Source organism: Sceloporus occidentalis, unplaced genomic scaffold (genome assembly GCF_023333645.1).
Source record: "Sceloporus occidentalis isolate IW3139 unplaced genomic scaffold, rSceOcc1.0.p SCAF_89, whole genome shotgun sequence".
In the NCBI taxonomy this organism is placed as follows: Eukaryota; Metazoa; Chordata; class Lepidosauria; order Squamata; family Phrynosomatidae; genus Sceloporus; species Sceloporus occidentalis.
In genome coordinates, this window is record NW_028317069.1 from 2,649,069 (window position 1) to 2,780,265 (window position 131,197).

Below are 131,197 nucleotides of genomic sequence, written 5' to 3' on the forward strand. Positions count from 1 at the left end.
CTATGCAAACTGCATATTATACAAAAATAATTTTGGTTTCTTATTCTGTCAGTTATCTTAATTTGTTCTGCCGACTGAAGAAGCCTATATCAGACTAGCTCCGCTATTTAAGTCTACCTTATGGAAACCTCAAGTCTTAACGTGGATAAGGGTTGACGAATATGTGGAGCCAAGAGTATTAGGTAATCAACCTGGTTTTCTTAAGAGTCATGGAAACATTTCTCAATTGGACAAAATGTTGAACAACCTATGGGCGATTCAGGAGGCAGGCAGACATTTCTATAGGAACCTGAAAAGAGTTATGTATTTATGATCTATACAGAATACTATAACAATGTCATGGCTTATGGAGTTTGTGAAGGCCTGGATGGATCATCTTTATTCGGTTGACACAACCAACTTTACTCTCGAGTGAATTTTCAAGTGGGTAGTAAGATGGGACTTGCGTATGAATCTCTTGCCACATTCAGAACACACGAAAGGCCTTTCTCCCGTGTGCGTCGTCTGATGTCTCACAAGATCTCTGTTGTTGGCAAAGCGCTTATCACATTTCCCACATTCAAAGGGCCTCTCTCCCGTATGGGACCTTTGGTGAACGATAAGATTTGAGAGACAAGTAAAGCCCTTCCCACAAATAGTACAAATTTGTGGCCAATCTCCGGTGTGAGTAGCTTTGTGTTTGACCAGCCTTGAGTTGTCGGCAAAACTCTTTCCACAAAAGTTACACATAAACGGTTTCTCGCCCGTGTGGGACCGTTTGTGGATCACAAGAGCCGATGTGCAAGAGAACGTTTTCCCACATTCTACACAAATGTAAGGTTTCTCCCCCGTGTGCGTCCTGTTGTGTATAAACAGAGAGGAGTTACTGGTGAAGCTTTTGCCACATTCCGAGCATACATATGGCCGCTCTCCTGTGTGGATCCTTTTGTGGGTGGTAAGCGTAGCGCTGCTAGTGAAGCTCTTCCCGCAATCCGGACACGAATAAGGCCTCTCACCTGTGTGGATCCGCTCGTGAATTACAAGAGAAGACTTTCTCATAAAGCTTTTGCCACATGTGGAACATTTGTAAGGCCTCTCCCCAGTGTGGGACCTCTGGTGTACAGTAAGATGTGACGTTGAGATGAAGCTTCTGCCACACTCCAAACACGTATACTTTTTCTGTGGCTTATAAGGTGTATACTGTATGGTAACTTTGTTTATGTCCAATGAGTTTTTGATCCTTTTTTCACATTTGTATTTACCCTCCATTGTGTTCTTTCGCAAACGTAATGCTCGCCTCTTGTCATTTTCTTCGTTTTGGGTCTCTTGAGTCTCCTCTGCGTGATCCAAGTCATCTGTTAAAAGATTCTGTCGCGTGTCTCTGGTGGATTTACTATTTGATTGCGCTATTTTTTTCATTTGTTTTCGTGATCTCTCTTTCTTAGAAGGTTGGGAAACAGCATCCTTCTCAACAGAAATCACTAGTTCTTTGGGCATCTGTTCATCCGATGATACAGTTTCTGGAAAACATGGAAGTCAACATTTAAAGGCACCCTTAAAATGCATGGAAAAACGTTTTCTTCTAAGGATGGGCAGAATACTATTCCTTTTCCCTCACCATTGTGAATTTCTTAGGAGCAATTGATGATTGAAGGATGAAACATTTCACGCTACATACATGTGCCTTCTATAGGAGAATGGCTGATTACGTTATCTAGGTTTAAAGGTATGTTGCTATCAATACATCTGCCCCACTTTTATTTTGATATAATAATGGCTTTCTTACTAGAAACCAAATTGAAGATCATCATATTGACTGTAAATCTGTAAAATGACATCCACATGCATGACTTGAAACTTCCTTATACTGATGTTTGCTAGGCTACTGTATGAGGTTTCTAAATACTGAACATAGTAAAAGCCCTTATTTAAGGTGGTTGCAGTAGACTACTCTCGTATCTCACCTGTGGTGGCATCTAGGGGGCTTTTCTGCTGAGTGTCCTGGACACTACTTGCACATGGTCTCTCTTCTTCTTCTCTCTTTGGTATTATATCTGGATCCATGCTGTGATGCTGTTTATATTAAATGAGAATTAGCTCAGTTTGATGATCTGATAGGTAGCACTCTTTGATCTTTCAACAAAGCAACATGAAGTAAGTAGTCTGGACTTTTCAGAGTTAAAGAAACTCATGCCCGATTTTAATTTAATGAGGCAGCTGTGCCAGGTACATGCGCATGCCTGCACATAAACTCGGATCAGGCATTCAAAGCAATTCTCTTTTTTGTGTTAAGCACTTTTGCGTCTGGTAAGCCTGTTGCGGCAAGCAATGGGGAGGCACTTAAACATTCGGTAGGGCACAGGAAGCTAGGGGGGACAACTTGGGCCCCTGACCTTAAGTCTGGGATAGCGTTAAAGCCCCGAGGTCGCTTGGAGCCCCCACTGACCATATTCCAGGTCTAGGATGTGTGTCACCAAGTTTAGCTGTAAGGGTTACAACATGACACCTTAATGGTGACACTGCTGGTACATGCACCATGCTGCCTTGGACCATGGTGGAACTGGATCCCCTTTTTTTCTGGTGAGGGAGACGTGGTAGCAATTCCGGGCGGCATTTCCAGTGGTGTTTCTCGACAAGATTCCGACCTCCCGCAGGGCTTTTGGCCCCGGGAGGGAAAGAAGGGGTAACACATCCCTTTGGAGAGTGAGGCCCTTGTAGAAAATAGACTGGAGATCAGGTGTTCATCACAGCCACTGAACATATCAAAGCACTAAACCTCGGGGCTTCAATAGTCTATCAGTTCTGGTTCTTTCAGTCCCTTTGAATGTATGGACTGTAAGAAGCGCTGCGGAAATTGATGCAATATAAATAAAATATAATAAAAAAAATTTACAGTAACCAATAAAACGTTAAGCCAATTGGATCATTTTAATGGCTGCTCCGGTCATTTTTTGAAACGGGGCACTTTTTTGTTTGTTATATATATACCCGCTACGGTATGCCCATCGTGGCAGCATTTTGGCAGGGCAGGCATGCAGCCCGCTTGCCGGGACTTGAAAATAAAAACTTGGATAAAGATTTATTTCCATTTGATAAAAAAAACGGCAGAACGACATTCCTGTCCTGAACTCACATTTGATTCGAGTAACAAGTATATATGGATTTTTAATATGTATAATAATTATTTTCAACCAACAATTACATTAACTCAATAATTTTGTAATTTAAATCATTTTATTTTAGTTAACTACATTTTATTTATTTTGGTTATGTAAAAAATTTTAATCGTTGTGTAAAAAACTCTATTTTAGTTATGTAAATATTTTTATTTATTTAGTTACGTAAATAATCCCATGAATTTACTTGGTTTACTTAAGCGTAAAAAATAGGATATAGGAAATTTACAAATCGTGCACATGGTTTGGCGACTCTAGGGAATATTTCCCAACTTTTTTTAACTTTCTGGAACGAATAGATTCCTTGATCCACTAGTGTTTCTGTTAAATTAATGTATTAATATATATAGGTGCGTGATACAGACTCATATTGCAAACTTTTTTTACATTTTTTATTTAGAACCTTTTTTTTTTTTTAATAAGGAGGCAGAGATATGCTTATTAAGTGGCAAAGCGCCAAATTTTCATTTTATTTTGGAAAATACATTTCAAAGTTAATTTTCAAAAATAAAATAAAAATTTTATATCCATCCAGCTTTAGGGGAGAACGGCCTCGTAGCCTTTGGATCGTTGGCATGCGAGCAGGACCCTATTTATCCATGCTTGTCTTAAGCTGTCAATTCTAGTTTTGTCAGACCCCTTTGAGTGTATGGACTCTAAAAAGCGCTGCGGAGATTGTTGGCAATACATATATATATATATAAATAACAGATAATAATAACAGATAAAAGATAATAATAATAATAATAATAGATACAAATAATAGATAAGATATTAACAATAATAGATAAATATAATACATACAAATAATAGATAAAATATGATAATAAAATAATAATAATACATTTGCCATCGAAAAATGAATTTAGAAATATGATATTTTTCAAGCAATCAGAAAACCTAACTGTTAACTCTTAACAAGCCAAGCAAGACCTTTAAGCCACAGGTAGACCTTGAGTCCCTGGTATTAAGAAGGCAGCGAGTGGTCCACCATGTACAAAATGAGATCCTAAACTAGGGCATATTTATTACTGGAAGGATGCCTTCAGTTCCTCATTAGCACTGTGCCCATACCTAGTTCTTCCTACTCCCATCATGCAGTGCAAGAATATATATGTATAGACTGCGTAATATATATATATATATTGCTACTTGTTGTTGATTGGCTAAGAAAACAGTTCGGTGAAGTTTTTTTTTTTTTAGCTGCAATGCTATAATCCACAACCTACCTGATCCACCTCTTCGTGCGCATGCGCGCTTGGAAATTCTGAGCCGGACAAAGAACTCCCTGCAAAGCGTCACGCTCATTGGCTGATGCGTATCGTGTGATCTCCGTGCGCGGTGCGTGCTAGGACATGTAGTTTTGCCTCGCGGCTGAGTCCTGGCAACTACGCTCTAGAGAACTATAAGTCCTACAATTCCTTGCTGCTGCAGAAAAAAAATATTTAAAAGATATTAACGCTTTTGTAGAGAGCATGTTCATGGATAGGGGTGTGAGGTTCAGACGTGGGGGGCAGTTTGGAGTCTATTATTAAATAATAAATAAATATTAAAAATAATAAAATATGGCTTTGTAACCTTTTCATAGCTATTAATACATCTGTGGCAATTACAACAAGAGTAATGCATAGTTTAATTTATATGCACATTATTACTTTTATATAGTGCCATTATATAATGTAGCGCTGTACATTATTGAGGTAGGTGACCATATTAAAGCTTTATATGAGGTGTCAGAAAAGATTTTTTGTCTCTTAATGTTTGTTGTTTACGTAGTTAGATTTATAAACATTTTCAGATACGTTTGTATCAACAAAACATTGTGAGGGACAGTTGAGTCCAAAAATACACTTTCTTTGCCTCGCAGCCATATTTTGCCACATTAACTGCCAAATGGAGTTCCTTCATTGCACACGTATGACCCGTGTGACACTTTAAGATCAATTCAAAATGACTAACGCTGCTTTAATCTTCGAATCCCAGATTTTTTTTTCTCCCAGTTAAATATGGCTGAATTTATTCCCTTTCGGACAATGAGTCGCAATAAAATTGGCCAACTCTGGGGGTCGGACTGCTCATAAACCAAGACCACTGGTGATGGAGAACTTGGGAGATGGAGGAGCCATTTTGGCCACCTCATGCGCCATATTTTCTGACAGAAAAGTAGAAGAACCTGTTGGTTCCCCTCAACCAGATCTAACTGAAAGCATCTGCTTCTAAACATTATTTTGTTATTTTCTATTTATTTACAATATAATTGTTATAAAACTAATAAACATTAGTGGTTATTAAAAAAAGATAATGGCCGTAAAATTATGGAGAGCCTAGTGTGACACTTATCCTAACATGGGCTAACAGTGCAACGTTTGTGACCACACGCTTTTAATTAGAATTTTGTTTTACGAACATAATTATTTTATCTTTAGCACCAAGTTCATCATCACGGGGGGGGGTTAATCTTCAGCCCAGAGGGCCCCAGTAATGCCCTGAAAAATCAGTTGACCCTCTTGCTGGTCAGTCTATGCTTATTATCAGTAAAAAACAAAAGTGTTGTTCATTCAATGATGTCATCGTTGTTATTATTATATTATGATGCAAGCTGTCATAAAAAAAGGAATACTAGATGAATGGGTACATAAAACTCAAACTTAGAGGTTGTATTTCCAGCTTTTAATCACATTGTGCTCTCCCTTATGGGATTTTTTTTATTTAATTAGTGGTGTACATAATTATTTTCTTTTTTTTTTGTGGTGACACTGTTAATTTAATGCCATTCAGGGGAATTTAAATTTAGAGGCAAGCATATTTACTGGCCAAGCTTTTCTGTGAAGAGGTATAAAAAAGAGCTGTAGTCTTACATTCAATTAGTTATTCTGCTAGGAGAACACTAGAATACTAAATGGTTTGGAAACGCCATTTAATTTTATCTTCACATGGAAATAGGATTGAAAACACAATTGAATATAATGCTACTTTTTCAAATTTTACTGCTTTTTATGTTTCCGGAGGTAACGGCCGATCACTTTGCTCCACTAGTCATGTCGGTTACACAAAAGGGTGTAAATTCTGCTAATTCCAGTGGGTAAGCTAAATATTTTATGTCATGTTTGATGGTTTAAGGTGGATTTTTTTTCTTCTCAATGTACAGCTAAACACGATGGGAAAAATAACCTAATATTTAACAGTTTTGAGAAAACAGATATTTCAGTGGAACTTTTGTGGACTCTCTCACATGCTCTTGCTGCCGTATCCCAGACTTGTCTTGAGAGTGAAAATCTGCATGGTTTCTCTGTGGACCTTTCTCGGCTTTGTCTATTCAGTTAGCACAAACAATATTTCTCTGTTAACCCATAGCAATAAGAATTTATAAGAAATTTGTGTAGACACAACATCATGTGACCATTTATACTGGGGGAATAATAACTCATTCTGTAGCTGTCTTTAAACAACTTCAGTCCTTTGGTTAAAACAATGGAAAACTGGGTCTGAATACTCTATAAACTCGGCATATGAGCTCGAAAACTTTATTCCAATCTTGTAATAAGAGATTATCTTTGAAAACCATCAAAACCTAGTAATAAAATCTGTTACCTTTATTATTGGCATTTATTTTAATCCTATAGGATTCATGTTGAGAAAGTTGTACCACTTCAAAAGGTGACAGATAACCAGTTTAGAAAATGGTTTTATTCCACCAACAAGAAGGTCAGTTTTGTAATAATAATTGGATGGTAACGTCAGTGAGACCTTTGAAAGGAATCTGATGAAGATATAGAGATTAAGGTAGGTATGTGGAAATAAAGCACTCTATAATGTGTGCGCTCATGGATGCGTATCCACTGAAAGCCCTTCGTGAAGGACCATCTCCAACTTGGTCTCCTGAATGAAGGGTTGAGTTAGGCTATATTACTTCATAATAAAATCTATGAGATGATGTTGAAGAAATCATACCAAATTATGGATGGGGATCTTAAGAAAATTCATAGTTACATAGATGAGGCTAATTTCAAGAGATCACACCAATTTAATTGTGTAAGGCCACCTCAAGACCTCTAAAAGAAGGGTAGTCCAAGCATGGACCATTACATCTGACATGATACATACTATTGCAACTAACTGATGGGGCCCTTGAGAGGCCAAAACATTCATATATGTGGGGTTTTCTGGTTCTTTGTAAATTTGCCTAGCGTTTTGGATCCGATACACAGAGACTTTTCATTTTTGGCAAAAGCAAGTAAAGAACCCCTGAATAGAGACAGAAGGCAAGATATTAAGTTGTAGATTCTTGTGTGTGTGGGGGGGAATATTGAGATTGACATTTCCAAGGGAAGGAAACAAAAACATGCAGTTTTATGAATAATATACAAATAAAGCATAAAATGTACAAATAAAACATAAAAGAAAAAAATTGTGTATATTTGGCAAGAAATATACTTTTTATATTGGATTGTTAGCTAAGGATCTATTTTCAGAAGACTTACCAGTGTCAAGCATTTGCCCTTCTGTTTTAGTTGTCAGGCATGCGTGATTAAAGAACTTTCGCCTTTACTGTTTCTACATAATTAACATTATTTTAACAATAAAACTACCAATAGTTTGGGGATTTTAATTTTCAATCAGTGTACATTGTAATTTGATCTTTAGTTAATTGTAAATTGGTGGCAGGTTCTGAAAATAGCCAAGCATGTCGAAACAGTTTTCCTTCCAAAGGTTGCCAAGAACAAAACACAATAAGTAAACTAAGATTAGAGTTAACTTACTAGGTAGGAATATCCCACAGATACTGATAACGGGAAGTTAAAACGTCTGCTCCCGTAGTATACATAAAAGGTGGACTTATAGTAAATCTATTGCTTAATTTAATGTGTAAACGTCTTTATATAGGTTTATCTAGTCCACAAAACTGGAAAATATAGCTTTTGGGAAAAAGTAGCTATACTTTAAGGCTGCATTAAAAACTAAGGGTACTACCTATGTCTTGCGGCAGTACCAATGTAAGTTATTATAAAAAGTGATTTGTTTCATGAAAATGTGTTATATTTAAGAGTGTAGGTATTACTGATAATAGGAATTTATTGAAGTATAAATATGATTTGGATATTTTGGTTTTTCACAATGTTAGCAGATGAATGGAATGAAATATATATTTCAAACAAAAAAATCGGAGTTGTGGACATTGTACTAATTAAATAATATGTTTCTTAGATGGCAGATGATGAATGATCACTCTTCGATCCGTAATATATCCTCCTCTTGTGTTTTAAATAAAGATAATCTAGATGCGTATCAGTATAGCCAGGGCGGTGATTTGACTTTAGGCGGAATATTTCAAGTATGCCCGATGATACCAAGAGATTTTTCAGATTTCACAGATTTTCCTAATCCTCGAGTATGTGACATGTAAGTACACTTTTACTTTATCTGTGCTGGAGCAATTATTACATGTTGTGGAGGCCGAGTGATTGTGGCTTCATACATACCCAGTCCACTTTGGGGTGTTTTTCTTGGGGACGGGAATCTGCCTTTTCTATAATGTGAAAAAGATGGTCCTGTCAACATCACACATGAGTGCACATCAGATGGTCAATTGTGAAGCCAAAATATATATACGTGGCTTATTGTGCTTTCACAGCTGTCAATAAGATATAAGACCACAAAACAGAAAACATATAATTAAAAAAGTTTGAAAAAATAATTATTTAAGGTTATAAGCTGTATCGAGTAGTAATTTTTGATGTACCATTTAAATGAATACCATTTTGCTAGTTAAATTCCCAAAATGGCTCTTTTCTAGGATATCCTTCCGTTTCATTCGACACATTTTGACTTTTGCTTTCGCCGTTCAGGAGATAAATAAGAGAGCGGACATTCTGCCCAATATTACTCTTGGGTTTCAGATATATGACTCTGGGCTCAGTGAAGCATTAGCTATTGAAAGAACATTAAGGTTATTATCAGGTGGTAACGAAGCAGTTCCCAACTACAACTGTAAGGCTGATAGCCCGATCGCAGCCTTCTTTGGGCATCTTTTGTCATCACCATCGTATGCAATGGCTTTAATATTGTCTGCCTACAAATTTACACAGGTATATTTTTTAGCCAAATTCATCCATTGGTTCAATATAGTTACATATATAATAACTACATAACAGGTCAATACATGGCTCATCAGCTGTACCGTATTATAGAGTGGTATATGGGCAAATTCACAGCTTTAAACTGGACCAGTCTCCCTTGTATTCTGCTCCGATTTAAGTGTCCAAATTTAAATATTTGAGTGCCCAAGCTGGCCACCATTAGGAGATCACTGCAAAAAAAATCTTTGTGATGAGCTATTTAAGGTTTATATAGGGGCCAAGCTTGTTTGATAGTTATTTTGGAACTTTGTTCTTGATACTTTACTGTCGATTTAAGATAGTCGTTCCCATTGTTTGAGACAGGTTTCTTCTAGTGATAGTTATTTTTATTTTAAACAAATGATGCTGAAAATATTATTTGACCTATATTTTCCTATAACAGCCTCTTGTTTGTTCCTGCAGATCAGTTATGGAGCATTGGATTCCATCTTTGATGACAAATATAGGTTCCCTAACTTCTTCCGCACCGTTCCAAGTGAGCGTTCCGGGTACCAAGCGGTCCTCCAAATACTGAAGCACTTTGAGTGGAGTTGGGTTGGGATTATTGCATATGCCTCTGAAAGTTACATGAGAGCCAGCGAAGAAATGAAAACTGAAATCATAAAGAGTGGTTATTGCGTCGAGTACTTAGCCATTGTTTATCCTGAAAAAGATGAACTTGCTTTGAACGTCATCTCTAGGTCCACGTCTAATGTGATAATTGTGTACAGTAGTGGAGCCGGTTTTATATTATTTTTAGCCCATGCAAAAAAAGTGAATGGAAAAGTATTGATATCAACTGCCGAATTAAATTTTGCAAATTATCATGCCTTTGGACAATTTGCACACTTATGTAACGGTTCTCTTTTAATTTCAGTTCACAAGGGAGAGATCCCTGGTTTAAAAACATTCTTACAGGGTGCAGGTCCATCAAGATTTCCTGGAAATGATTTCATAGTCCGTCTTTGGCAGCTTTACCACGTATATTATAGAAATGCTACTTCCAATCTATTGATGAAGAGATTTATCAATGGCAAGGACATGAGCAATGTGGATCCTTTACTTTATGATGTGAACACCTTCAGGCTTACTCATAGCGTTTACGTTGCTGTCTATGCTGTAGCACATGCTATTCATGATATGATTACCATGAACTCAGAGGCGAAAAAAGACACTGGGCCATATCTCCTGAAAAAAGATTTCCGTCCTTGGCAGGTAATCACCTTTATGAGCTATCATTGGTGGAACCTTCCATAGTTGTCCTCACCTTTTATACTTCCGCCCCTTCAGATATTTCCCCAATCTCTTTTCTTGTCCATTTTTCTCCCTCAAGTCCACATTACCCAACAATCGTCCAATTGTCAGTTTATGTGGATGTGTTTTTCTTAGTGTATATTTCATAAGCCAGTATAATTGGGCAGTACAGTTTGGTCATTTTGCTGGATATATTTTATACCAAAGGCCCTATACTGTTCAGTAAACTTGAAATATCCACTGTTGACCATGTTGGCCAGAAAATAACAATCATGTGATAATTAAAGTAACATGGACACATACATAATATCCATTCTTCGCTGGTGGGGCAGCATGGGGAGTTATACTGTCCCTTTAGGATAAGAACCATTTACAGTATACTAGTAAAGAAATTCACAAAAATATATATTTTTTTAAATTATTTTGGGATTCCAGCTGAGTCATTTCTTGCAGAATGTTTGGTTTCAAACATTGGAAGGAGATGAATTTACTTTTGACAAAAATGGAAACATGCCAGGTCAGTTTGATATCATGAACTTGGTGATATTTCCTAATAACACCTTGAAAAAAGAAATTGTAGGGATCTTTGGACCATCTGGACGTCGAGGAGAAAAACTTAAACTGAAGAACAGTAACATTCTATGGAGCCCCTATTTCAAACAGGTATCGTGTCCGCTAATGTATCAGATATATAAGAAAAATATTTTGGAACTGTGCACGTTTTATTAACAAAAAGTATTTTTGTGCCTTCTTGTTAATAAGTAGATATGCTCCTTATAATAAAAGCCAAACTGTCATTGGTGCAAAGCCTTAGCTCCCAGAAATGTTTAAATTTAACGCCTCGAGACTGACCCAATCAATAAGCTATAAGAGCAGCGTTCCATTGGGCTCAATGGTTACATCTTCACTGTTATAGGTAGACCCCTATATTTTAAGATCAGAGCTCTAATATAAGTAATGAACCATGCCCCAAAATATATGAGATATACTAAACTAAAATGCCAATTTTTTTTCTTTTCTTTAGATCCCAAGATCTGTCTGCAGTAAGAGTTGCTTAAAGGGTTATAGAAAAGGAATTCAACAAGGAAAACACATTTGCTGCTATGACTGTTTTCAATGCTCAGATGGTAAAATTGCAAACACATCGAGTGAGTATGTATATTTTAAAAGCCATAGTAATTACCAAACAGAAAGTAATGCATACGTAACAATCCAGATTCATTAATCAGGGCACTTAGAAGTACTTGCATACACAAATACACTGTGGTATGATAATGAGATAGGGAATTTTTTTTAGCCGTTGCCCTCTTAGATTGCCTTTAGAAACAGGACATGGACATGTATGGCTATATTTCACTAAATAGAGGTAAAATGACGTAACTAAACATTTTTTATGTGTCAAAACTGGTGAGTTGCTCCTGCAGGAAAGGCTAAGTTGGCCCTGCATGTTGCATACAGAGTGAAGTGCGATTCATTTTGAAAAATCTTCCATGTCTAGCCCAAGATGGCAGACTAGGCAAGTGCCAGACTATTTAAGGACTGCCAGCCTGTCTTACCTTCAACACTTTATGTTTAAACAAAAATACTAGAGATTGGGAATCAACAGGCGTCACTGGGGGGTTTTCACCAAAGGTTGAATTGTCAGGAGTTTGCAAGAAGAGTTGTGGTTTCAACTACTTTACATTATTATTCATTATGAAAGGCCAACATAGTCAAGTTTCTCCTGCAAGAAGCAATGGTCTAGCCCTACATAATGCATAATATATTGGCTAAGGAAACAGAAGCTCACTGGGGTTGGACCTTTGTGATGTAGAGTGAAGTCAAAAAGTTGAGACGAAAACTTTCCTGCAAACTTTCCCGTCAGCTCTTCTTTTAGTGAATAGACCTGAGGAAATCAAGTGTGTAAAGTTGGGAGAATAACGATTTTAATTTATTTTTACATATCATTTTCTGGGCCATATTTACCTTCTAAATCATAATTACAAGAAGTATATTTTTTAACAAGTAATATTTTACCCAACATAACTTTTTTTATTAAGGTATCCGTTAGAAAAAGTCATTTGCTTTTTCATTTTGTAGACATGAACAGCTGTGAACAATGTCCTGAAGACCAATGGTCTAATGAGCAAAGGGACAAATGTGTTCCAAAAGAGACAGAGTTTCTCTCGTTTCAGGAAAACCTTAGCAAAATTCTGATTTCCATTTCCATCTTTTTCTGTGTTATCATCACTATAATATACAGAACATTCTATATTTATCGGGAAACCCATCTTGTCAGAGCCAATAACCGTGACCTCAGCTATATCCTTCTTCTTTGCCTCATGATGTCCTTCCTAGGTACCCTTTTATTCTTTGGGCGTCCTGAGAAACTAAATTGTTTGTTCCGGCAAACAACTTTTGGAGTTATCTTTGCAACTGCTCTTTCTGCTCTAATTGGAAAAACTGTTACCGTTGTCATTGCGTTCAGTGCTACTAAACCAAACAGTAAGCTGAATAACTTCGTAGGAAACAGAATCCCGAACGGCCTTGTGTTCCTATTGTCTTTTGTGCAAATTATGATCTGTACCGCATGGCTGGTGGGCTCCCCTCCGTTCCCAGAAAACAATACTCAGTCTACCCCTGAAAAGATTATCTTAGAATGCAGTGAAGGTTCTGTCCTTGCTTTCTATATTATGGTTGGATACATTGGGACATTGGCGTCATTGAGTTTTTTATTGGCCTATTTTGCGCGCTTGCTACCTCATCGTTTCAATGAAGCAAGGCACATAACCTTTAGCATGCTGGTGTTCTGCAGTGTGTGGATCTCCTTCATCCCGGCCTACTTAAGCACCAAAGGACGCTATATGGTAGCTGTTGAAGTATTTACCATCCAAGCTTCCAACGCGGGCCTGTTAGGTTGTATATTCATTCCCAAATGTTATATTATCCTGCTCAGGCCAGAACTCAACACTAAAAAGCATTTAAAGATGAACGCGCAAACCACTGCTCTTTCCTAATTATTAGAACTTGCTACACAAAAATAAAGGGTGTATAGTCTCATATTAATGGTATCATACCCACTGGAGCTTAGCAGATTTCGGTACATAGTAATATTTAACCTTAAATTTGTCTATATATCATAATGTAACCTTTTGTTGTTCAATAAACTTCTTTAATTATTGGTGTTTTTATTATTTGGTTTTACCTATTTATTTTAAAGCATATCAGTTTCTCTCAATATGTGGAACACCAAATCTGCATTGTATTATAATTTAAACACCTGGGGCTATTTTACACCGTATACCCTCTTTTTTTTTTTGTGGAAATGTAACAATCCATTTTTTCAGCCACATCAAACTTTTCCCCTGAAACACACTCTTCCTTTCACACAATCCCACACACAATCCCACACACGCTCCATACACTTTGAGAAACAGCCTACTTCTCTTAATGCAAAAGTCTAACAGATGCCAACTTTCATCAACATTGGGCGCTTCCAGCCAACGCGAGTGCTAGTCAGCTGAGGAAGGAAGCTAGTGGTTCTTTCAACCAGCTGTATTGCTAAAAAAAATGTGGCTTCGTTGACGGCAGTTGCCATGCAGTTGAGACAGGTATTCTTTTTGTGTGAAATCTTTTCACTTTGGTTAAGTGTATTGAGTGTCTTTTGCAGAAATGTCCATGGTACCTTCTACAAATTTCATTGTGGCAAAGATTGGTATCCCAAGACGACAGATATAAAATATTAGTAAACATGGTGTCACTGCCGCATGTACTAATTCTACATGTGTGAATAAGAGTTGCTTGATCCAACCACTGAAAATGCATTATACTTAAGAATAAATCCACTGCTGGCCTGCACACCTTTTAACCTTCTAACCCCAAGATTGCGGTGGTATTTTGCTTGAATAGTTGAAATTCTTCATGCCCTACAGCAAACTGCTTAATAGAAGGGTTTTTGACAGTGGTCCTTTGATGAGTGAGTTATCTGTAATTAGAAAATTGTCCTTGGTCTTGTCTTAGAATCAGGAGCCATATGCCTATCCCATGCATATTTAAATCCCCTTGATGTATTAGTCTGTACCACTTATGAAAAAGGGCTGTTCCATTTATCCACCACCTTCTAGATAAAACTATCTTACATTACATCTAAACCTCTGACCCTCTAGTTTTAGATTGGCTCCGACTCGTACACCTTTACAGTTGACTAGGTGGTAAAGCCAGGCATTGGGCTCGGTGCCATGCTGACCTGCCCAGCTACAACTGTTCTCCAATTCATTAACCTAGAGGACATCATACTATTCAAAAACTAAATCTATGGCGGTAGACATTATTTGTTTATCAATATAATGCAACTAAACACGTGCTTTTCAAACTGGTTAGTAGCCTTTCAAATATCCCAGACAACCACATCTCTAGCAAGCTTCCAGTTTACTCATATTTTACCGATATATTGCACACTTTCCCCTATTATCCTGTGATCCCATTAATGTACCGTTAATAACACGGTGACTACAAGAATGTTAAATAACTTATGGCAACAGAAAATAAATTCTGATGTAAACCAGGTTGAAAGGTCTCGTATCCATCATGTCGCACATTAGCAGCTGACAGTCCAATTGCTGGTTTCTAAAAGCCAAGACAACCCTTGGAGCCATATTGAAAGATTTCTTCTTCCAAATGCTGGTTGGTTGGTATGCCATCTGGTCATACTATATAAAATACAGAACTTTAAAGCTTTCAATGAAACCCTGCTTGGAGGGAGCAAAATCAGCTCAACACAAACATGAGTACAAGACTATACATTCTGGGATTTCTTCTGGGACAGGGTCTGGGTTTACCCCCACAGGTAAGTCACTGTGCTAGACAATGCCCAGAAGTGAATATCCTGCCGCATATTGCATAGAGCTTGACAGTAAAATCTGCTAATTTGATTAACAAGCAAATTTGCATTTAATTATATATATTTTTTTTTTAAACACATTTAACATTTTGTTAGGAATCATGAAATTGTAGGGAGTTGGGTAATGGATTTTGGGCTAAAATATACTTAGAATAGTGGATACTATGTTTATCCCAACAAAAATTTGCGCTGGCAATACATAGCTGCCTTGCGGCTAAAAAAAATAATAGCAAGAGGATGGAAAAAAACTGGAGATCTGGAGTGGCATACGTTTGAAAAACAGTTGGAGTTCCAACTTCGAATGGAATTGGGAGTAAGTAGAAATATCTCCATATCTCCAAAAAAACCCACAAAATTTGGGAGGACTGTTTGAATATGATACAAAAGGGATAGATATTCACACTTTCTCTCCTATTTTTCTCCTATTTTCTTTTTTTTTTCCTTACGGCCCTGGACGTTGTATAAACAATTAGACTTTGGGCCCCTCTTCCTGTAAGGGTATGAAACCACCAAGCAAAGAAAAATATTAAATACGTGTTCCATCGAATTATGTATTTATGTTTTTTGGTTTTTTTGTTTGTTTTTTTTTTCTCTTCAACAATGTATCGGTATATAATGGAACAGAGTTTTTCTTTTTCTTTGTATGGTTTTTATGTATATGTGTCTATTATATTTATTATGTGTATGAAAAAATTCATAAATAAACATATTTATAAAAAACAAAACAAAAACATTTATAAAAAAAAAAAATAGTGGATACTGTGATTGGTGGCTTACAATATTTTTTTTACTAACAATTTCTTTAAGAAAGAATCATTTCTTATACTGTAAGAAGCAACATACAGTTTTTGTGATCTATTGGCCAATGTAATGATTATTATTTTTTTTCTGTGTTTAATGCACAAATTTCTTGTTTTTAGATTTTTCTTTCCAGACTTGAAAAAAACGGTAAGATTTTTGGTAATATTGTTTCATTGTTAATAGCACTTTAACCTTTATGTTAACAAGAAAATCTTCATGACAATTCACGACCTTGGGCTGCCAGGACAGGAATAAATCACACCAATCTCCCTCCATAGTCTGCCATTCCTTTTGAGACCTCTAATCATTTCCTGTGTTAGCCCAAATGCAAGGGATCAACTTTGACTAAAGATTCCATTTTCCCTTTAGTTTATATGGCAACATCCCTTTTTCTTACTAATCCACACAGGTTCCCAGGTTCTTTTTATTACTTTTCAGCAGCTGGAACTCTCAAAAGATAGATCTGCACATTTTAACATGTTTTAAGAGTATCTACTGCTAATTTTAAGATCTGGTTTTTTTGCAAAAGGAACAAAAGACATCAATGAATCTGATGACATCTTCAGCAAGATTCTGAAATCAAACCAAGGTACTCCATAGAATTGATTTTATAAACTGACTGCTCCCATTTAGGTGGACAGTCCTGCTAAAGTCACCTATGTGACTGAATAAAGTAAAATAATATGTGGAATATGTCAGAGTTTGTCTCCAATCCTCAAGGTTCAACTAGAGGGTATAAGAGTCAACAGGTCTGGATATGATTTCTTCATATTCTACTCTGAATGTTTTAATTTCTGAGCATCTCAACTGGTGCTTTTCTAAGTGGTATATCACAGTTGAAACTGCTTCTTGAATACTAGTGTCTGCATTAACCTCCTGACAAGTCGTGGTTTCCATAAGGACCATTATTAAAGCCATTTGGTTTCCACCATTATTGATCCACTATGATATTTTTAGGGAATTTTTTGGAAGTCTCAGCCCCTGGGTCAATTTATGTCGAAATTTCCCAGGTACGAGTGAAAGTCATTGGAGGGTAAACTGGTGGAATGTAAAGAGCCTGATGGGAATAGCTGATGTGTTTTGGTGGGCGTCCTGGTTGATACTCCTCCAAAATGGAAATATTGAAACTATACATTATCCTTATCTTCCTGGTTTGTATAGATAGTTAAATCTGCCATTGTTTTTGGTGATAAGACACAATTGCCAGTACTGATAGTTGGTCAGTACTATCATTCTGTACTTTTACTTATATTCCATTTGCAGACACACAACAGTTATTGCAAGAAGGAGACATTGCTAAGAAACTTGGTCGGAGTGCCATCAAGTGTTCCGACTGCAGGTGGCCAAAATCTACTAATGGGAGGGTCATTATACCCTACATTATCTCTTCTGATTATAGTGAGTACTTGTTAGAAATTGAATTATATGTATAGACCTCAGTTTTGAATAGACTCGTGAATTCATTCTTTTACACCTTTTGCCTCTAGATGCCCAGCAAGTATCTTTGATAACTGCAGCCATGGATGAGTTTGAATCTTGGACATGTGTGAGCTTCGTACCATGGACTGCCGAGTTAAATGCCATCAGCATTAAGTCCAAAACTGGGTGAGCAGAAAAGCCATATCTTATCAGATGTATTAATCTTCCCGTTAAAGAGGAACTGTCACTCTTATAGGTTTTAACATATCTAAATTAATTTATTAAAACTACTTATCCATTTTAGGTGTCCGCATCAGGATACCTTGATTAGGGAGGCACAGCTTAGTGCTTTTTATCCTCACCCAAGGCAATGGCACACATATGGTCAATTAATTTGGCATCATAGGGGGTCATTTCCTTGGCCAGTCCAAAGAGATGAGTCGTAGAATACTGAGATTAACTATACTTTGCTTGTTTAAAGGCAAGAATGTGTGGTTATATATGTGCATACATTTCTCCAGGTGCTGGTCATATGTTGGAAGGACAGGAGGTGTTCAGGAATTATCGCTGGCCACAAGTGATTGCATGTTAAAAGGAATTATCCAGCATGAGCTTAATCATGCGCTTGGAATGTACCATGAACACTGCAGAAGTGACCGTGATAATTATGTCACAATTATGACTCAATACATCTCACCGGGTATGTTACAAAACATAAATTGTTTATTTTGTGATGTTCTGATAACCAAAAGATGAAGCTCACAATACAAAACTTGTCAAACATATTCAAAAGACTTAAACTACACGAATTCATTTTTCTGTAATCTTTTGCAGAAAATCTCGGCATCTTTAAGACGTATGACACCAATAATCTTGGACTAGAATATGACTATGAGTCTGTAATGCACTTTTCATGGTATGATACTGTATTGCTTTGATGCCTTGTTTTTTTTACAAAGAAAGTTGTATGGAAGTTGCATTAAAGAGCATGTGAGCCTCAAAGACTATGGGTTTTGGAGAAGAAGCGTACCTGGGAACTCTTTGGGTTTGACGTGAGAGAGTCTTCAGGTGAAGCAATACTTCTTCTGCCTCTAAAACACATTCCTCTTTCTCTGGGCCAAGGAGCACCATCCTCGCCCATGTGAGAGGAGAGCTGTCCAGCAGGCGCACCATGGGACGTTCCCAAGTATGACGAGTGCATAGAATATGTACAAAAATCTACTTTTCTCATAACAAGGGGATGTGGTTAGAACCATGGTTAGAGATGTGGCTTTACCCATACTTTTATGGGACTTTGTGACCTATTTTTTCTGCTGTTTCTATACATATTATTGTGACTTATAGCGCTGAAGACCCATGTGATACCCTCATACCCACCAAACATTCTGAGCTTCTAGAAAAGAGGGACATCAGGTGAAGAAGAGAGACAGAATGAACTGGTTCTCAAAGAGGGACTGTCTGGGTTTAGGAAGCTGAGCACTAACAACTCAAAGTGCGATAAAAACCTAATATGTTTTTTGTTTTTTTTTAAACTAAATGCCAAAACCACCCACTGTTTTTTTAGGTGGCCTTACTTATATTGTTATGCCTAGATAACTTAATTTGTGTGTGTACCATCAATTATTGTATTTTTTTCCCACCAGATATGCTTTCTCCAATACATTGGGTAAAGCTACCATTATACCTAAACTGGATCCTTCTGTATCCATTGGGCAGCGATATGGCTTAAGCCACCTGGATGTCTCAAAAATTAACACGCTGTATACATGTGGTAAGGACTATCATTAGGAAAGATATATAAATGAAGTAAAAAAAATCTATAATGCTAAACAGTATTATTGGGTTTGCTACAATAATGATTTCCAATCTGTATCAGTCCTGTACATTGTTTCTGTTAATGTCATGATATCCTGGTCCTATAATGTCTCCGTCAGCCATGAATTGCTAATTAACAAATTCTTACCTCTAAACAATGAAATTGCTTTCAAATATGTCTCCAGTATGTACGGCGTGTTACTATTCATATACTCAAGTCGCAATTTGCACCTTTTTTTCAGATGTTTGTAGTAATTTGCTCACTAAACCTGATGGAATGTTAAACTCTCTGAATTACCCTTTGTCATACCCAAATACATCCAACTGTGTCTGGCTGATACGGCTGCCAGAATTCCAGGTATTAATATATTTTGGTTTTTATGGGGGGATAAGTATGATGGAATCATTATTTTAGCCAATGGAATGTTCCTGCTCATTACTAATATATCACTTTTTTACCGTAATATTTTCTATTGGTAAAATTAGTATACTCTGTCTATACCAGTTAATAGCATTATTTCAGGGCAACGTGCAAGCATGTAACAGTCGAATGAATGATTTTTGTCACGGTAAGTGGAACAGCACCTGTAACCAACATATTTGTTCACTGGCTTTCCAGGTTGCGCTACAGTTTCACACCTTTGACATCCAATCTTCTCCTGGCTGTGTCTCTGACTATGTTAGAATATATGATGGAGCTAGCAAGTCATCCCCTATGTTGCTTGATAGGGTGTGCGGAGTCCAAACATTCCCTGCACTCATTTCCTCCTCAGATTTACTCCTTTGTAGAATTTGTCAGTGATGGGGACGTTACAGCAACTGGATTTAATGCAACGTACAGCACAGGTATAGTTGATAAAAACATGTAACTCTGTCACCAATAGCCATGTCGTGACACCAACGTCGTGAGGAGGCAAAGTGAGACCATCGATGGAGGTCTCTGCCTCAACAGAACAGACCTACATTTATGGTACAGCTCCCTGCGTTGATCAGAGGATATCCCCAACCAGACCATGATCCCCAAAAGTAGGACACGGGACAGTGCCTGAAAATCGTGACTGTTCTGCGGAAACCGTGACTGCTCCAGTGTGGAGCTTTGCACTTTATGGCTCAGGGTACTTAATACATCTGTGTAATGGTGTTTAGAGATTAATGTGGCCATTAATAGATTGGTATTAACGCTAATCCAAGTGAGTGTGGCCACCTTACCTACTTATAACAGAATTTGCATGGTTAATCATGTACATTAATTACCTCTCACCTGTTGAACCTGATATGTATCTACAATACTGCTTACTATTCAATTATTAGAAATACCTACAATTCTTTTGACTTAATATATAAGGATTTTTAATGGTGTTTTTTTTTTTTTTAATTTCCCCAGTGAAATGTGGTGGAACATTCTATACCCCGTCAAAGAGTTTTACATCTCCAAGATACCCATTATCTTATTACCCTTCTCTAAATTGCACATGGACAATCATTGCTCCGATTGGACACAAGGTAAGCAAATGGAAGAAAGAAAGAATTGTGGAGAGTATGCCTAACGGTTTCAATGCCGCAAAAACGGTCCGTTTGTTCTTAACCTTCAGTAGAACAATTATCAATAGTAGAAATGAAAAGAGTTCAATAATGTTATCATGGGTGAGGTATACAAATATCATTTACCACCCTCTTATAAAATAATTATAATAAATAGTAAATCTTAATGTAAGGCACTTACCTGGCAGACGCGGGGAAGTTCCTCTCCATCCTCCCGGCAGAAACGCCGGCACCGTTCCCTGCTACATGAAGCAGCCGCTCGCACGCGCGGCCGCTTCATGAATATTTATGCGGCTGACCGCCGCCTGGATTCCGCTGCGTCGCTATGGCGACGGTGGGCGCGGTTACGTCAGGGACGCCGGGGAACGCCTCCCCGGGCTATTTAAACTTCTCTTACCTATCCACCGGTGCTCAGTTGTACTGGTGCTTCCGTACTTATTGAGCCCCTCGTATTTTTCCTGTATCCTGTTACTTTTGCTGGTATCCTGACCCTGGTCTGCTCAACGGCTATCGTGAACTTCTGGAATCCTGACCCTGGCTATTCTTACGACTTGTGTATCTCTGGCATCCTGACCCCGGTCCGCTAAACGGTTATTGTGTATCTCTGGCATCCTGACCTCGGCTTTCCATTCGGCTCCTGTGTATTTCTGGTATCCTGACCCTGGCTTTCCTAACGACTCTGAGAACCTCCGGTATCCTGACCCTGGTCTGCTTAACGGCGCTGTCCTGATCACCCGTGCTTACAGCAACACCGCCAAGTGCCCTGTTATCCATCTCAGGCCCCTTGTGCGTGTCCTGTACTGAGCAAGCGTGTTCCTTTCCTGCATCCCGGATTCCTTCTGGTAAGACGATCCTTACAGAACAACTGAGCCAAACATGGAATCCGCAGGAATTGCTGACGCACTCTCGGCTCTCACGGGACAAATTGCCTCCCTTACTCGTTCTCTTCAAGACCTCCAAACTAGCCACGCACACATGCAGCGTCAACTTCAGGACCTCCAGACAAATCTACCTGCCTCCGGGGGATCCCCTTCGGGAACAGCTCCGCCCCCGGTGATGGAGGAAATCGGTGCTACGGCTCCTGAACCTAAGGTGCCTTTACCTGAACGTTTCTCTGGGGACAGAACTCGTTATCGCACATTCATGACATCCTGCCAGATCCTGTTCTCACTACAACCTAGAACGTACTCCTCTGACCATGTTAAAGTACGAACTGTGATCTCCTTGCTCTCTGGTGAACCCCAACTGTGGGCCCATCATTTGCTTCACACCAATAACTCCGTCCTGAATTCCTGGGCTGCTTTCAGTCATGCTATGGATACCTTGTTTGATGACCCGTTTCGTTCCACCTCGGCACAAGCAGCCATACGTGCGTTACACCAAGGCAAAAGGCCTGTGGAGGAATACGTCACAGAATTCCGGAGCCTGGCTTTTGAAAGTACATGGAACGAACCAGCACTTCGGGACCAATTCCGTCTGGGTTTATCCGAGAGCTTAAAGGATGAACTGGCCCGTGTGGGTATCCCCAATTCATTAGAGGATTTAATATATCTGACTATCCAGCTTGACCGCAGGTTTCGGGAAAGACGCCTGGAACGCGCTGCTTCAGCCGTTCCTGCCCCGAGACGCCACTTCCCTCCTGTGGCTCATACTGCTCCTACGGCTCCTACCCTTCCTCCTCTCCAATTACCAGCGATCATGCCCCCTCCGGAAGAACCGATGCAGATCGGATTGGCACGCGGCCCACTATCCGAAGCTGAGAAAACCCGTCGTCGGAGGAACAATCTGTGCCTATACTGTGGTGAACCCGGGCATCTGATCCACTCCTGTCCTCGACGCCCTCCTAAGGGTAAGCCCACACATACTACAGTTTGCTTGAGTTCCTTTCCTAGAGACGGGTCTCCTCACCTTTCCATTCCCTTGTTTCTGCAGTGGACCAGTAATTCTACTACAGTGTCTGCCATCATTGACTCCGGTGCCAGTAGCTGCTTTATGGATCAAGACTTTGCCAAGCAATTGCACATACCAACATTGACCAAAGCAGCTCCAATACATATCCAAGTGGTAGATGGCACTCCGCTATCCTCTGGACCCATCACCCAAGAAACACCACGACTCCAGGTACTACTGGGAAATAATCATATGGAACATCTGAACTTTGACTTGATCCCATCACCTATGTTCCCAATTATTCTCGGACTATCCTGGCTGAGGCTTCATAATCCTACGATAAACTGGGCCACAGGCACCCTCTCCTTCCAATCTTTTTTTTGTCGCACTCGTTGTCTCTCCAATCGCCAATCACTCCTGCTACTCCCTGACGATTCATCCTCTTCTCCGGTCCTACGTCTCCCCAAGCAATATGCAGAATTCAGCGACGTGTTCGATAAGAAGGGAGCCGACTCTCTTCCTCCCCAAAGGACTTATGATTGTCCTGTCGATCTTCTCCCAGGAGCTCCCATTCCCTTTGGCAGAATATTTCCATTGTCGGAACCTGAACTACGTTACCTCAAAGACTATATCCAAGAAAATTTAGCCAAGGGTTTTATTCGTCCGTCTACCTCCCCCGCCGGTGCAGGAATCTTCTTTGTAGAAAAAAAAGATGGCAGTTTACGCCCTTGCATCGACTATCGTGAATTAAACAAAATCACTATAAAGAACAGATATCCGTTGCCCCTTATTCCTGAACTTCTGGACCGACTGAAAGATGCACACATCTTCACTAAAATTGATCTCCGGGGGGCTTACAATCTAGTTCGCATACGGGAGGGAGACGAGTGGAAGACCGCCTTTCGAAGTCGCTATGGACACTTTGAGTACCTCGTAATGCCTTTCGGTTTATGTAACGCCCCCGCGACGTTTCAACATTTCCTAAATGACGTGTTCCGGGACTACCTTGACATCTTCCTGGTAGTCTATTTGGATGACATCCTCATTTTCTCATCAACTTTGTCTGAACATCGGTACCAGGTTAAACTGGTCCTCAAACGCCTACGCTCACATCATCTCTATGCTAAACTAGAGAAATGCCAATTCGAATCCTCCCGAGTAGAATTCCTGGGGTTCATTATCACGCCGGGGAGTCTACAAATGGATCCTAAGAAAGTGTCAGCGATATTGGAATGGCCGATACCCTCTGATAAAAAAGCGATCCAGCGCTTCATCGGCTTCGCGAATTACTATCGCAAATTCATTCGAAATTTCTCTCATGTCATCGCACCCATCACGAGACTTACTCGCCAGTCCTCTCATTTCGCATGGTCACCTGACGCTCAGAAGGCATTTGACATCTTGAAACGGTATTTTACCACGGCTCCTATTCTCATCCAACCTAACGTTGCTGAACCCTTTTATGTGGAGGTAGACGCTTCGGATGTAGCCGTAGGGGCAATCTTATCTCAGAGACATGGAGAAAAACAGAGTCTACACCCAGTAGCCTATTACTCTCGCAAACTCACCCCTTCAGAAATGAACTACAGTGTGGGGGATAGAGAATTGTTGGCCATCAAGCAGGCACTAGAAGCGTGGCGTCATCTTCTTGAAGGTACCATACACCCCGTGACGGTTTATACCGACCATCGGAACCTCGAGTATCTCCGTTCTGCACGTAGGTTGTGTCCGAGACAGGCAAGGTGGGCTCTCTTCTTTACAAGATTTAATTTACACATCACCTACCGCCCTGGATCCCGAAATATTAAAGCAGATGCCTTGTCCCGAATACCAGTTACTTCACATCACCCTAAGAGTCAGTCCGATACCATTCTCCCATCCAATTTGTTTCTCACTCATCAACCACCCCTTATGGACTACATCCGTACTTCATCCCGCGGCGTGCCAATACCAAGAACACATCCTCCTATCCGTCGTACCAGGAACCTTCTCTATTACCGTAACATGATATTTGTACCACGACCGGCCCGTCTAAGGGTATTACAAACCTGTCATGACTCCCTCCTTTCTGGACATGGGGGCATTAAGAAGACCCTAGATCTCGTCCGACGTCATTTCTGGTGGCCTTCACTGGATCGAGACGTTACCTCGTTTGTCCGCTCGTGTACCACCTGTGCCCGGACCAAGACCACACGCAAGAAACCGGTAGGCCTCCTCCGCCCGTTACCTATCCCATCGGCCCCCTGGTCGAAAATTTCTATGGACTTTATTGTGGATCTACCACCCTCAAAGAAACACGACACAATAATGGTGGTGGTAGACAGATTTACTAAGATGGCACATTTTATTCCCACCATTGGTATTCCCTCAGCAGCGACCACGGCCACCTTGTTCCTGAATACCGTTTTTCGGCTCCATGGACTACCACAGACCATCACTTCTGACCGGGGGGTACAATTCACATCACGCTTCTGGAAGATCTTCTGTCGAAATTTGCACATTCGTCCCACGCTGTCCACGGCCTTTCATCCTCAAACCAACGGTCAAACAGAACGTTTAAACCAAATATTGGAACAATATTTGAGATGTTACACCACTCACCTCCAGACTGACTGGCTCCAGTTCCTCCCCTCTGCGGAATTTACCTACAACAACCAAAAACAACGTTCCATACAAATGTCACCATTTTTTGCAAATTACGGCTACCATCCTACCATGATTCCGGGCCTACCCACCGGACCTACGGTTCCTGGAATTACGGACCGAGTCACCGCTCTTGCCAGACAATTTCGAACCCTGAAAGAGAACCTGAGCAAGGCTCGTAAAACATACAAATTATATGCAGATCGTCATAGATCCAGCCCACCAACCTACCGTTGCGGTGACAAAGTCTGGTTGTCCACAAGTAACCTACGCCTGCAGGTGCCATCGAAAAAATTAGGACCCAAGTTTATCGGTCCTTATGTCATCACCAGGATCATCAATCCAGTAACAGTGCAGCTGAAACTGCCCGCTACATGTCGGATCCATCCCGTGTTCCACGTATCTCTAGTCAAGCCATGGGTAGCTAACCCCTTTCCTGGCCGTGTACCTCCTCCGCCTGCTCCTGTTGTCATCAATGGGGTGGAGGAATATGTGGTACAAAAGATTGTTGACTCCAGGATCCATCGTGGACACTTGGAATACCTGATACACTGGAAGGGGTATAGCCCAGAAGAAAGAACCTGGGAACCGGCAGATCAGGTGCATGCCCCCGTCTGTGTTCGCAGATTCCACAAGCTGCATCCTCTCAAGCCGGGTTCTCCACGCCCCCAGAGGTCGCGTCTTGCGGGGGGATCCTGTAAGGCACTTACCTGGCAGACGCGGGGAAGTTCCTCTCCATCCTCCCGGCAGAAACGCCGGCACCGTTCCCTGCTACATGAAGCAGCCGCTCGCACGCGCGGCCGCTTCATGAATATTTATGCGGCTGACCGCCGCCTGGATTCCGCTGCGTCGCTATGGCGACGGTGGGCGCGGTTACGTCAGGGACGCCGGGGAACGCCTCCCCGGGCTATTTAAACTTCTCTTACCTATCCACCGGTGCTCAGTTGTACTGGTGCTTCCGTACTTATTGAGCCCCTCGTATTTTTCCTGTATCCTGTTACTTTTGCTGGTATCCTGACCCTGGTCTGCTCAACGGCTATCGTGAACTTCTGGAATCCTGACCCTGGCTATTCTTACGACTTGTGTATCTCTGGCATCCTGACCCCGGTCCGCTAAACGGTTATTGTGTATCTCTGGCATCCTGACCTCGGCTTTCCATTCGGCTCCTGTGTATTTCTGGTATCCTGACCCTGGCTTTCCTAACGACTCTGAGAACCTCCGGTATCCTGACCCTGGTCTGCTTAACGGCGCTGTCCTGATCACCCGTGCTTACAGCAACACCGCCAAGTGCCCTGTTATCCATCTCAGGCCCCTTGTGCGTGTCCTGTACTGAGCAAGCGTGTTCCTTTCCTGCATCCCGGATTCCTTCTGGTAAGACGATCCTTACACTTAATGTGTTGGCTTGATTTATACAGATCCAACTAAATATAACTGACTTTAATCTGGAATATGGAAAGACCTGCAGTTTCGATTTCCTGTCTGCCTTTGATGGAGACAACCCTACTTCTCCATTGTTGTCCCAGTCTTGTGGTGCGGTGATGGTTCCACTCCAAGTTTCTACCGGGAACACCATGTTAATCCAGTTTTACAGTGATAAATCTGCACAGAAAAAAGGATTTCAGGCACTTTACACCATAAGTGAGTTATGTTACTCACACACACTGGTACTTCTTGCCTTCCCCACCACCATTACTGACCTTATGATCATCCACATGATGCCCTCAAAAGCCCACCGCCACACCCCGTCCACAAGCTTCTAAGAAAATGTAATTAAAAAAATATTTTGCTCTCTACTAATTTTCATGCCTACCAGTCCCAGTATGACCCATATACTTATGCCCTCCACCATAACCCTGCTCCATCAACTAGACTTGCTGGTTGTCCAGAGGAAGGTGGTAAGGCTGAATCAGTATGGCAGCTACCACAAGATCTCCACTAAGGTCTCTAAAACGAAGTGACGTGGAGACCGAAGCACACCGTTTCATTTATCCCTCAAAAGAGTGCATGACCGGCCCGCTTGCATGTTTTAAAATCTTGAATTCCTGTGGACCCCTAAGGGTCTGGTTCAGGATCATAAAAATTGTGCTTCCACAAATATAACATGAATGTTATGCAATATTCTGATTTAAAAAAAAAATATTTTCTTTTTTTGGTCTGATACAGCTCCTTGAGGACCTCCGACATAAAACTGGAAGATGCAAGGTACCAGAGAGACTATGGATTTCTTCTCTTTGCCACCAAACATATGTGTCACTTTCCTTTGTCACATTAATAAACATGATTGACTCTAAATTACTTTGTCTCATTGTAAATGTATGGCCTACCAGCATATGTATGCTATACCTAGGATATACAGCTAGGATCGGATGCATGTTGGGCTAATAGCCTCTTCATTTATTCTCAAGAAAACGACACCTTTAAGAAGCTTTCAATAAGGGTTTTTAGTTCCTATGGTAACATATTCATGCTTATTGTTGTGTCATATGAAGAAATATGAAGATCTGTGCATTTAACATATCAGGAATGATGTTTCTTAGGATGTACTTTGTTATAAAAGCGTTAACGAATTTCAGGTATGATTAAAAAAAAACATTTGTGGTGGTCGTTTCCCATATACTTCAGGAATCCAAAGCGTAATCATATCTCCCTAAAAGTTTCCTCTTGTAGACAATTTATTCAGGGAAACTGCAACTCAAGAACATGGGACCTTCAGCCTACGGGTTTTTTAATGCGTAGATGATTCTTGGATGAAAGGATTATAGAAGGCTTCTTGGTTGAAAGGATTGTAGAAGATGTTTTGAAACATTCTAATTACTTTCTACAGAAGAAGGTCCATATAATTTGAGAAGCCAAAACCAAGTCAAGTAGAGAAACCTTCAGCCTTATGAGCGATATGGAGATATGGCAAAAATAGCAACAATGTAACTATATACGTAAAGCCACCAAGTTGAGCGTTCTCTGACATGGATCCAGAAGAGAAGAACTTAATGTATTTGCATAGCCAAACCCTGAAAGTAATGAGAGCGAACATCAAACTTTTAAAGAAAACTACCCGATATTCTTCAGTGTATAGAGTACATAGATCATTACACGAACAATCAAAACGCAAAAATTAAAAGGAAGTGAGACACGATGCAAAAGGTGTTGTAAAAGCGAGGCCAATCAATGAGGAACAGATATGGTTCAGGTTAAAAATATTATGTTTCAGATATATTACGTTCAATAAAGCTTGCCGTTCAAACAAAAAAATTGTATCAGCTGTTACGTTCGGGAGCTAAGCATTGACCTGGAGTACTTTGGGACTTGTAGGCAAAAACATACTTCATACAACCATTTAAGATTAGGAGAAAACTACAAATCCCAGAATACAGTGCGAAGTGGACTCGTGGCGTCGCTGGCCAATCGGTACAGAAAGTGTCTGAAGGCTTTTTTATCTCTCTTGTTTGACATCGTTTTCAAGCATGCGCACACAGTTTGGGAACAGGTAGGCTCTGGGAAATCAGGGTTATGAAGAACGGGGCCAACCCTTCTCTGGGCTCATTGTGATGTCATTGATTTAATTATACAGGAAGTTATAGGGGTTACTGCTGGTTTATATGGGAATAATGAACTGCTTCCATCGCAATGTAAAGCTATAGCTGAGCTGCAGATCAAGCACAGTAGTTGTCGGCTGTAGAATTGCAGCCTTTAACCCTATAAATACCAGGGGGTACTTCCATTCACTGAGTTAAAGTGATTTATTGCGCAAACATCCTATTGGATCACCTGGAGGCATATTAGGGTGTTAGCTTTTTGGACAGGATCATCCTTCTCACCTTTTTTTTTTTACGACTCATCCCATCTTGATAGATAGTATATTGAAAGGCACTGTTGTTTGGATTGAGAGTGTCCTCTATATATTATATGTTGTAGTAAGGCTGTTACGTGTTCTACAGAGACAATATTACTAGAGTCAAGCTACCAGACGGTTTCAAAATTAGGGGGTACAGGAAACTGTTTTGGTAGAATATACCGATTATAAGACGACCCTGATTATAAGACGACCCCAAAAAATCTGAATATTAATTTAGGAAAAAAAGAAAAAGCCTGATTATCAGACGACCCTATAGGAAAAAAGTTTTACTAGTAAATATTAATTCATGTAAACAATTTTTTTGTTTTTAATTTCCTTTTATTTACCAACCTGCCCCCAGTTATGCTCATCTGCCCCCAGGCATGCCTTATACCCTCCTATATGCCACTCTGCCCCATGTTATGCCTTTTAACCCCCTATATGCCACTCTGGCATATAGGGGGTTAAAATGCATTTAGACAAGGGGTAAAATTACAAGACAAGGGGTATTTTTCAGAGCATTTGCTCTGAAAAAAACCTTGTCTTATAATCGAGCAAATACGGTATATATGTAATAACCAAATACACTGGAATAACCAATTTTTTTAATATGGCTGTTGTAAATAAAAGCCATGCCACTAGGTGGCACACTTTCCCATGTTATAAATATTATAGCAGTTTTTCCTCTTTTTTTTGGACACTTAGAGAAATACAACATAATATGAACATAAAGTAGGCTATGTTTCACATACAAGTTTTGTTCCAAGATTGTACAGTTATAATAAAAAAATATAATTCAATACATATCAAAAATGAATAAAACAAAAGACAAATCAGTCTCTGCAGTAAACATAATTCCAAAAAAGAGCAGGAACATTTAATATATAAAAGAAAAACAATGTGGGTGTGTTTATTCCGTCACAGCATTAGAGTGTGTAGGTGTGCTGTGGCACGATTATAAAAAATGATTCATTGGAAATTGTAACTGTTTAAAATAAATGTTTATTAAAAATAAAATGAATATGAAACAAGTATTAGTATTATCATTACATATAAATAAATCATTTAATTGTTTACATGAACTCGGTTTACAGCATGGATCATGAAATTATACCAAGGAGCGGAAGTCATGATGGGCCATGTACAAGTAATGTCCAAGACACAACTCACAGTGACATTCCAGATGCCACCACAGGTTAGTATTTATCATCTAGAGCAACAGGCAGCAACAATCGGGTAATGGAACAAAGAAGTATACAATAAGCATTGCTTGTTGAGTCACCTGCTTTCTTTGTAGAACCACCATTATGCCATTGTGGAGAGAAAGCATTGTTTTGTGCTTGTTAATGCCCCTTTAGTTTGGTTCAATATTCTTATCTTATGATCCTTCAGCCTTCCACTTGCTTTAACTTTCTTCAGTCCGCTGAACGCTGCCCAAGAGTCCTAGTTTCAGCTTCTGAATAGCTATCTGTTGACTGTTTGGGTGAAAGGGGCTCCTTTTGTTCTCCGGGACTTTGATGAGTCCCTTGTTACATATCTTTTTGTAATTTGGTTGTAGCCATGATCCCAAAAAGTTAGGAATATCATACACCAGTTTGAAATGCATACATTGATTAGGATAACCTAGACAAATCCATAATTTTCATTTGGTCCAGCAGATGGAGGATCTCCAAGTAGATGTGTGGTACCAGATATGAACAAAGACGTTCCTCGATATCCACTTCGTAAATTACGTTGGAGAAAGACAAGCAAACAGGGAGAATCGACAGACAGAGCCACTGCAGATTCCACCTCAGGTACAGAACTAGATCTCACAACCAAGAGAACTGTAGATGAACAGAAAGATGAAGTCACCAAACGCAAAAGCACTCTAAGAGCACGTAAAACCGCAGAGGAATCCAAGTATAAATCCCAGAAAGGTGGCACAGATTCTTTGGAGATATCCAAGTTCACAATTCATTTTACACCATACAAAGTACAGAAGACTTATATTTGCACTGAATGTGGCAGAAGCTGTATATCAAGTTCACATCTTATTATACACCAGAGATCCCACACTGGTGAGAGGCCCTTCTCGTGCGCCAACTGTGGGAAAAGTTTTGCAAGGAGATCATCCCTTGTAATACATGAGAGGATCCACACGGGTGAGAGGCCTTACATGTGTACGCATTGTGGCAAGAGCTTTACAAGCAGTGCCACTCTCTCTACCCACATACGAATTCACACAGGAGAGCGGCCATACATTTGCTGGGAATGTGGAAAGAGCTTCACCAGTAACTCCTCTCTGTTTATACACAACAGGACGCACACAGGGGAGAAACCTTATATCTGTGTGGAATGTGGGAAAACTTTCTCTTGCACGTCGGCTCTTGTGATCCACAAGCGATCTCACACTGGAGAGAAACCGTTTACATGCGAAGAATGCGGCAAGAGTTTTGCCGACAACTCAAGGCTGGTCAAGCACAAGGCAGCTCACACCGGAGACTGGGCCTATGTGTGCACTGTATGTGGAAAAGGATTTACGTGTTATTCAAACCTTAATGTTCACCAGAGGTCCCACACTGGTGAGAGGCCATATGCATGCAACAAGTGCGATAAGAGGTTTGCTCTTAATAGAGATCTTGTAAGACATCAGACGACACACACCGGGGAAAGACCCTTTTCATGCTCTGAATGTGGCAAGAGTTTTACCCGTAAGGCCCACCTTACTACCCACGTGAAAATCCACTCACGGGTAAAGACGGTAAAGATAGGCTCTGAATAAAAATAGTGTATGAGAGGCCGTTCATTTTAAGACCTATAGAAACTATATGGAAGTAGCCGTCTTATCATCTCACCCCATCAAGAAGGGTACCTGTTGGCTACAGCAGTTGTCTATTTATTCATGTTTTCTTAAAAAGCTTTCTATTCCTGAAAGAGGACCCACCTGAATTTTACTCTAACAGTTCAGTGGCAATGTATACAATTTGACAATCTCATGTCACATTTTACGGAAAGACCTTTTATATTGGACTAGGCTGTGTGCCCATCATTGAAACCATGAGCACTTTTGTCCTCTCTCACTTTCTTCCTTCTCCTCTTCTTCTCTTCCACTTTCTCTCTCCTATCTTTTTTTATTCTCCTTCTGCCCCCCCAACACTATCAAGCAGCCCCTGTTCTAACTAATTGCCCCACCCTAGTCAGCATGTGAATTATCGTCCCAATCATAGTGCACTTTGCTTTAAATGGAGTCCGGCATGACCGGCAATTGACAAGGCATTGGCAAGTCACATACAGACAGGATTGCGTATCTTTGGTTGAATCTGACGCAATTTTTCTCACTGCAGGTGTCCTTTACGTCCTACTGCTACAGATTCCTTAAGATGGGTTGACAGCATAGAAAAGATAGCTTTATAGCAACCCTCTAAAAAAAAAAAAAAACTGTTAAAAAATCTGAAATCCAAGCTTGTTCTTTTTAAAGACATTTCTATTATATTTTGTTGCGTTTCCAAACAGAATGGAAGCCAGCTGATGATTTTTAATAGTCTGGGAGGAATCTGAAAAGAACAGGGTACATTCCACAAACAGTCTGATTTGTAGCCCTGTGTTGAACCCCTAAACTAATGCATATTGGCTTGCGCACATATATGAAATGATACCTTTAGAACTTTGGGGATCAAATGTCCCTGGTGAGGAGTTATGGTTTCATGATTTCATTTTCACACAATGTAAAATCTGGTGAAAAATGTCTGTCTTTTCTCCCCAAATCGGTGCAGCAGATGCCTCTCCTTTCTGGGAGCTCAGAATATTGGCTGGATACAAGGGTATAACAAGGTTCTACAGCCCTAAAAGCCCCGATAAGGTGTATAGAAACAGCAAGAAATAACTTTATGCATTGCATTTAAAGAGTGCCAACAGATCCCATCATTATTTGACGATAAGATTTACACGTTAACACATGCTAGTGCAGAAGGAGAAGAGGGCCCTGCTCTAGCTGAGGTTGCGGAGGAATGAGGTGTAAGTAGAGGAACTGCTTGGGTGAAGATGATTTGACTGTAGCGAGGGTGAAGTCAAGGGAAGAAGTCCATGCCATGAAGAACTCCAAGATATTCCATATCAAAGACCCATCCAAAATTCAAAATGGCGTCACAACTGAAGCAGGAAAAAGGATTTGGTTGCCTGATTGGATTTCAAGTTAATCTGAGAAAAACTCACCTTGGTCACCATGATGTACACTGACTGTGTTAGGACTACTGTGCTTTTAGAGCTTATTAATATTAATTTAAGGGATGGACCATTGGTCCTCTGAAGAATATTTCACATAAAACACCCTGTGGTCTTTTGGTGCCTGGTGAGGACTTATATCTTTTTTATTTAAAATGTGTAGCATGTGTGCTGGAATATAATAAAATCCGTAAAATCAAAGTGTTAAAATCTGACATTCACCATTGAATGACCTTTACAGTGTTCATTCTTTAACAAGTAGATAAATCCCATGTGATATTTCCTTAGTTTATTGTGATAACATTTATTTAATTATCTATAAAAACAAACACCTGTCATATTCTTCTCTGACAACCATCAAACGTACTGAAATTAAGTGAACTGTGCTCCTCAGCTTTTTTTCGAAATATGCTTATTACCTTATTTTTCCAACCAAGCAACCCCTAGTACCCGATTTTGCACTGTCCCTCAAGAAACTGTTTGGTCAAACCAAAGTACCTCTAGCACCTGATTTTGAAAACCAGGTACCCCTAGTACCTGATGTTTGCAGATAAGTAACCTAGGAGGATATGTCCATCCATGTACCCGTAATACCAGATTTGTCCTTATACGTAACCCTAGTAACTCTACTGCCCTCTTTGTCCATCCTAGTACCTAAGTTGTCTAAAGAAATACCAATTTTTTCAGCTTTGTACCCCTAGAACCTTATGTCTCCAACCAACTGTCCTAGAACCTGATTTGTACAACAGTGTACCACAGTATTTGATTTGTCCAACCAAAAACCCTAGCACCTGGTTAGTCTAGCCAAGGTTCCCGGGTACCCTACTCCTAAAGTTACACAAACAAGTCAAATGCTGCTTATTGAGAAAGGTCTATTATGGCTGAAACCAGTGATCACTTATTAATATTAAAATGGTTTGGAATGTTACCAAGAGATGCATGTGTCACAGGTTGAGAAACCCTGAAGCTTTAGTGTTGTGTCATGCCAATGGCAGGGTAGTCAACCATATTTATACATCTTACACGTAAAGCGTTCCAGAGGATTTAGTTAACTCTATTGTAATACATTTTACTTTTTCTTTGTCTCATTACATTCCTTTTTTGTTTTCCTCAATTAAAAATCATCTTCCAAAACACAAAAGTCCACCACTTCTCTACCCATAAAACGTGCATTGGTCGCACACACAGGATTATATATAAAAAGTCCATAGCAACCAGTAGAATGTTCCTGATTGGAACATTCTATTGGTTGCTATGGTTAGAATGAATAAAAAAAAAATCCAAAATCACTTTTATACATCCCATGTCTGTCTCTGGTTAAAACTGGCCAGTTGCGCAAAGCATAATCTGTATAATCTATGATGTAAAATTGACGGAGACCTGAATGAAACTTTTGTTGGCTTTTGTCAACAAGATATTTTACACTGTAAAAGGTTGCACTTGGTGAACGCGCGTCAGGTTCGCCAATTATGTTGCCCATCCTACAATCATTATTTGCAAAATAAAAAAATGCCAGAAAGAATCCTATATAAAGTCAGTCCAAACCCCTAAATGTCATTAGTGATGAAATTTAAAGGATTAAATTCAAAGAGCTCCAATAAGCACTTAGAACGCCGGCTTCTCTTGGACAAAGGCGACTGTATCTATCTATAGAGAGAAGGTAATATTCAGAATTATTTTTAAACAAATTATTTTCACAAAAGCATAATTTCTTTATATATATATATATATATATATATATATATATATATTAAATAAGATTGAATCTGATTTACTATCATTAGGCAGCTAGGTAATGATTATAGTCATGTCATTAGCTAAATGTCTGTAGGATATGTATGATCTGTTGCCATATAAAAAGGTTATTGCTGGTAAAGGTGTTAATCAAAGATTAAGAGGGTGGTAGATACGAGCGCCGACACAGTATACACTTTGTTATCAGATTTCCCAGAAGGTTATCTCATCACAAATATCAAAATCTGGGTGGTTGGTCACTGGTGGTGTAACGTAGAGGAACCCCCATGTTTTCTCAGCAGTGACATGGGGAACACTGGGCTATGACATCACAACTAGATCATCTTGTGTCTTCATAATTACATCAGTATAATGTATATATGTATAAAACATAAATATGTATTTTTTTATACTGGCCTTAGTATTATTTGTACTTTATTTTCTTCTTTCCTATACAAATTGTAATATTATACATCATTAGTTTTTTTTATTTAGATTTGTTTTATTTCTTTTTTTGTGTATATAGAGTTGTTATTTGGAACCCTGTCAAGCCCACACCAAGACATGAAGCTTTTCGTTATTTTATTCACATGCCTTGTCATCAGGTCACATTGTTACAATTATGATAGGTATAATACTGAAACAAAAAGCCCAACGGATTTTGTAACAGAAAAACAAACAGTTACCGAAAGCCAGAATTTCTTTATGACACACAAGGTTTCCACAGACATGCCAGAAAATAGTTTTAATCAGTTGACAACTAATTCAAACATTCATGTTACAGAGAAAGAAGATCTAGAAAATGGTAGAGCAGTTACAGAGAGTTATACCGAGTACTCAACCAATGTAAATTATATCAAACCATCAGAAGAATTAACCTATTCAAATAATAATGTACCCATACAGCTCGTTACACAGGACATCAGAGAGTACTCAACAGAAAGAGTCACAGAGACTTATAGTGAAGTCACAAATCCCTCCAACATTTACGAACCATTACCAACAGTTACAAAAGCATATAGCCAATTTCCATCAGACTCCAACAGTTATGCTTCACTAGCAACAGGGAATTCCAGCCAGTCCCAAAGAGATCCAAATAATAAGCGGACAAGTGAAGCAGTAACAGATTCAATCAGTTTTGAATCGACAGAGATCCCTATACATAACAGTTATGAATCGGTAGTAGGTGTTAATGAAACAATTAGCTACAATGAGCTAGTTACCGTGCCAAACAATCAAGAACCAACAGAACAAGAAACAGTTAGTTACAATGGGATAGAAAGAGATCCAAACAATTATGGATCCATAGAAACCACTACTGCAGATTATAGTCAATTTCTAATGGATTCACACAATTATGAATCAACAGAAAGGATTATTGATAACAGCTATGGATCAGTAGTAAGTGTTACTGAAACATACAATGTGATCCCAACGGATTCAGGGAGTTACGGGTCCATTAACACAGTAACAGAGAGCTATAGTGAATTTATTACTGTGCCGAGCAATCAAGAACCAACAGAACCAGGCTCAGAAAGTGACAATGAGATTGAACGTTATCCAAACAGTTATGGATCAGTAGTAAGAGTTACTGAAGCTTACGATGAGATCCCAGCAGATTCAGACAGTTATGGGTCTAGTAACACAGTTACAAATAGTTATAGTGAGTTTGTTACTGTGCCAAACAATCAAGAACAAATAGAACAAGGCACAGAGAGTCACAACGGGATGGGAAGTGATCCAAACAATTATGGATCTATAGAAATAACTACAGCAGATTATAGACAATCTACAAAGGAGTCAAGCAGTTACAAATCAACAGAAGGCATTATGGAAGCTGCCAGTCAGATCCCTATCGATAACAGTTATGAATCAGTAGTAAGTGTTACTGAAACATACAATGTGATCCCAACGGATTCAGGGAGTTACGGGTCCATTAACACAGTAACAGAGAGCTATAGTGAATTTATTACTGTGCCGAGCAATCAAGAACCAACAGAACCAGGCTCAGAAAGTGACAATGAGATTGAACATTATCCAAACAGTTATGGATCAGTAGTAAGAGTTACTGAAGCTTACGATGAGATCCCAGCAGATTCAGACAGTTATGGGTCTAGTAACACAGTTACAAATAGTTATAGTGAGTTTGTTACTGTGCCAAACAATCAAGAACAAATAGAACAAGGCACAGAGAGTCACAACGAAATGGGAAGTGATCCAAACAATTATGGATCTAAAGAAATAACTACAGCAGATTATAGACAATCTACAAAGGAGTCAAGCAGTTACAAATCAACAGAAGGCATTATGGAAGCTGCCAGTCAGATCCCTATCGATAACAGTTATGAATCAGTAGTAAGTGTTACTGAAACATACAATGTGATCCCAATGGATTCAGGGAGTTACGGGTCTACTGACACAGTTACGGAGAGCTATAGTGAATTTATTACTGTCCCGAGCAATCAAGAACCACCAGAACAAGGCGCAGCAAGTTACAATGAGATTGAACGTTATCCAAACAGTTATGGATCAGTAGTAAGAGTTACTGAAGCTTACAATGAGATCCCAGCAGATTCAGACAGTTATGGGTCTAGTAACACAGTTACAAATAGTTATAGTGAGTTTGTTACTGTGCCAAACAATCAAGAACAAATAGAACAAGGCACAGAGAGTCACAACGGGATGGGAAGTGATCCAAACAATTATGGATCTAAAGAAATAACTACAGCAGATTATAGACAATCTACAAAGGAGTCAAGCAGTTACAAATCAACAGAAGGCATTATGGAAGCTGCCAGTCAGATCCCTATCGATAACAGTTATGAATCAGTAGTAAGTGTTACTGAAACATACAATGTGATCCCAACGGATTCAGGGAGTTACGGGTCCACTGACACAGTAACAGAGAGTTATAGTGAATTTATTACTGTCCCGAGCAATCAAGAACCAACAGAACAAGGCTCAGAGAGTGACAATGAGATTGAACGTTATCCAAACAGTTATGGATCAGTAGTAAGAGTTACTGAAGCTTACAATGAGATCCCAGCAGATTCAGACAGTTATGGGTCTAGTAACACATTAACAAATAGTTACAGTGAGTTTGTTACTGTGCCAAACAATCAAGAACAAACAGAACAAGGCACAGAGAGTCACAACGGGATGGGAAGTGATCCAAACAATTATGAATCAATAGAAACCACCACAGTGGGATACAGTAAATTTACAAGTGATTTAAGCAGTTCTGAATCTACAGAAAGCAATATGGAAGAGAGCAGTTATGAATCAGCAGAAAATGTTACAGAACCATACACTGAAGTTTCAACAGATTTAGACAGTTACAGGTCCATTGACACAGTTACGCAGAATTATGGGGAGTTTATTACTGTCCGGAGCTATCAAGGACCAACAGAACAGGGTAAAGAGAGTTACAATGAGATTGAAAGGTTTCCAAACAGTTATGGATCAGTAGTAAGAGTTACAGAAAATTACAATGAGATCCCAACAGATTCAAAGATTTATCAGTCTGTTGACACTGTTACACCGAGTTACAATGTGCCAAACAATCAAGAACAAACAGAACAAGGCATTGAGAGGTTCCCAAACAGTTATGGATCAGTAGCAATAGTTACAGAAAATGACAATGCGATTCCAACAGGTTTAGAAAGTTCCAGGTATGTTACCACAAAGACTAAGAGTAAATTTACACAGGGAGTTATGGGGGGGGCTATCACCAAGATTCCATCAGATAATAGTTATGAAGCAATAGTACATGTTACGGAAACAAACAATAGGTTCCCGATAAAATCAGGTGGTTATGGACTAGCTGAAATGATTACAGAGAGGCCCAAGGTCATTTTTACTGAGCCAAATAACATTGGACTGTCAGGAGAAGACATGGGGAACTCTAAGTATCCAGTTCATTCAAACAGCTATGGGCATGTAGAACCTGTTAAACAGAGTCCCTCAAATCCCCCAACCAATCCATACAATTCTAAACACGTGCAAACAGATGATGATTCTACAAAAACAGTCACAAGAAGCTCAAAAGATGCGCCTATTGAAAGGACAAGTCACAGCCAGCAACAAAGAAAAGGGAAGAAAAAACATTCTTCAAATGAATCAAAACGTAATAAAAACAGCTACAAGCCGTCAGAAACTCAAGACGAAGCTTCCAAGCAATGTGAGCTGCTCAAAATTCTTAAGGCAAATGGATTGGACAAATTTCGAGGATTTGGCCTTGCTAACTGTATGTAGTATTGTAGTATTTCATTTATTAGCATAGAATGTCATTTTCCTATGATTAGTGTTTTTGTCCATAGAGTTTCTTGTATATTTTGGTAAGGTGATGAAGTGTCTCGTCATGTGCATGTATATTGTTCACTAAGTCCTCTGCCATCTTATGGCAGCTAGTTTTGTATGTTGTAGAGGAAACATTTGAAATCCAGCGACTCCGTTACCCTCACACCAGTATTTGTAGATCTAAAACTCAGAATAGCTTGTTGGAGACTTGAGATAGAGGGTTTAGACTTCATTGGCGTCAACTCTAGCTCTCATCAGAAGTAAGGAAAGCCAGAAGGCCTGGCAGGAGAGGAACAGAAGTGTTTTCCCTTTCTCTCTGAGTCAGCACATATGTCTAGAAGGACAAGGACCTGTATTTCTGGAGGTATACTAGCTTGGCTCCTGTACCACCTTGGAGAGAGCCGCTCTCAGTTAAGTCCTTCACCAACCTCTATCATAAGGGAAGCTGCATTTGAGGACCTTCATCTCTCGATGTGGACCAGCTTAGTTAAAGAAAACACGTATCCCCCTCCTTGCTATGAATTCTCCTAATTTCAACAGAGAATGAGAACTTCCAATACAATCTCTGTATATAGATTTTTTCATATTTCAATTAACAATTACATTATTTTTATACTTGCCCAATTAGTGTATCTAGAAATTAACTTTTGGGAGGTCTTCGAAACATTGCGATTTAATTTGGTGACTATAAACGAGTAAACAAGTTAGCTTTTAGCCAAAGAAAGGGAATATATGAACTATATTTATTTGAAGGATAATAACTTTTTATAGGACTAATACTGATTTTATGTTTTCATATTTCTTATTTTGTTCTTTAATATTTTTTTTAAGATAATATAATCCATATATTTGAATACAAATAGTAGTCATTGTGTTCCAAAAAAGTATTTTTTGTTTTTGAACAATCTTTTATTTTATTTTTATTTTTAAAGGGATCTGTCTCATTAAGCATGCAAGTAACTTTAACACCAGAGCGCTAAAAAATAATACCGCCAGTTGTGATTATGGAATACTTCAGATCAACAGTAAATTATGGTGCAAAGATGGGAAAACCCAAGGAAGTCAAAATAGATGTAAATTAAAATGTTCTGGTAAGAATGCATCATTGTATAATACTCTTTTCATATAGTATAGACCACTGGTACCACCAATGTTTATATCATCTCAGGTGTCCAAAGCATGTAGTTTTAGCATAAATATCTCTATTAATTAAACTCACCCTTTTTTGGTATTCGGTGTAACATTTTTGGAGATATTTTCAGGGTCACCTAATCATTAGCTAATCAATGTTCTCTTCCTTCTCCTCACCGACCCTTACAAAGGCAGCCTGTGCTACTTAACAATAGGGGAGAGATCACATAGATCTTGAGAAGATAAGACACACAGATAAGGTTGGGTTTATCACGCATATTTAGCATCTGTAAGCACATAGGTTTCATGTATAGAACAGAAAGATATTTGGAGAACCTCTTATGTCTTTTCATGGTTTCCACTGGTCAACCGTCGTCACAAACGGATGACCCTGCATTGACTGTAACATAGAAATATAGAATTTGACGACAGATAAGAACCATTGGTCTGCCCATACACTAGTAAATAATACACAAGACATAGTAAGTAAAATTACACGTTCTGTCGTATTCTTCCCCTACATCGATCTCTCTGATTATTTTACCCTTTGAGCACTTTGTTTAGTGATACTGTTTAAAAGATAACTTGATGTCTCCATCATGTTCTTTAGAGCTTATATAAATAGACTCAAGGTAATGAATTCCTGGTGCTTAGTTTTTATCACTGTTATGATTCCATTTCGTAGCTCTTATGGACGATGACCTCACCAATGATATTAAGTGTGCTATGAAAATTGCAAGAGGTCCAAAAGGGTTGGCGGTCTGGTAAGTCCAGAAATAATCCCGATTCATGTAGCATCCATACTACATCCATCAAGGGGACTGATGGTAGCTTCTCCCCATAGCCATATGCCCCCATTTCGGATCTTTTTATCCCTCTATCATTTAAGTTTCACTCAGATTGGTGGCAATATTTAGAGATTCATACAGTATAAATACGATCTTGCTGGTAAATTTACTTATCTTATTTCCTGTTTTTTTTAGGGGTTCTTGGAGAAAACACTGTAAGGGGAAGGATCTAAGCCGTTATACTAAAGGATGCTAAATCACACTAATATTATGTGTATGGCTATAAAATCGTTGATTTTATGTAAACAAACATATATTCTGTGGCAAATAAATCAAAATGAAAACAATGTAACATTTTTCATGCATATGTTCATAGATAACAGTTTATGTTACACAAACCACCATTTTTACATAAAGAATAACCTATAGCAATGCTGAGTGTGTGAATAATTTATTAAAATAATACAGGCTCTCCATGGGCTACAGCTCAATGGATGGGTTGGGTGGTCTTGGCCTACTTTGTAACCATATAAAACGGAAAAGGAACACCTTCACGAGTGGGTGAGTCTTAAAAAATATATAAAAAATAATGTACAATACCCTACAGATCTTGCTGCTCCCGTAGATCAAACACTCCTCATAAGTGTTACAACAAACGGTATATAGACAAAAGTCGGGGCGCATAGATATGTGGGAAAAAATAGAAAAAATATAGTGTAATAAGTTCGAACAAAAAAAACAAAAATGAAGATATTTGTCGCACTCACAAGTGTACTTGAAAGGGATAGCTCGTCAAAAAATCCAGACTCTTTTGTCTTGGAACTTCTGTGTAGAAGATAGGAAACGAAATAGTGCAATAAAAATTGGTATTGTTTAATAAATATAGATTAAAAACTTATAAACAGATGGGCATAACATATGGGTTATGCGTAAAAGCAGTGTCCTTCACGAAGGTAAAAGGGTAATCAGCAAGTCCTTGTAAAGTCCAAATTCGATAATTATAAAGTTTCTCAACGCGTTTAGCCGATTTTTGTTTCGGCTTCCTCAGGAGAAATTCAAGAATCAATCTGTGTTTCCTATCTTCTACACAGAAGTTCCAAGACAAAAGAGTCTGGATTTTTTGACGAGCTATCACTTTCAAGTACACTTGTGAGTGCAACAAATATCTTAATTTTTGTTTTTTTTGTTCGAACTTATTACACTATATTTGTTCTATTTTTTCCCACATATCTATGCGCCCCTACTTTGTAACCAGCCTATTTATACTATGGAGTTTTGTGCTGGTACAAGACCCGCATAGTATCTTTCTCATGACGTGATGTTATGAGGTCTTTACCTCCATATCTCCATTATTGGTTGCTGACCAAACAGGAACACCACCTCATATCCCTTTATATCAACTATTATAATCCAAAATAGATGAAAACTCTAAAGTAATACAATATGTCATTCCAACACGTTGCCACCTGAGGACTTTTGCTTTCCATTTATTCGGAGACCTTTGGGTCATTATTATGTTTCATCGGATCTTTTTTTCTTCTTCTTTCTTTTCATTGTGTTGTCATCACATACCTTTTAGCAAAGAGCCACATTTTCAACAATTGATATGAACATTCTGTTGGCGTCTACATTTTTTGCTTTTAATTTGCACCTGTTTCGTTTTACTTGTTTCGGATAGCCGAACTCTCTTCCATAATCACAAAACCGAGTTGACAAAATAATTTAATTCAACAGCAGCACAACGTATCATCGATAGGTATACATCCCTAAAGTTTGGGCTGTCCAGTAGTGCCCACAGTGATCTGCCACGCAAAAAAATCTGTGAGACTTGGAAGCTATATTTGCAACTTATATCATCATGTCTATAGTAGGGATGGTCCTAAGATTTCTACCCATCTAGTAAAACGATGTCTCAAATGCCTGACATTCTGCTCTGTAATGTCCTCTACCTTTCTAGATTTCTAGAAAAAAATGGTTCTAAATTAGACTATTTATAGTTCTAGATTCGTAATTCAACAACTAAAGTTAGCACCACGAGCAATGTTAGTTTGTTGAATACCTAGACAATCAGTCTCCCTGTGAAACATGTATCATGGTCATGCGTATATGAGGACAGGTGCAGAAAGTCTGACCCAATAGCATCTTCATCACATCACCCATTATTCCTCAAGAATTGAACCACCAGGTTCTTTTAGACATTACAACTAGAAAACCACCCTTAGGTGACACAACAGGGCCTAGAATTTAGACAACGTTTAAGAGGTTCAAGGTTGCACTTGTGGTTAACAAACACTGTATAGGCTAAAAGGCTGCCTTCACAACCCTTGCAAGCATCTGAGGTTAGAGACAAACCAAGGACGGGAAGGGCAGCTTAGACACACAACTGAAACAGAAGCCATAGACTTCACGAAGACCATGCTTAGATGGCTTGGACAAAGACTCCTTTAAACAAAGGCTGAGATAAAAGTTCTGCCAGAGCCATATAATCAGTTTGGCCCCAGGCCATAGGCAGTTATCCAATGTGCCTAAGTAGTTCATGTGTATGGCCATTTCCATGGTTGGGCTTAGGTCTTCCAGCTTATCATTTTAACTAGATGGACTGAGCCCAGCCAGCAGAGCTCACACTCAATAATAATGTCATCTACAAAGCTTTCCATTCCGCATGGATAACGTTTGAGATACCCCTGTGTGTTTGACTTTACCTGCTATGAGCCACCTATTGCATTTTAATAGTTTTAATATATCACATGCGATATATATTTTCCCCACTAGATCATTGGATGAGGCACAATCGCTGGACTATGTACATAGGAACTTTACATGCCTTTAGGTGAAGAGAGGACAAAGTGTCCATTTTCACATGGCTTCTCTTAATGAATGTTATCTCTGTGAACTTTTAAAAACCCCTTTGCAAACAAAACCTGCTAAACGAGGTAAATATACTTTATGCATGCTTCGCTATGCACGCGGTGTTCCTCATGGAGTGATCCGTTAGCGGGCCAACAATAATATTACAACGAAAGTGGAACAATATTTAATTATCGAGAACATTTCTGTTTGTATACAGAACGTAATCTTTTACCATCCAATTTTGAAGAAAAAATTTTTAACCCCTTAAGGACAATGGAAGGTCCCTAAACCCAATGAAAACAATGCATTTTGAGCCCGTACATGTATGGGCTTTGTCATTAAGGGGTTAATATCTTCTCTTTATGTTATGTTATGTCCTTATGGACCCGTGTTCAAGCAACTTACAAACATTGCAGCCCTGGAGCTTGTTCACTGCATATTAACCCCTTCACGACATGTACGGACTCAGAATGCATTGATGGGTTTAAGGACAACTCGTAGTCCTAAAGAGCTTAACTGGGCTTACTATAAAATGCAAAATTAACCATAAACAAAGACAAATATATATATAACAAGGCATAGTAATATGGTATACAACTGTAATTGGGTTATTGCTATATGAATTACAATACATATACATCAATACTTAAAAAAGGTCATGCAAACTCATAATTTTTACATTTGACAAGTAAGAAAATGCCGGTTTAATACTGTCAGACCTCTGAGAAGGAGGGCAGCAGTAGCTGCAGAGCTGCAGATTCTAGTTCAGGTAAGTGGGGTTTTTTCCCCCTCTCCAGAGAACGCATATTAAAGTAAACCAAAGTGGTTGTCAGTCATTTTGAAGAAAACTAAATTCATTGTATCCAGTAAACTCTACATAAAATAGCATTCCTTCATGTTGAAACGTGATTTTTTCAGCAATGAACATTAGGCTGTCCTTTGTTATCATGTTATCAATTATTATCATGTTACCAGAATCGCAATCCAAGTACATTCTTAAATTAGGTGATCTGTCTTGAAAATTGATATGTAAATAAAGCTGTGCTGCACATATACCTTCATCGTTCTTATCGTTAATTAAATCTATTCTCTCGTTTCTCTGCACTGATGGTTTGCAAACACCAATAATACCGCATTCGTTATCGATCCAGAAATCAAACAAGTGAACGCCTCCTGTGATTTCAGTCTTTCCAAGAACGGATAAATTATTCCGGAATCTTTTGGAGTTATTATCATGCGGCTTTTGAATCCTCGACATACACTTTGTACATTTTTCTCGTACTTGAGCACAAGTTTCACACCTTGCTCCTTCTGTGTTTTGCATGTACTTGGCATTTTGGCCACCTTCTTTGACATTGATCCGGGGGTGAGCTGTTTCTGGGTCTAAGGCCATGTCCACTGATATAACAAAACATATAAAGAGCTTTAAAGAAATGCTCATATCTCATAATTCTGAGATAATACTGTAATTCTCAGGAACAGGGCAAAATGTCTACCTTCTTTCAACCTGAAGAAACTTCTAATGTCCCAAAAGTGTATGTAAGTATGCATTATTATTCACATTCTATGTTCATATCTTCTGTTGTCCCAAAGAAAATTATGTAAAAATGAATTATTACTCATAAAATAATAATAATAATATTTATTATTAAATATCTTATCTATGGTCATATCTAATCATCGCCCCCTGGTGTCAAGAGTAGCTAACTGCAACTGAAAGTGAACAAACAACTACAGAATAATAAGACAGTAATACTATATTTGATTTTCTCACTAATATATATTAACTTTCGCCGAGCAAGCCATAGGTCCTGTTGAATTACTTTCTTCAACATCCAGTCTGTCCTAATAAAAAGACTTTGACTTTTACTTAGTTGTTAGTCTCATCTTTAGGAGCCACATGCCTATTTCATGCATGTTTAAACTCCATTACTGTATTAGCCTCTACAGAGAGGCTATTCCACTTACCTACTACGCCCTCAGTGACTGGTTTAAGCTCCTAAAAAGAGGGGCATCAGAGGAGGAAAAAGGGATTGGCTCTCAAATAAATATATGCTTGGAAGACCCATTTCTTAAAAATCTTGTGTTTTTCTTTATCATGTGAACTTGATGTTCTACAAATCGATATTTTTTTAAAAGTTAAATATTTTTACATACTTATATTTCAAACTTCACTTACTTTTGGTAGCTCTGAGACACTTTTTAAGCATATCTAAAAAAAATAATAATAATTTAATAACGTACATTATTAATAATTAATACAAAATCTTATGAGTTTATGTGGCTAAAATTCTATAAAATATCATTCAAATCATCTCATACACAAAATAAACAGTTATATATTTTTATTCGAATGTGTCACAAAGTGTGCACGTATGCCTTTTTATTGATATGAAAATAGGTAAAAAGAAACAAAACACGAGGCTTTAGTACAGTATGCATGTCTGAACATATGCATGTTTGTATGCGTGTGTTAATGCATACGTGTGCCTAGGAAACACATAGGTTCTTTAAATCAGGCACTACTCCTTGACTTCAAATATTTGAGAAGAATTCAACTGTAACCAAAACTGAGTATTTTTTAGATTCTTATTTTGTTTTTAGCAATGCACACATTTAATAACATCCCAAATACACATTGACAATGCCAAGTATGCGCTTAGAATTATCAATTATATATTGCTTACCTAACATTTCCTTTTTCATTTCTACAAAAACGAAAACTGGGTTATTAAACTGGTATTTAGACAAGACTCAGTTTAGACAAGACTCAAAAAACAATAACTTTGGCAAAAACCATTTCAGGGATTTTTTTTACTGTATAGCGTCAGCCAAGGTCATGTACAGTATCTTCTATAGGTTCCCTTCTACTAAATATAATCTCCTTTTTTTCTCAATGAAGATATTGCAATACTTAATTCTCTTATTGCAGCCTCTAAAAAAAAAAAATATTAATTAACATCATTAATAACAAAACAGAAGGATTGTAGGTCAATGCAAATATCTGAATTTTTGGCACTGCGTTAGCATACAGCAGTAATCCCTTCATTGGAATAATCCATCAATCGGATCAAAGGGTCAGTACCGAAAGCTGAAAAAAGATGAAAAATATATATATATTTATTAGCTACAGGTCTGAAAAGTGGGATGAGAGTATTTTTAAGAAAAACTGAGGAACCCAAAAAGAACATAACTAACAGACAAAAGTGATTATTAATGTGAGAATATGGGGTGTAAGAAACCATAGATGATGTTCTCTTTGGGAGCACCCTCACAACTTTTTTTTTGGTTTCCTTCTGGACGTTATATGCTTTGGCTAAAAGACTTTTGGCCAGCTTGGCACTGGATAAGTCCTTGCAGTCTACATAGTGAAAGCTAAAAAAGCAGCCTAATACAGTAAACATTGTTTATGATTACTGTTAGGCAGTGAATGTAGTTCCCTTTTGTACTCTTCGTAACCATATGTTCTCTGGTTGTTGGGTGGTCTTATTACAGGCTTGAAAATTTCAGCTGCTCAGAAATCTAAGCGGTGGAGAAGACCAAGGAAACAGCTAAGGTACCATCAAATTATTACATGAATTAGGTTGTTCACAAATACTCTCGCTATGGAGACAGTCCCAATTTTTTGGGGGGGGGGGTGGGGCAGGGGCAACGGAAAAACTGATGGATTAAGTATGTTACAAACTGGCCTGTCACCAAGACTTCCAGTGAAATAGTTGCCGTTCGGCTGCCAGACTGGACTTGACATTGATAACTGCCTTCATCAGAAGGGACAACATTATGGATTTGTAGCAAAATTATTCCAGATTTTAGATTCGCCACTGAGAAATTTGTTCTATTTCGATATTTCTGTGCAATTGATTCTGTCAACACTTTCTCCTGGCTTTATAGAAGCAGAGGCAATTTAGGGGAAGATTTGTAAATTCGTATCTCCATATGTTCAGTGCTGATCACAGGGTAGAAGTGGAAAGTCAGCTCAGCAACCGAACCAACAGTAACGATGACTGGCGATTTCAAATAAACTACATCAAGTGTTTCTGCGGGTATAAGATAAAAAATGGTCAGTGTCATGCAGTTTGCTACTTATACTTTTTCTAGGTAGAAAAGCTAGAGAATTAAGAAATGTATAGGATAGGCACATGGCTTCTAAATCCAAGACGAGACAAAATAATGATTCTTTACATGAGTGATGTGATTTTCCATGTAAATACTTGATTACCTGACAATATCTGCTGGGCGAAAGGAAAGAGGAACAGTAGGATCAGAACATGTAGCACCTTTGCAGAAAGCCTTCAAGGAAGAAGAAAAACATGAATCACAATTCAGAAGTAGTTTAAAGAATATCCGTAATGTTGTTACAGTGTCTCAAGGGCACAGAAAACCCATTGTTATATTTGGCTATCCTTGACTACATGGTTTTATCATAACAAAATACATATATATATATATATATATATTTCATTCAGCGCATTGTATTTGGCTTCCCAGACCCATTATTTCAGTGGAGCAAGGCCATTTTACTTGGAAACACTGGTTTGCTCTCTTAGGGGCTGCACCCATTAGTCCGGATGTTGATCCTCCATATAGGATCCTACCGTATAAGTGAATACCTAGGGCACTGAGCTGAAACGGGGTATTAACATAAGGGTCTTTCTATGTTGGCAAGGAAGTGCATGCAGAAAGAGACACCCAAAGTGTTTCCTTAGCTCCAATACTTCATCTAGCGTATAGATAATATGCCAGGTTATGGAAGAGAGGAAAATTAACAGTGTTTCCCATACAAGTGGACATGGAGACCCAGTGGACTATAGGGGTAAAATGTTTTAATGTGACTCTTCCTATGAGTTAGACGTTAACTATTTAGATAGGGACAGGAGAATTTGGGCATTACCTATTTCCTCTCCTGTTTCTCCCCTTATGGAACAAGTAATTGTGCCAGTTATTGAGTATAGGGTAGTAGTATATGCACCTCCGCCACAAATCCATCTTGTCAAACTCAACACTTAAATCTTGAGAGCCTTCTAACAGGATGGGCATTTGGACATGTTTTTAGACAGCACCTGAGAAAGTAACGTTAAAAAGGGTATTATTTTTTTAAAAAAATATTTGTATTACATTTTACAACAAAGACAAATCAAAAAGAACAATATGCAGCGAACAGAGTAGGACCCCACACATACGTCCCCTAGGGAATGCCAAAAAATGCAGCCTCACGACTTATCTGGTAGTCCTGGATATTTAGGCACACTGGGAAAACTTGAATACGCTTCCAAAATACCTGTATAGGTGGACAGATCCAAAAATTGTGAAATAAGTCTGCGGCATTTAGGACACGAATCAGTAGAAATCAGGCCTATCAAAAATGTTCAGCTGCATCTCTTGGTAAGTGCTAGCTGGGATTAGTTTACAAACAGTAAACTAATTGGAGGCAGGGAAATGCATTAACCACGCAGTTACACCCTTAGGTGTGTAATTACAGAAAGCCCTGTAAACAAATCGAGTGGATAGATGACCTGACCACATTATCCTCAACGAAGTTACCACAAGCAGTCTCTAAGAAACAACTCAAAAGAGACTGCCACAGCCCTCAGACTCTTCCGATGGTTCCACTGACCTAAAACCACGAGCCACCGTGGATGGCCGGGGATTATAATTTAAGCCAGGGGAGAGCTTGACCGGGTCCACACCCGGAAGTCCAGGGTATTATCTCTTAATTTATTATTTTATGTACATGCATTAAAAATGAGTCATAGATTGTCAAATTAAAGTTTTTTTTACCAAGCATTCTGTATTTAATAGCTAGCTAGAAAGCACAAAAAACACAGAGAGGATGTGGAGTGGTCACCCTATTTCACCTTCTCCAGGAGAAGACTCGCTTTTCAACTCGTCTTAGTTTTTCTGGTAAAAACAAGATGCAAGGCTCGCCTTTCCTTTTTCCAACCAGAAGCGCATTAACAAACGATCCATTTGAATATTAACAAAGATTCAAGTTGGTCTTGACATTAGTTTAACGGTAAAGTTCAGCCGAGTTTGCAAAAGTTAAAAGTAAAAAATTCACTTTCATTCTTGCAGGAAATTGACCATAAAAGGAAAATGTTTAGGTCAACAGGAATCATTTCGAAGGTTTTCAAGCTCCACACTTATTTTATTATTATTATTATTATTATTATTATTATTATTATTATTATTGATCTCTGGAGACCATAGATGTTGGAAACATGCAAGGAAGGGAAAGTTATGAAAACAGAGAGAAAGGGGGAGAGATAAAGAGAAAGAAAGAGAATAGGAAACAGATCACGCTAGAAAGGGGTAGACAAAGGGGGGACTGAGAGGGCCATAACTTAGCTGACACACGCACAACGACATGTTCCAAGACACAGCTATTTAAAGCAAAAAACATTTTCATACCGACTGCTATATCGAGCTACAAAGTGCTGTCATTTTAAGAGCAGTTTGCCAGCTGCATGCGCTATATATAGTCTGCATGCCAGAAATTAATCCTTTTTGACAGCTCAGGCCCTAATGCAGAATGTAAGACAGGATCGCTAAACTTCACATACTTCACCAGCTTCACATACTGGCGTGCAATGGAGTTTGGGAGTAACCAGCTAAGTACCATACTTGCCAACTGCCCTGGATATCTGTGCATGGCTGTAAGTCGCTCAGAGATGCCTGTAGACTCTGAAGTATGTAGGGTTACCACCTCGGTCATGAATAACAACTTTACGTGCTGCTAAGGGATAGTATATAAGGTTCTTTGGAATGAATAAACTGCTTAAATTCAAGCGGTTTACAGAACTTATGAATTTACAACTTACTTCTGGAAGGACTTCACAGGGTTAAATGCCATTGAAACACCATTGGTTGATTTCCTAGGCCGGGGCGTGGCTTACAGTAAACGAAAGAGTAAGTAAGTGTGTGACATTGTAACGTTCTTCACTATTGTGCTATGACGATATACTGGGACACGAGGTATGTGTTTGCTTGTAATGCTGTAACAGTGTTAATAACAATAATCAGGAAAAGGATTTCTTTGCATATTGTGTATTTACATGTGTTAAAAAGGGGTTAAATGATACATTTCCTCCCCCTGCATGCTGGAAAACACCATGTGCAGATTATGCTTATGTCCAGATAGGTGTGGTCTCAGCTTTAGGATAAAGTTCTGGTTAAAGAAATAATAATAATTATAATAATAATAGTAATGTTACTTTATAACCTGTTGAAAAATATTTATGCAACTATTTTTTTTTTTTAAATGGTTATATATTTTAATATTTAATTTAAAAATATTTAATTCAGAAACACATTTCATGCTATTTATAAACACGTTATTGTAACTTTTAGGGCTGTAGAACCCTGTGATACCCTCACACCCAGCAAACATTCTGAGCTCCTAGAAAAGAGGAACGGGAATTTGGCCCTCCTTATTCTTTTCAGTCCCAGGGGTTTCTCATACCTCAAGTCTCATTTTGCCATTTTAACCATTTGTAGGTTTAATTAGGATTCCCCTTCCCCCCCCCCGTGTTTGATGTACCCACACAACTTAAACATTCTCTCTTGCAGAACCAATAGGCCTTTTATTTGAAACCATAGACAAGCAATAATTATTAATTGTAAGTGCTAGTATTTATAAAAAAAAAACAATTTTTGATGTTCTACAGGGCCACATCCATCCCTTACATAGAACCCTATACGGTAGTGTTTTTAATACTTATGGCTTAAGGAGTTTTTGTTTTTTTCTTTTGTGATCGTTTTAAAGGTATTTCTAATGAAGATATCTTAAGTCTTATTGTAGTGTGTTTTTGGCTTCTTCACTTAAGGTTCTCTCTCGCACACCATGTCTTGCTGATACTGTTTTTCTCTTCTTTGCCTCAGACGACATTGTCGGGTAAGTAAGTTTTGTATGTGTAGTCTATGTCTATGTGATTAGACTAAAGCATTTTCTGAACCATGAGACCTAAGTCAAGCAGCACTGAATCTGGAGATTTGCTCACAAGGACTTATTGTATATGAGCATTAATGTGTATGTGAGCATGAATGTCACGTATGTGTTAGTGAGTATGTGTATTTGATAGCATGTGTATGTGTGTTAGCATGTGTAAATTTGTGTAAGTGTGTTTACATATATGTTGCAAGGGACAAAGAAGGAACAAAGTTGTTTGGGGGCAATCATAGTACGTACCAGAGTGTTTGGGGGTTAGGATGGCACTGATAAGCTGCTTGGGGCAAAAGTGGTACTATGAGGGCAATTTTCACACCAGGGCCCTATGGTTTCTAGTTATGCCCCTGGCCTCACGATTGAAGGAACAAGTTGCAGGCTGGGCTGGGGCCACAAGCTTCAGGCTACAGGTATGTGGTCCATCGGTTAAGCATAAGGGACTAGAAGGCACTAGGTAGGGATCCAGGCTTACATGTAGCCTGCTGGAAGGAAGTGTGTAAGTGGACAGCACCAACAGGTAAAACAATTAGTTTCTTGTTTTGAAATCATCTACTTTTTCACCATCTTAAGAATACAGCTGTCACCAAATGGGGACAAAAACATTACTTAATCAAAACGAATAAATATGTGATTACTGAGAACAGGAAGTTGAGATGGCTGCTCCCATGGTGCACATGTTACCACCACATAAGCATATTTTTTGTGCTCTGTGTCTAGTTTAGTGTCGGTGGAAAGTCTATTTTACTATATTTCATTACCCGTCACCCTCAGTCCAGATTCAAATGAATTTCATTGTGTTTGATATTCAGAGACTCCAACCTAATATTTACTCATGTTTTCCATCTTATTTCAGTTTTGGGCACTGACCCTATAATCCGAATTAATGATTATTTAATTGAATGTGAGTCTGAAGGGTGGTCTCCTGAGCCTAACATTACGTGGGAGGACAGCAAAGGAAAAACATTGACCTCCTTATCTGAACAAAAGATCAAAAATTCATCAGGACTTTTAACAGTGAAGTCTTCAGTGGCAGTCCTATCAAATGTCTCCATTTCCTGTAGCATCAAAAATAATGAGAGCAATAGCGAAAAAAGTCCAAGAATCCTCATCTCGGGTTAGTGGACCATACAGGATAACTACAATGAGTTCAGAAAGTTTTAGTAAAGTCTGGCATTTTATACAGATATTTTTTAATTGATGTATTTTATTTGATCGATGGTGTGATGTGGTCACCAACCAAGGCAGCCACTGGTTCCTATAAATTCTTGATTATTATACGTTCTATGTATTCTCATACATTCTTTCTCTCAATACCTTTTTGTAGCAAACATACAGATTGACATTTCAAGACCTCAGAAGACCTGTCTTCCCAAGTAATGTTGTGATCTTTAAGGTCTCTAAGAAGGCAAGTCTTAGGTTTTGAAAGCATATGTAACCATATACCCCACTCTCTATATGGTGACACACTAAATCATACCACTCACTTTTCAGGATTGGAACACCATTGTGGGGGATCATGATAGATATGGGCCCAGATGTGTAGTTAGAAGCCAGACTACGGTAGGACCACTCAGTGACCTTTCCCATTTGGCCATCTCACGTGTCAGAGGATCTCCCCAACTCTCCCATGTTACCCAGTACCACCATAGGTGGGGCAGCTCTGCGTGGCCATGAAAAACCACAATATAAAAAGGAATTGCTCCCAATATATTTGTTCCTCTTCTCTTAGATAATCTATACAAGCTTCTAGACAGCTGTTGGAAATATTGTCTGCCAACCGTTTGCGTGGAGATTTTAGTTCCACTTGCGCTCATCTATATTTTATGTTGTGTACAGAATAACAGAACGAAAAGAAGATATGGTGAGTTTGAATCTAATGATTATGATAATGACTGTACAGCATTGCTGTGAGATGGTGGGATGGGTGACTCGTACAATATATTATGAAAAGCTTGTGTGCACACACACCATGCACGTGCCTTTACATGTTACTAAATGGTGGGGAACATGGGTAAATGTGGCCTCTGTTGCTGATACTTCTCATCTCCATGGAACCCATATCCCTAGAACCCATCCTTGCTTGTCTTCCCTGTCAGCTCCATATGTAAAATTATTTTTCCATTTTCCAATCTTGATTATATTTACTATGCTCACAGACATGTGTGTGTATATATATATATATATATATAATATATATTATATTCTGTTGGACTGGTGTACCTTAGTTTACTTGTCCAGAATCTGCCTAGTTTTGGAAAAATCTAATCAAAATAATTAATATCTGTATGATATGTATCTTTGTTTTCATTTTAGGAAAGTATCAATGCATATTAGGTAACTCTTTGGATAATTTAATGTACGTTACAAACTATATGTCAACATACCTGGGAACTCTCCGTGTTTGACCAGGAGTCTCCAGGGGAAGCCCTGTTTTCTCAGGTCAGTCTATTCTTTTTCTAAGTAAGTGGGCTTGGTTTGGCCACGCCCATTCCCCACCCACCACAGGCTAGCCCCACCCCTTCATAAGCCATTTCTCCAGTAGGAGGAGAGCTCCTGGACACCTACCTTGGGAAGTCTCCAGCTATGGTCATTCGTTATTACTGGGTGTTCACTTTCAAGCAGACTTCGAAACAGATCTAAAAAAATCCCTTCTCACCCTAAAAATGATAAAACTCCCAATACATTTCATATGCTGTTTATTAGGGGCAGGTGGAGAGGGGGCTGGGTTTACAGTCAGACAATAATTTAAAGGGACATCTCGTGTAAACTGATATTTGTTGAAATATGATCACATCTAATTGTCATTTTTACTTTTTTTCAGAAAACCTTGCTATTGAATGTAGTGAGTATATAAGTGTATAAACTGAGGTTTTAGAATTGTATATTTTGTGTCTTTATTTTTAGAAAAATAGAAATCCATATTAAGGAAGTCATAGGACATTGGGTCAAATTTTACCATATATGGTTAAATACAATTTATGTAAAATAAGCCATCATCTGCATACCAAGGCTTATTTCTAAAATGTAATCTCTAGCATTCTCCTTTTTTTACATTGAAGGTTATATCACACAAAAATAAGGCAGAAACCTCTAGGAAGCCTTTTCAGCTTAAATGGCAACAACCTATCACAGCCACGTTTAGCATTACGTGACAACTAAGCATTTTCTGAAAAATGATATTACATCATTTTTAGGAAGGATTTGGGCATTTGGTAGTATGAGAATTATATGTAGACTTTAGAATGTAGAATTTTTTATAAAAATAAACCTCTCACAATGAACCTGCTATGTAATAATTATTTTTCTCTCTTGTTTTAGGAACATATCGAAGCAGTTCAAGTAAGTAATTTTCCGGCATGTTGCATTGTAAATACAAGCTTAATTTAAATGTATCCCAGTCTCAGGGTTCTTGTATAGATTCCCAATCTGTACCAACGTACAACCACGTGGACGCCATCTTGGAGTGTCCCTACAATGCAATCAAAATGATGGATTATTTATTTAAAAAGTGCCTAGATATCCTAAAAACTCTCCTAAAGACCACAGAATGAGAACAAATTAGACATTTTCACGAAATTCACATATAATATAAATGTATAAACTGTGTATATAAGGTCCATCATGCATTCATCTTATTTTATTTTATTTGTTTGTTTCTTCAGAATGCCTTCAAGACATGTTGGTTAAGCCTTACAATATAATGACATAGAAAAATACTGAAACCCATGTACATACCCCACAACCCGCTTACTGAGATATATCTGAATGAATGCACAGAAGACAATAGCAATCATTTTATAGTAATTCTAGTAAAAGTATATAGGTTGACCCTTTCTATTTAGCAGTTAATTTAGTGAGGTTTTTTTTAACCTACATATTCTTCACAGAAAAGGTTCAAGAGAAATCAAGTAAGTGTTGCAATAGAAAATATGGGGTGAAATAGATTGGAGTTTTCTTGAAGAGTAATTCTTTAGTATGGCCAGATGGAGCTTTGATAAGGCTATATCCATCGTCTTAGTTTTTAAGTGGCTTCTCCTCTAGACCTATCAGTAAGAAAGCTGATCAACAGATGTAATCCTGAAGAAGATAAAGTTAAACAAGGTATAGAACTGTGAGGGTCACCAAAATTGGCTGTCTATCAGCGCTTCATGGCCAAAGTCAATTGCAGTAGCTCCATGTCATGACTATATGTATATTATAGGGTAGACCGTCCCCTTTAATTCTTCCATTAGGTACCCAGTCGATAGGGCAATAGAACCACTATGTATTAGTAGTAAGGCAAATAGCACTCCTAAGTGAAGCATGACATAGGTGCTAAGTGTGGGTTTTCCACATACCCCAATCCATAGAAAATAACATATATTCTACAATACCAAGGGGGGGTCTCAATGATACCACCATAGGAGGCAATATTTTGATATTTTATCCTGAAGCTTGAATGTTATTGCTTGAAAATTTCTTAAGGGAGCCACTATTGACCTCTAAGTATGGTTGGTTGGGCTGTGGTGGTGACTTTCCCTTTGCTTTACCTAGAATGTATGTTCAAAGTTCTTACAACTCATCTCCTAAATTAGACTGGGAAGGTTGGTTTAATCACTTTTACATTTGAGTCATATGTTAACTTCTGGTTCTTCTGCCCTTCTTAGAACATCTTTTTCTAAAATGTGTTCATTTCTTTTGTATTTCAGAAAACATTTCAGAAGACACAGGTAAGGACGACAATGTATGGCATATGCATTCTTAGTGAAATGAAATACAAAGTCCAACATTGCTTATGCTGAACGTCATACCTGAGAACTTTCTAAAAGATAGAAAAAATAAAGATAGAAAAAAAAGGTATTCTAAATAAGTCACTAGTTAGCAAGCAGGGATTTATTCTGTGGTATACCATTGACTAGATATAATAGAAGACCGTGAAGGTGGCAGCTCAAGACTATACAGCCTCAGAAATCTACTTGCAGGGATGTAGGGTGGCAAATGGAAGATATTTTGGGGGAAAAAAAAACTTGGCCTCGACTCCTTCAAAGGATAACACAGAATGTAGATCCTTAGTGCTAATTTTAATATTTTCCTCCCCAGATGTTATTATGTCTAAAAGCTAATAGAGGTAAGTCATTGTTCCTTCACAGTGGGTAGCATTGGGCACGTGGGGTTTTCTTTAGACAGGATACGTAGAAAAATCTGCCTACGTAAAACAAGTGCAGCATGCTGATGACAGAAGTGTTGGTGGGTAGGTTATGACATCACATGATGACAAAAGGTACCCAATTTTTTAAGCATCACTGAAGTACAGGAACGTGTTGGAAGGAGGAAGGGTGGGTGGGGCTTCATTTATCGATGAAATTAAATTATTTAAATACACTTTGGTTGTCTTTAACAGAAAGAACTTGCTAACTAGAATAAAGAAAATGTTTATGATTTAGCCAAATTGGGACACCGGTGTTGGGGTGTGGCTATGGGCGGAGAGTAGGCGGGACTGGATGTGGAAGTAGGGATGGCCGGAGGTGGGGTCACTTGCCCACTTTTTCTGTAAAGCCACAAAATCAGGACAGTGGGGCAGCAACATTGGGCAGCAAGGTACTTGGGATGCATGTTTAATATTTTGGGTTTTCCATTTTCTTCTTCAGTAATTCTGATCCGAGACCCAAACAAAGTTCTTTTCAGGATCAATGACAATGTGACGAGATATATACAATGCACTGGAAATGCTAACGTATCTTCACCGAACAATCAAGACTCTCGGTCTGTCAATAGTATATATGCTTACATACATAACAAGGAATTCAAACAAGAAATTTTCATGGCAGAGATCCAGTCATCCTCTAACCTGTTAGGGACTGGTGTGTGCACAAAATCCAATGAAGACAGAAGACAACCGACAAGCAACAATCAATATGACATCATCTGTGCCATAAAATTTCAAGAACATAGTGTTATTGATTTTGGTAATCAACCCTGCACCCTAAGAATGTATTTGGATTGTAGTTTAAGTACCTTGACGATTGTCAGGATGGACAACCTGGAATATGTTAGCAAGCCTTTCAATGTTTGCGATAACAAGATACTGTTTGTTTCTGAAGAGTTTTAACAAAATATGGTTCTTCCTACTCAGAGCGCTCAAGAAAATAACTGACATCATATTGAAAAAGATACAAAAATGAATCATGGTTTTAAGCGTGAGAAGTGTGATCAGAGACAATAGGGAATGTGACAATTCCCCCTTTAAAGTGGTGCTAACATACACACTTGCATACTAACATTTATTCGCTTGTTTGTTACATCCTCTTTTTGTATAGTGGTTAACGATATTTGCGTAGTTATTTATTTATTTATTTTTTACATATTAACAGATATTCATGGTCTTTCGGTTGTCGTTTGCAAGGATTTGTAGCAAGGATTTGTAGCAAACAAAACAGAGTGACATGTTCACGGTCATGCCAAGTTTTACCCAAGTCAAACAGTATAGATCCGGGTAGCAGCGGAGTTTGTCAGCGCATGTCGCACAGATGTCCACCGACATCCAGAGAGGAGGATCCAAGTCCCCTGCAGCACTGTGGGGCATCTTAGTTTTGTAGTCAGACCTCTTTTTGAGGTCCGATTATTTTTCTGAGCATTTGGAAATCAGATCCTTCATGAAATCAGGCTTTTTGACCATTATAAAATAGCAAGAACACAACTTTTAGTTTACACTCCTCTTTCTTTAATAATTTAGACAAGAGTCTGCTTTTCAGAAATTTTAATATATTTTTTATTTTTGGTAACAGAAAGAATAACGTTTCTTTTTATTATTAAAACAAGTTTAACTTTCCCATTTTTTTTTTTTTTATATTCGACGTGTAACAAAAATAAATAAATTGGGACATTGCAACAGTGGATCCCAACTCTGGTCTTCATACCTTCCCGACAGTACAGTCTAAGGTAGCCTAACAAAATCCTTGGCTATGGACAAATGTACTGTAGAGAAACTATCCTCTTCTTCAGTGTTCTCCTTCCCAAAAACGTCAATAATAACGTAATTTGTGAATTCAGTGGTTGTGCAGTTTTAGTCTAGAGGGATAATCACTTAGGCGGAACAAGTCCTTCTTCTGCATGAGCCCTCAGATGTCTAACAAGCTGTTGTCTTTGAGCATAGGCCCTTTCACATTCGGTGCAAGCATATGGCTTCTCACCCGTATGAGTCCTCCTGTGGCAAACCAAATGAGAGCTATGGTTAAATTTCCTGTTGCAATCAGGGCACGAGAAGGGCCTTTCACCTGTGTGGATCCGTCGATGAGTTACAAGATGCGAATGGTGGTTGAATGTTTTCCGGCAAACTGTACAGGCATATGGCTTTTCTCCAGTGTGGACCCTCTGGTGTATGATCAGCGAAGAGCTTTGGCTGAAACTTTTCCCACATTCTGAACATTTATATGGTTTTTCACCAGTGTGGGTTCTCTGGTGGACAATAAGGTATGTGCTGATTGTAAAGCATTTTCCACATTCTAAACATTCAAAAGGTTTGGTTCCAGAGTGGATCCTCTGGTGCTTCAATAATGTTGAGCTATCAGAGAAGCATTTCTCACAGTCCTCACAAGAAAAAGGCTTCTTCACCGCATGACACCGCTTGTGTCGGAGAAGATGGAATTTTTGTGAAAAGCATTTCCCACATTCAGAGCATTCATGAAGTGACTTTTCCGTATGCTTTCTTTGGTGTTTAACCAAATATGATTTCTTAATGTACGTTTTTCCACATTCAGAACACGTAAGATCTTCTTTTGTTTTCAAAAAAGTTTCCTTTGGAACACTTTGGCTTCTCACACTTAATTTAATTTTTTTGATTCGACACTTATTTTTTTTCCGAATGCGCCGCCGAGACCCATACTCTGGTTCCGAATTGCAGCTCTCGCTACTTTCAAAATACTTGAGATGTTCCTCAAATTTCCTGTGCTCTAGATCATACGTATTACTAGAGGTTGATATCTCTTTTGTTTTTCGCAGATTATACGCACAGCCCGTATCAAACTCTAGTTTGGAGTTGCAGCTATCACCGCTCTGTGAAGATCTAAAGTATTGATCTATGTCGAAGTTCTCTAGATCAGTCTTCTTGTTGGAAGCCATCATCCGTTTAGGCTTCCGAACATTATATATACGGATGGAAGTAAAAGGTCCCACATCATACCCCAGGAGATTCTTCAGCACGTGGTTTTTAGTCTCTTCGTCTAGGTTACAGTTTTCTACCGGAGAACTATATTTCTTCTCCATCCACCCTGGTGGAAGAAATATAGAATTTAAAATCTATCTACAGCTACAAGAACTGTAGAATCATTGTTTTTGTCACCAGACAGCCTTCTTTCTATCAGGCTAACTTTTAAGGTGCATCACCAAATTCTACTTTTTTTAAGGCAAGTATACTAAATAAACATACAAGGAGCATAAACAAGTAATTTATTGGTCCATCCATCCACCAAAAGAGGAGCAACAGAGAACCCCCGAAATGCGCTTTGCTCTTATCTTGGGGTTTTTTTCTCCTCTTTTGGGGGATGCCATATATATATATATATATATATATATATATATATATATATATATATATATTCTGTGTTGATTGAAGGATGGACCCATAAATAACATAATCCTGCAAAAGCTACTTTTCTCCGAGTGTTTCCTTCGACAAGGAGTTCACGCCAACCATCTTGAAGTGGCAAATGGATATTCTACAAATGGTGGAGCAATATCTTACCCAGGGACACCAGAGTCTGGTAAATATCCATCATCACATCCTTGTACAGGGCCTTTTGCGCATCATCTAAATACTTCCACTCTTCTTCTGAGAAATACACTGCAACGTCCTCGAACTTCATCTCCCTCTATAAAACAAAGCTCTGCGTTAATCAACTCCATGACATGAGGGTCAGAGGCTTAGGTGTAATGTAAGGAAGTTTGACTTTACTGAGGGGCTGGTAGATAAGTGGAACAGCCTTCCATCAGAAGTGATAGAGGCTAATACAGTAAGGGAATTAAAACATGCATGGGATAGGCATAAGGCTATCCTGAATCTAAGGCGAGACCATGGACTGATTAAGAGTCTTGCACTAGGGAAAACGGTCGATTAGAAGGGCCGAGCTGGCCCTTTATAATGCACGGACACTTCAATGAAGAGGGTTTTAAGAGCTTTCCAATATTACTCATGCATTATACAGGGCCAGCTCAGACCATCTTATATGGTGGCTGCCCTTAATAACGCATATTGCTATCAGGAAGTTGAGATACTACATTCTCCTGCAAACTCCCTTGTTAGTAAATAATCCCCAAAGACAAAAACAGGCTTTGTCTTAGTCTGTCAGTTTTAGTTTTGTCAGACCCTTTAAATTTATATATTGTATTAAGCGCTACGTACATTGTTGGCACTATATAAATAAAAGATTTATTATTAGCCATATGCCATGCATGTTTCCATCTGGATATTACCTCTACCACTTCTGCTGGGAGGCTATTTCACTTATCTACCACTCTTTAAGTAAAATAAAAAGCAGTCCAAGCGACACAAAATATGTATGCACAAATCACAATATTTTAAAAAAAAAATTATTTTTCCTTATATTTTTCAAAGAAAAAGGCATAATTTGTCAGTTCTCTACAATTACAAATTGTAAATAATATATATACTTTCCTTTAGCATAAATTACCATTTTTATCTTTATCCGTCTTTTAAATATCAACCAAAAATCACAAAAAAACAAAAATTTTTCTACAAGTCTAAAAATCCAGTGAAAATTCACAAAATAAAGCCGTCATGGCCTAGCACTTTAAAAATAAGAAATCTGTGTACGTTTTGCAAAAATCTGCATAATCAATTCCATTATTTAAAAATTAATTTAATAGGTACCGAAAAAAAATAAAATTAAAATGCTGCTGAGAATAAACCAATATTTGTTGATATTATCTTGAATTAAAAAATTATTATTGGTACTATTATTTATTTTTATTTATATAGCGTCAACAATTTCGGCAGCGCTTCTTACAGTCCCTACATTCAAAGAGTCTGAAAAAACAAAAACTGACGGACTACGACAAACCGATACATTAGGTACAGAGGGCTCGGCTTGCAAGCTCACGATCTAGTAGTTTATTTACATTGTAATCACTTAAAGGAAACATAACAACAGACCTCTAAAAATACAAAGGTCTATAAGTTTCAATAAGGCATTTTAAACATAAACATATTATTTTTAACCAATAGCATTCAGGACATCGGTACAATAATAACGGCTCCTACCTTGTGTATTATAGCTTCGTAATCATCAATGAATGATCTTCAGATCCGAAACCACTGAAGAGATTTGCTTTGAGACCGGAGCTATTTAATCTGGGATTTGGACAGGGAATCCTGGAATTTGTAGTCTCCATCCCCCTTTCACTTAATATGGGTTTGAAGCCACCTAAACTACAACTCCCAGAATGCCACACTGCTCTCATTGTAAACAGGGGGGAGGGTTTAAAAGGAGGCTTGGTTTGCATGTAACCTTTTGCATTTTGCTTCCGGGTTTCTGTTTATTTGGTGTTGCAAAAATGTTGCGTCAAAATGTTTTCTTAACTAATCTAATGCTTCATGTGAAAACAAACATATATTATGCATCTTCTTAATCTTGGGATTTGGCATGTTCCTTAGGTTCTTTAATCTCTGGGCTCTGCAGTAGTTACCGTGGTAACCCCAAAGAAGGAATGCAGTATGCATTACTTATGTGTAGATAGCTTTTGGATCTCTTGGCCACGTCCCTTAAATAAAACATATGTTATTATCGATTTTTGCGGAGAATAGTACTGTCAAAAATATTTAAGACGAGTACGTGTATGCCTTTTTTTTATTGAGCTTGCCACATAGCTGGTTTTAAGGGGTAGACAGGGCCAGGTTGGGCACGAGGTGGCCCTGGCACTTTAAGGCCAGCAGCCGACTGAAGCCGTGGGTGCAGCGACGGATGGATACTCGAGAACGCATGCTTAGTTTTTATGGTCACGTCCAGCGGCTGGCCACACGCTGCAGAAGCCAATTTGACTCTGGAGCGTTTTCCTGGTGGGCCACATGGCCAATCTGGGCCTGTCCAGAGACAGAGATTGTGAAACAAATTACTGAATTCTGTTCAGCCTGATTCAAAATGAGTTGGTTTCCAGGAGTCTCTGGACGATATCTGATCAGTCTGTTATCCGAGGTCATACAGTTTTGTTGGTCAACCCTTGGCCAAGATGATCACCTAGTCTCTCAAATCAAGTTTCAGTACTTTGCCAGGAGGCCATGTTGATGCTGTTATTGAGGTCTAAAAAAAATCTATTTCATGACCCAGTGGTCCGTTTGGTGGAGATCAGAAGATCTCCCCAACTGGCCCATGATCCCCACTGCCTGCTCGGAGGGGCAGGGACCAAAAATCGATACTGTCTCATGGAAAAACGGGATACTTGGGAGATATGGGAACTATAATCTAATCCTTACGTCAGCGGTATAAGGAGTACTCGTCATTTGAAAGGAAACCATTCGTAGTATAACTAATATATTGCTTTATGAGGTCTTGAAAATCTATTCATCTCACCCAGGAATGCACATTATTTAAATACAGATCATAATAAGCACATAAGGAACAGTAAATCAAGCATTCTAGGGGTTAAAATATGTGACGGATCCTTGGATGAAAAGTGAAAAAACATAAAAGATGTGAGCAGAAGACCATCGACAAATTGAGTAGAAATTAAAAGGACACTTTCTTACACCAGATCTCAACATCTAAGTTGAACAGTTAGCCTTTTGTGTACCCAGTTAGAGCAAAACTGATTGGTATTTCTGCATTTATTGGCTTCTGTTTCTTCCCGGAAGATAGAGAGTATGCTAGGAGTTGTAGTTCACATCAGCCAAATGGAATGCTTGCCCATAAGGCATAAGACTACAATTCCCAGAAGCCTTTGCACTGCACAGCCTTCTCCAGTAGCCAATCGGTTCCAAAGGTCCCTTTCTACCCCTTCATTCCCTATGAATTCCCCTCCTCCTGTATTCAGAGGTCTGAAGATCCCTAAATGTGTTGATGAGCAGCGTAAATTAATAGAGCAGGTAAGGCAGGGGTTTGGGTTGAGATTTGCAGCAGATTGATAACAAGGCGTATGAATGAGAATTGATGACAGATGCATTGCAAAAAACAGCTGTGAAAGACGACGGAATGCAGCAGGCAGAATAAAGACGTCTAAGCATACCTCCCAACATTTTTTGGGAGGTATGCTTTTTTTTTTTTTTAAACGCTCTCGCGGAATTCATCGATACAATTGCACTTTACAATGCCGCGCTTGCATCGCTACTTAAAACACGCTACATTTTTGTCAGCACAGTCATGCATATTAAAAATAAAGAACACATCGAATTCCGATGAGGCTCAGACAGACAGATGTTAGCTGTGAATTACAATTCCAATGATGCTCAGTCAGCCAGGCGTCCACATCACTAGGCATCATGGTAGTTTAAATTCACAACTAACACCTGTCATATCATCTGCATGTGAACCACAGACATACTGCTTCCATGATGCTGGCTGAGCATCATGGTTAGTGCAGTCAACATTAAAGCTGAAAATGCTAGCTGTGAGCTACAATTCCTATGATTCTCAGCCTGGCAGGTGTCCACCATAATGCTGACTGAGTATCATTGGAAGAGTAGTCAACAACAGCAGATATTTTTTTTAATTAAAAAAAAAAGGCTAATGTTAGCCTCCCTCCCAGGACCCTTACACACTGCCTTTACACACACCTGCCCATAAATACACATATACACATACACTGCCTTTACACACACCTGCCCATAAACACACAGACATACACACTGCCCTTACACACCTGTCCATACACACACATACGCTGCCCTTACAGTTGGGGGCATGGTCTAAGGGATGGTGGGGATCGCTGCAAAACCAGGTGGGAGGTAGTAGATCAGGCACTGAAACAGCACAGTGAATGCATTTGATATAGAATGATGATATTCATTTGTGTAGCAGCAATGACTTCCATATTGTCACAGAAACACAAGAAAAGAAAACACACACCACTCGCGTAAATTAATAAGTAATACTTTCCCTAATTAGGCAGCAGCACCCAAATAAGCGTATCCTCCAACACTTAATGATCTATACAATTCTTCAAAATGGGGCGCACATCCACATAGAGGAAAAAAGATTTTTGAAAAAAATATAGTGTGACTCTGTATGCAAATAAGGCTTAGCAATACTGCAAGTAAGTAGTGCACTCACATTTCCAAGGACATAAATGCGCTCATCATAAAATATTCTTTAATTCTTTGTGGCTAAAAAATATAAAAACACAGCAGCAATGGCACAGTATCATTTGGTCATGTGGATAAGGTAAAATATTGCACTTACAACAGACGAAATGTACAAAAGCGTGCACAAGGTAATCAGCTTTTAAACCAGGCACAGGAAAGTCCACCGTCCAGCAGCAGTCTGGAACCACTCTGGATTTGTTGAGTTATAAGGAACGTGGTCTATGTTAGATTTTCGGGCAAGCTTCAAAGGAAAATCCTGATTCATCTCCTGAGGAAGCCGGTTGTCCGGTGAAACGCGTTGAGAGAGAGGGATATATTGTGAAAGTTCTTGCTGCTGGACGGTGGACTTTCCTGTGCCTGGTTTAAAAGCTGATTACCTTGTGCACGCTTTTGTACATTTCGTCTGTTGTAAGTGCAATATTTTACCTTATCCACATGACCAAGTGATACTGTGCCATTGCTGCTGTGTTTTTATATTTTTTAGCCACAAAGAATTAAAGAATATTTTATGATGAGCGCATTTATGTCCTTGGAAATGTGAGTGCACTACTTACTTGCAGTATTGCTAAGCCTTATTTGCATACAGAGTCACACTATATTTTTTTCAAAAATCTTTTTTCCCCTATGTGGATGTGCGCCCCATTTGGAAGAATTATATTGTCACAGACACTGGTGTCCGGATACAGATACTTTGTCTAACCCTGCACCTGAAGGAAAGGTTGGAGAGACACAAAGAAGAATAGGAAATAAGAACAGGCATGGAGAAAAGTTAGATGGGGAAAAATGGAGAGATAATAGTGTGTAGGACTGCAGTGGTCAGAAAGGCTAGGATGACTGGCTTGGTGGGAGGAGGGCTGGCCAGGAAGGCTATGGGAATGGGATCACAGCCATTGAGTGGTTTCAGAGGAGCAGAGAACAGTATAGAAGGTAAACTGGAAACAAAATAATAAAATGTTACTAATTCTTATATTTATGCAACAAACAGGACAAATGTTGATTATGACATCTCCGTGGGTCAAGGTGCCAACTCATGTTTTATTCTAGCGCACTGCCCCATCAGTTCTTTTTCTGGATGGGACTAATTGAACCTACTTTACCAAAGTTGGAATAATTCTGGTAGTTTGGTAGCTAAAACGCTGACTCTGAAGAATGATAATAGTACGAATGATGACATGTGAATGGGTATGATGAATATGATGCCAGGATATTAGTATGGAGGAGCAGGGATGAGACAAATATGAAATAATATCACATGGGAAGGAAATGCATTATGGGAAGACATTTTCATGAGAATGTGGTGGTGGAACTTTAAGAGGAGTAGAAAGGGAATTCTACCAGAAGTAAAAATATTTGTGTAGCTTTTGGTGGCTTTCTAACACAACACTGTGACTTGGCTATAGCTATTTGTATTGCCTGTAGTACATTATCCTATATGCCCCTTTATATGCACCCTCTTAATGTTCTTTATCTCATATGTACCTGGCAGAAACCCCGGGTTCTTATGGATGAATGGGGGTCAGATTCCAGCGATGACTCTGATGTCAAGCAAGGGGACATGCAGGTAACTGCATTCTTAAAATCTACATATCTGTCCCCCGTATGTGGTTCCAGAGGCTGTTGCTTCAAATATACTGTATTAAAATATTAAATAAAGTGCATCCATGCATGCAAAACTCAACTTTGCTTTTAAAGAACAAATGTTTTCGACATGTTTTTGAAATGTTGTATTTTCAAACTACTTTTAGTTCTGTAAGTTGAGAATTACAGCTGAAAATGTGGCGGAATGAACCTGTATTACTCTCGATTTCCAGGAATCTATTAAATCTGGTGACGTCACAGTCTGTTTCTCTGTGGAAGAGCTGGACTCTCTGGAAGATCGACAAAAGGAGCACAACGAAAATGTCAAAACGAAAATTCACCAGCGTCCCAACTTAGTGGGTGAGACGAATTCAGTAAAAAGTGAAAAGATTTTCCTGTGAATTCCGGAATTACCGTATGTGTGTGTGTTTAACTGCTTCTATTCTTTTTTGATGTATGTAACTGCAATCTATTATATATTTAAAGTGTTACACAAACGCTAAAGGCAGCCATTTTGTTTTCTAAAGGACCATGTATGCAAGAATGTTTGTGGAAGTTCTGCCTGTAAATGGTGGTATGTACTAAATGACAACCGTTGGCTTCAAGTCAAGGCATACATAGCCCGGAATCTTCTTTTGTTGCATATTAATTTATTAGGATGTTTAGACTACACAAGAACCGTGAAGGCCCTGCATATTTTCTAAAACAAAATGTGTCATATGAATTATAAAGATGTAACTTTCTTCAAGATTGTTAACTATGACTCCTTCTTACTACTAGGTTATCTGTATGTGAAACCTGAGATTGTACCTAGGATTCATCGAGGAGAAGAGTTATGCGTGATCAGCGATTTATACACTAAGAGGAGGCACCGCATCTGTAATTCATTGGGTAAGAAGCGTGAAGCACCTCAAAGTTAGCTCATGGGTTGATGACTAAACATCTGTCTGGTAGAAAATGTATGGTTCTTAAAAGAAGCCTGGATGTAAGTTCTAATGTTTAACCAACTATGCAAATACCAGTTCATATTGAAAATAAACCCCTTTGCAGAAGATAGGTTAAAAGTAATTTGTGGTAACTACCGGGACTGGAAAATATTGTAGTCATCTTTTGCTCACTTTTGTCTTTGTTTTACAGGTAGTAACATTATAAATAAAATAGATTCTTCCTCTTTACCATGGAGAGAGGAGCAGCATGTAATTCCTTTAAGATGTAACAAGGTAAAGGAAATTGACAAGAAAAATGGTCCTGAAGAAACTGTTTTATGCCAAAAAGGGAGCTCCACAAGTGATGACTATACTCCAGCCAACGAGGAACAACAGGAAACCTCAGAAAGCTGCATAAACATCTGCACCAAAATGTACGCTTGCAGTGTATGTGGGGACACCTTTAAAGAACATTCACTTTTTCTTATTCATCAATCAACACACGTAGGACAGAAAAGCCTCATAAACAAACGTGGTGGAAATTACAGTTCTAGTTATCAAGGAGTCCAAACAGAACGTCGGAGGCACATTCCACATATTTCTAAGCCAATGGCGAATAGAAAAATACAAACAGAAGCCAAGTCTTTTATATGTAAAGAGTGCGGCAAGAGTTTTACTCAGAAAGCCAGTCTTATTATACACCAGAGGACACACACGGGGGAAAGACCTCATCTGTGCAAAGTGTGCGGGAAAAGTTTTATCAGTGGATCTTATCTGGTGATGCACCAACGGGTCCATACCGGTGAAAGACCCTATGTTTGCAACGAATGTGGCAAAAGGTTTATTAGTAGTTCGAATCTGATAATACACCAGAGGGTTCACACTGGTGAGAAACCATATCTCTGCACTGAGTGTGGGAAGTGCTTCGGTCACAGTTCACACCTAGTGCGGCATCAGAAGGTCCACACTGGAGAGAGGCCCTTCACGTGTGCTGAATGCGGGAAGTCCTTCTCTCGGAGTTCACATCTTGTTAGACATCAGACCATTCACATGAGAAACCCTGCTAGTCAGGTAGTATGATGGGCTGCCTGGATGTCTCAAGCACAACTTTTTTGAGGAATACGACCAAACGAGAAGCCTAGTTTTACAGGCTTGTGTGACAAAACATCTGGAGTTCTCAAATACAAGCTTCTCTAGGAAGCCATTCGTGTGAAAAGCCCAACCCAACCAGTCAGGTGATGACCAAACATATGAATCACAAAAACTTGAGATTGAGCCTCTTATGTTATTGGACTGAACAATTCTTATACCTCTTAAACATCTCAACATGCATTGTATTTCTCCAACAACAAAGAGGTTTTTAAGTTACCTATACCATCCATAAATGGGGGCTAGAGCTATCACATTGATGTAACGTAATGGAACTTTTGGGGTTTCAAGGCAAATTTGTTGTACAGAACGCTTGATGGCAGAACATGGACCTTGGGATTTGAGTTGGGCAATATTATATCTTCTATATCGTGATATGGTGACAGGTCTGGGTCAGAGTGCAATTCATTTTCTTCATGGTATGTCCTAACTCCAACTTGTGAGCAAGCTGGTTGAAGACATTAATTTATTTTTGACAACTATGTAACGCGTCGTCTCATAATACTAGGATACTGTAGTGTTAATGTACATAATGGTTTTTCCTCCAACAAATACAAAAAAGTGTTAAAACTAAATACATATTGCTGTTTTTTTTTTATATTGTTTTTGTTCTTTATTGAATCCTTTTGAAAGTCACATAGTGTTATATAACTAATCCAGAGAAGAGTAGGCCATATTTTGCCATACTATGCCATACAAGGCGCTACTGACATCATATCCAATAACGCTGCATCCAGGTACGGGGAAGGCTCAATATAGAGGCTGTGCTGGCATAATGTATATGGTCCTATTGGAGGGGAGATGATCTTTTAGGAAGTTTTTAAGGATTTGATTCCCCCTAATGACTAATTCATTAAAACTTCCTCCCAATCAAAGATAAACCAAAGGTGGGTAATGAGCTGAATGAACAAACATTGTTAAAAGTGCTGTTCCACTTACTGTGCTGAATTTAGAATAAAGTAGAATAAAAAACACAAGAATACAATGACAGATGTTCCAAGCTTTGGAACAACTTGTCTGTCCAGGTTAAATACATTTATTCCATATTTTGTATATTAACGATAAAAGATCAGCACGGCAGCATCTGTAATTTCTTTGCTGCAACTCCATGCTCTGTATGTTCCATAGCCATCCCAGTCGAAGGCTGTAAAGTCTCCACATTGTTTAGGATTTGCTTCAGGGAAGAATCCTCCACCTCCGATGCAATGCTATGAAAATCAATTTAAAATCTGTTAACACCTAATGCAACACATTCAGCGTTCACATGCAATAAAAGACAGGAGAATGCTGACAAAGGGGGGCATGAAGGTGATTGTCCTTGGCATGCGCCTCATGGAGGGGTTCTTCTGTTTTTTACTTGTAAATACACTTATGGCTTCAGGGTTCTGGAATGCTTTCTAGGTTTCATTGGGTCCCTGTGTGGTTCCTTCCCCGTAAAGAATATATTATATAGTGTATACTTATCCAAACGTTTGCCTTAATCATCATCTACCAACCCTTCAAATTCTCATCATAAGCACTGAAGATCTAATGTGTTTTCATCCAACTTGAGGCCAATGGGGAACTATATTTATTTCATATTATCCACCCCACTAACCATGCTTCTGGTAATATTTCTCCCATATTAAAACCAGAGGCAGCATTTCTTTATGTTTCCCTTCATAGATAATATGCCTTTATAAAAGTCACACGCACATGTTCTGAATTGCATCCTCGAACTTTTACTCCTGCACACAGGGCGATGGCGGCTTTTTCGTTATTAAACACACGGAATTGGATAAAACCAGCTTCAAACTCTCCTGTGAAAACCAATGGATTTGTGTAAGGATTTAACAATGACACTTGTCCGTGCAGGGTGTTCCTGAAATATTCATTTCAAACTACTTCACAACTGATTCTTGACACCAGCACCTTGAGGACCCACAGAGCAGACACTTTAACATCTGTCTTCTGCAGTTTCTATTCCAGAGTAGCATCTTCCACAAGACCTCTAGGCTGTACAACTGTTATTGGGTTCCACAAACTATTACAGGGGGTTAATTTAAGGCTTTGATAAAATAGATGTGCCATGGGTCCTGTATGCAGGGGAAGAACATGAGAAGCAAATGCACAAAGGAATAATCTGAAAGACAAGTCCAAGGAACAAGCCAAGGTCAAATAAACCAAAGATCCAAACCAAGATAAACACCAAGTCCAAAGCCAAAGGCAGTAGACAGAGTGGTTGCCATGTTACACCCTTCAAGGTTCTTTATTAGAAATGTTGGGCGTCGCATTGAATGCTCTATGCATGTTGTGCACCTTCTTCAACTTGCGTCATTATGCTTTGTTGAGTGCGCATGCATGAGGTACATGCATGCAGGAACAATAAGGAACCCTTCATCTCTGTATATTCAAGGACAACACAAAGACATCTATGGGGATATTGTCATGGCAGACAACACCAGGTGGCCTTTGCACTTTAAGGCCGATGGCCACCTAATGTCGTCAGCACGTCTGATGGCTGGATGTGAAAGGCCTCCCGTTTATGTGTTTACCAGAAGCTTTGCTGATTTACTTTTATAGCTGACTGCTATTACTTTGGAAATGAACAAGTCTCACCTCTTCCATTTGGTGAATAGTAGTTTGTTGTCTTCTCTGCATTTCCATAGTCATAGACAACAGGTACGGCTGGTCCGTTATTTTGCGGGCAGGAGCCAGAATTGTAGAGTACAGGGTATTTCTAAGAAAAGAGGATGGTTATAAGTGGCTACAAAACATGTCTGATACATGTATTACTGTAAAAATTTTAAATTTTGGTGACTGAAGTCACATTAAAAGTAATTCTGATGGTGATCTCTGGCAAACACTGAATATATTATTTGCATAATAAAACAGTCAATCTACCTGGCTGTAAGGTTTAATGGATCTGTATTACTTGGTATACATACACAGGAAGAGTCTTTGTTCAATATTAAAGGTGATATAAATATATATATATAATTACTGTGTACAAATTGAAGAGGTTCTCTCCTTCGTTTTGTAGAAAGCCTGATTCTGTCCGATATCTGAGCAACGCTATATTTCTCCAGAGCTTTAAAGGTGTCTTGTTAGGAACATGCCATACACTCAGATCTTTAGCTCTGATGCTGTAATAACCAGGGTTCTGGAAGCACAAAAGAAAGGATATAATGTCAATTATTATAAAACACAAGAGGTGCAAGCATGTGGAAAGGTGGAATGGGCTGGCGATGGGATCAGTTGGTTCATGGATTTCTCTAGTTAGATATTATTGAACAGCACACCCCATTGTGTGCCTTATGGGCAAGCTAGTGCCAGAGATGGTAGACTATGAGTATTGTGCACATTGGGTCAAATACATCTCTGAGAAGCCTAAAAGATGGTGGCAGGGTACGAGGAAAATGAATGGGGGTTATTCTGCAGAATCTCTCCATGAACCTAAAAGTGTGCAAAGAAATAACTTAAAGGATACTCGGCTATCAAGTGCATCTGATGGCTGGAGTGTCCCTTCAATAGGTCTTGACATTTGACCCAAAAAGATTAGCTGCATGGCTGGCAAAGTGAAGGGTATAATTTAGAAAATAGATGTACCTTGTAGTCATCACTGGTGGCTCCTTCAACTGTCCCAAATGTGGCGTAATTAGCCCAGTTCCCTTCACCCCCTGGGTTGTTGGCATCATTGCCCTGTTGACTTGACCAGCGATCTCCAGAAGTACACTTGCCAAATATGTTGTTTTCATGAATACTGGCCACTAAAGTCCAACCTCCGCCATTAGTTTTCATATCACAGTACGTTTGGTATTTTGTTCCATCATCAGTGCTCAGAGTATACATTCCATCTGTGGTAAAACGCAATGAGGATTATTTATGCAGAATAATTCTTAATTATCAGAGTTGTCCAACAAGATGGACATTTCATTGGTTGCTTTTGTAAAACGTATATCTATTGCGTTATAGAATACACAGCCAGGTTGAAGAGCTGTGTAAATGATTATTTGTAAAAGAGTTTAACGTGATTAGTAGTCCTAGAATTATTTTTTGTATCCACTAGCTTTTACAACCTATTTTCCTGTGGTTTAGGCACAACTTGTATAAGAAACACATGTAGAAAATGTCACTTACCTTCGGCTTCATTGTCAGACTTTAAAATGTCCCTGCAGCTCCTGTAGCATTTCTTCACGTCGCTGCGCCAGTCTAACCCAAAGGGGAGAGATCAGACTACAGTTAACCTGTTCCACTATCAAGATCACAGTGTAACAGTCTACAAAAACCTTATGATATCATGGATTTAAATCAATAGCTCAGGTACTACCCAAAGAGAGACAGCGATAAGGTTAGAGCAAGATTAAAATTCATTGCACACTAAAAAGAGTTCCTGGTGAATGATAAACCTAAGACACCAACTGAACTTGTCTCGTTATGGATATGGTGGTCATCAGAAAGTATCCACTCGACAAACAAGTTAAATTCCATATATATATATAACACAACTCATAACTACATGTATGCAAAGTGACCACGTATTCCCTGAACCATTCTAATACTGGGATGGAAGGGGATGAACCAAGCCTTCCACCGGTTGCTTAGTTAGAACATGATTGTGGAAGGATTGTAGCTCATGGAAGGAAAAAAACTCAAAGAAATAATAGTAGAATCCAGAAATTTACCATCAGGCAGAGAATACACAAAATACTTCATAAAAGTCACAAGAAGCACTATCTTCATCAGCATTATGTTCTGGGATGTGAAGAGATCTAGAATTATAATTAAAAAAATACATATATCGAAGATACATTTTTTGTGATTATTCTGAAAGCAATAATTTTATACTTAAAAAATTGAATCTATTGGCTAACGTAACAACAATCTATAGAACCCTTTAGATCAGTTCACGTTCTGAAGGCCATTCATTGCTAGCAGAATAACTTTTTTTTTTTCTTCGTCTTCCCTCTCCTTTCTTTCTTGACTGCCAAAACAATTGCTTGTTTGACAATAAGTACTTATAAATCTTATTGAATTCTAATAGTGTATTTATGAATCAAGGCATGTCCCCTCCTTTATTTTCTTTCTGTTACCCTTTATTCTGTTTAGGAAACTCAATAAAATAATGATTTGAAATAAAAAATAAATAAATACACAATGTGGAGATGGGCAACTTCATTCATATAGTATTAAAACAAAAAAAATCTAGATATTTAAATTTCAGTAATTTTAAGTGGAACCCTATAAAGCATGGTGCATAGAAAACAAGCCAAGTCAACAGAGGCAAGGAAAGAGGGCAAATGCAGGGGAGGGGGTTTCTAAGAAACCTCTCCATTCATTTAATAGGGTAGAAAATGCTAATTTGAAGGGGATACTTTTGGATTTAAGTGCATATAATAACCGGAGTGTCCCTTCAACCCTAAAGTCAAAGTCAAATCATTTTTCTTTTTGTGTTCCAATATAGGTTTTACAGTAAAATCTTCACATGTTGTTATTTAGCGGAACATTTTGAGACCAATAAACTGTGTATTATATTGGTTTCATAGAAATAATAATCCATTGTCAATTGTGAATAATTACAGAATTACAAAAACCGTCACTCACCACCAAAGCTGGTATCGCAGACTTTTCCGCTTTGAGTCTGAAATGGATTAAGAAAAAGGGGAATAGCCAATGCTTATATAGAACTAGCCAACCTTTCATGGCGGAAGAGGGGAATAGCAATTCATCAAACATTTCAGCTATTGTTATAAAAATGAAGGTGGAGCAAGAAAATACAAAAAATGCTTTATAATGAAGATCAAGGCGCCCTGACATGGTCAGAAAATCCAAGTCAAACGCAAAAACAAATATTTGAATACACTGTTTGGAAAACACTGTGGACACCATTATACCCTTCATACAACAAAATATGAAAAAAAGGAAGAAGAAAAAGAACTAATATGTTAGTGAAGATTTGTTATCAGGGGGGGTGTTAAATAGAAAAATACATATTGTTCTTGGAGCTGTAAATATAGTGGGACACCTTTGGGAGTGTGGTTAGAGGCAGGGGCTAGGGGCAGCAACCTTAGCTGACCAGCCACCTTGTGGTGTCCTGTCCAGCCATCTTGTGGTGTCCTGTCCATCCACCTTGTGGTGTCCGGTCCAGCCATCTTGTGGTGTCCTGTCCAGCCACCTTGTGGTGTCTCGTCCAGCCATCTTGGAGTGTAATGAAGCAAAATGCCAGGTAATAATATGATATTGAAGTGCTCTGGATCAAAACGTTGCAGTCATGTTGGAGCTACAAAACCACAGACCATCATCAATTTTTACTGGTCGGTAGATGGTCAGTGGAGATCCTCATTATTTCATGTTGTTCCAGCTCTACCACTTCTAATTTGCAGACTTGGAGGTAAAATTACCTTACGTCCATGCAAAATGAGATTGGAAAAGCAGATGGCCTTATGAAAAGTTAGAGGGAAAGATGGAGGGGCTTACTGTTAGAATGAAGACTTAAAAACAAACTTAAAGTTGGCCTTAGTGTCCTCGGGCAGCTCTGGAATCTATGAATAGTCAAGTTATATTTTTGGAGTTCAACTTATTGGTTATGGAGACAGATATCTAGGGGGTTACTTGAATCAATACCCGACCAAACTCAAGCCAACGACAGATTTGTCGGTGTTCCGTCTCATGCTTGGTAGTTTTTTAAGTGTAACAGGTGTGATACAGAAGAAGTCAGTGAGGGAAGTAGAAAATAGTACATCATAGCCATAACTACCTACATCCAGGATTTATTATATTCTCCTGCCTACCTTCATTATTTGTTCTCAAGTTGACTTTTTTCCACTTGTCTGGTTATGTCAAATATGTCATACCTCTTCTCCTATTGTTCTGTGTTTCCAGCTTACCCTTCTTATATTCGGGTCTTTTTTAAAAGCGTAAGATATATGATCGTTTTGTTCACCTATTAACCCATGCTCCTTATACCCTTCTTTGTTCAAAATGACATCTTCCTGTATTTCGTATTTCTTTTGTTGTACAAAAACTTTCACAAGCCCTATATTTTACAGTTCATTATAGTAAATACACCTCCTTAATGGCATTTAAAATCAAAATTTGGAGTTAAGTTATACATGTATTACATTAACACAGCTCTAGATCTGTGGTTAATTTATTACTAAGAACTATGAGGTCATCTTGACCTCTTAACCAGAAAGGAAAAATTCCTACAGGCACCAAATGTTTTAACTCCTCCCTTGTTGATTTACTAATCTTTAATATCTACAATTAACTATTCACATAGAGTTCAATAAACAGATATTATTATTATTATTAATATATTATTAGTGAGGTTTACCTACGAGGAAATATCAAATAAACTAAGAAAAAAAGTCAAAGTAGTAAATAAAATATATAATAAAAAGACATGAAATGTATGACTATGTTCATTAATCAGAAAAGATTTACTAGTTCTACTAGATTTTTACATTCTTATTTGAGTAACTATATTCTGTACCAAAATCCTTGAAAATCTTCAGAAAAGTCTGAAAATCATTGTTTTAACCCAGGACTGTAAACGCCTGTGTGGACAGGCAGGGGTTAACAGGTTCGAGGATACAGAGATGACACTTTCACTCAAAGGATTAAATCATGCATATGGTTTATTAACCAGATCAAAATACATGGATAATACTCAGCAATTCGTGTTATGCTTTTATACAGAGAATAACAGAAAACCAACATATTAACCCTTACACCAACATGCCTTCATCACAGGCATTAACGTTTTTCTTTGGCTTGCGCACGTTGCCATCAAGTGGTATTTGTGCATATTACATATAATATGCCACTAGGATATGCATTGTTTTGGCACTGACAGAGGCACGAGGCTTGTCCCATTGGTGTCATTGTGCCCAGTAAGGACACCCTTTAATGTGGATTCCTTTTAGTGTTAATGTAAGCCTATTTGATCATTGTATCTATTTCAATCATGGTGTGCTTTTACAAAACATTATGGACTGACAATTAAAGTAAACATATTTACCTGGATATATATATATATATATATATTTATAATATCTTTACTGCAGATTCACCCAGCAAAGACTGAATTTCTTTAAGCCAATTTAATTGTGGTGTACATTTCAATCATGATGTGCTTTGGCAAACCATAACCACAGTGGTGTGAGTGATCATTATGTGATAATACTGTTCAGTATGGACAAGAGTTCTATGTGTGTAGCTAAGAGTGATTTTGTGGCGGAAAGTGAGGTGTGTGTGTGGCTAAATGAGATTTGAAGGGAGAAATACAGCCCCAGATTTCAAAGAACTACAAAAAAAGTCAGGACATACTAGTACGTCCTAATGGACTTTTAAGTGCAGTTTTTTTAGAATGTACCGGTCCATGTATAGAAGGGGTTAATTAGCTCTTGGTCTCATCATAGATTCAGAAGCTATATGCCTATCCCATGCATGTTTAAATTCCTTCACCAATTCTACCACTCTCTCAGTAAAGTAAATCTTCCTTACATTACAGCAAATCTTTTGATCCTCTAGTTTTAGATTGCAACCTTTTGTTTTTGAAACATGTTTATAAACAACAGACGATGTGTTTACAAATAACATTGTATAAGTACAATGTATTTTTTTTTTAGTTATAAGTAAGTTATTAGTAGGACCAAATACTCATTCATTATACTGAATTCATTTTAGATATTCATAATAATATAATCAGGTTTTATAACACTGGGCTGTGCAGTGATTTATAAAAATATTTAGGTTCTTTGGTTATGAAAACTCCCTGGCCTGAAGGGGTTAAACTTGTAAATTTGCCTCATTCCTTTCATCAAACAGATGAATGAATCGATAAAGTATTTCAGGCACTGAATGGTCAGTGGCTGTGTCATGTAAACCTCCCTGCTGCAAGGCACGCTGGGAGTAGTAGTTCTTTGCTTCCTCAGTGTCTAGGCTTGTTTGAAGCCTGTAGACTACAAGTCCCACAATCCTCTGAGCTTCTATTTGCATTGGTCAAGTGAATCCTCCACCTCCCTGAAGCTGATAGACAAAAGGGTTTAGCTGCAGGAGGTAGGTAGTGATTTTAACTTTGGGGCGCAGGGAATGAAATGGTGTGATCACCTGACACAGATATGCAAAATATAATTACAATGAAAGGAAAAAAACAGGCAGGGGTGTTAGAGGTTAAGTCAGCGAGGGAATTTAAACATGTATGGGATAGACGTATGGCTCCTGAATCTAAGACGAGACCAACGACTGATTATGGTCTGAGTCTTTACATCAGGGACAATGGGCCGACTAGTCCAGCGCCGAATGAATCTTTGTTAAAAACAAATAAAACAGATCGGGGTAGGGATATCTCCACCGCTTCATAAGCCTCGCTTCTTTCCTGAAGTATTAATAATCCATAAATTCAAAGAAGTACAGTAGAGAAGTTTTATTTTGAATGTGAGAACAATAAGCCATAATATTATTATTACTAACATAATTGTGTAATATTTAAATAGCACAGGCAGTTTCTGATGGATTCTTTTCCCAGGGACATGTAACCGTTTTGACATTATTTTGTGTGTTTCTGCCTTAGGTGTCTTATCTCGGTATACTATGGTATTAATCCAAATAAAGTAACTTCAAGCTAAAATAAATAAAATCCAAAATCAACTCCAGAACATATGCCCAACTACTAAAAAGGGATTTTGTTCCTGATGATTCTGCGAAGATTTGTCCCCAGAAGTCACTGATTGGCTACAAAGACCCTACAGCTCCTGGGATATAAGATGATACACAAGGCTTTTGGTGTAGTTAACAATCTACAGTTTACACTTTTGGTTGTTCAGAAATGAATAAGATGTGCGTAGGTATATACAGACTGTATATGTGTAACGGTCCTGTATCTGTAAATTTTCACATAAGAACGTAATATTAGGTATTATGGAGTGATAGTCATGGCAGAGGAGTGGAGCGTGATAGGTGGTTTACAAGAGCAGAGGACTGTTGTGGATGGGTCTATGTTACATCAACACGACGGTATGGTGCCCCAGGAGGTATGGAATAGCGGAGACAAAGAGAGGTCCCAATGGCAAGGGAAGAAGCAACCAAGTTCAAGAGGCAACCGCCAGCTTTGGCCAAAGAAGTCAACCTTTTGTGACCCTGAACAAGGAACTAGCGCAGCTGCATCATGCAGGGACAGGCTGAGGAACATAAAATTCACAGAGGAGGAAAATGATGTTCTAGTTACAAAGGTGCTGGAGAACTATCCAAAGCTGTATGGGGAAGATGCATCAAGGACATCAAGTTTTGAGAAAAAAAGAATCTGGCGTGGCATTCTAGAATCCATCAATGGTCTGGGAGTAAGCGTTAGGAACGTGGACACATGCAAGAAAAGGTTTGCCGACTGCAAGCGCTTTGTGAGGGCTAAAATGAGCAAGCACTGGCGCCTTGCTGGAAAGCGTCAGTCCTTGAGTGTGTACTATGCAGACTGGGAAGAAAAGATAAAAGCGGTTATATGTCCTCTTGTTGAAGGAATACCAGGTCTAATCGATTCTGCAAATCCTTGCACATATGAATGTCCAGGTATTTGTGGCTTTAGGTAATTTCTTGTGTGCATGTTCAAGTAATAGTCTAAGCACGGGCCCTCCATCTAATGAGTGCCCACATCCAACATCACAATGTACCAGCCCTACAAAAAATTGCATAGACATAAGTCAAGTCCTCATTTTAATCTATACATCCCGCTATTAAAGTGGCTAGCCCATTTCTAAATATTAGTGCAGTAAACAATATCAAGTCAATATGGGAAATGTAATTCATTTCTATAGTTTAATAGGGTGTTTTTTTTATATTGTTTTGCAGGCCATTGGTCTCCTCATGAAAATGCTTCACCAGAAGGTATGCTGACTCCTGAAGAAACTACAACTTCAGAAGTGCCGTTTTATCCCGAAACACAGATGCCAACTGAGCTAAAACCAGAGTCGGAAAACGCAATATGGCCAGCCTTCCATACAAATGAGGAAGAAAGCATGGATGCATTAGAGGGGCCTTCTATAAAAGATGGTCAACAACATAAGGCAAGAATGGCCGCATCTTGTCAGTGGGTAGAACGCCAGTCTGAAGGACATGCACCTTCTGAGATGGACCACCTTCTTCATCAAAGCCAGGAGGCATTTCGCAGAACCATGAGACGGCAATTACATGCCGTACGTCAAGAACTTAGAGAATTTAGACGTGACCATACAGAAAGGATGGATCTCTTGTTAACTCTTCATCGTGAACACCTAATGGTGGAGGAGCAGAAGAATGAAATTCTTTCCCAGTTGGTCAGCACGGTGAATAATTTAGTTACCAAACTTAGTCCAATGGACACATGTAAAGACAGACAAAATTTACAGCATCCCTTAGCTGAGACCTCCACAGTCGCTGGTGAAAACTCTCTCGCTAAGACTGATACCCCTGTGGCTTCATCACATTACCTCTTCTGTCAGTCACCTGAACACCAAAAAGGTCCAACTCAAAACCGAAGGAGAAGACTTGTTCGTGGACAGTTTTCCAATAAAAGAAGAAAATAAATGGTTTATCTTGAGTTAGGCCATTGTATGCCAATAAATTTTGGCTTTGACTTAACTTTTTTATTTTTTTATTATTAATTTATAATAAACTAATATTACAGACATTTAGTAAATATGTGATCGAACCATTTTTCTACCTCTTGAGCGAAGTGGAGAAACAGTACTGAAGCTCTGCATTCTTTCAACCCCTGAACATTTTTTTATATATCTAAAATAATATAATATTTTTTGTCCCTTTTTATTATGTTTAAAATGGGTCATTTAAATGAAAATTACCAAAAAATACATGAATATTTGATCTGTTTATTTTCAGGTGTAGTTTTTCTGTATGGTCTTTTATCTCTAATCTGTTTAAAAAGCATAATATCCCGGCCCTATGTACGTCAAGGCATTGCTTGTGAATATCTTATCATTTCTGTATGAGATTTAATATCAAAGGAATATGTATGAAAAATAACGCAAAGGATATGTTGAGAAAAAAGCATCAAAATAATATTCTAACATAATTTGCGCCAAAAAAACTGTGAAAAGAATTATAAATAATGCATAAAGTACTATTTTTAGGAAACAAAAGCATTTATCCATCATATAATATTTCAGATTTTTTTTCCCAATACATTGTTTTTTGTTACTTCTGCAATTTTGTTTTATATGAAGTTTATTTAAAAAAAAAACTATTAAAAAAAAGGATCATTAAGATTTCCTATAAAATGCGTAAAATGAATGCTGTTACACTATAGAATTATAAACAACGAGCAGAGTGTTTAGCGCTATTACATGCTTGCAGAGAAGGAGATGACGACCCTGATCATGAAAGCTTATTCTCAATGTAAGGTTGAGGGTGAATGAAACAGAAGTTGAGGGACTGCTTGGGAGAGTATCATTAGGTTGTAGAGAAGGTCTCACAGAGAAGTCCGTTATCCTGAGATATTGAAGGACAGGAGAACTGTTGGTTTTTGTTGTGGAGTTGTTTGCGTTTGGAGAGTACTGAGAAGAGTATAATAAGGAAGAAGCTATGATCGAAAGTTGGAGCTAATATCAAAGAGAGATGGCTCCAATTCGACTCCAGTATAACACCATCTGTTCACTTATGATGAGTGAAGTACATGGTTGTACCATCTTTCCCCACTCTTTGTGTACTTTCAGTGTCTCGTGTCCAGAGGAGGAACAGGCATCATGCGGATAAAGGCTGTGTTTGCACTCAATATGGTAGGCTCCATTATTAAAAACCTAATGAGTCAGTGATTCATGAAGAATAGCGTTAAATGCCCATCAAATATATAAATACATAGCTTTAGATAACCCATAACTCAGATATCTTGTGGATGGGTTTTGATACATCCCAGGACAAAGGTGCCTCCTCAATATGTCTGCTTAATGATAGACAGTAAAGTCATTGGATTACTATGCCAAAACCAACATAAATATACATCCCTTGCTTTACCTATCTGTTCATAATAAACAGTTCCATTTGTGATTTTAATTTTCCTTTCCAGTTGAGTAGAGGGAAGTTTTGCATATTGCCGTAATCAACCAAAGTATCCTATTCCGTGCACATATTTGCATCGTACACGAATCGAATCAATGGATATAAGCTATAGTCAAGAAGCAGCAACATGTAATGACCTGCCTGTGATTGTGAAAACCATTCATTTAGCTGCGTGAATAGCTTGTGTTAGTGGCAACATGTTCAGTGAATCTACTGAACTGGAAAAAGATTCATAACTCATCAGTTAATTACCTTCATCAGTGTCTCCAACCTTTTAAATGGAGTCCTGGAATATACTGGGTATGAACAGACACTAGATACTTTTTTTTTTTAGTACTAGTCCAAGGAAAAGGGTCTTTTTTACAATTATTCTGGCAGCAATGTCTTCTAAACTTAAGTTTTGCACCTAGTTCTATATGCACCTCTGCTTGAAAGTTCTAACCAAACATCCTACATCTTTCTCCAAAGGCACTTCAACAAGATGTTCCTCTGCGTGCGTATCTTGACAGTCCTTGGACCCTCAGTAGCTAGCCTCCCAGTGCTTTCATTCATGACAAAATGTTATCAAATAACCATAATGTGCCTCAACTAAATGTCATTCAGTTCCAAAAAGAACATTCCAAATCTCAACTCGTATCTCACAGATGGAACAATATCATCGGTGGCCTTCCTGGTGTCCTTTAGTCCCACTCAGACTTTTGCCATCTTTCTCTACGGACAGATGGAAAGGATAAAGGGTGATGCTCAGAGTTCTAGTTCCAACATGAATCCTCATGTTGATGCAGCCCAAACTCTCTTTGGTTTCTAATGTCTTGTATGTTTTTGTTGTTCTAACTCCTTCTTACAGGGAGTGAACCTAGAAGCTTTTATATAAGCGCTTGCATAAATTCCTTTTATCATGTTCTCTCCTTTGTGACCCTACTAAAAGGAAACAAAGTATTTAAAGCAGTGAAAATGGAAGTCCTGATTAAGTCTGGAGTCCTACTTCTTCTGAAACTTGTCCTTGTGGGTCTTCACTAGGGTCTGTACTTGCAGATGCCTGTGGGGTTTAGGAAACCTGAACCCCACAGGCATCTGAATTCTCGCCACACCTTAATCCAGAGGTTAAAGGCCTGTGGCAACAATATATCTACACATATTGCTGGGATTTAATATTTCCCTTGATTGGGGTTTCACTCAAGTTTCTTCCTCAATAGCAGTGAGACCATAGAGCTGTTATGTTGTCCCGAAGAAAGCCATGGTGGAGGTTATAGCCATTTCAAGTTATTTGGGCTATTGTGCTTGATAATAGACTCTAAGGACAAAGATGAAGGGTTAAGCAAAGGTGAGACATTGATTGGACCTACCACATTTTAATGGTTAACATGCCTGCTCTAAATACAGGGCAAGATGTGAATGCTTGACAGTCTTGGGTACATCGATAGATACGCTTTTTGGTGGTTGAGCATAGATTCATACTTGAATTTGCACACTTCATCTTCATCATCTCAGAGAAAACCCAGCCCCCCCAGTAGAGAAGATGGTATTGGGTGGAGTTTAACTTTAAAATGTTTGCACTAATTCAGGATACAATGTGACTTTATTTTTCCATGAATTCCGGAATGAGACACAAGTAGGACCCAGTTAACAAATATATTTTGAAAGTTTTTTCAGGAGGTGTTCTTTGCACTCTAACTCTAAAGTATGTTTATTTGCTAAACATGTTTCTATCTCTTATTCCATGCAAATATAATTTGCATACATAAAATATCCAAACTAACCAAGGTTTCTTATTAGACGCCAAGAACAAAAAAAACATTATAATACGAGCGCACAACTGGGTATTAAGCTCAAGTCAAACAGACTAAAGCAGTAGGGCTCTTTTATGCTAAGGATGTCCAGTGTCATGGAGGATGTTCGCAAGGCTGTTGAACTGATCGCTGTGTTTGTTCCTATACCAGAAAATATGTTCATCCTTGTTGTGATTTTAAAGGAATGGCTTAAGGACAGACAACTGTGCGTGACTCATCAGCTGGTCTGTGGAATCAGCTTGTGGAATGTTTTGCACGGAGTCGTTGAAATCATCATGTCCGCTTTTGATTACATGAAAAGAACAAGAGTCGTTGATGAACATGACTTTTCCTTGTTTTTCATGTATTTTTTTATGTCCTGCAACCTCTGGTTTTCTACTTGGCTCTGCGTCCACTTTTGCCTTAAAACCGTTGGCATCAACCAAAGAGTCTACATTTATCTACAAAGGAGCTTTCCCAAGATTCTTCCATGGATTCTCTTTTCATCTGTACTTGAAAGTCTCTTGTTTGCTATTCCTATTAATTGGTATACGATCAGTGGACCATCCCGGGATTTATCACATGGCTATTCTAATCAAAATGTGTCTATGACTAATACATCGAAGAACTGTTGTCATTGCCATATCCCCACACTGGATGTTATAGGCATCAATGTGCCATTTATCCTGTTCTTTAGTTCAGCCTCCATCACCATATTTTTTCTTTGCAGACATGTGAAACATGTCCGGGACAATGCTGTAGGATTCAGATTGTCTGCCGTCGAAGCTCATGTCCATGCAGCCAGAACAATAGCCTGCATATTGCTCCTTAATATTGGATATTTTATTGGCATGGCTTTTGATATGTTCGCGAGACCCGGTGATGTCGTTATGCACATTGGTTTTGTCTTAGTGTCAGTTTGTAACATTCTTACCCCCATCGTCCTAATTAAAGGAAACCGGACACTGAATAAGGCGCTAGCCGAGAGTTGGGCATTCTGCCTTTCTGACATTTCTTAGTATACAAATGTACTCTTTCTGCGTGTATTTCGTGTAAATATTCATAAATATATAAGTAATGTAATTGTACATTGTTTTTATTGAAACTGTCTGAACTTAACAACCTAACATTCTACAACATGATTGAACAAAACTATCAGCAGATATATGTAGTTTCCAGGTATTCCGATTCCCAGGTATCTATTTTTATTTTTTTGTGATAATACACAGGACCATATTTAGCCCATATTTCACTTGAAGCTTTGTGGTTGGTCCACCCAACCTCCACCATGCATCGCCTATTTGAATCATTCTACATCCATGTTTGACCACACTCCATCATGTTCCTGTCTGTGCTTACCCAAGTTATTATTTTTACAGTATAATGTTAATGTTTAAATATTTAATAGTTTTCTGAATGCCTGTTTTAAGAAATTATGTTAAGAAGATAGCACCATAATAACGTTTCATAGTTTAGAAAGAGCTTGCTTTCTTTATTGGGAAATAATATATTCGAGTTCAAATGTAATTGGTGGTAAGAGTTGATTTTAATAACTTGAATTTGTGATTTTTTTTTTTACTTTAGTCTGTAAGCCGTGCTTGTTTGTTGCGTTTCTATTAAAAAGTATAAAAAAAATATTATAAATATTAAAAAATATTACAAATTTATTTAAAATGAAATAGTTTCTCCCTGCTTCTTAACACTCTTTATTTTTCATTTGAAACTTTGTTTTTTTAATGCAGTCTCTTAACAATAATGTATTTTATGTAGTTATCTGATAGTAGGCGTTCCTCTATGTTTTCAATGATTAAAATCCAAAGATTGCCTATTACTAATGGGCAATGTTTAAATAATACAGGCACCACCATACTGCTACATTAAATGTTTTTGGAGACTCACTTATAATGTGTTATTGGACTTTTTTTAAATAAAAATGCATAAATTACCTTGCAGGTTTAGTACTTTTTGAAGAGTAACCCGTTCAATACTATTTATTATTACACACTTACCTGAGCCGCTATCCTGTTTCAAACAAATATAATTTGCATTTTTAATAAATCATATTCAAAGCATATGAAGTTTTCCCATTTAGCGGCCAAGAAAAATGCAATATAATGCAGGTCAGAAAGTGCTTAAGAAGCTCACATATTAGAGCAATCTGACTGAAGCAGTAGGGCATCTCTATATGTCCAAGATGGCTTACGTTCTTGAGATCATTGGCCTTGTTGCTTTGATAATGTCTGTCCCAGGAAACTTATTCATTTTTGTTGTAACTCTAAAGGAATGGTTCAAGAACAAGAGACTTTGTGTAACTCATCAGCTAGTCGGTGGAGTTAGTTTGTGGAGCGTTCTGAATGCACTTCTGGACGTCATACTGTACACTTATAATAAAGTCATGGCAAATGAAGATATTAGACGATTAAAAGAAGAGGTTTCTATGTTTCTCTTCTTTTTTGTGGTTTCCTGTACACCATGGTTGATCACTTGGACTGACTTCCCCATCCAGTGTTATGACCACTTTTTCTCTAAATTTCACTCCAGGGACATGACGTCATTGTTTATTTTTTAAGGATTTCCCAGGAAGCAAAGGCTTTGTGGTGGGTCTACATACTCTTCAAGATACTACACATTTTATCACGTTCCTTCCATTTTTTTTTTTTATCAAGTCTCCGTTTAATGACAAAAAGAAATACAACAATGGTATACATCCGAGAACATCCCATAGGGCGCATAAAAAGTACAAAATACAGAGTACAGGGGTGCCATACAATGGGAGGTATAAAACATATTAAGAATAACATGTCACTAGCCAGCATAAAAAAAACAATATCGCCGAGGGCAGAAAGCGACACACCCCACGGAACCAGGCAAGCATTCAAGTGATATACAAAAAAACCTCGTCGGTGGGGTGCAGCACTCCGACAGGACACGTCAAACATGGGCAATAGCCGAAGACAACTTGAGCACAAGTCGCACGTTCCTTCCATTTTTCACCGCACTGCACCAATATCCATTGTTATCCATCAAAGTTACTGATCTTACTCCTTGATTAAAGAAAATTGTTTCCAGAGGCGGTGGAAGCTTTGGTATTCATAACCTTTACTTGTGTAACCTTACTATGAGTTTGCTTTTTAAGACGTGTTTGTATCTTGCTTTCTGTTTAAGGCAATTTAAATTAAAATAATAAATACTTTATCCTTGTTCCTTAATTCTGCATTGTTTTCTTTATTGTTGTTTAATCTAGCCTCTTCACTGCAATCAGTCTTTGGTCCCATCTTAGATTTAGGAAATTCCACTTTTCTACCACCCTCTCAGTATAGTCATTCATCCTTACATTACAGCTAATCTTCTTACCCTCTAGTTTTAGATTCTTGTTCTATCATTTCTTTTCCTTTTGAATAAACTTCCCTCCTGTGCATTTTTTAATCCCTTGAAGCATTCGAATGTTTCTGTCACCTCCTCCTCCCTTGGAATTTCAATAATTTATATAAGAAACACCTAATTACAAATACAATCAAAGTATTTTATTAAACAGCAAAAATAAAAACAAAATACTTATAAGTATCCAAATTAAACATCGGCTGCTGTACAAATAACTAAAGTGTTTTTGATTTAGTTTACTTATACAAAGTTGTAAAGCAGAACTGCATGGTAACAGGTTCTGCATCTGTTGAGTCAAAAAAACTTGCTCTGGCCTAAGACGAAGGCAAAGATCTAGAGATCTTTTTTTGCTCGCTTTAAAAGCTGTCTCGGGGAGATGGCTCTTGAATGATGAATAGCGGTCAAGACATCTCAAGCCATGCAGGGAGCTGGAGAAAACAAGGAAAAGAAAGCCTATGGTTATGAAAGCCAGGAAAAGTCATAGTAAGAGAATTACACGCACTGATGGGAAACCAAAGGAGATGCTTAAGGAACAACAAGGTCAAACTAAGGACAGTGCATACACAAGATCATACACTGCAGGGCTGGAGATCACACAATGAAAAGTAGATCAGATGAGGAGTAAGACACGAGTGTTACATATAAAAACAAACACAAGGGACAAGAGGGATCAGCCTGATACAAATCTGCCTGGATCACGCTTTGCCTCAAATAGTTGAATTATATATACAGCATAAATGACCTATAAATGACTCATAATATCTGACCTTACCCAGACTCTGAATAATGCCAAAAGCCCAAATTTTTCCATCAAAAAGCAAGGTCAACACAGACAAGTTTTTCGATGTTACATTGTGACACCTAAGGAGACTTATTTAATATTGTAAAATAAACAGTTGTCGCTCCTAATAATTTGGCCAGTTTTATTGAATGAATAAAGCTGCCCCTTAACCTTTTTATTCTAGGGCAGTTTTCAGATTGGTGCAAACCACAGCCTACCACTTCTACTGGAAAGCTCTTCCACTAATCCATCATCCTCTCAGCCCAGTATTCAATCCAAAAAGTAAGGCACAAACAAAGCCTAAAAACAACGCTATGAGGAATCCCAGGAGAAGAATATTGACCCCAATATTGTATCATTAGAAATTATTTAGTTGATAATCTTGGGTTATGCTTAAAAAAGAAAATAAACATTAAAATATTTAACTCTTAGTGTATTGAGGGCCCAGCTCTCCATCGTGCCATCCATAGTAAAGCATCTGTTACTGAATGGAATGTTCGGGTTGGTGTCAAACTTCAAAGTGCTCCTCATGTAAAGATGAATAATTATTCCATGCTTAACTATGAGTTTTTAAAGGTCTTTCTTTTTTTTTAAAGGTTTAGGCTTTTAATGAACACGGCAGTGAAGTGTCGATATATATTATAAACCCTGGGTTTCTATGTCCATGAGTTTCATCAATTTTCCTGTACATCCCTAACAAATGGAGCAGATCAAACCAACACTGAGATTAGACAGCTCCGTTATTCTCAGAGATAGAGAAAGTTATAGGAAATATATTCATGTAGAACTCACATTCCATGTCTTTTTTACACAATTTTAATCCATCAAATAGGATAATCACATGTATCCAAGAGCATAACTCTATGGTAGGATTCATTCAAATTTTGTTGGAAAACCAAGAAGGCTTTGGTTCTACAAAGAAACAGTCCAGGAGACCCGCTGTTGATCTTCACCTCCTGCATTAAACATTGTCCCATTGACCACCGTCAAACTAAACACAGTATTTTCTGGATAACAATAATGGATGAACTATTCATTAGAGACTATTTTACCATTAGGTATGTGTTGATGAGACAAACTGTGGACAACCATAGCCATAATAGATTCCATTATAGATTTAATAGATTCTTACTAATGCGTTTTATTCATACAGATCTAGTTAGGGTTCATTGTCCCAGTGACACCATGTTGCAGGTTTTCGGGAGTGATCTGTGTGCCTTTTAATAATTAATATGAATTATATGTATTTATAAAACATACATTGCTGGATTGCTATCTCTTTTTTCATAGAGAGGTTATTTGCATGGGGAAATAATCAAATTTCAAAACATATCAAGTTTTCTCAATAGGTGCCAGAAAAAAAGCACAATATAACAAGCTCAGAGCTGCTTATGATCAAACATTAGAACGTTTAGATTCAAGCAGAACTGCAATGCTATGCCCAAGGATGTCCATTGTCTTAGGCAATGTTCTTCAGACCCTAGTCATTCTTGCTTTGATATCTTCTTAACCAGGAAACATATTCATTCTTGTCGTGATTCTAAAAGAATGGTTCAAGAACAGGAGACTTTGTGTAACTCATCAGCTGGTTGGTGGGATCAGTTTCTGGAATAATTTGTACATTGTTGTGCAAATCATCACCTACACTTATTATAAGGTCATGGCAATTGATGGATCAGTTCAAAAGTTTGCTTTTTTTTTTGTGATGTCCTGCAACCTCTGGTCTTCTACTTGGCCCTGTGTCCACTTTTGCCTTAAAACCATTGACATCAATCAAAGAGTCTACATCTACCTGCAAACGAGGTTTCACAAACTGCTTCCATGGAATCTCTTTTTATCTGTGCTTTGGAGTGTCCTGTTTGGCATTCCCCTTAAGTGGTACATGGTCAGTGGGTCATCAGGATTGGAGACATGGCTATTCTAATCATAATACGTCTCTGAATAATACATTGAAGGAGAGTCCGTCTCACTATGCTGTTGCAGTGAATGTTATAGGTATCCATGTGCCGTTAATCATGTTCTTCAGTTCAGCTTTTACAAACATAATTTATCTCTGCAGACACATGAAGCGTGTCCGGAACAATGCTGAAGGCTTCAGTCTCTCCAGCGTGGAAGCTCATGTCCGTGCAGCAAGAACAATAACCTGCTTATTGATCCTGAATATTCTATATCTTATTGGTGTGGTATTCTATGCAGTAACTACACCCAATGTTTATTTGTATTTTTCTTATTTCCAACTGCCAATTTGTAGTATTCTTACCTCCTTCACCCTAATAAAAGGAAACAGGACACTGAATAAGGCGCTAGTTGATAGTTTTGCTTTTTGTCCTTTTGTAAGGACTAGTTCAGGCATTTCTTAGTATGTGAAATGATGTTCATTGACGCAAGGTTTCCAACCACCAAAACCTATATGTAAAACTTATAACTTTGGTAAATGAACATAAAAGTAAGGTTTTTTTATTGCATAGTTGCAAACCCTGTTCTGTATATCTGTAATGCCAGAATTCAAAGTTTTACTTTTACTTCGTGTAGTTTAGATGATGTCTTTGAATGTCTATGTTATGACCCTTTTATGTTAGATCACGGCATTATTATAATGTGTATATATGTGCACGTTGAGATAGAGCTTCTTTGCTTCATTTGATTTGTGATTTATGAATCATGTTTTTATCTTTTGTAACTATTAATGGCAATTAAAACACTGGTAAACAGTTTCTCCTTGCTTGGGGGCAAGAGACCCCAGTGGATGAATCTAAATTCTATCCACATTCCATGACAATTTGAGAAAGTTTGGATTGTTGAGCTCATACAAAGAAAATGGGCAATAGAGGGTGGTGGCTCCCTTCACATCTGCAGAGTTTGCATGGGTAAGAGGTCCAATTCTAGAACATAATTTGAATAATTTTATTTGTTACATATTAAAATTCTGTTTGCAAAGCAGGTTTGACTGGGTCTAAATATCACATTCCATATGGAGACGATTTGCCTTTTGGAAGAATCTCATGTTCTTGGTAATGTGACGATTGACCCGACCACAGAATGAACTCTTAACAACTATTTAGTTTAAAGCAACCGGGTACAAGAACCATTGAGACTTCTATCTCTTCTTTCATGCAAATATAATTTGCATCTGGGACAAAATTACAAACAAATAATGCTTTCTTAGATGCCAGAAAAAAACCAGAACCTACAAAAAGCATAGAACTGATTAATAAAGGTCAAATATTAAAGTTACCTGTTGGAAGCAGAGTGGCTGGTCTATCTGTCAAGGATGTCTAGTGTCAGAGATGTTCTTGATATACTTGACATTGTTGCTTTCCTATGTACTGTCCCAGGAAACATCTTCATCCTTGTTGTAACTCTAAAGGAATGGTTCAGGAACAAGAGTCTTTGTGTAACTCATCAGCTAGTCTTTGGAATCGTTTTTTGGAATATCTTGAATGGATTTCTGGAAATCATTTTTTACATTTATGAACTCACGACAAACGATACCATCAATGAAGATCTGTCTTTGTTTCTCATATTTTTATTGATGTTCTGCAACCTCTGGTTTACTACTTGGCTCTGTGTCCACCTTTGTCTTAAAACCGTTGACATCAACCAAAGAGTCTACATTTACTTGCGAAGGAGGTTTCACAAGATGCTTCCATGGATTCTCTTTTCATCTGTGATTGGGAGTATCTTGTTCAGTATTCCCCTTAACTGGTATAAGGTCAATGGATCATCTCAGAATTTGACACTTAATGGTTTTTCTCATAACATGTCTCTAAATAATTGGTCGGAGAACAGTTGTTACTACTGTAAACTAGCAGTGAATTGCATATTTATCCTTGGGGCCTTTATCTTGTTCTTTAGTGCGGCTTTGACAAGCATACTGTTTCTCTGCAGGCACATGAAGCGTGTCCGAGATTACGCTGAAGGTTCCAGTCTCTCCAATATAGAAGCTCATGTCCGTGCAGTCAGAACATTAACCTCCATTTTGATCCTTAATATCTTATATTTTATTTCCATGGTTTTTTATGTAGTAGAAGGACCCAGTGCTATCATTACATGCCTGTTTTTTATCCTGGTCTCGGTTTGTGATGTTATTTGCACCATCATCTTAATAAAAGGAATCAAGACACTGAATAAGGCGCTAGCAGGCAGTTTAACATTCTGTCTTTACGTAGAGACCAATAGTCCCAGCATTTCTTGGTGTGGACATTTTTGGGGAAATTATCACATTTTTCTTTCATTAATACATTTAAGATCCATTTAAGTTACTACTTTTACTCCTTGATTAAAGAAAGACCTTTCTATGACAAATAAAGCTCGCTCTGTATATCTTTACTAATAATTAGAATTTTTAATATTAGTGTTGGATTTTATTAAAATTTAATTAGAATATATAATAGTTTTGTCAATTCCTGTTTTAGGAAAGTCTGTTAGAACACTTTTTGTTTTTGGAATTTAGAGAGAACTTGTTTAATATGAGTTTGGTTTTTAAGCCGTATTTGTATCTTACTTTCTGTTTAAGATGATCGTAATTAAAATATAAATCATTTATCCTTATATCTTTGGTTTGCATTTTTTCTTTACTGCTAATTTATTAAAGGTTCTTGCTGTTAATAGTTTGGCCAGTTTTAAACCCCTTAAGGGCAATGGGTGGTCCCTAAACCCATTGAAAACAATGCATTTTGTCATTAAGGGGTTAAATGAAGGGACAGCTGCCCTTTATCCTTTGAATTCCGGGGTAATTTTCAGATTGGTATAAACCAAAGCCCAAACCATTTCAAATGGTTTAGCTGCTGGTTAATTTAAATGATCTGTTGCTGCTACAAAGAAATCAGATATTAGTGTTTTCCTGAGATGTTGAGGTTTTTATTGATACAAAAGTCCAAACCAGTTAACAAAAAAATTAAAGAATGTTCCTCCGAATTAAAAGTTAATGTAAAAACAGGATATCTTTTCTTTGGATTCACGTCTTGGCCATTTTTTAAGGATGAATTACATATATTTACATGAATCTTGGGATATCCATATTTTAATAAAAAATGAACATCTTTTAACATAACATCCCACCCATTCATGCCCATCTAGTATTCATGTTTTTCCTGCTGTAAAGGCTCAAATTGTAATTGGTTTTTAATCTCATCGTAGATTAAGGGGCCATATGTCTCCCATACGTGATAAATTCCTTTACTTTATTAGCCTGTACCATTTTTACTGGAAAGCTCTTCCACTTATCCATCATCCTCTCAGCCCACTGTTCAATCCAAATATGAAGGTGCAAACGAAGCCTAAAAACAAGAGAACCATTCACGGTTAGAATTATAAACAAAGATGTTGGGAATGGGGAACAATCTCTGAGCAATAGCCATAAAAAATAAGAAACTTAACAATAAGGAAGAAACTTTAGCAAAGTTTGAGGACAGCCGGGTGGAGACAAAGAAGAGTATTGACCCAAATATTGTTTCATTAGAAATGATTTAGTTGATGATCTTGGGTTATGTGTAAAAAAAGAAAATGACCATTAAAATATTTAATCCCTAGTGTATTGAAGGCCCAGCTCTCCATTGTGCCGTGCGTATTAAAGCATCTGTTACTGAATGGAATGTTTGAGTTGGTGTCAAACTTCAAAGTGCTCCTCATGTAAAGGTGAAGAATTAATCCATGTTTAATTCAGGAGAAACTGGAAGAAGAGAAGGTGTTTAGCAGATAAAATAATCTATTGCATGTATTTTGTAGTGCCAATGTGGTTTTCTAGGTCCTTCTGTTTAGGCTTTAATGAACACGGCAGTGAAGTGTCGATATATCTTATAAACCCTGGGTTTCCATGTCCATGAGGTTCATCAATTTTCCTGGACATCCCTAACGAATAGAGCAGATTAAACCAACACTGAGATAAGGAGACAGCTCCATTATTCTCAAAGATGGGCAAAGTTATAGAAAATATAGTCCTGTAGAACCCACGTTCCAGATGTCACTTAGCTTATAAACATCCTCCATGTTGGAAATAAGACAACACTACCGTAATTACAGCTGCCATGGGGCCCGTGCTTGTAGGGGGCCCGCTGTGACACTGGAGTAAGTTATTTCTCTAATACTCTCATATAATTCAGAAGTTCTTCTCTACTACTCTACAGATCCCTAGTTGGTGGCATGTTTAAATCAAGGAGTCTCCTCTGTAGCTGGTTTCCAAAAAGCATAGGATGTGCCCCTGACGGTAAAACTATTGATTAGAGACTATTTTAGAATTAGGTATGTGTTGGTGAGACAAGCTGTATACATAGCCACAATAAGCTTAACGCGATTCTTTCTTCTCTCGTTGACGGTGCAGATTCTAACTACTGTGTAATAAACGCTAACTCCCTCTAGATTGTAAACTCTAAGGCACTCTTCACCTGTTTTTGGGAGTGATCTGTGTGTTTTTTAATAATAAATATGAATTATATGTATTTACAAAGCATACATTGCTGGATTGATATCTCTTATTTCATAGAGAGATCATTTGCATGTGGAAATAATCAGATTTCAAAACATATCAAGTTTTCTCATTAGGTGCCAGAGAACACAATATAAGAAGCTCAGAGCTGCTTATGATCAAACATTAGAGCATTTAGATTTGAGCAGAGCAGCGATTCTTCATGCTAAAAATGTCCATTATCTTAAGATAATGTTCTTCAGACCCTTGTCATTCTTGCTTTGATATCTTCTTTACCAGGAAACATGTTCATTCTTGTCGTGATTCTAAAAGAATGGTTCAAGAACAGGAGACTTTGTGTATCATCAGCTGTTTGGTGGGATCAGTTTCTGGAATATTGTGTACTCAGTTCTACAAATCATTGTGTATGCTTATCACAAAGCCCCCATAAAAGGTATCAGAAGTGACATTGTAAACGAGTTCTCTTTGTTTCTAACATTTTTTGCGACGTCCTGCAACCTCTGGTCTTCTACTTGGCTCTGTGTCCACTTTTGCCTTAAAACCGTTGACATCAACCAAAGAGTCTACATCTACCTGCAAACGAGGTTCCAGAAACTGGTTCCATGGATTCTCTTTTCGTCTGTGCTCTGGAGTGTCCTGATTGGCATTCCTCTTAAATGGTACATGGCCAGTGGGTCATCTCAGGATTGGAGACATGGCTATTCTAATCATACTATGTCTCTGAATAACACATTGAAGGACAGTCCTTCTTACTATACTACTATACCTATTATAGGTATCCATGTGCCATTTATCCTGTTCTTCAGTTCAGCTTCTACCAACATAATTTATCTCTGCAGACACATGAAGCGTGTCCGGAACAATGCTGATGGCTTCAGTCTCTCCAGCGTGGAAGCTCATGTCTGTGCAGCAAGAACAATAACCTGCTTATTGATCCTGAATATTCTATATCTAATTGGTGTGGTATTCTATGCAGTAACTACACCCAATCTTAATTATTTGTATTTTTCTTATATCCTACTGCCAAGTTGTAATATTCTTACCTCCTTCACCCTAATAAAAGGAAACAGGACACTGAATAAGGCTCGAGTTGATAGCATTCTGTCCTTTTGTAGAGACTAGTTCAGGCATTTCTTAGTATGTGAAATGATGTTCTCATCCACCAAATACATGTAAGATTTATTAATTTGGTAAATGCACATACAAGTAAGGTTTCTTATTGTGTAGTTGTTATTGGTTTGAACATCCTTCATGGTGGTTCATAATTCTTGATCATGCTACATTCCTATTTTCACCGAACACCACCAAGATCCTGTCTATGCTGTCCAACAAACTAACTTATGTTAGTCCTTATTTATTGCATGTCTTGTGAAGTCTTTTGTAGGAAATCTAAACCCTGTTTTGTATATCTCTGCAATTCTAGAATTCAAAGTTTTATTATTACTTAGTGGATGGTATATGATATCTGTGAATGTCTATGTCACAACCCTATTATAATATGTGCAAATCATTATTTGACTGTAAATGTCAGGGATGTTAACATTTTAACACTCATTTTCATAGCTTTAATTTGTGATTTATGAGACATGTTTGTATCTTTTGTAACTTTCTATTAATGTCAATTAAAACATTGATAAACAGTTTCTCCTTGCTTTGCGTGTTTCATTTTTGGTTGCGTTTATAGCAATGACCTGATCTGGTAGAATCTCTATTTCTAAAGACATATTACCCATAGCTTGGCTATATAGTGGTTAATTATCTCTTAGACCACATCTGTTGGCTGCTTTCCTCCACGCGTATCTGGAGGACAAAAACCAGAATCACATCACTTGGCTTTCAACCCTATGAAACGACAACAGGGGGCGCTGCCTAAACACAGATGACATCCAGGAATGTGTTACATTGAAATACTCAAACTTCACATATAGTAAAAGTATTTTATTATTAAGAAGGTGTCATAAAAATAAAATACTGTATATCTACATAAATTAAACATTATACTTAAATATACATTGTCTGTGTCAGGTGGTGTTAGAGAGCTGTACAGTGTAACAATGTAACACATGGAAGACCTTGGCTTCCTATGCTCCTAGTTAATCTTCAAAGCGAGCTGAGAGGTCTAAGGTATCTGGCATCAGGTGTGTAGATCATAGTTGATGGGCAATAGCTGATATTTTGATGGAACCGCTCTGCTGTGGTGGTGGATGCACCGGGGGGGGGGTGATATCCTTTACTGATTGTCATAGTCCAACTAGAAGCTTTTCAGCCAAGATCTTCAAGCTGAATCATGAAAAAAGTCAACTGGTTCATTTTAACAGCTTCATGACCTGCACCTGCTAAATAGACTGGAATCTAAAATTAAAGCTGAAAACCCAGAAGAATATATATATTCAGAGTCTTTAAATTGAAAGGTGATAATTTGATGCATGTGCATTGCGTGTAAAAGCAGTGTTACTGAGTCTTTTAAGTCAAATGTCTCTGTACTTAACCAGTTTCCCAGGACTGAGGCTCAGACTCTGGCCCTGCTTCTCATCCCTTATTTTGGATAAGTGGAATCTGAGGAGTGTCAATTTCTTCAATTTGGGGTTAACAAAACACAAGTCAGGCAGAGCCCAACTTTCTTTGCAACTGGTGTTACGTTTAGCTTGAAAAAAGAGAGGGCAATATCATGTGAACTGATTTCCTAACAGGTTATTAATGAATGTGGTAACAGTTTTCCCATTCTAGAATCTCTCTCTGACAATAGGGAAGTAAAGCAGCTATTACTTTAAAAAGACCCTAATATCATGCTGCCGTACGGTAACTGTCCCCTATTGCCCGTAAAAGTTACTGTATAGCCCCTCGACATGTGCAAATGGGACAAAGTTACTTGGATTAATTTTTTTGTTTGTTTTTGGCCCATTTGTTTTCTGACAACAATTCATGTTTACTGTCCATTCATTTCAGATGAAAATAGGGGGCATTTTAAATTCTAAAGTGAAATTCATTGCCGATGCCCACATTTACTCTCAGTCACGCTCTTTCAGACTTACTCACTCTCTCACAGTCTCATTTCATCCGCTCTTTCTTTCATGCTCTCTGAATGCCTTCCTACCTTCTCTGCCGACCTCTTCTGCTTTCGTGGCTCACATCTTCTCTCCTCTATTTTCTTCTCTTCTTTCTTTTCTCTTTTCTTTTTTCATCTGAACCTCTGTGAACCTCTTGGTGAACTTCCATCGAAATGGTGGTGCTTCTGGTGATGTCCTCTCCCTAGATCATCCAATAGGGACTGAAAGCTCTGACATTCTGGGAAATCATATTCGGGGAGATGTGGATGAAAAGAGACGAGAGAAGAACAAGAAGATGAAGAACAAGAAAATGCAAGGCACAAAAGATGAGCTGTTAGACACAGAAGTGGTTTGCTGGAAAGGTAGAGAGAGATTCAAAGAGTGTGCGAGAGAGAGAGAGAGAGAGAGAGAGAATGTTTACAAGTGTGTGACAAAATGTGGATGGGAGAGTGGGAGTGGAAGAACCTATGAATGTATCTGTTGCCGATACACATTTTATATAAACAAACCCACACTGATCTGAACCCGATTTTGGTAGTAGCTTCAACTAAATGTTTATTGATACAAATCTAGTTAGGATTGATGGTCCCAGTGACACTATGATTAGAAAGTAAAAAAATCAGTTCTCAAGGCTTGCATGAGTGATCGTTGTATTTTTTTTTATAATTACTATTAAAATTGTATTGATTTGCAAAACACACTTGGCTTGGTTGCTGCCTCTTATTTCATAGATATTATTTGCACATGGGATAGCTCAAATTTCAAAGCATATCAGGTTTTCCCATTTAGGTGCCAGAAAAAACACAATATAAAAAGCTCAGAGCTGCTTATCAAGTTCAAATCTAAGAGCTACCTGACTTAAGCAGAGTGTTAATTCTCTACGTGAAGGATGTCCAGTGTCTTAAATATCCTTCCCGAGATTGTTTCCATTATTGCCATGATATTTTCTCTGCCAGGAAACATGTTTATCCTTGTCATGATTCTAAAGGAATGGTTCAAGAACAAGAGACTTTGTGTAACTCATCAGCTGGCCGGTGGAATCGGTTTCTTTAATATTTTGTACGTTGGTGTGCAGGTCATCACTTACATTTTTTATAAAACCTTGACAATTGATGGATACGTCCAAAAGTTTGCTTTGTTTTTTGTGATATCCTGCAACCTTTGGTTTTCAACCTGGCTCTGTGTCCACTTTTGCCTTAAAACCGTTGACATCAATCGAAGAGTCTACATCTACCTGCAAACGAGGTTCCACAAGATGGTTCCATGGATTCTCTTTTCATCTGTGGTTTGGAGTGTCCTGTTTAGTATCCCCATTAATTTGTATACAGTCAATGAATCATCTCAGGATGGGAGACCTGGCTATTCTAATCATACTATGTCACTGAATAATACAATGGACAGGTTTTTTGACTATACTCTTGCAGTGAATGTTATAGGTATCCATGTGCCGTTTATCCTGTTCTTCAGTTCAGCTTCTACAAACATAATTTATCTCTGCAGACACATGAAGCGTGTCCGGAACAATGCTGAAGGCTTTAGTCTCTCCAGCGTGGAAGCTCATGTCCGTGCAGCAAGAACAATAACCTGCTTATTGATCTTTAATATTGTGTACATCATTGGTGGGGTTTTCTTCGCAGTTGTTGGACCCAAGTATATTTTGTTATGTTTAACTTATGTTCTGCTATCAGTTTGTAATATTCTCACCTCCTTCACCCTAATAAAAGGAAACAGGACACTGAATAAGGCACTAGTTGAGAGCTTTGCGTTCTGTCCAGTAGTAGTTCAGGCATTTCTTAGTATGTAAATTGATGTCCACTGGTACAAGGTTTAGAAAATGTCATTACATAACTGTTATTTATTTGAAGCCCCCAAACCTATATATACAGGCTGTCTGAAAACACCATGGCTATATAGCCTGACATTGTAAAACATGGTGGTAGATTTGTAGGACTGATCCATATGTGCATAGTCCCCATTGTCCCCAAACTCCCCTCCAGTGTCACCCTCAGAAGTATCATGTCAAGCAAGGGCCTACTGCTTGGTCTACACACCATTCATTACGCTTTACCCTTTTTGATCATGCGACGTCCATTTTTGATTACACGCCACCAAGTTCTATCTGTGTGTAACGTCCCCGTACGGAGCATGTCCCCCGAGTACCCGCCACTAGCGGGTACTCGATACTTACCTCCTCGGTCCTCCTACACCCACGATCCCCCGGATGCCGGAACGATGCGGCACCGATGCCTCACGGTACCGGTGCTCGGCGGTTCGTAACAACGAACCGCCACAGAGAGAAGGACGTGCGTGGTGCTGCACGCCACGCCCCCCTTCCTCTCTCATACCCCTGTGGAGACGCCGGGATGTCCATTGGACACCGGCAAGACAGGAGGCGGGGTCTGGGGAAGCGGCACATTTAAAATTGTTTTAACGGTTGAGCTCCCTGTTACCTTGTCCTGGATGTTTACTTACCTGATACCTGTTGCCGAACCTTGCTGGATACCTGACCATTCTTACCTGATACCTGTTGCCGGACCTTGCTTGATACCTGACCATTCTTACCTGATACCTGTTGCCGGACCTTGCTTGATACCTGACCATTCTTACCTGATACCTGCTGCCGAACCTTGCTGGATACCTGACCATTCTTACCTGATACCTGTTGCCGAACCTTGCTTGATACCTGACCATTCTTACCTGATACCTGTTGCCGAACCTTGCTTGATACCTGACCATTCTTACCTGATACCTGTTGCCGGACCTTGCTTGATATCTGACTACTCTCACCTGATACCTGGATACTCTGGACTTTATACCTGTTGCCAGACCTCGCTTGCTATCTGGCTGCTCTGGTTCTGGTACGTGTTACTGGACTTTACCTACATTCGGCTATACACCTCGCCCCTATCCCTGCATACTGGTTTCCTCATCTGACCCCAGCATAATACTGTGCTACCTAACAAGTTATTTATGTTGCCCATTTGTTTTAGTTCTTGTGATCGTAGATATTTTTATGGTTTCGAAGCTATGTCCTGCGTATCTGTATTGAGAGAATTTAAAATGTGAATAGAATTTAGTGTACTAATTTAATACTTCTGCGACTGTCTAAGGAACTTAGGTTACAATACATACAAGTTTAGAGAGAACTTGCTTTATTAGGAAACTATATTTCTAAGTTGGAATATTTCTACTTTCTATTAATGACAATTAAAACATTTAATAAACAGTTCCTTATTGTTTCTTGTGTTTCTTTTTTGTTTCATTGACCGAATGGTAGGAATCTCTCTCTAATACTAATGACAAATTTCCCATAGCCCGGCAACTTAGGGGTTAATTATATATTTCCTATGTAGAGCACCTTCAACATTTACATGTTTCTGGAAACTTTGCTTTTAATTCCAGGAAACGACGACGGGTCAGCAGCCTAAACACAGAAAACATTTTGAAAAATTTACATTGATATGAACTCAAAAGCATAATAAATGTATCAAATTAGAACACCAAAGTACAAATATGAAGTATATTTATTAAAAAGTATTGTAATACCAGTAGGGGAGATGCAGCCGGGTGATGGATCATCTTGATGAAAGTCTTTAGCTTGATAATGGGAGTTCAGTCTTTAGTCCATGTGCAGGCAAAGTCTGGTGAGCAGAGAAGACTTTGCTTTGGCCCAAAACGAAGAATAAGCTGTTGAAATATTCTTAGAATGGAGATGATTGTTAGTGAGGAATAGCCGCCCAAACTTTGAGAGCCATTCAGGCAGCTGGAAAAACAAGGCTAAGACATCAATGATTGTTTCTTTTTGGACATTATTGATGACTATGTGTAGGGCTTCATTGTCCCAAACTCCCCTCCAGGGCCATTTTATCAGAGGTATCATATGAAGCAAGGGCTTACTGGATGGTCTACACACCCATTATGATGCTTTACCCTTTTTGACCATGCTACGTCCATTTTTGACCACACGTCACCAAGTTCCCATCTCTGCTACCTAACAAATTCTGTGAATGTCTGTCTTAGGGACTTCTGTTAGAATGCATCACTTTGATAGTATTTGGAAGTAGAGAGAACTTTATTTATTAGGGGAAATAAATAAATTTTAAGTTGAAAACTTGGATTTTCTAACTTTAATTTGTGATCTTTGAGACTTTGGTCTGTAAGACATGTTGGCATCTAACTTTCTTTTAATGACAATTAAAACATTTAATAAACAAGAAATGACAACAACGACAGCAGCCTAAACATAGATAACATCTGGAAATGCTTTGCATTAATAGGAACTCAAAAATCAAATATAAAATATTAAATGAAATAAAGTATTGTAACTATATATTTACACAAATTAAATACTGTACCTAAATACACTGGTTGCTATAGAACAGGATCAAATGTTGTGAATTTAGGTTTCTTATACAGTTATACTGCTCCCTAAATATTAGCAAATGGTTATTGACAGCGATAAAATCCTGATGGCATAGGGATTAAAACGAGAGGAGCCATTTTAACTGAAAGGGTGGTTTTGACTTCTTCTTTCCCCAACACATTCCTTGTTACTCTATTACTCACATAAGACCCCACTCTCCATAAAGCTGTTCCTCCTGACGTATCTCCACTTAGGATCTCTATAACAAGAAACATACGATGCTGATTTTGAAGATACAGGAGTGAAAAACAGTTAAAGACATACAGAAGCTAACAATACAGTGACAATTCTAAATCTACTGTGCAAGTGAAGGGTGGTTGCATTATTTCAGCAATAATGTACCTGAGCTTGAAAAGCATCAAATACATAGCAGAGAAATGGTCTTTCTCCTCACCTTCCCCATAGGATGCCTTCTCCCCTATGAAGTTCAATGCGTTCAATGATTTAACAACCGCCAGATGTCTGCTCCTCCTCCATAAAGCAAGAATGACCTGAGATAGACACATTTATGATCGGTGTTTGGAAACAGAGACCTGCCTAGAGGTCAGAAGAGTTTCAAATTGTGTGGAGACCATTTTGAATTAATTGGCCAAAATACCTAATTTACCTTGTCGTTACCTCTTGATTATTTTATTGAGTTTGTGTACAACTGAGTAGAATTATAGTTTCTGTATAGGCTTTGTAAAAAATATAAAAGAGATACCCTTTCCAGTGAGTGATGCATATTTTGTTGTAAACTCATGACATCATCAGGAATGCAGAGATGTGAATGAAGAGATGATTTGTCGTTTCACTTTATTCTGTCTTAATTTTGAGGTAACGTAAGTTTTGTCATTTTTGGGACAGTTAATGTACATACTTTTGACTAGTTAGGCATACATGCCTTTGCTTGATCCCGAAACATCTCTATAGTATCAATAGAATTCTACTTAGTCCACGTTAGTCAGGTAACGTCTCTGACACTTTTCTTATCAATATGGCCATCCCATGGTGGTAGTTCTATGTCTGGACCGTGGAAACCAGTGGAATGTTAATCCCCATTTGTCACCTTGAACCATAATTTATTTTTGCATTAATAAACTATTAAAACAGCCCTAACCAGTCTAAATTACATTCAAACATGTTTGTCCATCATACATGCTTATCAACAGACATACGTTGTAATACCATAGGGGCCTCATTTGTATTAAATTCAAATAATTTGTCCAACATTTAAGATGGACAATTTAATTACCTGCGTATATAATTTGCATCTTGCACACATCAAATTTCATCACGGTATCGTATGGTATCTCTCTGGGAGGGAAATTTGAATAAATATCATTGATACATATAAGAAGTCAAGCGCATGGTTATTTTAAATGAAACCGGTGTGAGCAATCCTTCCGATCTTGATAACTAAGCATGATGCAACCTATCACCTTCATCCTAACAATACTATTCGATGTGGTTTTTGTGGTGGCTTCAAGTTCAAGCAACATGTTCGTTTTTGTTGTGAATCTTCAGGACTTGATCAAGAAAAAGAACCTTAAAGTAGCTGACCAACTCATCTTCAGCATCAGCCTCGTCAACCTTTTATACGGGTTCATTAAACTCGGCAGTTACTTAATAATTCTTGTTAGAGATCATTCATTACAACAATTTGGTGAAAGAATCACTTTCATTCTGACTTTGAATTTATTCTCTTGTAATCTGTGGTCGTGCACCTGGCTTTGTGTGCACTTCAGTCTGAAAATTGTGAACTTCAAGCTGAAGCTGTATGTGTCTCTACAACAAAGATTCCACATGATGTTTCCGTGGATTTTTCTTCCATGCATTCTAGGAACTTTTCTTCTGAGTGCTCCCATGACTATGGACGCGATAAAAGCATTATCAAACACGACGAAGGTCGACCCAAAGTGGTCTCCAGATTTTGACTCTGATACCAGACACTTAAATTCTTTCTTTGTATACATAGGCGTATCCTTGATTGGAATCTTTATGTGCTCGGTTTCTGCTGTGGCCATTATTTCGTCTCTCTTTCGACACATGAGAAGGATGCGCCAGGTTGCAGGAGGCTCCAGAAACCCCAGCTTAAAAGCTCACATCAACGCGGCAGTTACAGTGTTTTGTCTGGTAGCAGTGAACAATCTTTCATTTACTTTTGTTATTGTAACTATTGTAATTATGAATTCTTTTTACTATCGGTTTATTTGTTCTGTGTTAATAACAATTTTTCATTTCATTGGTTGTCAGGGCATTATAAAAGGAAACACTAAACTGAGTAAAAAGGTAACCAAACTTTGGCCTCGTTTGGGGCATTTATTGGCCAAATCCTAACCCAATAGACTAAAGGAAGAGTTGGCGTGGGAGTTGTGACTTCAGCTCCTTCACCTCACTTTGCCAACACTGTGTCAACACTGGTGAGTTTCTCCAGCTAGAAGGGATGAGCTAGCCCTGTATAATGCATAATTAAATGAGTGAGGAGATTGAAGGAATCTCGCTGATTAAACAATACATTATACAGGGCAAGCTCAGCCCTTCTAGCTGGAGAAACCGAAAAGTGCTAACACTTCATTATGAAAAGCGAAGTTAAACCTACAACCTCCTACAAATGGTCTTCCAATGATTAGAGTCTTAAAAATATTCTAATTGGAATTTATATAGTTTATTGTTGATATTATCCCTGTACTATTGATGCTTGAGCGATTATAGTATAGTATAGCCAACCCATCTTTAAAGATACAAGAAGGTAGTGTTGACCATATCAAGAACCTAGATAAGAAGCATGATGTTTTAGGCATTTAAGGCACAGAGAAATTCAAATTCCATCATGAAGCTCAGCAGCCTATCAGAATGGGGGATTCTGGTACATGTTAAGGTACAATATGTTCTAAAGAGGGTTCCAAATGTGTTAGTCATAACTCCCAACTGTTCGAAGACACCCTCTATCACCAACAGGCCATGTTTCTTTACATGCTAAAACACCCTCATTTTGGTGTTAACGATGGCCAACACGGCTTTGCAATGGGGGGGAGGGTAGGATATGGGATAGGCATGAATATAACCAAACATCATGTCCCTCAATTTGCCATGTTGTTTAAATATTATTATAATGATTTTTATTGCCAATTAACTATATTGATGAAGGTTTATCTGTGTTAGATGTATGTAGTGCTAAGCTTTATGCAACTAGCAAGAGATAATTGTTGAAATGTCTAAAATGTTATGCATTAGTGGAATCGTAATGATGTTATTATATTGTATTGCAATTTACTATAATTACTGCTGATATTCATCCAATGCTCTTTTATGGCCTGCAAGCGTGTTTCTAATGTACTTTATATGCCGTGCTTAATTGTATCGGATTTACTTATTAACTAATTTTTCATGAATAAACTATATATTATGAAAACAAGAGAGTCTGAATTCTTTCTTTATTGAATGTGAGGTCATTCTACATAAAAATAAGACTTGGCACAGGGAATAACTTTACCATAACGTGATGCTCCGGCCATCATACGCACTTTAATGCATAGAATAGTTGAGTAGTCCCTTTAAATTTTTGTGTAGACCACATTGCAAATGCATGGGGGGGTCTGCATTTGGCTCACATGAGAATTGTTCATCAGACATTATCTATACCATGTTTCTTATAGCTTCTTTTGTTGCTTCATTTGTTGATCTTATAAACATTATAGAACATCACTCAAGCTTTTTAATCAACGTCCATATATGTTGGTCTCTTTCTCTGCCGCCAATCTCCTAGGCTTGAAGATGGGTTTAGCTTAACTCGTCTCTTGCTGCCTGTGCCCATATAGTGTGTTCAATACCAGAGCTGGCCCTGAGAACATTCTGGGGGGTCTAACAAGTACTTGTATTTGGCAGGTGAATTGGATTTTTCAGTTTGCATGGCTCAGAGAACTGATTTTACCCTAAGCCCCCAATGCCATATAGAGTTCTGCCAGAACAAAACAAGACTATTTCTTTTTTTTTTTTTAAATAATTTATTGGAATTTTTCAAATATATAAAACACATATATGAAAAAGATACAGAGCATATGAAGAATATACACAACAATTCTTTGGTAAACCAGAGTTACAACTCTTACTGATACAAAACCATTAAGGAAAAAATGAACTACTCTGGTCCACTTCACATAAACTACAATAATATCCTTAAACAGTACTAAGACGTATATAAATCTTCATATTACCCAACATTCATACACATACACGCAAGACGCAAACAAGCGAGATTGGCGGTGGGAGGGGTAGAGGTTGAGTTATCGGTAACTATAATGTACTCCGAGGACACTATACCCATTGGGGTCTTTCAAGGGAATTAAGGTTAGTACCCAAAAGAGTATATCTATGTGATAGAGACAGAATCGTTTGAATGAATATCCGTAATATAATTAAACCACAGGGACCATATCTGGTTATATCTCAGCAGATTTTGATTCATCAGATAGAAATATTTCTCCATCTTAGCTTGGTGGGTAGTTTGATCCATTACTTCTTTCCAAGTAGGGGATTCAGCTTTCCTCCAAGCTCTAGCAATGCATATTTTAATAGCTAATAAGATGTTAACTGCCAATAATTTAAATGCGCTAGTTGAAGGAGGAAGAGCTAAATGAAAAAGCCAAGTATAAGAGTGGATGGCAAAGTTGCATTTAAAGATAAATGAAAGAAGCTTGGTAACTTCTAACTTAATACTATCCAGTTTACAACATGCCCACCAAATATGGAATTGAGTCCCCTCCTCATAGCCACATCTCCAACATAGGCTAGAGGTTACATTAGAGAATTTACTTAGCCGGGAGGGAACTAAATACCAGCGATGTAGCAACTTAAAAAACATCTCTTGTATATTAATTGCATGCACCGCATTCCTGACTTGTGTCCAGGAATCAGCCCAACTCTCAATAGGTAGTATGATCTCACAATCAGTTTGCCATTTTTCCACAGAAGCAGGTATTATGTCATTCTTTTGCGTATCCAGATACGCTGACATCAAAGAAATTAATTTTTTTTTCTGATGCTTATTAATTAATAGATCTAATTCTGAAGGAGGATGGACCATCTTAGAATTCAAAAAATACTTCAATCTAATATATGAAAATAATTCTTTGTCAGGAAGCTTAAATTTAGTTTGTAAATCGGAAAAACTAAGGAATGAATCATTCACTTGTAAATCTCCAAGAATATTAATATTATTTGAGATCCAATTTAGTAACTCAATATCCTGAATATAATATTTAAGAACCTTCAAAGGAGTTAGAATTGTAAATTCCACATCTATACTTTCAAGTGATCTAAACTTATAGCTTGTTTTTATTGCGTCCGTTATAATCGGATTCATAAGATTTACTTTTTTCGAAATAGAGGGGCTAAGCCAAAAGAGATTAAATAGATCATACTCATTTGCCTGACTACGTTCGCAATAGAGCCATCCCAAATTTGTATCCTTTTTAATGTCCCAAAATAGGACATGTGTAAACATTACAGCTTCATGCAGCATTCTAATATCTGGAAATCCCAAGCCCAGATATCTATAACTTCTTTTTATTATTTTCTGACTTATTCTGGATTTACCCGATTTCCAAACAAAGGAAAGAGCCATTTTAGAAAATTTATCCAGGATATAACCCGGGACCCGAAGAGGTATTGTCCTAAATAGATATATAATTTTAGGGATTAAATAAGATTTTACCATATTAATTCTGCCGAGCCATGATAACTCTATTGATTTCAGTTTTTCTATAGAGGAGGCAACATTATTCAATACAATTTCATAGTTCAGGAATACTAATTTTTTTAGATCAAACATTAATTTAATTCCAAGATAGTCCACCAACTCTTTTGAACAATCTAAATGATATTGGTCCACAAAAAAAGTCTTTTGAGCAGAAGAGATATATGCTGAGATCGCCTGGGTTTTAATAAAGTTCAATTTATAATTCGAATATAAGCTGAATTGTCGGATAACTGACAGGGCCGCAGGGACTGATACTTCTGGATTTGTCAAAGTAAGTATAACATCATCAGCGTATAATGTTATTTTAAAGGATTGTTCTTTAATTCTTATCCCTTCAATATCTTGTAATGACCTAATTTGAATCGCCAGAGGTTCAATTGATAACGCATAGAGCAGAGGTGCCAGCGGACACCCCTGTCTAGTACCGTTAGCAATATCGAAAAATGTAGAATTTAAAGCAGGGCCTGTAACTTTAGCGGTAGGATTGCTATATAAAGCCATTGTACTCGACTTAAAAAAACCATTAATCCCTACCGCATCCAGAGTCGCACTCAAAAAATTCCAGCTTACTCTATCAAACGCCTTCTCGGCATCTAGAGCAAGAAACACTGAAGGAGTGCGAGTATAATGAACCTGCGCAATCAGGTCTAATAATTTCCGAGTATTATCTTCCCCGTTTCTGCCACTAATAAATCCAGATTGATCTGGATGAATCAGATCCATTATTACTTTACTTAATCTCTTTGCTAAAATTTTAGAATAGATCTTTGCATCTACATTTATCAAAGAGATCGGTCTATAATTTGAAAGAAAACGGGGGTCCTTCCCTGCCTTTGGGATTGGACAGATAGAGGCTTGGAGAAAATCTTTAGAGGCTACGCCATCTTCTCCAATCTTGTTAAAGACCCTCAACAAAAGAGATGAAATCAAAGGATCTAACGTTTTTATAAAAAATTGCTGTGTACCCATCTGGGCCAGGTGATTTCCCATTCTTTAAATTTAAAATAGCTTCTCTTATTTCAGGTAATGAGAAAGGTCTATTAATATATTCAGCTTTTTCTCTAGATAATTTTGGAATTGGAAGATTACGCAGGAAACATTCAATACGAGTAAGCGAGATATCTCTTGATCTAAGATTGTAAAGGGATTTATAATAACCTCTAAAGGCTTCTGCAATTTGTGAGGGGTCCAACAGTACATTATTATTAACTATTAATTTTTTTATTCTATGTCTTTGAATTACTGACTTGATTTTATTAGTTATCCACTTATTTGGACGATTATTATCATAGTACCACCTCTGTTTAGAATACGAGATAGCTCGCTCTAATCTCTCATCCAATTTAATTTTAATCTCCCTCTGAATCATTGTTATTTCCTTAGTCAGATCCGAGGTGGGGTTTAATTTATTGGTACGTTCGGCCTTTGCCAGTGCTATGTAAAGTTCAGACATAGTTCTGCCTTTTTGCCTATTAATAAAGGCATCAGTTTTTATTAAATAGCCTCTTAATGTGCATTAAAATGCCCCCCATAAAGTAGAATCTTGAACCAAGCCATTGTCATTTATCTGCAAAAATTGCTGGGCTTCTTTGAAAAGATTTTGTTTCTATAAGTCGGATTTAAAATTGAACTCGTTCAATCTCCATCCCGATCTAACACTATATTTAAGTTGATCACTCAAAGAAAAAAAAACTGGAGCATGGTCAGACCAGGAAATATTCCCGATTCGAGATGAAATACAGTTTTTTAAAGCTACTAAATTAGTATAAACTGCATCAATCCTTGAGTAAGAAAGGTGTCTATTAGAAAAAAATGTGTAATCTTTTTCTGCAGGGTGTTGAATCCTCCAAATATCAAATAAATTATAATTTTCAATAAGTGTAGACAATTTCCGAGCCATAGTCCCTGCGGCCCTGTCAACGGATCTACTATCTCTTAATTTCTTATCTAAATCCACATTCAGGACGCAATTCAAATCTCCACCAAATAATAAGATACCTCTTTTAACTTCCTCCATTCTTTTAATAAGTGACGTCAAAAATTTCACCGGATAATCATTGGGGGCATAGGCGTTAACCAGAGTGTAAATTATATCGTTTAATTTACATATCAGAATAACATATCTCCCGAACGGATCACTCTCATGAAATATGTAATCAAACTTCATTTCAGTAGCCAAAATTATCGCGGCACCCCTTTTTTTTTTTGTTGATAAATTAGATGAATAAATAATAGGGTACTTTTTAAATTTCCAGTATGTAGAACCTTTATCATCCCAATGTGTCTCCTGCACAAAGCAGATCGATATCTTTTCTCTAATTAAGGTTTCATATAAATACATCCTCTTTTGAGGTGTGTTTAAACCTTGGGCATTTATAGTAACTAAGTTTATCATTTTATTTTAAACTTCACCCCATAGTGTCTGATCCAAATTCTCCCGATCCACCAATAACCCTCTACCACCGACCCACCGCCACAACAACTCACAAACAGACCTTTCATACTCAAGAGATACAGAAAATTATGCATCTCCAGCTCTGATACCAAAATAAAATCAGAGCACACTCAAGTGGAGACGCGAGGGCATAGAGAAATGGCGAGAAAATCATGCTCGGAAAAAAAAAAAAAAGGAATAATAATAATAAGTAAATAAATATAAATAAAATAAATATATAATAAGCAGATTTCATAAATAGAGCGCAGCAATATCGTTTCAAACCTTAGTACTCTATAATGATGTCATTGTTACCAAGTAAACGGATAATATAGGAGTAACGCCTTTCCATGTTCACAATAATAATCTGTGCTCTATTATATATTCCCTTAACATAGCTGACTCTCCAATTAATCAATCATCAGCTAGTCACTATATTTCAATGTTTTACAAACCTGTTTATATAACATTAAATATTTAACAAAAAATTCATAAAGTGCTAATGTATAGTATCCATCCTAAAATAGTCATAATACTCTCAAATCTCTTAAAGTATAATAACAGTGTTAATATATCCTTTACAATAATCATAATTATTAAGTACATAAATTCGCTCAATACCTGAGCAAATCATTATAAATCTGTGCTTTAAATATCCACTTTATATATGATATATAATAATATAATATAATTTATATAATTTCATTATGTGCATAGTGTATCACCTTTAAGAAAAAGTACAAAAAAACACTAGTAATCTATAATAATCTTAATATTACCAAGTAGATAAGGAATTTAACAGTATCACCTATATCATATTCAAAAAATGTATAATCTGTGCTCTATTTTGTGTTCGCTTAATGTATCTAACTCTCCAATTCATCAGTCGTAAGGTGCTAGTATATAGCACCTTACAATAATTATTACTGCAATAATTATTACACTAAAACTAAAATTTAAATTTCCTCAATTCATAAGGGGATCCCTATAAATCCATGCTTTAGGTATCCCCTTTGTATAATATTTATTCCGTGCATAACGTGCATAAAGTGTATAATGTATCAAATTCTAACAACAGCGATACCGTTTCATAGTCTAGTACTCTATAATAATCTTGTTGTTACCAGATAAATAGGTTATATATCAGTATCACCTATACCATATTCAAAATTTAATAATCTGTGCTCTATTTGTGTTTCCTACCAGGATGTTTATTCTGTGCATATAGTACATACTATGTCTTATTCAGAGAGAAAAAAAAAAAAAAAAAAAAAAAAAAAAAAGGATTTAAGTTCGAGCATAAAAAACCAAATGCAGCTTCAGTTTTATTAATTGAGTTCTCTTAATTGTGTTCTGTTAATTCTGTTCTTCAGCCTGTGCTAAAAAAGCTTTTGCCTTTTCTGGGTCTTCATAAATATGTTCTTGGTGCCGGAATATGAAGAATAATCTAGTTGGAAAGAGCCATCTGTATGTAATTCCCATCTTCCTCAGAATCATCGTTACGTCAGAGAATTTACGTCTGTTATTTCTTGTTGCCAAGGATAAATCTGAGAACAACAGTAGGTCTTTATATGGGTCCGGAAATTGCCTAGCTCTAGCCGCCTTCATCAATAGATCTCTAATTTTATAGTTATTACAACATATAATCACATCTCTTGGTTTTTCCATATTGGGAAGATTTCTTGGTTTTGGTAGCCTGTGGATGCGCTCAAATGGAAAGTTTCCCAGCATATCCTCTTTAATCACTGAGGAGGCCCATTTTTTACAAAATATCTCTAACCGATCGTTAGAGACATCCTCAGGAATACCTCTTATGCGAAGGTTTCTTCTCCTTGATCGATCCTCCATATCTGTAACTTTAATCTCTAAGTTATGCAATTCTGCTTTCAGAAGTTTATTATGTGCATATAGTTGTTCTACCTCATTCCTCAAGGATTGTGTCTCAGTCGACAATCTACTGATATTTTCTGAAATTAAATGGATGTCTTGCTTAAGATCTGACATATTTTCCTTGAGATCAGCTTTAATTTGTTCACGGAGAGTTTCCAAGGATTTTGTTAAACTTTCGTTAAAGGTTAATTCCGTGGAGACAACAGAACTTTCAAGATTAGTTCTCTCAGGAGTTGCCATCAAACCAGGTAACGATTTCCTGAGTATATTCGCAGCTTTTGGGGAATAATATCCACTTATTGCAGTCATTGCTTTTATATTAGTACTTTGAAGCTTTTCTTTATCCTTCTCTTTTTCCTTCTCTTTTTCTTTATCCTTTTTCGGCGGCATTATAAAAACGGTATGTGTGATATTCAATGAGTTGATCTATTGCTCAAGAAGTTATAATGGAATATAGCCTTTAAAGCTTAATATAATAATATCCAGCCAATTGATATATTACTCAAGAGATTATAGTCAAATAAAGTCTTTAAAGCTTAATGTAACACCATAGAACATTTGTAGTTTCTGCAGACTCTTCTTATATATATATATATTCTTATATCAAAAATTCTCCACTCTCCTTATTTAAGATTCTTCCTTTCTCAAATTAACTTACAAGGCCTAATATATATCAGCCCTTAATCAGCCTTCAGTTCCATAAATTTCAAAAAGGGAAAAAAAAAAGAAAAAATACTCTATAGTGCCTCCATACATCAGGCATCAAAAATCCATCAGAAATCCATCAAATCTGTCTCTGCATCACTCCCACTCTCTTATGACCCTCCAAATCGACTCAAATTGCTTTTATATTTTCTTTTTCCTTTCTTTTCTCCTCTTTTCCCAGCTCCAACCTTCACCTCCTAACAGCCTCACCGCTGACCGCTTCTCCGTTTCAGTGTTTCGATGTTTTCATTCGCCACTCACCGCTCACCGTTCACAGCAGCCGCTCGCCCTCGTTTTCGCCGTTTCACCGCTCACCGCCCTCACCGCTCCCCGCCCTGCGCCTCACCGCTCCGCCGCTTCCGCGCTTTACCACCTCACCTCATCTCCTCTCTTCCATGCCGAGATCACTGAGGTCAAGGCTGCTGGGTGCTGGCTTCTGGGTGCTGGCTTCTGGGTGCTGGCTGGCTACTGGGTACTGGGTGGTGGCTGCTGGCGGCTACTGACGGCTGCAGGCAGCTGCTGGTGGCTGCTGGTGGCTGCTGGCGACTGCTAATGGCTGCAAGCAGCTGCTGGTGGCTGCTGGTAGCTGGTGGGCGCTGATGGCTGCTATTTGCTGCCGCAAAAACCGCGGAAAACCGCCGCCGCTAAAAAAGAGAAGAGAGCGCCGATCACGGCTCCCTGCTGCTTCGCGCCATTCCTCGCCCCTCAGCGTTCAACCACACCTCCGGTACGTGCGTCCTACGTCATCTCCTTCTCTCCAAAAAAAACAAGACTATTTCTAAGGATAATGGGAGGAGTGGGGTTTGTTTTCTTTGTATTTAACCCTTTTAATATTGGACAAAGTAGACCCCAGGAGCCAACCACATGTCCAATACATGGTGGTACCTTAAAAAGGCCCTCTTTCGTGATTGCGCAAAGCAATCACGGATATTGCAGTTCTGTATTGTAGTAATTCTGCGCATTGACTGTAAGATGTCAACCTAACACTCTTCCATCGTAAACAAAGGGATATGTTCTTCACAGTAAGGGCAGTAAAGCTTTGGAATTCAGTGACTATGGAGGTGACACAGGACACAAGTCCTGTAGAGGCTTTTCAATGTAAACTGAGGTTTTTTTTGGCAAGGTTTTTTGTTATGAATAAACATTGTATAAGCTATTTATCCTAGGATTATTCTGACTGTCCAGTAATCAAAATTAAAGACAGTTCCACAGTTTTAACATGGTCATGTCTACAATACATGTCACTTTTGACATTCACCTATACCTGCTGTTTTAGACACAGCCTTCAAGCACAGCATAGGGTTGGAAGTGCTTCATCCTAAGCGTTCCACCTAAAGAAGACAGATAGATGCCCTTGGAGTCATGAAAGTTTTTTTCCCCTCACCATGTGGTTAAACAAACTTTAATTTGCCTTCATTTGGATGAGTGGAATTATAGATGTTTCGGAAAAGACAACCTTGGAGGACCTTGTACTAATGACTTTGCATACCATCAAGTAGGCATGTGTATCAAATTAATTATTTGCATCCTGTAATCATGTTTCAGCTATTTCTACTTCAATATGAAATTTGTACAAGGAGCATAAAGAAACGTTAAATTAAGATTGATGGTAAAGCTTGTTAAGCGTCTACCCTGAAAATGTTAACTTTGGTTTTAGATATATAGATATATAGATATAGTGATGGAAAGCAACAAAGATTTCCACCACTTAATAGTGTACATTGTAACAACTTCGCTGGGATTCCTACTGTTTTCATTTTCAGCATTTCGCTCTACAGACACATGAGAAGGATGCGACTCAACTCCGAGGGCTCCAGAAACCCCAACTTGCAAGTCCATCTTAACGCAGTCAAGACCATGACTTCTCTCCTAATTAACAATGACCTTTCCTTTATTGCTGTGATTATATCTATGTTTCTTAGTGATTCCATACACTTGTTGATGTTTTTTTCTGCTTTAACCTCGCTATTTAATGTTATCAGTTCTCCAAATCTAATAAATGGAAATACTAAATTGAATAAAACATGGAATTACATTTTAGCTTCTTGCATTTGTGCTAGAGTCAATGAATGAATAACCCTGCAATGGCTTAGTGCAGGTTTTTACTCCTGTGAACTATATAGTAAACTATATGCATAATCCATTCAGTAAGATAATTTTAATGTTTATTTATATACTAATGTCTTTAAAGAAATTGTGTAAAAGGTTTTGCATATTTGCCCGAATTCCTGTATTTAGTAATAGTTTGATAGAGGTACTAATAACTGTTTTATATAGTGCATGTCTATATATTTATGTTGTGTTGGAAAATTGTGGAGTGATTCTTTACAATTGTATATTTATCATATAAATGTATAAATATATATTATTTATCACAGCTAACGGTTATAGATCATACAAACCAAAATGGGTGGGGTAAACAACCTGAACTCATTTTCTTAGATGTTGGTTAATGAAACCCCAACCTAGTTGAGCTTAGATGTAAAAAGGGCTGTTTGAACCCAAGAGGTTAGCCATCGTGGTTGCAAGGGTCACATCTGATTGGATGATCCCTTACCCGCACACTGTCTCATCCAGCATGCAGGAAGTGACATCACATCCATTTCCTGCATGCTGGATCAGTATGCATGGTGGGAGAGAGACACGTGTTTGGGGGCTAAAATGGCACAGGCAAGTGGTTTGGGATGTAGGATGGCACAGACAGGCTGTTTGGTGCTAAAATGGCACAGAGAAGCTGTATGGGGACAACGTTGACACTGACAGGGTGTTTTGGAACAACACTGGCAGTGTGGAAGATGTGGCATGCTGAAGTCTGGAGGGGGGGCATTAGGATGCGCCTGTTTGAACCTTGCATAATGCATAGTTATATCTTTCACTAAAACTCATAGAGTTGATTATACATCATGGAGGATTAGCTTGGCCCTTCTTGGGATAGAGAATCGGGCTACTGCCTACTCCCCCTCATATTTTATCATGTGACTTTACTAAACTCCTTCTGCTCCCAGGCGACACTAACTAGGCATCCTGGTGTCCAAGGAGGTCTTTTTCTATAAAAAGTGTGAATCTGAGAGAGAACTTATTCCTTTTTGGCAATCTGGGAAATCCCGAAGACTTCTATTAGATGCATTGGTAACTCTTGTCTTTTACTCCTTGTTAATTTTGAGCTGTTTTTTATTTGTTTTGCATGCCTTCTTTTCACTAACTTTTTGTACAAAATTTGACTATTTTTACCTAATAGTAAACGTAACATTTAATCAGTTTTGTCTTTGTCCTCTGAATTGAACCCCTAGCCATACCTGGGAACCGGAACTGCTCCTCTTTAGCTATCATTAAAATAAGGTTATATATTTGAGTCAAATGCAGTGATAAACACTCCAATTCACGTACATATCTCACATAGATAAACAACAAACTCACAAGAATATGGCCTTCTCCTCCTTCTGAACTACTATATCTCAGGTGCGTTTATGTTCTTGTCGATTTGGATCTATTGTAAGTTTTATCTTCATTTTGTTATCATTATGTTATTGTTCATTTTCGCTCCTTATTAGTAGTGCTGCTTAATTCACTGGGAATCCATTTTCTCTCCATTATAGAGTAGACTTGGTTGGAAATACCCAATAGCTATCCTAGTGGGGAGCAAATATTTAACAGTTCTAACGTTGAATTGATAACAAAATTTGCGTAGGTACATCAAACATGGAAAAAGGGGATCTTGATTAAACCAACGAATGGTAAACATGTAAAAAAATGTATGTTTTATGGGGTTTTTATTGGGCTTATTAGATTATATAGGGGTTATTATGAGGAGCCAAGTTGGTGCAACATGGAAAAAGTGGAGAGCAACTAATGCACTGAAGTTTTTTTGCATAGCATCTTTCTAAAATGAGAAATGTTTCAGACGAAGTCCATTCAAATTATGTATTTAATATCTTTCCAAATGATCTATGTTTGCCTAGGTATCTGCTTTCATATAGAGACAATTTGCATCTCACACAGTTTTTAGTTGCCCATGAATTTGATCTTAGGCAATAGAAATCATCATATGACATACAAAGGAGTTAGAAACCAAGGCATAGTTTCCATCAAACCTCTTGAGAGAACATATCAAGGAAAATGGAGCAAAGCAACCTGCTCACCAACATGCCTATTGTACCATTAACCATTGACTGGGTTGCTCTGGTGGCTTCCATACCAGGCAACGTGTTCATTGTTGTAGTGAATTTTCTAGATTGTATCGGCAACCAAAAATGTAACATAACCGATCAGCTCATCTTCAGTATCAGTATCGTTAACCTTTTACATGGAGTACTTAAGGTCTACAAATATATTTTCCTCATATATATAATAGACGATGTAAATTCCGGTATCAGGTTTGTGATCTATATGCTTCTACTGTCCACCAACCTTTGGTTTTGCACGTTGCTCTGTCTGCACTTCTGCTTGAAAATTGTCAAAATCAATATCAGATTCTACTTCCTTCTACAGAGAAGGTTCTTCAAGTTGTTTCCATGGCTTTACTCTTTATCTGTATTGGGATCTCTTATAGTGTCCGTTCCCTTTGCTTGGTTTGAGGCAAACAATTTGCCAACGAACACAACACAACACAATGCTATTGAGAAGAAGGCTTTAGATTTAATGACCAATAGGAAACAGATTAACATATTTCATGCCCATGTGATGTTATCAACACTTGGCTTTGTGTTGTGCTCGGCTTCCGTTGTGACAATTATCTCTTCTCTGTACGGACACGTGAAGAGGATGAGACTTAATTCTGAAGGTTCCACGATGCCCACCATGAAAGCTCATGTCCATGCAGCCAAAACAGCAGCATGTCTACTACTTCATAATATTTTTACATTTATTGTCTTAGTTACAGTTATATTTAATGGAAATTATCTATTATATTATATATTTAATATAACAACCTCTTTTTTTAGTTTAATCTGTTCTCTAAACCTGATAAAAGGAAACACAAAACTTGATAAAGCCCTTACAAAAATCTTGGCATGGAGTCCTTTTCACGGAGTAATGAATATCCTACGTTGAGGTTGCCGGTTATCAAGCCACAGACTTTACCATTCTCCTTGATGCATTATGATGGTCTAAACTCAGCGAGCAGCTTCTATGAGAAGGGCTGAACTTCCACTATAAAAATGTATATGTATCGTGGATCGATTACCTCTTTCCTAATGTATGTGACAAATAGCTAAGCTATTTCTCATTCTGGAATCTAAATGTGTCTGTAATAATAATAAATACATAAAATGTATACATTATGGATTTTAGGAAATATACAAATAGGAGTGAGCTTTGAGTTTAGAGATGAAAGGTAAAGGGCTTTTAAAGAAAACAAAACAGTTAATGGTTTTCTTTTTAGAATATTTTTTGTGCTTTGAATGTTCTGTGCTTTCACCCAATGTATCATGATGGCAATAAGTATATTTAAGTGCAGTACAACTGTATGATTTCTCAGTTGGATTTCAAAGCATATTCATGCCAGGTTAAGAAAATACATTTGAATTAATTAATTTAACTATCCTTGTGTTTTTATATTTTTTAAGCAAACATTCTGCCTGCCCTGCATCATCTCCCACTCAATTTAAAAGTCATTAGTATTTAATTTATTATGTTACATAAGTACCTTCAAAGTATCACACTTTAGGAGGATCAATCCGTTTTGGGATCCACCCATTTTCAACCCCCAAGGGGCTTATTCGCTAAAGGGAAAGTTGATAGGACACTTTACGTGAGGGTTGGGTTTCAGATCCATGATTTCATGATACATTATGAAGAGACAGCTTCAGTAAGAATTGCTACTTTAAACATGGTGGGTCTCTTAAAGCTTATCTAATTGTTCTGCACAGTCCGTCACCCAATTCCTAAAAGTATTCTTTGAATACCAACAGGCATTTAACAAGCATATTTAGTTGAAAGGTTAATTGAGGTTCTCCAACCGTATGCTCTACTGACATATGTCCAAAGGGGACACGGGATACCAAATGTCTCAAACTAGACTGTTGTGATTATTTTCAACAACCACACAAAAAATAGTATCAATAATCAAGTTTCTTACTGTCCTTAATATGCCTGGCACAATGTCACACCCAACTCAAAAAATTATGGGCAGACTAGATGTGTTCAATGTTTTTTATCTGCCATCAAGTTCTTTGGTTTTATGTTTCCATGAGTGAGGCCAATTGAAAGTGAATATTTAATACATTTCCAAAAGATCTGTTTGTGTCGAGATATCTGATTTCATGGAGAGACAATTTGCATGTAACACAAATTAAATCTCAGCAATACATCAATTCGAATTTAGGGGAGTGAAACCACCATATCTTATAGTAAAGAGTAAGAAACAAATGCTTAGTGTGAATCAAACCTCTTGAGAGAACACATCAAGGAAATTGGAGCAAAGAAACATGCTTAATGCCGTGCAAATTGTGTTATTAATCATTGATTTGGTGGCTTTGGTGGCTTCCATTCCAGCCAACTTGTTCATTCTTGTTGTGAATTTACTAGATTGGATCAGCAACAAGAAACTTAACATAACCGATCAGCTTATCTTCAGTATGAGTATTTTCAACCTTTTCTATGTATTACTTAAGGGCTACAAATATATCACCTTCATAATAGAGAATAACTCACCTGTCAATGAACCATTCAGCTTTGTTACTTATCTGGCAATAATGTCCTCCAACCTGTGGTTTTGCACTTGGCTCTGTCTGCACTTCTGCATGAAAATTGTCCATGTTAATCACAGATTCTACATCTTTCTACAGAGAAGGTTCTTCAAGATGTTTCCATGGCTTTACATTTCATCTGTAATTGGATCTCTTCTGGTATCACTGCCTTTTGCTTGGTATAAGGTAAATGATTTGCAAACACTTCGTGACACTACTAAGAACGGGTCTCTATTCTCCATGATTTATGGAAAACAATTCAATGCTTATTCGACAGTATCAACCATTGGTTTTGTGTTCTGCTCGGCTTCTGTTGTGACAATTATCTCTTCTCTGTACAGACACATGAAGAAGATGAGACTCAATACTGAAGGTTCCACAATGCCCACCCTGAAAATGCATGTAAATGCAGCCAAAATGGTGGCATCTTTATTACTTCAAAATGTTTTAGCATATACTGTGTTAATTATAATTTTACATAAAAATGAGGAAATAATGCATCATATTTTTGCTGCGGCAACATCAGCATTCAATTTAATCTCTTCTCTGAACACAATAAAAGGAATTAGGAAACTTGATACAACTTTTAAAAACATGCTAACAAGAATTTGTTCCCATTGAGCATTGAATATCTTGGTTACATCTTAATGCCAGATGTGCAGAATAGGGATTGCTCTCTAAATGAGGTGTCTTCCATACCAGGCAACTTCTTCATTGCTGTTGTGAATTTACTATATTAGATCAGCAACAAAAAAACGATCAGCTCATCTTCAGTATGAGTAACTTCAACCTTTTCTATGGATTACTTAAGGTCTACAAATATATCACCTTCATACTAGAGAATAACATATCAGTTAATGAAACATTCAACTTTGTTATTTACCTGTGATGTCCTCCAATCTTTGGTTTTGCTCTAGGCTCTGTCTGCACTTATGCTTTATAAACTGTCAACATCAGAACACTTGGTGATGCCATTAAGAATGGGTCTTTAGCGTCCACAACCAACAGAAAACAGTTTGTGTTATTATATTCTTATTCCATGGTATCAAGCCTTGGCTTTGTGTTGTGCTCGGCTTCCATTGTGACAATTATCTTTTCTCAATGTCATTTTTTCAATGTCATCTTTACTATTTCATAATATTTTTAATTACTTATACAAGGAGGAAACATTGTCATATTTTGTCTGCTGTAACAACTTTCTATTTAATCTGTTCTCCTAACATAATGAAAGGAAACTTGCTAGAACCTTTACAAACATCTTAACAAGTTGCTGTCCCCATTGAATATCTTAGTTACATCTTAATGCCAGGTGTGCACCATAGGGATTGGCATCTAAACTAGGAGTTTGAAGGGAGTTCAACATATCAGATTACAAACTTTACTATGCCTCACCATGTATTAAGATGGTCCAACCTACAAGAAGGCCAGGACTGGTCTTGATTAATGCATATGTCAACACCATAGACAAGTCAAATGCAATGTTATTGAATTATCCACATATTTTAAGGCTCTAACAAAATGCATTTTTGTAGAAGAAGCTCAATAAGGTTGACCTTTAAGAAATGTAAAAGTTGGGACAGAGATATATTCAATGGTTTTGCCTTCCTGGGCTTCTTCATAACTTTTTTTAGGGGCTTTTTCTTTAAACAAGTATATATATATATATATATATATATAGATTTGGTTTTTGCTAAATGTATGCATGTTATAAATTGTATAGAAACAGATTTGCATTTAGAGCTTTGGCAGAGATGGTCTTTGTGTTTGGAGGTGATGGGGTCAGACATTAAATTGTTGTTTTTAAGATAATTTGTTATGCTTTTGTAGTTTTCACTTTAGGGTCAACCTCTTAAAAAAAACATCTGAACATCTATTGAACGATAACACATCTTTCAATTTAGAAATCCTTATTAGAATATATTTTCTAGTCACCAGGATGTGCTTATCTCTGTTACCTTCATAAGCATGAAATAACTCACCAACATCATTCAGTAGGTTCCAAACTAGGGACCATGGGCTCTACAATGCAAACCTAAGCACATTAAAGCATGACTCTCCTTTCATGTATTCATAATAACTATGGTTGGTTATAAAACAATAAGACAAGACTATATTATGGAGTCAATGTTCCACTGATAGAAGTGTCAAGATTTCCAAAGCAAAGGGATATGTGACTTAGCAGAGTTTAGGCAATGTATAGTAAGCATTCTGTTATACCTGGTCACTAGGAGAGATGATATGCAAGATAGCCCTCTCTGGGGTAAGTAGGAAGTTAGTGATATCAGTTTCCAAAATCACCTCTTCAACTACAAATCAAGAGCATTAGAAGGGTACATAATCACCTCTGGCACCTTTGAGGAGCATAAGTGTTATGATTACAAGGGAATCAGAACTCACCTCCCCCCATGGCCAAATGCCCCAAGGCCCACAAACCAACTTTCCAAAATGGAATCACATGCCTGAAGGTTCCTACCACCAACTGAGGAAGAAATTCTGCGTTAACTGTTATTGATAACAGGGGTGAAAGTGAGGGGACCAGGTCATCGGCCCAACTATCCATCTCCAGGGCTGCAATTGGCTGCAATTATGGGATGAATCTTAATCGCCGAAAAACCCAATGCACACAAGAGTGGACATTACTATTTTTCTCTCTCTCAATATTATATTAGAAAACTCATTTAAGTAAGCAGTGAATTTATACATTAATTGATCAAAAAATGCAGAAACACCTTAACTCTTGAAACCTAGCAGTATGTGGCTATTATTGGGGGCCAATGTTATAGCAAAGTGGGGAAAATTGATAAGTTACCAAAGAAGTGTTTCTTCTAAGGAATTCTTTATTTAAGGTTTTTTGGTATTTCTTATTATTAACTCATATAGTGACTAAAGAGCCATGTCTTTCTAAGGTAAAGGATGCACAAGGCGAGGTCCATTCAAACTGAAATTGTGTATATATATTTCAAAAAAAGATTCATATGTACCTAAGTGTCTGATTTCATAGACAATTTGCATCTTACACAAATCATCAGGTCAGCTACACATCAATTGGCAAGAGAAATCATCATATATTATATAAAGGGTCCAGAACAAAGGCTTAGTGTGCATCAAATCCATTAAGAGAACCTGCCAAGGAAACAGAAGCAACACAACATGATTACTGCCAGTGGAGTTGTGCTTTAAACCATTGATGTGGTTATTCTGGCGGCTTCTGGTTCATGCTCCTTGTTTATTTTTGCCGTGGATTTGCTGGATTTGATCAATACCAAAAAACTAAAATTAACTGATCAACTGATCTTTGGTATCAGTATCTCAGGCATTTTATTTGCATTACTTAAGATCTACAGACATGTTACCTTGGTGTTTATGTGGGGTTTCATATTTGATGTAAATAATGGGATTATGCTTGCTTTTTATATGATGCTAATGTCCTTTAATCTCTGGTTTTGCACTTGGCTCTGTCTGCACTTCTGCTTAAAAATTGTCAACGTCAATAACAGTTTCTACATCTTCCTACAGAGAAGATTCTTCAAGATGTTTCCATGGCTTTACTTTCCATTGGTAATGGGATCTCTTCTAGTAGCAATACCCTTTGCTTGGTATGGAACAAACTCTTTGCAAATTAACACAACACTTTGTGATACTATTGGCAATGGGTCTTTAACTTACATGACCAGTAGGAAGCAGAGTAACTTCTTGTATGCTTATCTAATGGCATCAACCCTTGGCTTTGTGTTGTGCTCGTCTTCAGTTGTGACAATTGTCTTGTCTCTGTACGGACACGTGGAGAAGATGAGACTTAATTCTGAAGGTTCCAGAATGCCCACAATGAAAGCTCATGTCCATGCAGCCAAAACAGTTGCATCTTTATTATTTCAATATATTATTTTGTTTACTATATTAATTATAGTTGTGTTTAAAGTAGATGAACTGTTATGTGACATTTTTAGTATAATTACTTCGGTTTCACATTTAATTTGTTTTCTTAACCTCATAAAAGGAAACATGAAACTTGATAAAGCCCTTCGAAACATCTTAGCAAGGTGTCCTTTTCATGGAGTCTTCGATATCCTAGCCTAAACTGATGGCATACGTATATTATGATGGTTTAACCAAAGTGGGCCTTCTTGTAGATGAATTCACTTAGGTTGGCCATTTAAATATCTATAGACGTTGAGGAGTTGAAATATTCAACAAGGATATCTCTTCTTTTCTTTCCAGTAATGTGTGTGAACCGTAACTATATATATCTCAGTTTGTAATTGGTGTGACCATTTGCTATAGGACACATATATAGTTTTTATAGATGTGAGCTTTGATGAAAATGTCATTTATTATAAAAAAAAAGTTTTTTTTGTTTTCAAGAATATTTCGTGTGCTTTGAATGTTTTCACATAATGTATCATTATTTCAATTTGCATGTAACTGTATAATTTCTCAATAGAATTTCAAAAACAGATTTGTGATATTTTAGAACATCAATTTGAATTTATTTAATCACGTTCTGTGAATCTTTGTTGTAACGTCCTGAAAACAAGCAATGTTTATTCTTTTCATTGAGAACATTTTATTTTATCAGATTTTCAAGGGTCTAAGGTTTGAGTACTGGCACAGTTCTCTCCCATTAAAGGCGGCCTGGGGATAGCTTCACCTGTAGGCAAAGCCACTCAACTTGATGAGGGAGAGCTTTGAGTTGCTTGGAATGTCTCTAGATATTAAAATATGCAATTGTTCTTTTTTTTAACTTAGAATATTTGGTAGTTTTTTGTGTTTCATTTATCTACTACTTTGCTCATGGTCTGCGACTATCCTTTTCTCTTTTTCAATAAGCCGATTATTATTGTACAAGACTATACCTTGACAAAAAAAATATGGTTAACAATTTAGGGTTGAAACATATTACTTAACCCTTCAAAGGCCTGCTGAGGTACAAACATGGCCCACTAGAGACATCAGAGGACCAACAGTCAACCAAGCCACCGTATATGCTTGAAAATGAGGTTTGTGGCTTAACCTCCGGTGTGGCTCTCACTCACTCCTCCAACGCGGGCTACATAAACAATCCAATAGATAATGCTAGACATGAGCTCATGCCCTGGCGCTTGATTTTGTTTAGCAGTGTATATGTGTGGGAGAGTTATCTATTAGAGAGGTCTGTGGCTTCACCTTGGGTGGCAGTAAGGCTATTCTCATGACTACGAAGTGTTGTAGAAAATTAGCGATAAACAGCTTGTTTCAAATTGAGAGAGAATTATTTATTCAAAAGGAGATTACAATAAAGTGATACACTTTTATGTAAACTGAGAACATCCCCATTGAAATAAAACAGTGGCTTCTTATAGTCTGAACATGTTGACACCCAATTCACAAAGTCAGCAGGTTAGAATTTGAATATGTCGAGTAGGTCTAATTGTAGTTGCCACTTCATCTAAGCGTTTACACATCTTTCAAAGGGGTTGTCTACCACCTAACTTCCAAGGAACTGAGGAATGTTGAGGAAGGTCAGGCGGTTGAGCTGGGCCATCTTTTTAGCTGTTATGTCATCCTTCTTAAGGAGTGGATGTAGCATCCTTACTACAACTAGAAATACAACAAAGACATAATTTCGAGGCAATGTTAAGCACTAAAACCAATCCAATCACTACTATTATGGGTTTCAGCAGACTAGAAAGCATATCATTAAACCAAACTCCAATAGACCCCATCACAGAGAAGGGATTCCATCCTTCTTTAGATATATTTCTAGCTTTTTGATGCAATTCTTTGACTTTGTTCATGTGCGCTTCTATGGGGTCATGAAAGTCTTCAATCCAGATACAACATTTCTCACCTAGGATAGCACAGGTCACGTGTAGTCACGGGTCATTCTATTTTGCAGGGCAACTTTTCAAATAACTCTTGTCTATGTCTGGTCTCCCCAAAGTGCCTCCCTAAAACATCAGCAGCTGAAATGTTAGCGCGTGGTCTAATTAATGGTACGACTCTCTCTATGGTACTGTTAGCCTATGCACGCATAGGAAGCCATGAGTATGTATTACCGTACAGATAGTATAACCTTTGCTTCAGTGCCAGCTTTGGAAACATCTCATATTATCATATAATTTACTTACACAGTCCCAGAACAGGCTCTGCCACACCGACACCCAAACGCACATGCCAGTACAGGCTCTGCCACACCGACACCCAAACACACTCACCAGGACAGGCTCTGCCACAGCAACACCCAAACACACACACCAGGACAGGCTCTGCCACAGCGACACCCAAACATACACATCAGGACAGACTCTGCTACAAGACACCCATACACATACACCAGGACAGGCTCTGCCACAGCAACACCCAAACACACACACCAGGACAGGCTCTGCCACAGCGACACCCAAACATACACATCAGGACAGACTCTGCTACAAGACACCCATACACATACACCAGGACAGGCTCTGCCATACTGACACCCAAACACACACCAGGACAGGCTCTGTCACACCAACACTCAAACAAACATACACACACCAGAACAGGCTCGGCCACGCCAACACCCAAACACACACATCAGGACAGGCTCTTCCACACTGATACCAACATCTGGATGGGCTAAGCTACAAAAAAATGTTTTTTACTGCTTTGTGGTTGACCTCCCCTTTGACTCTGCCACACCGACACCCGAACACATACACCAGGACAGGCTCTGCCACAGCGACACCCAAACACACACACCAGGACAGGCTCTGCCACAGCGACACCCAAACACACACACCAGGACAGGCTCTGCCACAGCGACACCCAAACACACACACCAGGACAGGCTCTGCCACACTGTCACCCAGACACACACACCAGGACAGGCTCTGTCACACCGACACCCAAACACACACACCAGGACAGGCTCTGCCACAGCGACACCCAAACACACACACCAGGACAGGCTCTGCCACAGCGACACCCAAACACACACACCAGGACAGGCTCTGCCACACTGACACCCAGACACACACACCAGGACAGGCTCTGCCACACCGACACCCAGACACACACACACCAGGACAGGCTCTGTCACACCGACACCCAAATACACACACCAGGACAGGCTCTGCCACCCAAACAAATACACCAGGACAGGCTATGCTACACCGATATATAAAATGTTTTTTACTGCTTTGTCGTTGACCCCCTTTTGTGTTTTTGCCCCCTTGTACACCACCCCCAGCCAGAACTATGTGTATTTAGGCCCCCAGCCTGCCCCTCGCTTTGGTATTGATTTATTTAATGGCCTCAGCTGCCCCCTTAAGTATTGATGCCGCCAGCTGAGATAAAATACTACCCTGCAGTATGGGGGATTTATATCTGGCTAGTTGGTTCCCTTCCATTGGGTCTATACATCCCCCATACTGTAGGCCAATAGTTTATCTGGGTTGGTCAGCAATATGTAAAAGGTATGTGTCCTGGAAAGCATGTCCGATGTGGTCACCCTTGTGTATTGCCCCCAGCTAGCCCCACATTGTATATTTATCCCACCATCCAGCCTTCCTTTAGTATTGATTTATGAATAAATTAATGCCCCCCATATCCTTGCATATTGCCTCCTAGTATGATGTCAGCCATGGCACCCAGATTGGAAGCAGGACCTGCCCAACACCCAGATTGAAAGCGTAGGACTTGCCATCCTAGCCTCAAACAGCCTCCCTGTGTCATGCCCCCCCCACTTACATCCATGCTATCATACACATATTTATTGATTTACTCTCTCACAAACATTCATTCACTCATTCATATACTAATTAACAAATTCTTATTCACTCATATATATACTCATTTACATATACTCATCCATTCCCTCAATCATGCATACTCGTTCATACACCCTCACCCACCTCCTTACCTAAACTGCAAATCGTTCTCTGCCTCTCGCAGACTTTTTCAGGGGCCGCTGCTTCCCTCTGCGTTGCTTGCACTGTGTTCGAGAAACTTCTCTTGTACAGCCCAGGGGAAGCAGGAACGGAGCAGAGTCATGTGACGCATTGTACAATCACGTGATTCCGCTGGGTTCCTGCTTCCTCTGGGCGGATTCAAAAGATGTTGCACACACACACTGTGTGAGCACCACACGGGTAAGCAGCAGGGCCCCTGCGGAAGTTAATCTGGCCTTGCATCCAGGGACATAATTTGTTAATATTATCTGTACTAGTTTCTCAGTATTCTGTATTAAAACCATTTTCCTACTTCATGGTCATTATTGTACTAAACCATATTTAACAAGTGTCCCCTGTTTCCACCCTATATAATAATAATAGTAATAATAATATTGACACTTTAACACATGTTTAATAGGGTGCATTTCAGCTTTGTATCATGAAGAATTTGCATACTAAGGCCAGGTTGTGCAATGTAAGCTATACAACTGTCAACACTGATGAGACTGAATCCAATTAAATTATAATTTGAATTTTTCCCCTTTTGCTGCATAGAACATACACAAATCCAAATATCTGATTGCATGCTGCTCTAATTTGCATCTCGGATATAGTTACATAGCATTTTAAATATACTCAGATAACCTTTTGCCAGATGAAGAATATAAAAAGTTCAATAATAGCACATGTGAGATCAAAACCAGATTCTAACACCAAAGCAGACGAATCATTGTCCCAGTTTGGCACAGGTGACAATTAGAATTTTTGGAGAAAAATGTCTGAAAACCTTAACTATTTCATTGTTGCCACTGATGTGATTTTTTTGATAGCTTCAATTCCAGGAAATATATTTATAGTTGTTGTCTATATACTTGACTGGTCCAAGAATAAAAGGCTATGTGTAACTGACCAACTCATCACTGGTCTCAGTATCTTCAGCCTTATACATCAACTTACGGAATCCTTTGCAGTATTAACTTATATTATAAAAGTGCAAAATTATTTTAGCAGTGACTATACACATATACATTTTGTTATTTTTATGGTTATTCTTCTCTGTTACCTGCTGACTTCGATGTGGCTCTGCGTGTACTTCTGCCTAAAAATTGTGAACATCAACAATAATTTTTATATTCATCTTCAAAGAACTTTCCCCAAGATGTTTCCATGGCTGTTCATCCTCTCTATCATTGGATCTACGCTCCTTAGTGTACCTTTTATGTTCTATAAAAGAGAAGAGTTGTCATGGGCAAAGGTGACCCTCATTGTCTCCAACGAAACCAACTCATACGTTACACACCACGGAAATGCTTTATGGGTGTTCTTGCCGTTTGCTGCTGTGTCTTCACTTGCGTTTTCGCTTTGTTCAGTGTCAGCTGTAAACATTATAATCTCTCTATACAGACATATAAGACGCATGCGAAGCAACGTTGAAGATTCTGGAGGCCCAAGTGTTGAAGTCCATGTCCGAGCTGTCCAAACAGTGACTTCAATTTTGTCTCTCAATGTAGTTATTTACGCATCTTCATTTTTGGCACTTTTTGAAAAAGAAAATACATACTTAGGAATTACCATGCCCATTCTAACTTCCGCTTGCCACATCTTCAGTGCTATTGGACAAATAAAAGGGAATCGTAAGCTTAATAAGGCACTATCAGATCTGTTAGCCTGCTGCCCTTGTAATAGGACATAACTTCATGTATAAAAAAAACTCTATTTCATCTGGGAATCTGTCAGTGTTTTGTGTTTGTAATTGGGAGAATTAGAGTTCGGTGGGCCAAAATATTTTAAATAATATTGTTAAGTAATATTGTTAACAAGAAATTATCACAACTGCATAATGCCAAGGAGCTTAAAATATGCTGGCGTCATAGTTAAGGAGTGGGCAATACATTGAATTAGGGGTTGCTAAACTGCCCCAAATGGCATTTCGGTCCAATAAAATATTGTGTACATAATAAAATTATGGCTGAACAAGCACCTAGCAAAAATGGCCAAAAAGTCCCGGTTTGTAGGTTACGAAATAGCCATATGATCACTGAAGGGTTTCAGTGTTGTTTGTATGTGTGTTGTTTCGCTATTTTATGCTACAATTGAAGCTCATTTCATTCAACGATGTTGTATTTATACAATATTGTGTATTTTTAAATAATTTATTTGTGTGTCTAATTATTAAAAAAAATCAAAAAGCTTAAACTGATATATTCCTTGTATGTATGTTAAAAACACACAATTTAACATGGCACATTATTCATAAGAAGATGTGTCCTATTCTGGATAACAGTACTTTTTTTTTTTTTTTTTTTAACTAAATATACCCAATTATGTGTTTAACTACATTCTTTACAAACCAGTTTACTGAAATATTTTCTATGGCCATGACTATACCTTATTTTATTTGTAGCCATATAAAAACCATATAACGCAATAATAAGTCACTTCCATTGATAAACAATACAAACGTGGAAAAGTAAAAAAAACTGAGAAATCCAGAAAAAAATTTGACCTTTAAGTCAAATGAAAAACTAAAAACTGACATTTTTTTATTCTATTTGTAGATTTTATTAACTCTATTTTAAAGGTCTTAAACTGTACACGCATTCTAAGGTATCACACAGTTTTAAATAGATCCTTAAATTATTAGGATCATTTCAATATTATTTAACACCGTTAAGGTTTAACTCAATGGCATAGAATGGGTTATTAGAGTAGCTTTTAAATCTGTTTGTAGATGAGGAATCTGTTAAAAAAAGGATTCGCCTAAATGGATTATACACCTGACTGCAGCAAAACTGACAGGGAAAATTATAGGAAGTTTCATCTGTGATGGTTATTAACATGTAATTTAATTTGGGAGTAAAAATAGTAAAAATAATAATAATTAAAAAAAAGAGTAACATAGTAAATAGGAAATTAATTCAAATAAGATCACTCACAATTTATTAACATAAAGACATGGCTGAAGGGCCACCAAATACTTGTAAACAAAGCCAGGAATGGTACAGAGATGATATGATGGGCCTACAGTACTTATTTTCAGAAAGATACACCAATGGCAGCATTTCTGTCTACAAAATGCATATGATAGAGAATGCTAAATACTCCTTCATATTTACATTTTCGTCGGACATTCAATGTATATTCACTGAAGGTCAATCTGACAGAGCAGCCATCTTAAATACAATATACCCTTTGCGGTAGCTATGGGTTGTCTTGATAACTAAATTTTAATATTAGTAAAATGTATGCTGATGACAGAACCACTTTAGGATTCCTATACATTTTCATATGTCTGTCAACAGAGTTTACAGTTTCAAGTCAACCATGTGATTCTTGGTATTATTTGCATCTAGAACAGGTCAAATGTCCTCAAATCTTTACTAGGTAGAGCATTTATTGAAGGAGAGACTACAAGAGCGAACAGAGTCAAATCCGTGACCGGACACTGAACTAAAGTTGATTTCTCTTTATGTTTTCAGAATCTATTTTAAGGACCCAAGGAAGCCACAAAAAGTCAAGATGTTCATCATTCAGGAAAACATTGTGAACACAGTAGAGCTGATGACTATGTTGGCTTCGATTCCAGGGTACACATTTGTCGTCGTCGTTAATTTAAAAGACTGGATCAACACCAAAAAGCTATGCGCTGCGGATCAACTCATCACTGGCATCAGTATGACTGGTCTTTTATTCCAACTTATGGAGACTATCGGTCTATGTTATTATATACATACAAATTCATAC

The 131,197-nt window shown here is 38.0% G+C and overlaps 3 protein-coding genes across 3 annotated transcripts; 1 reads left to right on the top strand and 2 right to left on the bottom strand.

Moving 5' to 3' along the window:
* Nucleotides 1–378: 378 nt before the first annotated feature.
* LOC149284703 (uncharacterized) lies at nucleotides 379–61,133 on the bottom strand. Its single transcript, XM_089496322.1, has 3 exons — nucleotides 61,013–61,133; nucleotides 59,368–60,539; nucleotides 379–1,152 (listed from the first exon to the last, which is right to left on the bottom strand). Exons 1-3 carry the CDS (start codon nucleotides 61,131–61,133, stop codon nucleotides 379–381), a joined length of 2,067 nt encoding a protein of 688 aa, XP_089352448.1.
* Nucleotides 61,134–70,289: 9,156 nt separating this feature from the next.
* Nucleotides 70,290–78,216, bottom strand: LOC149284704 (intelectin-1b-like). Its single transcript, XM_089496323.1, has 9 exons — nucleotides 78,025–78,216; nucleotides 74,818–74,854; nucleotides 73,899–73,985; nucleotides 73,354–73,425; nucleotides 72,823–73,070; nucleotides 72,218–72,376; nucleotides 71,833–71,953; nucleotides 70,930–71,033; nucleotides 70,290–70,442 (listed from the first exon to the last, which is right to left on the bottom strand). Exons 1-9 carry the CDS (start codon nucleotides 78,214–78,216, stop codon nucleotides 70,290–70,292), a joined length of 1,173 nt encoding a protein of 390 aa, XP_089352449.1.
* Nucleotides 78,217–84,133: 5,917 nt separating this feature from the next.
* On the top strand, nucleotides 84,134–85,048 carry LOC149284705 (taste receptor type 2 member 40-like). The gene has a single exon (XM_089496324.1). The coding sequence runs from the start codon at nucleotides 84,134–84,136 to the stop codon at nucleotides 85,046–85,048; it is 915 nt and encodes a 304-aa protein (XP_089352450.1).
* Nucleotides 85,049–131,197: the final 46,149 nt, after the last annotated feature.

Excerpts from the sequence above, each read along its gene's own strand:
- LOC149284704 (XM_089496323.1), bottom strand. The coding sequence starts at position 78,216 with ATGCAAATAGAAGCTCAGAGGATTGTGGGACTTGTAGTCTACAGGCTT. Across the intron at positions 73,071-73,353 it reads GTCTGACAATGAAGCCGAAG|ATGGAATGTATACTCTGAGC; the intron begins GTAAGTGACATT and ends GTTTTACCACAG. Across the intron at positions 71,034-71,832 it reads CTATTCACCAAATGGAAGAG|GAGAGTTTGAAGCTGGTTTT; the intron begins GTGAGACTTGTT and ends TGGTTTTCACAG.
- LOC149284705 (XM_089496324.1), top strand. The coding sequence starts at position 84,134 with ATGTCCAGTGTCATGGAGGATGTTCGCAAGGCTGTTGAACTGATCGCT.
- LOC149284703 (XM_089496322.1), bottom strand. The coding sequence starts at position 61,133 with ATGAAGTTCGAGGACGTTGCAGTGTATTTCTCAGAAGAAGAGTGGAAG. Across the intron at positions 60,540-61,012 it reads CCAGACTCTGGTGTCCCTGG|GGTGGATGGAGAAGAAATAT; the intron begins GTAAGATATTGC and ends TTCTTCCACCAG. Across the intron at positions 1,153-59,367 it reads CTCATGCAGAAGAAGGACTT|TATACGTGTTTGGAGTGTGG; the intron begins GTTCCGCCTAAG and ends CCACAGAAAAAG.